Genomic DNA, 144,179 nt, shown 5'->3' on the forward strand with positions numbered 1-144,179 from the left:
CGCCTTGAAACCTATACTCATCGTAGGTTCGATTTTTTGGAGGGCTATATTTTATCTGTATACATTGGTGACGTGAAACAGCACTACAATAATTCCTACTTCTCATTGGTCACCATATAATTGATATTAAACTATGGGTGAAATGATCTCAAGATTGAAGTGATTTCGACAAGCGTCAAACAAAATAATAACTTCATTCGTAAAGGTTTAAGTGATTCTGTTTTTAATCTTCTTGGTAGATTTTTGATCAATCTTACTTGACATATGGATCTTGTGCAGGTTCCCTTGATATGGCTATTCGGTTGCAGGATTTATAGAAGAGATCAATGAAATGAAATCTGGAATGCAGATATATTCAGGGGACGAAAATTGAGCCCTGAATTCAACTACTAACAAAAATCGTTCCCTTCTACAAAACATCTGACAAAATGGTGATATCAAGAAAATCAGCAAAGGATGCTAATTAGTCAAAATAAAGGAGTAATTCAAACCATCACAAAAATAAATCAAATTCATACTTGTTGCGCAACTGAGTGGCCATCTGCACTTAGTAGCTCAATGGATAACTCGTTGGAAAGTTTGTAGCGGAAGGTCCTGGTTTCGAGTCCCGCATGGAACATCAAAAGTGGGATACAGGTACATACGTCTGATGGGTCCCAAATAGGATTCCAGTGATAACCATCATAACTCTAATTTATTTATTTATTATTAATGGCTTTATTCAGTATCATAATTTTGGTATATTATAGATTTCTCAGCACGAGGTATTTCAACAAGTTTCTTTCACAAAAACAAAAAAAGAAAAGCAACAAAAGAAGAAAAGAAAAAGGTAAAAAACAGATCTGAATATGAACAACTTTTCAAATTAGAACTGTGTTTAAAAACACAAGTTGTTGACTAGTTTAACTCTAACAACCTGTTCGTCACATAGTATATTTGCTAGTTAAGGTATTATGGTGCTTTCATATCTTTACTTTCGTGCATGGAATCTAATGTATTAACATTTCATTCTATCAGAAGATATACAATGAGAAAGATATGAATCAAGGAGATGGCTAATATTTGATAACACCTGTCAGGAGTTTACAAAACTTTAGATGTCTATTCACAACCATATTAATAATGACCTCAAAAGATTCATTACACACCTTACTAACTACCTTCAGCACTTTCCACAATACAACAAAGTCTTTTCATAAAAGCTAAGGGAAGAATAATGGGTAATATGCAAGAATTGACTAATTCTAAGAGTATATAATTAATCATACAATCTTTTGGTTTATCATTAAAACAGATACATACCTAATTAGTTTAGTTTAGATAATAATAGTCTTATCTATAGTTTCAATGGAGCTCAAATGTGACCATCATTTACTATTCAATTATCAATGAGTCATTACTTGTTTAAACTTCCCCTCTTCTTGAATGACCTTGGAGCATTTTTTTTCATCAATTTCAACATTTGAATTTGTTTTTTACTTTCTTATTTCAAATCGACTAATGATTATTGAACATAAGACTATTTACATGTTCCCAATTCATTGAACTCAAATCTGAATTGAATTAAAGTAGGAAACTAAATTTTCTTAAACAATTTTTAGCGGTAAATAAATCACTAAAATCAATAACTCTGCAAATCTTGGACACTGAATGCTGACCATATTAGTTTTAAGGGGCTCACCTAGCTGAAGGCACTCGTTCATACATTTACACCAGATCACGAGTGGGAACTCTGTTCTCAACTTCTCCTACAACCGCTAGCCAATTTAGATCAGTCATTTCACAATATATTGATAGCTTAACAAATATATCTTCGTAACTCTTCGCTTCTGACTTTTGATTTGATTGGATGGGCATGTTTCAATTATCGGTGTTACTAGTTAAGGTGTTGTCACACTCCAAATACTTATGACATCTTCACATTTTAATAGAGTGTTTTGCAAATTAATGAAATTTTGTACTTTTGTTTCATTATATCAAATCATAAGTCAACTTAATCATGCTACTTATGATTATATAAAGTAAGTAGGTGTTTTGTTTTTATTATCAAAATAGTCATTTGTAATATTATTGTCATAGTTTATGTGAGGAAGGCCCACGAGTAAACTCAAGGGAGCTCTAAGAAGCTTAAAAAAAGCCGAAGACATTCTATCCAATCGTCTTTTGGAAGACCATTCCAGAATCTCGATGTTTAGCTTTCAGATTGGACAAATGTTAAAAAACCCCTGTATGCGGATTGGATGACTAATGATGATTTCGCTTTTACTAAAAACTATAAATATTTGAGAGTTTTGTACCATATTTGACACTATTTGGAAGAGCATTCCTTTCACTTGTCTTCTATCTTCTCATTTGCGACTTGAAGGGTTTTAACGTTCGATTGCTCAAGTTGTACACGGTATATCAAAGAATCTAAGTCCTAGATATAACACTTTACTAGATGGAATGACGTATTAGAAAGTGTGAGTTTTGTTTGTTGATCTGATATGTTCATGAAAGAGAAATGTAAATTACTCCAGATAATAACTTTGCTTACTTACACCTGTTACCTTTCGTGGAACATAATCTACACACTAGGATTCTCCAACCAACTCTGTCCTCGCCTCTCCTTTCCAGTTGTTATTTATTCTTTTGATGTCCTCCATCAATTCACGACTTAATGTTTTCCTTGGTCCTAGATTCCACTGCTAACCACCATCCATTTTGCATATAAATTTAAATCGATCGATAACATTCATGGTGAAATTTGACAGATATTTATCTCACTTTATTTTTGCTTTTAAGCATTACTTACTTACACCTGTTACTCCAAATGGGGCATAGGCCAAAGACCAGCATTTTCTAATTCACTCTGTCCTGGGCCTTCCTTTCCAGTTCTATCCTATTTCTTGTTCATTCTTCTCATGTCTGCTTCCATTTCTCGGCCTAATCTGTTCCTTGGTTTTCCTCTTCTCCTTTAGCCTTGAGGATTCCATGTGAGGGCTTGACTTGTGACGCAGCTGGGTGTTTTCCTCAATGTGTGTCCTGACCACTTCCAGCACTTCTTCCTGATTTCTTCCACCGTTGGCATCTGTTTTGTTCTCTCCCACAGTAGGTTGTTGCTGATAGTGTCTGGCCGACGGCTCCGAAGTATTTTGCGTAGGCAGCTGTTAATAAACATTTGTATGGCTTCCGTATTTTTCCAGGTTTCTGCCCCATACAGTGGAACTGTCTTGACTCGCTAATAAAAACACTAACCAGTTTTTAAGCATTATGCTGTTTATATTGCGACATATTAACTCCGCCTGTAGCTCTTCTAGAGTTACTGCCGGTCCCAAGCCCGGGTAAAGGAGGAGGGTTGGGCATGGGGTTAGCGTCCCCATCCCGTAGAAAACTAACTCGCTAAAAAAACGCTTACCAGAAAAAATAATTCAAACCATTTTAACTCTGCCCTGAGAGTTAGAAGGTCTTCACTTAGAAGAATTATGACGCTTCATGGTGAAAGCCGAGTTCGTTCGGAAGCCACGAGGCCGATGCCCCTTCTAACAACCAGAGCAAAAATTTTTATAGGTACATGGAACGTTAGAACAATGTGGGAAATCGGGAAGACCAGTCAACTTGCAACGGAAATGAGGAGATACAACTTAGCAGTACTGGGAATCAGCGAAACCCACTGGACCCAAGCTGGACAGAAAAGGCTAGCTACGGGAGAGATGCTGCTATACTCCGGTCACGAAGAGGAAAATGCTCCACACACACAGGGAGTTGCTCTAATGCTGTCCAAAGTAGCACGAAATGCACTTGTAGGATGGGAATCCCACGGATCCAGAATCATCAAAGCATCATTCAAAACAAAGAAGGAGGGGATCTTAATGAATATTATCCAATGTTATGCACCCACCAATGGTAGCAACGACGACATTAAAGATCAATTCTACGAGCGGCTGCAGTCAATCATAGAGAAATGCTCAAGAAAGGACCTCACCATTCTGATGGGAGATCTAAATGCCAAGGTCGGAATAGACAACACTGGATATGAAGATATTATGGGACGACATGGACTGGGAGAGAGGAACGAAAATGGAGAAAGATTTGCAAATTTGTGTGCATTCAACAAATTAGTCATAGGAGGCACAATATTTCCACACAAACGTATACACAAGGCTACATGGATCTCACCGGACCACACTACAGAGAACCAGATAGACCATATTTGCATCAAAAAAATTCCGAAGGACAATGGAAGATGTGAGAACCAGGAGAGGAGCTGACGTAGCTTCAGATCACCACCTAGTTGTAGCCAATTTAAAACTGAAGCTAAAAAAGAACTGGACAAGTGGACAAACAGCACTACAAAGGTTCAATACAGCCTTCCTTCGAGATACTGACAAACTCAATGAATTCAAGATAGCTCTCAACAACAGATTCCAAGCCTTTCAAGATCTACTGAAGGAAGAAGAAACTACCATGGAGGACAACTGGAAAGGCATCAAAGAAACATTGACTTCAACAAGTCAAGAGGTTCTGGGCCTAAAGAAACACCATCATAAGGAATGGATCTCTATAGAAACACTGGACAAGATCAAAGAAAGGAAGAACAAGAAGACAGTAATTAACAACAGCCAAACACGAGCAGAGAAAGTCCAAGCACAAGCTGAATACATAGAAGCAAACAAGCAAGTGAAGAGGAGCATTAGAGCCGACAGGAAGAAATACGTGGAAGAATTAGCAACGACGGCAGAAAAAGCTGCTAGAGAAGGAAATATGAAACAGCTCTACGATACAACGAAGAAACTATCAGGGAAATACAGTAAACCAGAGAGGCCGGTCAAAGACAAAGAAGGCAAGCCAATCACTGAAATTCAACAACAGCGAAACAGATGGGTAGAATACTTCGAGGAACTCCTGAATAGGCCGGCTCCAATGAATCCACCGAACATCGAAGTAGCACACACAGATCTTCCTATAGATGTCAACCCACCAACGACGGAAGAAATTAGAATGGCCGTCAGACAAATCAAGAACGGGAAAGCAGCAGGACCCGACAACATACCAGCTGAAGCACTGAAATCAGACGTCGAAGTAACCACAAGCATGCTTTACCCTCTATTCAAAAAGATTTGGGAGGAGGAACAAGTGCCAATGGACTGGAAAGAAGGACACCTCATCAAGATTCCAAAGAAAGGAGATCTGAGCAAATGTGAAAACTACAGAGGCATTACACTACTGTCAATACCAGGGAAAGTCTTCAACAGGGTGTTGCTGAACCGGATGAAGGATGCAGTAGATGCCCAACTTCGAGATCAACAAGCTGGATTCCGAAAGGATCGGTCGTGCACAGACCAAATTGCAACACTACGGATCATCGTCGAACAATCAGTTGAGTGGAACTCGTCACTATACATCAACTTCATTGATTATGAAAAGGCATTCGACAGTGTAGATAGGAGGACATTATGGAAACTTCTTCGACACTACGGAGTTCCTGAGAAGATTGTCAATATTATCCGGAACTCATACGACGGACTACAGTGCAAAGTAGTGCATGGAGGACAGCTGACAGATGCATTCCAAGTAAGGACCGGAGTCAGACAAGGCTGTCTACTCTCTCCCTTCCTCTTTCTTCTGGTGGTCGACTGGATTATGAAGACCTCGACATCTGAAGGAAAACACGGAATACAATGGACAGCTCAGAACCAATTAGACGATCTGGACTTCGCAGATGACCTAGCCCTCCTATCACGTACACGTGAACAGATTCAGATAAAGACAGCCAATGTAGCAGCAGTCTCTGCATCAGTAGGCCTCAGTATACACAAAGGGAAAACCAAGGTCCTCAAATTCAATGCGGAGAACAGCAATCCAATCACCCTTGATGGCGAAACTCTGGAAGATGTAGAATCCTTCACATATCTGGGAAGCATCGTCGATAGACATGGAGGTTCAGATGCAGACGTAAAGGCGAGGATTGGCAAAGCAAGGGCCGCATTTCTGCAATTGAAGAACATATGGAACTCAAAACAACTTTCAACCAATATCAAAGTGAGAATCTTCAATACGAACGTCAAGGCAGTTCTACTGTATGGAGCTGAAACTTGGAGAACTACAACAACCACAATCAAGAAAGTACAAGTATTTATAAATAGCTGTCTACGCAAGATACTCAACATCCATTGGCCGGATACCATCAGCAATAGCCTTCTGTGGGAGAGAACAAACCAACTTCCAGCTGAAGAGGAAATTAGGAAAAGACGATGGAAATGGATAGGACATACATTACGCAAATCGTCAAACTGCATCACGAGGCAAGCTCTAACTTGGAATCCTGAAGGGAAGCGGAAAAGAGGAAGGCCAAAGAACACGTTACGTCGGATAATAGAAGCAGATATGAAAAGGATGAATTACAACTGGAAGGAGCTGGAAAGGATTGCCCAGGACAGGGTTGGATGGAGAATGCTGGTGAGCGACCTATGCTCCTTCACGAGGAGTAACAGGTGTAAGTAAAGTAAAATTGCGACATATTACTGAAGTTTCACATTAGATTGACTTTGGTTAGAAAACTGTTGAAAACTAGGAGGCACTAGAGAGCTATTTAGTTATAGTATAGAACCTATCAGGAGTATAAACACAACCATAACCAGGGACCAAACTCCGGAGTTTTTAACTCTCCACCTACTGAGTTAAAATACGATGGTGTACATTTCTAAATTCAGTCAATTTGCGACGATGCACGACCATTATTCATTACTATTGGAGTTTTAGTATGAATCCAAGACCATTGGGTTTAAACTATTTATAATATAATATAAATATACGTTGAAAATGTTTAGATGGATGGACGGGTAGATATGAGGAAGTTCCTGTTCAAACACGTCCTAATTAGTTTATTGTATATCGTTGTTTTAAAAAAAGTGATCTACACTATTCATCATGAAAGACAGAATGAACTGGACTATGATATTGGAGATATTGATGTGATATGTTATATACAAAATAATACAATCGAAGATCTATGAGACAAGTGATTATCTACTATTGTAAGATATCTTATTCAAGCAGATGATAGATTGATATTTGGAGTTGAATGGTTCAAAATATTTTAATGGAAGATGTGTTGAAACTTTTATTTGATCAAATTCCACTGTCTCTTTGGGTTGATTTTTTGTCTGAGGATATAAATTCAAGATGAATCTCATTAATTATGTAACTCAACATTGATTATTAGTTATGTTCCTATTTCGGTTTAGGCACCCGGACAGTATACCAGCCCCCCACACGAATCGATTGATTTGTGTGGCGCATGTATATTTGGTTGCTACTTGTACCAATATTTATATGTTTTTAATAAATATAGATAAACAAATAGTTAAGTTGTTCATTTCTGAATGGCGATCAGATCAAGTTTGTCAATCATGATACTGGCCACTACTCAGCTATCAGTCAATTGTGACTCGAATAACTAAGTGAAAACTTCTAAAACTTTAAAGATGTATGATATGGGTTCAAATTCATGATGGAGCACCAATTCCTTTAAGACCACAGATATATCTTATTGATCAGTAAGTACTAGCATAAAACCTAGGTCATCCAAGGTGTCACGCCGAATATTTACAACCACTTAACATCAGAAGTTGGTTTTTACATGATGCCATAAACCCTCTCTTGTTGAGAAATATCAGATTAGGTCAAAGACAGAAAAATAAACAACTACCGATAATTGTCCCGTTTTCAATAGTTCTTCAACTCTTGAAGATATCAGTCATGAAGTCAAACTAATAGCCCCAAACCACTCATATGAACGTGAATTTCTGTGCTTACTATTCATTTATATCAATATAATACATTTTCCGAAATTTTAATGAGTTTAGTCCTGTCTCAAATGTGATAGGTATAAATAGTGATCTTAAATTTATTTATTTATTTCAACACATAAATATTGGTACAAGAGGGCACCAAATATATACGCGCCACACCATATTTGTGCGTGTGGACTGTGATACTGCCCGGGTGCCCAGACCTCAGCAGGTGGTTTTCTCAGGGGACCACACCCCGAGCCTGTGACCTAAAGGTCTGACCAACAAGGCAGTGGAACATCGTGAGGAGATGCAGTCCCATAGTAGCCGGTGACCGAAAATTTGTTCATACGCCATTTGTTCCCTCAGGATACTGGAGCCCATGTGCACCATTGGTTTGAGATCCGGTTAAAGCGCCGGACATTCGCTTTTCGTCCTCTCATTTTCGTAAACAACAACCCTGCCACGAGAAGGCAGTGAGTAGGAATCCCTGGCAGAGGCTGTATATGCGTGGCTGTGTGAGAGAATTTCGAGAGGGAGAGCGGGCCCACCCCACTCTCGGCCATACCAGGGCATTTGGGGGCAGTGATTTTAAATAATGGCAATACAATGTCATTAATCAATTCAAGTCAGATATGTAGACTGTTGTAAATGAAAAAAACAAATGGAAATAGGAAAATTTTGTTAGCTATTCATTTGCAATTGAATTGGCTCATAGATTATTTAATGTCGATTTATCAAGTAATTGATTCCTGGTTTCCGGTATGTATGGAACCACGTGAGTTTTAAGTCTAAGAATAATACAATATCATCGGTTAGTTTTATAGTATTCTAATTGGCAGATTAAAAAACGGATGAGAAATTCTTTATCAACAATCGATTGTGTTGGTAAGTACATTTAATTAAGTTAGCCGATTTGTAATTAGTAGGGAAGAAAAACAAAAATTGATAAATGTAAATCACTGGTCTAAAAATTGCCTATTTACTATGAGTGTCCAGATCTGATTAGGTATGAGATCGTAAGGGTAGGAATTTCAAGATGGGAAGATAAACAGCTTAACAGTTTGTGATGAAAATTAATCATAAAAGCGGCTTATTATTAATTCAATGTTCAATAGAGCAATGTTATTACGTGAAACTAAGCCAAACAGAATCAAGACAGAGACTTAAAGGATTTTTTATGGGTTCCAATGAAATTCTCTTTAAAATAAGTATTTTCAGAGGATATCACTAATTGGCATCATACAGCAAAAAATGATCTTTACTCCTTCCGAGGTAGATAGATTCTATCCGAGATAATTTTATAAAGAATTATATCTTTTTTCCTCTATTCTAAATAATAATAATAATATTTATTTATTATTTAGTTAAACACATAAACATAGGTACAAGGAGGCACCCAATACATATGCACCACATAAATTATTGGATTTATCTAAGGGCTGGGAGATTGCTCGGATGCCTAAACCGAAACAGGTGGTTTTCTTAGGGGATCACACCCCGAGCCTTTGACCTAAAGGTCTAATCCACAAGACAGTGGAGCAACGTAAGGAGATGCAGTTCCATGGTATTCGGTGACCAATAGTTGGTTCATACTCCATTTGTTCCCTTCGGATCCTGAAACTCATGTGCACCATTGGTTTGGAATGAGGGTTTTCCAACTTCCTATGTAGACTCTCCGTATCCACCAACCCGATTAAAGCACCGGATATTCGCTTTTCATCTTCTCAATTACGTAAACAACAGTAATGCCACGAGAAGGGAGTGAGTAGGACTTCCCTGTCAGTGGTTGTATGCACGTGTCCATGTGAGAGCGTTCGGAGAGGGAGAGCTGACTCTCCACACTTTCGGCCATACCATGGCATTCCAAATAAATCATGTCATTAATGATTGAATAAACAATAAGCAGTCTGGTGTTATGCAAATTTCTTAGATAGACCGACAGTCTTAGCTTAAAAATCATTTACTCATAATATTGTTTCGTCAACATTTCGGAAATTCTGTGCACAACTCTCGTGAAAACTTATAAAATCGTTCATTTAAGTATTTATTTCCCTAAACAAGAATTAAATATATTTTTTTATTGAGATAATGAATCGATCTAAGCTACACCACCATTGAAGATCTAGAAGCATTGGACGGCCGTTTCGTCCTATAATATATGGGACTGTAGTGTCGGTTATTGTGTTAAGCCCATATACTTTATCCTAGCTTCCGGACACCCATTCTATTCATTCTACTTGCGTCACATTCTGACCTTGTTATTTATTCGCTTGTCAATCTGACTGTTTTTATATGAGCGTATGTGTGTATATTTCTTATCCCATTACTCATCACATGTCTGTAACTTACTTTTGTGTAACTGTAACTATTGTTTAACGCTTGGTTAAATGGGAGTTGGCTTACCAGTCAACTCCACTCTGCGTCGTTTCTCCTCTCTCTATTCCATTCGCTTTATATACAAAATATATGTATTCAAAAGTCCTTTCTCGTTATTCGACTTATTTAATTCCGTTACTGACTAACGCGATTTAAGTCGATGATTATATACGAGAATAGGCGATATATATATTTCAATAACAATCATTCATACGATCATCTTGGAGTCAGATCTCGGGCCACTAAGGTGGAGAGCCCTTTCGACAACGTCGTTCGATGACTAATTAACGGGCCGCACAGGACTCTTCAACAGTGCGTATCCATGATCAAGCATGCGAGATTCGAACCCAGGGCATTCGGTTTCGCGTGCGAATGCCTAACTTCTAGACCATTCGGCGGGTATCCTGTGGTGTTAATGTGTAACCTCAATTCATCCACGGAATTGCGCGACCGTCCACCATTGTCTGTCTCTATCTGGCACAGATTAGCTCATAAATGAATGTTTGTAGTGAAAGTAACTTGTTATAAGATTGTAGTGACCTTTTACCAAGAGAAAGCGATTGATTTACTGTGCTCGTTTGTTTAACTGTGCTAAAGACAGCTATATTACTGCTCCTTTATCCTTCCATTGATTGTGACCTTGCACGGGTTCGGTTACGCTCGGTAACTACGCTTGTACTCCTTCGGTATGATCTCGGTATCCTTTCGATACCACGAGATCGCCAACAAATACATCTCGACTACAGCCATCGACTGCCTTCTGATATTTGACTTACGGGGGATTTTATCGGTTAACTGGCACGTAGTCTTCTTGTAGTGGTGTTCACAGTCAAACGCTACTCGACACCACGCTACAAGATAATAAAAGTCAATTATTAATCATGAAAACCTCATAAGCTATATAGTAATCAACGTCTACAATTGATGTGCATTACTTGTTTTTAGAGACGGTTGGTTTAAAACGGTCAAGGTCAGCTCAAGAACTGCTCACTTTAGTATAAAATCAATCAATCTCCACTATAATTCAACCTTAACGAAAGTTTATATAAATTAGTTAATGATGATTAATGGTGAGTATAAAATTCTTCTTTTTAAATCCATTAGAACTGACCTACTCTTTAGTTATATCCAGTTTAATTACAAACAATAAATAAGAGTAAATTAATATGCATTTCTCACAGAAGAAGTTGAATTAAATTCTCATATAACACTAAATCTTTAAACAAATTCTTAATATGACTGAAGGGATTTTATACGATAATCTGAACGAATTTATACTGATAATATGGTGTGTGCTACAGATGTCGACAGATATAAGTAGTATATATCATAAATTGAAAGTGAAATGCCTGGTGTCGTAAGGTTAATAAGATAGGAGAAAAGAAAACGAGAATGATTACTGTTGAAACAAATGAACAATGAAGTCTGAGACAATTGATTAACATTTTGAAAATGAATTATTTACTGTATGGTTCTCAACTTTGACTAAGATATTCTGTAATTTTGTATTCAAGTATATTTAGTTGTAATTTTAATGGTTGAGATCATGAGTCCTTTGAGGCTAGACCAGCACGAAGAACCTGGAAGCACTGGACGGCCGATATTGGCATACTTATACATACGAGGTTGATTACAGATGAATATGTGTATCATGATGTAGCGAAGATTTCAGTAGAGTTAATAAGGTCATAAAAGTTGTTTGTTTCGGATAAATAAAGTTTGGGAGGGAAAGTTCCAGGACAGTGAACTAGTGATTAGAACTTCGAGTTAATAAACATTAGATGATTGTGTAATGAAGCAATTGAAAACAGATGGATAATAATAAAGACATGAACTGAAATCATTCAGTCATGAATTAAAGACAAATGACAATGATGTAATTAGATTTCAGAAAGAGTTGAAATAATGAATGACTTGATGAGTAATGTTACCAGGGTAAAGAAAAACCTATGACTGCCTCTTTTTGAATACATAGATCTGGTTTCAGACGATTGATCACTAGGGCAAATTTAAAAAGATTGGAGTTTGTTAATCAATTTGAAAGACTTTAGTGTATTGACTTCATGTCCTGTGTCAAGATTTCTTGCGATGGCACTGCTGAATGCTTCTAATCCATTTGTCCTTAAGCTTTGTTCTTTGAATTGGACATAAGCTCTCCTTTCTGTTCTACCAATGTAACCACTTTGGCAGATACAAGTAAATTTGCATACAAAGTTGGTGGTAGCATGAAAGAGATACCTATCGACCTTTGTGTTAAAGAACATGTTATTTTGGATAGGACAATCAGTTTAGCTACAGGGTAAGTTCTTATCAATGCAGTTTTTTAGTCTCATATTTGATTGACCCTGCGATATAATCACCTTTGAATTTAAGTTGAATAAAATTAGGTTTTTTATTTGCTGTATTTTCTTTTGGTTTTGTATCATCACTTTTTCCATATTTCTCAATAAACATGTACTGCCGATACACTGAGAGAGGAAGTAATGAATGTTAAAATATAACGGATACCCAATGATTATCTTGTTAATCATGTCTCATATGTAGAATACTATCTTGTGGCAAACGACAAATCAGTTAACATTCCTTTTATATCAGGACGCATTATTCTTCATCGCCTAAAGTACGTGTTGTAAACACAGTGTCACTACCACCAACTATTTTTACGAAAATTTAGACATTGAAAAACCAATAAGTGAGATTAGCTCAAAAAGCTATTGATTGTTAGTTAAGGTCACGTAAATAATTACTCCCATTGTAATTTCTGCCATTATTTTTCCTTATCTCATTAACTACCTTATCTATTTTATGTTTATCCTCCAGATAACCATGATCTGCAACGATTCTGTATTCCTGTGACGGAAGAAGTCAAGGAAGGTCGGCACATCTCACTTTGGTGCATGGAGTTCCATCGCTGGAGGATAAGTACAGAGCTAATGCATCGGAAACCAAGCATAAAAAGAGAGAATGTGACTGGCCCTGAAGAGTTTTCCATTGAGTGATGTGTCCATCCTACCAAAATGATAGGACCACTAGCAATCCAACTACCTTTTAAGATGCCTCAAGCAAACGGAAAGTGACAATTATTCTCTCATCACACACGAGATCATCCCATTACAACTGACTGGTATCCTACTTAGTAACCTTACATTCACTTAACATAGAGTATTCAATCGTTACCTAACAATCCAAACGAGTGTTCTATTACTCTAGGCGAAGAAACACGTTTCATTGAGGAACAAACACCTACTAACATAACTGATTAGCACCAAACATAAATAATAATTTGAATTAGGGATTTATCTACATAATGGACTGATACAAGGTGGTGTTATAATCTATGGACAAGCTAATCAAGTTTAAGTTAGTAGGTCATTGGATCTGGCGTGAAATCAATTCATCCATATGGTTAAATAGCATAATTGTTGCCGATTCGTGATAAAGCCTTTAGTTTAATTATTAACCCTCGTTTAAACCAAGTAAGTAGGGGGATATTCTCAAGGCCACCCGTCCACCAATCATAGTCTCACCACTGTTCAATAAAAAAGCCACCAGACCATGTAGCAGCATAAATGGAGGGCTAGAGTACTGGAAATTTTTTATTTCATCGATCAAAACAATCTAAGAAGTGTAAATTTGTAATTTGGCCACTATCAAATAGTTTTCTTTCTAAATAGTAAATCCCATAGAATAAAGCTTTGTAGAGAACTAGGAATTTCATGGTTTATATCGGGGATTCGCCTTAATAAGGAAACCCAGAAGTATTGCATCACTTTCGTCCCGGTATGAGACAACTTGACAACATGTACCCACGATCCTATCGAGGATCAAAAGTAGGGGCCTGAAGGATCTGAACACTACTGAGGAGTTAGAATACTGGGACGTAACAATTATCTAATCGGTGATGTAAACGGCATAATATGTATTGAATATACAAATTCAGTTGTGAAGAGGTATTTTATTATTTCGAAGATATAATAATAATAAACGAAAAAAAATGAATCGAACACAATATCCAAGTGAAATGATATTTTCTCTACAATAAAACAGGATGGTTAGATTTTATCTGCCGTAAAAGCATAATAATAATGATAAAGCTGTAAAATAAACAATTGTATATGTACTTGTGTGTGTGTGTGACAAACATACTGTTTCCATGATCCGATAGTTAGATAAATGTAAGCGAACGTGTAAGCGTAAAACGATTAAAAGTTAAATTATTGCAATAATGACTCGGAAAACAAAATAGAGTCAATGATCGATATAGGTTTAGCCAATTATGAATGTAACAGTTACCACTAACTAAAATGGTATGAACATATTACAATGAACAGACAATTATGCACACATACATATGTAGTTGAAATAACCAAAGAATTTTTTAATAAAACTTAAGTTGATTTACAGAGAAGGAGAGAGAGCAGAAAAAAACGACACTAAGAAAAGATGTTTGTGTTGATGACAACCAGCACGATGGTAACAATAATAATAATAATAATAATAATAATAATAATAATGCTGACAGAGGTAGATACGTAGAAAAGATGAGTTGGATCGTTTGTGTTACGTTCGACATCATTTTCTTTTCAAGAAAACAAAAAAGCAGACACCACTGATAAGCTCGATCATCAACATACAAGTTTGACTGGTTGGTGCACATAGAAACGCTTTAATTCAACGATTTATCCTGTAATATACACAAAGTTTTAAGACATCTATAAACACATAGGACAAAACCAGTCAGTCGAGATAAAAAGAAAAACAGTTAAAAATAAAGAGAACAGATATAAACAAGAGCAACACGAGCTTATCATTATCATGCCGATTAGTAGTAGTAAATTCTAGATGATAGGCTATGAAATCTCTTTTTATTCAACCGATTAGAAACATGTGTATGCAGAAGTTCACCCTCACAAGATCTAAATGAAAAGCTATACAATAAAACTGATGAAGAAATTAATCAATGAAACAGAACATACATATGAATTCAGAAACTCCTCTTGTATCATATTCATATGGAAAAGTGTATGAATTAATAGGTAGTAAGCCAATATAGTCGTTATTGTTGTCATCATCATTATGAAATTTGGAGTAACAGTGAAAGGTTAATAATTTTATATATTACACTATACACTAAAACTTTTGTTCACTTTACACCACAAATTTCATTGTTATTCCAAATTTCATGATGATGATAACAACAATAACGACTATATTGGCTTACTACCTATTAATTCATACACTTTTCCATATGAATATGATACAAGAGGAGTTTCTGAATTCATATGTATGTTCTGTTTCATTGATTAATTTCTTCATCAGTTTTATTGTATAGCTTTTCATTTAGATCTTGTGAGGGTGAACTTCTGCATACACATGTTTCTAATCGGTTGAATAAAAAGAGATTTCATAGCCTATTATCTAATCAAAATAATATGAACAGGGAATCGTCACTGAATAAAAAACAAACAGAAACGTGGAAAAAAATTAAGACTCACATGAAACGAAATCTACACACCAGCACTGGCATTATCAATAGGAAAATATATAAAAACGTTAATCGATAAAGAGAAACAACACGAGGTGAAGAAAGTGGATGTATGTGTATATGTGTGAATCCACTTATAATTGTATAGAAGAGTGTGCGAAGAAAATACACACACAGACAAAGAGCATCAATGGTACCGTTACTGTGTTGAATAGTTTATAGATCATTAAAGCAACGGATATAATTGTCATTGTTGAACGTCACTAAAGGAAGAGGAAGCAAACAGACATATATACAAAGAACTTGATGTTAAATTGATAAACATTATGACGGTATTGAATAATAATAATAATAATAATAATGATAATAATAATAATAATAATAATAATCTGTAAGTTACTATTTCATTAACTATTAGATCGAATCATGTCGACGTCTATAAGAGACTATAATAATATCTATGATTAACAGAACAGTCTCGTTATTCATTCTACTTGTATTTCTAAACGTTTATAGAATATTTGTAACTGAGGATGCTGAAAGTGTCATGATCTTTGAGCTTTTATTGTTCGTCAGGACAACAACATCATCGACACATTTCAAATAGACACATCCAACACTTTCAATATTACTCTGAATTTTTATTTTTCAGTACGAGGTTGTGGAGACTGTTTTTGATTGAGATCTTGAATCGATCTAAGCTATACCACCTTTGAAAACCTGAAAACACTGGACGGCCGTTTCGTTTTAGGATGTGACTCCTCAGCAGTGCACGATCCCGTACACGAGATTCGTACTCAGCACCTTGGGTCTCGCGCGCGAACACCTAACCTCTAGGTCAATGAGCTGGCGTCCATTGATGTTAATGTGTAAATTCAACCAGTCCACAAAACCCAACTACCATTTTCCTTTGTCTTCGGTGGGTAACTGTTTCACACCAGACAAGAATTAGCTCCACTAGTCACGGGTTAAACTCAGTAGAATTCATCATCTTTGCTGTTATGCTAACTGATGTAAAGTGTAACGATTTTTAGTAATTATTAAAGATATTGACTAGTGAGAATAAGTTTGCTGAGTACTTTACTTCTATGGTGACATAGACTACTTTATCTAGTTGATGAATACATAAACCAGACCATATCATAATCTACAGTCATTGGAAATTGTAAATTAATATATGGCTCAAAGTAGATTACCACATCACAGAAGTAGTCAGTCATTAATTCATCGATTTTAATTGGTTCCAATTGAATGATAAATTATTTTCTCATTTTAAGCTTTTCACTGAAGACTACACTGTAATTTATGGACATGAACATATTTTTTTTGAAGTTACATTTTTTTGTGAATAATGAATTGGATGGGGGGATACGAGAACTACGGTCAAAAAATATCTTAGTGCCAGGAGATTATAACATTTTATCAACCACTTGACTGACTGAATTTAGGCTTATGACAAGCAAGATTTAATCATGATGATAATTACTATACATTGATATTCGTTTTCTTCCTTCATTTATCGAAACTCGTGTAGTGACTGAGTAGAATATTATCTAAGAAAACTATATCAGTTGAATGATAATTCTCAAACGGTAGCGTGAACCAAGGTTTCAATTTATTAGGAAAAACGTTTGTAACACGACTGCTCATGTCCGTATAACACTAACATCTTAGCGATAAAATAGAATTTTTCATAGATTTACATAATCATACTATGTAAATGTGAGTTTTACAATGGCAAAAGTTCCTTCTACGTAGATTTGATTTCTTTTTTTTGCTGATAGAAACGATAAAACATGGTACAAAGAGTTGTGATGAAATTGGAGCTTCTTCATAGAAAAAAAATAGTTGTATATAGTAATGTTTTTCTTTGTAAGTCAGTAAACTTGAATAGAGATTTATGTGTTCACTTATAAGCAACACTTATTGACAGTACTTAAATGATGAAATGGAACTAGACAAAGAAAGGTACGAAATTTAAACATTATAGTTGAAAGTCGACTGTTTTTAAATATTGAAAGCCCTTGATAATTTATCAAAGAAGTTTTCAAAAGCCGGAAACATGTTGAAAATACTTTGATTAATCAGTTTTCTTGAGCAGCTTTCAAGAGACTTCTCCAATCAATCGATAATCGCCATTTTACAATGTTTCCCAGAAACATTGAGATACACTATAAATACTCTTGATTATTTATACATGTAACAAACGCAGAAGTAAAGCTCATACTGTATTTCCTTTCTGTTTTTTTTATTACTAAAAATCTACGAGTTAACGATTACTGAAAATCAAGAAGTTGAGTGTCCAAGTGATTAGTTACAAGAGTTATCATAAATCATGAAACAATCGCTTCTTTCTGCAAACATTCAATATGAATTACAAGTCACTATGATGATATACATTACTCAGTTTGGGTGATCACAACTTATCGATTGATTGATAAAATCTGTTTATTCTTAATAATCAGACCAAAGACCAAATATTTACCTATAGAAATGTACACAATAAGCGCATAAGTGTTTTTGCATACAGTTAACCCTTGAGTTTCTCTGTCTCGTGAATGGTCAGCATAGATTATAATTTAAACATCATATGCATAGATATTAATTTTATGTAATAATAATAGTAATAAACTGATACATATACACTATAATTTTATTTACCCGACAATTTTATATTGACGATAGTTGAATACATGAAAGATGTATTGAAGGTGGGAGAAGAACAAACTGAAGATTCTTTTCTTTATATGGAAAGAAAAATTCAACTGAACAGTTTCTTTTTGTATGTATAAGAGAAAATATGCAAGTATGAATACATAAAAATGTCACCGGAATGAAGATGTAAGCAGATATAACTAGTGTACACTATGTTCATATGTAATTCTGAAGTGTAATAGGTAGGTAATGAATGCAAACATGGAGAATTAAATAATGATGAATAACTGTTGATAATTACTAACCCATGATTAATGCTGTTGCTGACGTCATCATCATCATAATTATCTTTTTCTTCTTCATATCACTTATACACGTCTACTGAAAAAACGATAAGCAGCGACTAGGCCGACAGCTCCAACAGCTATTGTTGCTACACTAGTCAAAGCATTTCGAAGTGAACGTAACGTATCATCATCTGTGAAACTACCAGTGACTAAACTAATTAAACTATTATTTCCAACTGTTGTCGAGGTTATTGTTGATTGGTCAGTTTCATCGCGTTGTGATTCAAAATTTATAAGTCCCTCCTGTGAATTGTAAAAGAAAAAAAAAGAAGTGGTAGACAGAATGTGATACAAATTCTATCCATTAGTCGAAAGGATTTTATGCTCCTTAGTTTAATTTATGAGTTGTATGTGTTATATACTGATATTAGTTGGGGTACATTTACAATACAAACTATGCATACAGACAAGTTGTATAATAATATTGACTTTTGTAGGGACAGTAAAGAATGGTCTTATAGAAAGATCAGTCTTCTTGTGGATCGAGAAAGAACATGAATACCATTCTGTATAATATAAGGCCTCATTAATAATTTTATAAATATCAGAGTTAGCATTCGATCTTTACTCTATAAAATAGAGAGCATATCATGAACATATTTAAAGAACATCATAATACACCTAATGCTTTATTATTACCGAGAATCAATGTTGTTCAGATATACTTTACTATGAAACCAGAAGGCAAAATTACAAATAGGTAGGTCATCTGTACTATTAACCAGTATTAATAAGGGTTTCTAGTATCCGATCTGTTGACATATGTATGCATCCTGGGTTTTACACTTAGCCACATATTAGATAAACAATAACGTTATATCAAGGCAATCTGCACAGAATGTACTAAGATTGATCATAATTCAGTCATGAATATCAGTAGCAACATAATTCAAACCTTTTATAATATATAATATAGCACTTAGTGGTTAACCGAACTCAGTGGATAATGTCATCGAGCGTTTGATGTGAAAGGTACCGGCTTCGAGTTCCAGTGTGAATAACGACACTAGGATGTGACAGGTACATCTAGCTAAAGTCAAATTCTAAATGGAGCGAAATGCGAGTCATGGATTCCATTGCTATACAAGTACATATTATTACCCAGTGTTGAATAAAGTGAAGAGGACAGTAACTAGGTTAGAGTCTTCAACAGTAGCATGATGTTTCGTATTCTCCTATTTTCAGTTCATTGACTTTATAATGATTAAAGAGAAAGCAAGCCAACAAATAACGGTTACTTTGTTTTTATTTATCACAGTATATCTAAACACGTGACAACTTTTTGTTACTTATAAACGTATAACACCTTTGTCACACTCTCTGTTATTCAGTTTTTGTTTTGTTTACTCGTTGACTGTTTTCGTTTAACTACCCAAACAACTTACATTATACCATCTTTCGGTAATGGTATAAGGCACAAATAATGAAATTGGAAAGCCTCATGAATTATACTTCTACATGTACATACATACAAATATATATTTCAACTATTTAGTCATATTACCTAATTTTATGGACAACACATGAAACACAATGATCTCTCACACCATATATGACGTAATGAATTTAGTATTTTTGAGGAAATAGATACACCAGCACACACACACATCACATCTATACATATACAAAGAACATACTGGGATCATATATCAATTCGATAAAAATGGGTAAACAAAACAAAATGAAGGACAACTCGATTTAACAACGATAACAATGCTGACAAAGAATTATGAACAATTTTCAAGTAACAACAACAAAATATCATATTTTGTGTAACCTCCCCCCTTTCAGATTTATTTTTTCTCTCGTTCCAATTAATTGCTCGTGAATTTTTGTAGAAATGTGGAAGGGGATTTTGGAGGTGAATAAATAAACTGGAGAGAGAGAGAGTGGGTGAAAGTAACGAAATTTCAAAGAAATATGTAATTGAATTTTGGCAAACATATTAGAGATAGTGAGAAAATTGACTGTGTAGACCAAGGAGAGACGTTTATATTGTCATCTCATCTAATTAGTTGATACTTGAGTGCTTTCCCCACTAAGAGGCTATAAAGTTCACTAAGAATGAGACAGTAAATTATGAATAGCTTAAGATGACTGTATCACTTTACATCATAAACTAACTGAAGTTACAAATATACTGAACTAATAGATCCTGACTCAACAGAGAATAGAGAGACAACAACATTAAAAGAAAAGAGAACCATTTGCTCACCCAATTTCCATGAGATGATATCCAATTCCAAAGTCCTCGGGGACCATGTATAAACTCAGTTGTCCACAAAGTATAATCAGCTGCGCAAGGTCTTGTGAATGACACCAAACGCAAGTCACTAGCATTTGACCGATGAGGATCCATTGTAGTTTCTGAATTTTTATCTTTCAATTTTTTATCTGTAGTTTTATCACTGCATGAAGAAGATGGATCAGTAGAAGATAACTACAGAAGAACAAGAGCAACAAAAAATGATTTTAGAACAGACTGTGATAATGTATTGATTATAAAGTGCTTAAACAGATGAATATTCATGTAAACACATTTACAATGGTAAAAAGGAGTATCAAAAAATATATGCCTCACACAGATTTTGTGTGAGGGAAGGGGTACTCTGCTTGAGTGCCCAGATTAGAGACAGGTGGTTTTCCTAGGGGATCGTTTCCCGAGCCCCTAACTCAGAAGCATGTCACAAGGCAGTGGAGCAACATTAAGAGATGTTGTCCCATAACAGTGACTAAGATTGGGTTAATACGCTATTTGTTCCCTCAGGATCCTGAAGCCCATGTGAACCATTGGTTCGGGATCAGGGTTTTTCAACCCCCCTTGATCTGTATCCACCACCCCGGTTCAAGCGGCGGTCATTCGCTTTTTCTCCTCTCAATTACGTAAGCAACACTCCCGCCACGAGAAGGTATTGAGTAGGACCTTCCTGGGAATAGCTATATATATGAACGGCCATTTGAGAGCAATTCGAGAGAAATTGGTCTCTATCCATCTTCGGTCGTACCAGGGAATTTGAGGACTTAAAAGCCGACTCCCAAACCAGGAAATTGATGAATATATAAGTGCTAGTATTTTTTATACGTTTAAGATTTAATTTGATACAGAAGTGAATTAATGAAATTAAACATATATGGATAAGCTTGACTATTTTCATAGCCTAAAGAATGAAAATTAATGTGAATATAAGACGGTAATTTATTGTTTATGAGGCGGATAAAAATGCATTACTACTACTGCTGTTCCGTGAAATGAAAAGACTTAGAAAAATTTAGGATACATCAATTTTTCCTCATCATCTGCCCCATACACCTTAAAAATGCTTTCAATACATTTCAATACAACGTCATCGTTCCCAGTGTTCAATACATATATTTTTTAAAACGTGAATATATCGCCAAAGGAATTCGTTGGCACAAGGGATTTTCCTAATTTCAGTTGAACTTTAGTCATTCGGACTATGAATCAGTTATTGGGGGCAAAATTAACTACACATGTTCAATATTTTCATCAGTAAAGAAAGTTAAATAGTCGTCCTAATTCACTTAAAACTTTAGCGATTTGGTTAGCGTATTAGTTGAACAGATTTTATTTTGAACAAGAAGAGTTTGAAGGTTAATTAATGGAGGAGAGCTACAGATCGCGTACAACATACGAGTGAAAAAATATGTACTTAATTAGAAGACTAATCGTTAGGATTGTAGAAGTAGTTCTGGTAGAGTAAACGAATCTATTCCTCATTACTACCAACATAATGCTGTAGTCGAAGTAAGATGACCATTCAATGAATAAAAGTGACGATAAAATTTTGTGAAATAAAAATCAAAACTTACTTGCTTATTACAATCAGATGTAACAGCATCATTATGCTCAACTTGTTCACAAGAAATAATGGGCAAATCAGTTGACTTAGAAATACCATGATACTGTTGCACTGACTGATGTGAAACTGAATAATCCATACGTTTATTGTTATCTTCAACAACTTCACATAATGTTCGCAAAAATGCCAACATTGCAATTATACGACCCCAGTTAATACGTTCAAGAAATAATTCTTCTAGAACACTATGAAATTGACATCGTGCCATTTCTAATCGAGTTTGAAGTGAATCATCGCTCACATGACTAGAAGCACCACTGGCGTCACCATCACCAATCCTACTATCACTCTTCACACTTATGTTAGTATCATGCACATTAGTAACATTATGATTAACGCTAATCATTGTTGTTTTGTTTGTCTCTTCTGTACAACCTTGATCATCTATGTTATAATTAATATTATCACTATTGGAATTACTATTTAAACGCGCTACATCTTCTAATAAACTGCCCAATTTATCACGATATCTAGACTCAAAATGATCAGCGAGATTTCTGGCGCATAGAATTAATCGTGCAGATATAAATATTGACGGAATTGACTGATGAGATTGATGATGATATACAAGAGAAGTGAATGGTAGTATAGTGGTATTGGTAGTAGCAGACGGTTCATTACTTGTAGGTTGAATTTCATTTTGAGGCTGAAACAAACAGAATTTGACAGGAGGGTATAAAATTCTCATTTAGGAAGATAGTAAAAATCATGTGCTTTTATAAATTAGAAACGGTTTAATGGTGACTATTGACGCCTGAGATTTCTGACGGAGAAAATCCTGAATCCTAAAAACGAGACTATCTTTTGGTTTCAAAAAAATAATGACACACTTCCTAGAGTTAGTGATAGTTGAAAGATATATAAGATTCTTGGATATACCACAGCAACCTGAGATTTGACTTGACCATCATATATTACACAATTACACCAACACATCCAATTTTCTTCAACAAAACTATGCAGATCACGTGGTCTATTAGATCGCTAAAGTTTGGAAAGGTAATGGTGGCCTTCAATATAAAATATAGGCAAACAAACTGAGCATTTCAGTGGTAGCTAATGACGAGACCGATGACGTACACTGAAAATTTTCTTAAAAAGGGGAGAACATAATCAACTCGATGAGGGTACAAATTACACATTAATTGACGTGATTTCCTAAAAGAACTATTGTATGATGCTTAGAGAACTCTACAAACAAAATATGCTATTGGGAGCGTTTAATTTCATGAAAAACCTGTGAAAATGAGTTGCGTATACGACACCAATTAGTACGGTCCAAATAATTTAGTGTTAACATTCCTGACTATGGTGATGGATGATATGGATTAGACTTTCTAGAGGTGGAAGCAAACGTCCTCTTAAAATTAAAGACATAACTTGATGAACAAAGTCAAACTAGCACGAAACTTAAACACTAAGAATTGCTTTTAGTCATATAAAATTAGTGTTTCCAAAAAAGCAGATTCAGTTGGAATTGCAAGAAAATGTGCAGTGGGATTAACGAATACAGATAGGAAGAAAAATGTATTCAAATATTCTGTTAACATACAGACAAAAATTTACCTGAGATGAACTATTCGGTTTGAAACGTTTCACTGCGCATACTTCCTGATCAGATGATGATGACCGAGTAAAATCTGTATTATCTGTACAACTAATTGTTGGTGTAAGAGTAGTAGTAGCAGTATTAGGGATATTGGGGATTGTAGAAGAATATGACTGGGAAGTACCAGAAGATAAATCCAACTTAACAGTATTTCTTTGCCAATATTCTAAAAGTGTACGCCAGTCTGGGGATAGACGTGAATCAAGTAAATGTGAAAGGAAATTTATTGTTCTCAAAGTAATTGGATTTTGAAATAACACATTATAATTGTAGATACTATCATGATTATTATTATTATTATCATTAAATTGTCGTAAAGAGGAAGAGAGAGAAGGAGAAGAGGTTGAGGAGGTATTTTGTTGATTATGATCAGTCGATTGATTGAAAATATTTGAATGATTTGGTTTAGGTGAATTTTCAGCAGGCTGGCTTATTGGAACATCGACATCATCATTATTAGTATTATCGGTAGGCATATTCATAGTCGCAGGAGTACTAGTAGTAGTGGTCGAATGTTGAACAGGAAAATCAACACCACCAACGTCAGAATAGCCAATGATTGACGCTAATGGATTTGACTGGAAACAATTTGAATCCGGTGGTAGGGGACTTTCAGGCGTAATAGCTGTAGCCGCAGAAGAGAATGGGGAGAAGGAAATATCTGATGTTGTACTGCCGCCTTCCCCACTGGCTGATCGTATAGACGGTAGACAATCACCGATAATAGCACTATTAATATGTGATGTAATACAACACTCTGGTGGAGTTGAAGTCGGTTCACTAATTGATACAGACCGGGTGAATGATTTGCCTTGGACAATATTATATGGATTCAAGTCTAAACCAAGATTATCCCTGAAGAAAAAGGAAAAACACACAAAATAACTAGGTCTTTTTCTAGCATATTGAGTGGATTGGCGAATTTGCAAGAATACGGGGGGAAGGGGTGTTTTTGAGATGTAGAAACGCAGAATTTTTTTTACATTCAAGCTACATCTTTGTGAGTGACATTCAATGAAATAACTTAGATATATTTTTTGATAAGATAATACGACGACAAATGGAAATGACATACCTATGTATTGTGTGATTATGTTAAGTGTTGCTAGTTATACATACATCTATTAAGTTGTACAATGAAAATTACGATTCAAACAGTAAAATTGTTACACTACAGAGTAACAAATAAATTCTTCTTCTTTTTCAAATGATAACTTGCAATGTTTATTGTTAGAATGAAAGATCAAATTTTAAAACTTAAAATCAAGTGAACAATTCACTATCTATTATTATACAAAGACAATTATACACTAACTCAAGAAATTTCACTGTTCTATAATAAAACAAGTTTGTTAAATTATTTACTAAGTCGAAAATTAATTTTTCAACTTTGAGTTATAATGTTTATTTTTAAAGGACAATCATACAACCTGGTAACTAAAAGTGAAGTAAATGTTACTGAGTTTGAAACTGAGATATTTTCCTGTATTAAGCTATAATTTTCACAAAATTATAGGGAGAGTGTAGACAGGGAATGTGACAATTTAACCGCAATTTATATATATCTACTTGTCAATATGAACGGAAGAAAACGAAGATCCTTTTTTTTTAGAAAAACTTGATTACAAACTTGGATACGTTTAAGTAATTGCATTCATCAAACACTTACAATGATTATATAAGAAATTGCAATTAATACAACTAGTAGAACTGCTCAACTCAATACTGCTTTTATATATATATATATATAATTGAAAAACCATGAAACAGACAATAAGTACACATAGACCATAGGATAAATAAAGTAATCAGAGGTCATTATCTTTGTTCACTAATTGTTCATTTCATTTTTTTTTCTCTTTTTTTTTTGTAAAATGAATTTATTCGACAAACAATTTTGAAGGAGGGTCAATATATAAGTGGACTTTTATAAGAACAGGTGTTTTGTTTATCCAGTAACAATAGACTATTTTATACAATGACGTCAGACAATATATATATATATGCACACTTATATCCATGAGTTTGATAACGAGGTCATTAGAGCTGACAACCAGACAGATAAGGTCAGACAGAAATACATCAATGTAATGTAATGTGGATAAGAACAGAAGCAAAATTTAATGAGTATAGACAAATAAAAGAGAGACAGAAAGGTTAGAAGATGAAATCTTATAGTTTAGCATAAAATTATAGTTACATCAAGGTTGTTACATTGAAGGGTTTTTTTTCGTTGTAAAAATGAATTTGAAGCATCAAGACAAATTTTCATTATATATTGTATTATGTAATTGGTAGATCGTTAAACTATAGAGAGAGATGCAAAGAATACAACTCAAAATTATCATTTACTTGTAACATAATTAATGGATGCCGACTACTGAGGAGTCTCATACTAGGACGAAACGGCCGTTCAGTACTTCCAAGTTTTCCATGGTGGTCTAGCTTCAATTGACTCATGATTTCAACTATTGAAATTATTAAAATCTTCACAAAACCCCTTCTGATTAAAATTAATCTCTTTACAATTATTAAAATCTTAACAAACTAACAAGAGGAGAAAATAAAATGATATCGTATATCGACTGAAGTTGTGAATACGAGCCACTGGATGTCAAAATTATTGGTTGGAAAGTAACACATAAGGTGCGAAGCATATAATATACACAAATGTTAATCAACTAATGAAACCGGAATTAAATTGATAGTTGAATATGCAGAAAATCAATTAACATTCATGTTTATATTCAATAATAATTCAAGTAATTCATTGTGTCAGTGAATAACAATAAAGAGAACTCAGTGAGGCAAATTTTCTTTTCGATCAAATCATTTATCTATCATATTTCTCATCCGTAATCTCTCACCCTCCCCCATTCTCCTCTAACCGCTTAATTATTGATCACATAACCTTCTTTTGATCTTTGAGATCACTTCATGATGTACTCCTTTCTATAGATTTATATATTTTAATAATTAAATTCATGGGTCCATCTGAGCTAGACCACCAATGAAAATTCGGAAGCACTCGACGGTCGTTTCGTCCCAGTATGGAACTCCTCAGCAGTGCGCATTCACGGTCCCGCACGTGGGACTCGAACCCAGAGCATTCCGTCTCGCGCGCGAACGCTTAACCTCTACACCTCCGAGCCGGCATTTAACAGTGTTAATGTTTAGCTCCAACCAATCCACGATATTGCGCCACTGTCCATCATCGTCTCCAGACACCGTTGAACTCCATTGGTCACGGCTTCTCACTAGAACTCCAGGAGATACCTCTTAATCCAGTCACTAATGAGCACATGGTTATTATTATCAGAATGCAGGTTTGCATATATTTACTGAACAACTATTAATACGAATGTACAGCTTAAGTAAATGATTTCGTCGGAAATTTTCTTCGCTGAATTCTATTTATTTTTATTGAATTATAGTTATCTATCAGTTTTTTTTCCGAAACACCAGTCAATAATGGAATTATTTAGTAGTAGGAATAATAACATAGACAAAAAACAGAATATTCTTAAACAAGAGTAGATAGCATACTGGTGAGCATCCCACTTTTCAATCCCCTCCCACTTCGATACTGTTCTACCTTGAAATTGGACAGCCAAAATCAGTAACAAATTACAATTATACATGTTTATTTTTTACAGACAAATTAACGCCAAATACATGAATTTGTATTTAGTTATGAAATTATATTGTTTTAATACAAACCAATAAAGTGGATGAAAGAATAGTATTACTACTTCATACCTAACATTAAGTAAAAATTAGCCACAAATCATTTAAAAGAATATACATTTAAGGCAATATAAGTAGTAATATATTTATTTTCCCTAGCTTGAATACTTGATATATATATAACTAATTTATGATCATATGAGTTGGTCAGTTAGTCAGACAATGTCAATAACTCACGTGCAAATGACGGAAGATGAACACTATAATTCCATTATCAACGCAAAATACTGCTAAGGAAATGTATATGGACTCAAGTTGTCCACATTTGAAACTATTATGGAGAGACAAAATTCACAGGATTAGTATCGGGAAATGAAAAGTATGGGGCAATATTCAAACCGATTTTCAACCATCCCATCCAAAATTTCCAGTCACAGACTATGATTATCTGATGCAAAGCAAACAGGCAGTCATTAACATTTCTCTAATTGACACTAATGATAGCCGCCACTGTACGTAATTATTGTAGCTTATATGCCAAACATAGGCTCATGCATTGGCCTTCAAACTACACTACAGTACTACCAAAACAAACAGAGCAAGGTAGGGAGTCATAGTCTAGTGGTCGATAAAAATGTGCCTCAGCCACTAAGTTATTGTTGTACATCCAGGTGTGTGATGGCTTGGGACAAGTAGCGCATGTCCCAGACATCTCAGACGATGGAAATTTGTGATCTCGCTGACTGATTTATCACCTTTTAGCAGTATCATGTCTAACCTCTGTGTTACCTACTTGATAGTCGCCGTTAAGTGTGCAATGCTTCTAAGGCATCTATGACTGAGTACCAGAAACACATACGTATTCATTAACAATTATAGACCATGTTTCGCAGTTACCTAAAACTGTAAAACCTACTCATAATAGGGACGTAATTCCATTGACTGTATCTTTGAAGCACTGCTCGTGTACTATGGGATTAAGCAATTCATGAGTTAGAAAAGGGTACTAAGTAAGGATGACGAATCGATTGATGAGGTAATAAATCTCCATCGAGTGAGATGATTGGGACAACTGTTACGTATGTTCATCCACCGTATACCTCAACGCACGATTTTGCCTGGTGTAGGAGTAAGTTGGAAGAAAGATCAGGTTAGTCAAACAAAAACATGGCATCAGATCATGAAGTCATTAACAATTGGACTGAGACATGTTGATAGGTGTGGACTACCTAGTTAGGGTATGCGTGATTATCGTAACAAGTGGTTAGAATTTGAATGAAATGGTTTAATGTCGTTTGGAATGGTGTACGTGCATTCATTTTCGTCTTTCCCCAAATTCGAAGCTTCTGAATTCTATACAATTTTCTTTATTTGCCCCCAGATGCCCCAATACAGCTGAGGGTGGGGAGGGTTAGCTCTCTCTCCAAATGCCCTCACGTGGCCACGCGTATATAGCCACTGTCAGGGAAGTCCTACTCACCGCCTCGCACCACGGGTGCTGTTTACGAAATTGAGAGGACGGAAAGAGAATGTCCAGTGCTTTAACCGGATCGGTGGACACGGAGAGTTGGAAAACCCTCATTCCAAACCAATGGTGCATATGGACTTCAGGATCCAGAAGAAACAAATAGCGTATGAACCTATTGTTGGTCACCGGTTACCACGGGACTGCATCTCCTGACGTTGCTCTACTACCTTGTGGATCAGGCTTCGGGCATGGTCCCCTAAGAAAACCACCTGCTTTGGTTTGGGCACCCGGATAGTATCACACACAAACCAAGTGACTTCTACGGCACATATGTATTCGGTGCCCCGTTGTACCAATATTTATGTGTTCAAACAAATATTTTTTCATTTACATAAATAGTATTTTTGATGCCTAATATTTTGTATTACCACTCATATTACTAGTGTTTCTACTATTCTGGTATTTGCCCTAAAGATTTCATCTCTGTGCTAACGAGCCCTGGTAACTTGAACGAATGTATAAATGTACCAGGTTCAACTATGCAATAGACTCACTATGTTCCTTAAGTTGTATGAAAGAGACGATATTGTATACAGATCTTTGATCTACACCACTTTTTAATACAGTTATAGTTGGTTTGTTACGTGGTGTTTTGCATTTAAAAAGTAAGTCTAGACTTAAATACTGTAACTAGCTACTGATGACGCAAGTCCGTACAAAGCTATCGCTCTTTTTTGGGTGTACCTGTCTGAACCTTTACCATATTAGGTAAGGTAGGAATAAACTGCTTGTATCAAATACTGTTGCATAGTATCGATTTCAACTAGGTTCAAAGCTAAATGTCAACTCATTGGAAAGTGTATCCAAGATTACTTGGAAATAGCAACAACACATAGTTGTTTCTCTAAAGCATTTTCCTAATGAATACCGAGCTTTTGTAGATTGCCCGGATATCCTTGCTATCAACTGGATTGTCCCAGTGGATGGCGTGCATATTATTGCTTGAATGTAACTCATTCAACAAGTACGGTAAAAACTTACAATATTGAGAAGTAACTTAGCAAGGTTAAAAAAGGGATGTACTTTATCGCATTACTGGAGATGAACCACTAGAAGAAATGGGGAGGTTAATATATCTAGACAGCTTATCAATGAGAATGTAGATGAGATCAACTTTTGTACAACAAAAACATGAACTACGTATATCTAGATCGTCTTTAGAATATTAGCAATGTCACATTTAATACAAAAGACGGTGTGTACAGTTCATTTGAATGGGTAGTTTTGCTTTATGCAATCGACTTGATATCTTTAAGATGATGTTTAATCATCGCTGACTTCATTGGATTACTGTTCTTACATTTATTCGTTAACCCAGGTTGTCATAAGTATGAAATGACTTTACACATAGTAATCTTGAAATTTACAATAATAGGTCAATCATAGAAGACGTCGAATGTAGCATAAACGTGAGTCGACCGAAATTGCTATAATATACCAACACAAAGAGATGAATTTAGGAAAATCCTAGAGTAGTACATGTGAAAAGACCCAATATGATTAAAGGAAGAATTAATTCGCGAAATGATTTAAAAACCTGAAAACTGACGTTAAACGAGTGAACACATTAGGGTACTTTCAACCAATTCTCAGACATATAACACCCCTAACCATTAGTCTCGATAATTGTGCAGACCTCAGAAAGGCAGTCAGCACTTACCTACGAATGTTGACCCAACAGTCAATGACTTTATGCAATGATGCCACTTTTTGTTTAAGCGCCCTTTGGCATTCCTTGAATCTGCTCCTTCACCAACAAACCATGCATTAAGGAGGATGGTTGAGAACATGCACTGCATATATTGGCCACCTAAGTGGGAGGAGATTCACTATCTCACCAACCGATTTGCTATCTTTACCTAGTACCTTGAAACCAAACATCGGCCTTACTCACATGACAGTACCAACATAAGTAAGCAAGGTTTCGGAGTCATTAACAACCAAATGTTAATAACTCATAAATAACTGATCTGAATGGATTAAATTTAACTTTGACAATATAATATATTCACTCATTTTATGTCCTTACAGTATAGAAGGGATATTACTACATGAGAGTTCATATTTGAAGTTTACGGAATCCCACTGCGAAGTTACTTTATTAATTTCTGTGGAATAACTTAAACTTCCAATGTGCAGACGTTACTTCAACACTCCAAGTCCAACAATGTAAAGTTAATGAGAACGGAGAATTACTTATCAAAAATAATTTCTGATTTATAAAAAACAACTTGAACCAGTGCGTGGTAAATAAACTGTGCTACTATTTTCTAAAACAAGAGAACAAGCTGCATACTGAAGGAATAGACAAACAAATACCAGACTTTTCAGAGCAACCTGTAATACTCTCGTCTTGATTAACTAAACCAAAAATAACACTCAAAGTATCTGATATTTTTGGAAAGGCTATTTGAGCACCTAACTTCTTTGCCTCACTACATTTCATAATGAACCCGTACCAATACACCGACTCGATCTCCCTATTTTGGGGTTTTCCCCAACATCTAGAGAAATTTGGTACGTTTCTGTAAAGTGTGGGAAAAAAACCGTGTTATAAACTTCAGGGGGGAATATTGGGGATTTTACCCATACCTGAGAAAACCTTGGAGTCGTATTGCCGTTCCCTAAAAGTTTTCGATTGCGGTACCCGCAAAGTTTATCCAAAACGGACAAATTTTTTCCCAAAATAGGGAGATTGTAGATGTATCCTGTACAATGAGGGAAGTATGGCATACTACTAAATATACCATGGATTATCTCAAATACATAAGCAAGTACACTTAAAACTCTTTAAATAGAACTAAATCACTTTAAAGGAATGTAAAGACGGTAGGCACTTTACATTTAGTCTACACTCCTTGTGACTCAATTGCTAATCGTGCGCTACCTATTATCACTGCTATCAGCCGGGTGACCCCCGGGCTGTAATTGATTTAGGGTTATGAAATTGATAAGTAAACAAAATTGGACTAACACGAGACGAGTTTGTGAATCCCCGACCGGCATTCCTGGGACGCAAATACGCCAACTGGAGAGTGAGGTTGTATTTCCCCCCTCCGGCGATATAGATCTCAGTGGTGGTTTTAAACAATGCGCTTAAGTATCTCGCATGTGGCGTGCTCATATGAGGTGTCAAATGTTCATCCGTAAGTCCGGGTACAGTTCTATTCTAATATGCTTTATACATTACTTTTGAACATAGAAGTGGAAAGTCTGTTATTAATCGATTCATTGATGCAAATGTTTATGCATGAGAGATATTTCCGATGGAAGTTCTGAAAGATTTTGTAGTTGACTAAACTAAACCAGCTAAGACAATACTTAATGACCGTTTATTGTCCGTCTTTGTGAGTTATTAGGTGTAGTTAAATTTTGCAGACTTTTAAACGCCAGTTAAACCCGCTGTTAGATCAGCTGATATACCCTAGGTGGAAATTCTAGAAAACTTTTAGTAATAGGTTAGAACGTCCAGAATAAAACATTTGCGAGAAATCTACTAACCAATAATAAAATGTATTACATTGCTTCATCCCCAACTTACGGCAGATAATGGATAAACTAAACGTCTAGTACATATACATCAGTTGATTAATGCCGTTATCATCCTAACGGTTATCAGAAACGCCTTCATTAATTCACGGAATATCTCTAATAGATTCGGTGACAAAATGATCTCCCCTTTCAAGGAATGTCAGTTTGCTTTAAATAACACGAACGTTACAAAAGGATATTGGGTAATTACATTATATTGGTTCTCTGTTTTGGTGTCTTATATAAATAAAAAAACGACAGCTGCAAAAAGCAACTGAATATGTGTCACAAAGCTGTTCTATGCAATTTCCGTACACTGAGATTTAGTTCGCATTTAAGATAGACTTACTCCATTCCGATAACCCCTTTTAATATTACATGATGTTATTACAAATAGTTTTCGATGAAAACTGAAGACAGATATCAAATTGGGCTCCAGGCACTAAGATCTAACTGATCAACAACCAAAGTTAACAAACAAACACAAAGTCACCGTGTATAACCTAACAAACTTAAAATGAAAGGCAAAACTGTTGCAATGACACTAAAAGTAATGTTATTCACACAGATGAACTTAAATTTACCTACGCCTGTTATTCCTAGTGGAATAGCATGGGCCGCTTACAAGCATTCTCCATCCAACTCTGTCCTGAGCAATCCTTTCCGGTTCTTTCTGGTTGTTATTCAACATTTTTATATGTTTCTAATTTCCGACGTAGTGTGTTAGTCGGCTTGTCTGTTTTCCGTTTCCCTTCAGGATTTCAAGTTAGCCCATACCTTGTGATGCAGTTTGGTGATTTCTGTAATGTATGTCCTATCCACTTCCAACTAGGTGAGCTTAAAGCACAAAATGAAAGTGAATATACACAGACTAGTAATATCTAACCTATAACTATTATCAATCCTAAAAATATTGACTTCAGAGGAAAGGAAGTGAAGATTTCTTATTGAGGAGATGTTCCTGATCCCAAATCTACAAACATTCAGAATGACTTATAAGTGGAGCACACTATCGCCTTTGCATCTACAACAAATTGAAAGTTCCGAAAAGCTGTGAGAAACGATACTATAACCCTTACACAACCTCCTCTCTTGGCTTTAATGTCGGTATACAACCTTAAGCAAAAATAAGCTCACTCATATGTGATAAATGTATCATAATACTAGAAGATCACAGGACTAGTGCTGCTTCCCTACACAACCCAAGTAAGATCACAAACTTAAGGCTGATGATTTTACTTCATTTCAAGGAGCATGACTATTTTCTCTTGGTGAAACCAAGTAATCACATCTTGTTATAATGGCATAATGTATGTAAGCCGTTAGATCCTGTCCCAAATCACCCCATGTTTAAGCATTTGGGCCCCAACAGCTTTCCGTTCAGTGAGTCCTTGAGATCCTTGCCACTTAGATTGGACAAACGGATCAGGCAAGAAGATTTAGTACTACAAAGTACTCACCCAAAATCTATGAAAAAACTCTATGATCCGTATGGAACCAAACAAGTTATGGTCAGCTGGGCTGACATACAAGTGACTCGAAATGCTCAGCAGTAATTTATGTGGCTACAGAAACGATCAGTTTGCATATTAATTCCATCATACAACACCTCAGAATTATGCACCTTGTATTAACCATATCATTTAAACAGTAGCTATGGGATTTCGACATCATTACTCCCAGCCTGACAGGTATCCAACTACACATTTCTGCTCTACTATTCCCACAGCCATCCAAATATTATGGGTTTAGAGCAGCTCAAATTAGAGAAGATTCAGGGAAGCTTCGATCCGCACAAATGGGCTGATCAAAGTGGTATCCGACCGAGAATTCCGAACGAATATGTCTTTCACCTTTAGGGTTTTCTTCAACCCAGGGAAGAGTACTTTCTAATTGGAAAAAGATGTAATCATGCTCATAAACAAAGGGTTATGACGGGGTGGAAGGATCTGGGCATCGTGTTTTGTGCAACTAATGGTGTCCTGTTTCATTGGTACTCTGAAACATATTAGAGCCTATCCATTCTTCCGGTTTCTCTCCAGAATGTTGGATAAACTGACGTTATGGCTGTTCAAAAAATATTTTTAGTATTTAGTTGAGATCTTATCCGAAAAGACTCTTGCATTTGTTCCTTTACCTTGAAAAGAGAGAGCATCTAAAAAGGAAATCGGACTGAAAAACAACTCTTACTTATTATTCCTAAGAGCGCCGAATCTATAGCCGGTGCGCTGTAAGGGGGTTAGGGTGGGACATAGTCTTACAGCATAATTTCCATCCATCCATCACGTTGACCAGTCGGTGAGTTCACCATGGTTACATAAGAACCATATCAATGTAGCAATCCAGGGTAGCAATATCATTTTTTGCTGCCAGTAACTAGCAGACTATTCTGTAACTTATTTATTGGTAACGATTATTGTTCAGCATACGATGGTTTGACTGGCGGTCGGTGACAAAAGTTGCATCCCGCACACTCATTCTTTTCTTTGGTCTTAGTGTTTGGAAAATAAATTTAAATCAGTACTCTGAAACTCAGTATTCGCCTCTTCTGAGGAACAAATAGTTCACTAATTCCAACTGACAAAGTTTGAAGTTTCAAATTATCTGAATTAATCACAATAACTGATAACTTATACTGTAACTTATTTTTACAACCTTCGAATACGATGACTCACTTTTGAAATCGATCAGGTGTAAACGTCATTTAACAAATACACAACGTACATGATTTCTCCCTATGTATTCACAGAATACTTCTGATTCATTTGCAAGTGCATTAGGCCTTCTAAGCAATTCAGTATTCACTTATCCACATTTCAGAGTTATCAACGTAATTAAAATTAGTGAAGGTATCTTCGACATCTGAATGATAACTACCTGTCCAACTAGTCCTCACTGGATCTACATGTTTGTCATGAAGTGAATACTCATTTGAATTAAAAATACTTAAAGTTTGAATTCATATTTTTCAAACTATATAATGGTGAACTTGTAGAACTATGGTCTACTATGATATTAGTACTGCTCTAATAATAGACCTAATCCTAAATTTGTAGATTTGTCATGATATAACTGCCTAATCTATAAGATCTTACGTGGAAGTCACACCATCGGCTACACCAACTCACTGTATCGTATCAATTACCAATACATGATGTAGAACAAGGTTAGGCCAGAGAAAGAACAATATATTTAATATGAATAGAAGATATAAGGTAACATTCAGCAAAGACCACGCCTGCATGGCCGATCCATGCCACTCGATCAACTCCAGTCCATTCAATTCATTCTTCGCGCCTTCTCCATCGTTAGGTATTTTTCCGCGTTAAATATTGAATATCTATTTTCTGAGTAGTCTCGTGTTCACAGCTTTGTGGATTGTGTGGCTATTGTCCAATGCCACTACACTACTCTCCCACCTGAATCAACGTGATGTTGGTTCGATACCAAATTGGATGGGATCGTCGCGCGCCGGAGGTTACCAAGGATAATAAGAATCCTCCGGGTATTGGTAAGCCGAAAGATAAATCAAAAAGAAAGCGGCAGCATTTGGTCGGGAAATACATGTAATAATTTTAAAATATCTGCCTTCATGCTTAAAACGCTTGAAATGAGAATTTGGGTGAAGATTATTTGAACTATAAAGAATGGCATAACAATAATAATAATAATAAAACGATGCGTGCTAATAGCCGTTGGTTAATAACTTAACGTATAGGTAGTAAGTATTTTGTGTTTAGAAGTATTAAAGTAATGAATGTCGCAGAAATATTAATATTGGTATTAGTTTTGGTTTAAATTATGAAATCAAATAACGATTATGCCGGTAAGTTGTCCATATGATGTGAATTCCAAATGCATCTGTATTAGTGGGCTAACTGAAGGAACAAAAGTATACCGTGGAGAAGAATTCCGACTAGTGTTCCTGTTAGTTTGATACGTTTTATTTAGTTACGGGGAGATTTTCTCAACCTCATTTTTACTTGACCGTGATAGAATTTAGTAATATTACTAATACACATGAATGGTTATCAAGACAAAATTTAAATACGTGAGTGATAATTATATGGATTTTGGACAGATAGCTAGGAAAAAATCGTTAAACATGAGTGTGTTCGTAAAAGACATGCTCTAGACTCAATGTTCTGATCTGCAATAGACTATTTATTTATATTTATACTTGCCGGCTGATGGGCATACAAGTTAGTTGGAAGTATGCAGTTTATCATAAGGCGGAACACGATTTAACTGAGATATAGTGGTTATAAGTTATTGAAATCAGTTAAGCCTATGTGTCATATTACTAAGTGATGTGGTGTTGCAAGATGGACTTGGCTAAATAAGTTTTCAAAAGATGATTAAGTAGTGAGTGATGCTCATGTGATTATCAGGGAGAACATAAGTTGTAACCAAGGCGAGTACACTCGCAACTCATGTCTATGATAATGGCTTGAACCTTAGTCAGTGTTGGGGTAAATTCGACATTGATGTTTTCAGTTTGCAGGAGATTTGCTCGACTGCTTATACTGATTATTTGCATGCATGATTGTGTCGCTAAACCATCAATTAGACTGACAAGGTTTTGAGATATTTACTGAATGAACAACTGATAGAGAAACACACTGTAATCATCTGTAGTGAATGAAGATAAAAGAAAAACAACACTAGTCAATTTGCTGACCGATTTTGTTAATAGCTTCATTAATTATATCAGTCATATTATGTGATTGTCAAGTCATGACAATGCTTTATGACGACTGTAAGATCCATTTTGAATGTTTTGTGTGTTGGTGAAAATCCCTCCATGTATATACTTGTACTTTGTTCCTATTGATCACCTTAGTTGTACACTGTTGTTCTTTGATTACATTTGAATTGTTAAATACTTGTACTTTCTATTATAGTTTTTGTTTTTCTTACGCATTCACTAAGTTTGTGTTTCTTCCTGAACTGCATCTGTGTTGTTTTACTTGGCACTTGTTCTTGGCGGTAGCCATATTGATTTGTTCCTCCTGTTGTGTGTGATCTGTCCAGTCAGGATAGAATAACGTTCATTTGTTGTAACTGGTAATTTTTCCTCATCTTCTATCAACTTCTTTATTTATTGTAATTTAGATTTGATTGATTGAACAGTCATTGGTTGAATAGCCGGGTGGTAATATTTGTTTAGGTAACGATTTACATTTAAATTTATGATGAATTATAGAACCGCTATTTACCCGATTACTTGTTTTGATTTTGACGGGAAAGGGCGCGTGTCTAAAGTCCCCGGAAGGCTATTCTTCACCATCCAAACCGTAGTTTGGATCCTACAACGATATCCTGAAACTATTAAATTTAACTAGTTATAGTGTTGATTGTGGATTAGTCAGTGGAAAATAGGTATTGTTGCTTTAGGTGATTCGAAATTATCAGAAATTTATAACGTTAAAGAATCCGAGACGCATAATTTAATTATAAATTTCAATTCAGAAATATTCGTTTAGTGTTAATTCTAATAGGCAATGGAGTTTTGATTTGAAACGTTTGTTTAACCAACAGCTACCTGAGGATTTAGTTATTTTACTAGTGCAGTTGATAGTACCTAAATTTTCAATCTTATTATCTAAACTATTCGCATTTCAGGCTAATCCATAAACCCAAATACGATTAGCAACAACGACTACGATGGGTTTATTGATAAATGTTAAAGGCGATTCAGATGATTTCTAAATTTAGAAGACATGAAGACATAGTGTAACTTATGTTCGGGGCAGGTTAACAAGCAGGTTATTGACGTATATGACAATTTAAAAATAATGAACATGACCAGATAAATAAATTCAAAGTTAAGAATGCTTGTGAAACTTCAGGCAGGAATATGACGCGTTATAAACATTCCGTAAGAAGTTACTGCATTTAGCCTAGGGACACTTACAAATATATGGCAAAAACAACTGGAAGACATATACATGTTAAGTACAAAAAATCATTAAGTAAAATAGTTGAACTCGTCTGGGTTATTTTTGAAAATTAGATTATTCAGTGGACGACATACAACGCCACTCGTGAGTAGTAATGATCCAAAAAAACCCAGGAAAAACATGCAATATGGTAATTAATTCCAGGGTGCTTGATGCTGTTGAGGTTTTTGTCACTCGCTCGGATCAGAACAATCGAATGAATCCAGATAATTGTGTGGTTGCCATTGAACGAGTCGTCTAAAATGACTTTATGATTGCAGAAAACTTATAGCTGGAACTCACCGTATTTTTTGGAGAAGTGTCACCCTTGTTGTTTGGCAATGGAACTCGAGAATATGAAATTAGGCAGGCAGTGGTCGGAAGAAAAGATATTACAGGATAGTGCATAGCTGAAAACAGGATGTGTAAAGCGAAGGAACACTAAGAATTAGATCCAGATAACTATTCAATCCTTGATTGCATTGTTAGTCAATGTATATTTACGCTATTAAAAGGTCATATTTGCTAGAGCTTGATGTTTAAACAAGTCTATGTCGCTGAAGCAGGTAAATGCTATTAAAGCTGATTAGTTGATATAGATGATCAACTTTTATTATCGATTGAGCTAGTAAGTTATGTGAACTAATAGATATAACATTACGATAATATATGTGACCATTAATCAAAGGACTATTAGAATACTGGGTATACTAAAATAAAAACCGATTAAGAAGGTTAAGGTGGAAATAAGGATTAATAATAATAGGTTGCGTTTCTTTAGTTGGGCTCACCAATGTAGAACTATGGTCTACTATGATATTAGTACTGCTCTAATAATAGACCTAATCCTAAATTTGTAGATTTGTCATGATATAACTGCCTAATCTATAAGATCTTACGTGGAAGTCACACCATCGGCTACACCAACTCACTGTATCGTATCAATTACCAATACATGATGTAGAACAAGGTTAGGCCAGAGAAAGAACAATATATTTAATATGAATAGAAGATATAAGGTAACATTCAGCAAAGACCACGCCTGCATGGCCGATCCATGCCACTCGATCAACTCCAGTCCATTCAATTCATTCTTCGCGCCTTCTCCATCGTTAGGTATTTTTCCGCGTTAAATATTGAATATCTATTTTCTGAGTAGTCTCGTGTTCACAGCTTTGTGGATTGTGTGGCTATTGTCCAATGCCACTACAAACTTATTCTACAGAAGAGATCGAATCGTCCACAAAAATTACTGTTCTGTAAGTTGAACTGGAAATGCTCGTTAGTGCACTGTAGATGACTAACTAGTAGTCCGTCATGAATTTGTTGCGTGTTGTCAAGTTGGGATTAACTATGAACACCGCTACCAAGAAACACGTGCCAAGTAAATCAGAAGGCGAAGGTTGAACGTAACCAAAGAAATCCATAAAATCTCCGAGAAGCCAAATATCAGAAGGTAGTTAATGGACCAAGTCGAGATATATTCGCTGGCGATCTCGTGGCATCGAAAGGATACCGAGATCGTGCCAGGATACAAGCTTGGTTACAGAACGTAACCGAATTCGCGCGAAGTCACAATCAAAGTGTAAGAATAAGAATGGAAGCACAATATAGCTGTCATTAGTACAGTCAAACAAACACTGGTACAGTTGGTTATAATAATAATTGTTTTTATTAAACCAGTCGTGTTCTCGTGATAAATGTGAGTCACTACAAATTCGAAGCACTTACGGTAACTACCAGGAAGCTACACTATTTTTGGAGAGGGCATACCTGTTTTATTCTGTATGTGTCAAGAGCATTATGGCATAATGTGAAAACTCATAAGTTGTCCAGTAATCATTCCTGAGAAGACTTTTAGGTCAAGTTATCCTTTATGCTCGAATATGGTATAAGTAGTTTGCCGAGAATGTGTAATATACTCCGAATCCATGTTCAAATCTTGTGGTTAACATTTCTCTCTTCCATACAGTAGATCTATCGAAAATGTTAGTTTTTGGTTGAGATCATGAATTAATTGATGTTAGACCACCGTTGGAAACCTGAAAGCAATGGACGGCCGTTTCGTCCTAGTATGGGATTCCTCAGCAGTGCGCATCCACGATCCCGCACCCCGCGGGATTCGAACCCAGGACCTACTGGCTTCGCGCCTGAGCACTTAACCATTAGACCACTGAGCCGGCATCCAATGGTGTTAGTGTCTAACATCAACCAAATTGGTTATTATACTTTTTGGTCCACCACAATTATTTGGTGAACCTCGATTTTTTGTTTGCATTGTCGTATAGTTGAACTTTTAAACAACAATGTTTCCGGTTTTGTGGAAGTTGTTGATTCCCTTTGTGGTACGCCTGGATTCTGCTCTGGTTTGTTCTTCAGGCTTGGCCGATTGCTATACTGATAACCTACGGCTGTCGTGATATTCAGCATTCGGGCGGATTGAAAATAACCACCAACTAACTGTCAAATATTGATAACTCTTTCCTGCCAGAATACAAAGAAACTTCCAAGTTAGCCTAACTCCTACAATACTGTTGAGCACAGGGTCTCTGCCGTAATCCTATATTTGTTATAATTAACCTGAGAACAATAATCATAGAATATGAAAGTCTTGAGCCATAGCAACCAGCTACACTGAGCAATAAAACGTCTGTGATATAAATAAGCTCATTAAACCCCAATTAATGTACTGTTCATTATTCGGATGTACGAAATTAGACAAATTGTAAATCCGCCGCTTATATAACTAAAAAAGGTTCTACGTATCCGAAACAGCCTGAACCATATAATATTTTATCATCTGTCTATAAATTTCGAATAACAGTTTTATTCGATAAATGTTTTGAGCCATGGTCAACTGTGTTTACATTGTAGTCACCAACTTTTATCAAGGGAACGCGATTGGTGTAATGGAAACAATTATTATTGTAGCCAATTGTACCAGTGATTGTTTTACTATGCTCGTTTGTTTAGCTGTACCAAATCACATACATTCTTTCGTTGATTGTGACCTCGCATGAATTCGTTTACGCTCAGTAACCACACTTGTAACCTGGCACGATCTCGGTATTGTTTTAATATCATGAGATCTGTGGAGATATGACTGAGAAACTTATTTTGTAAATAGTTTTTAATATTATTTGTAGTTGTTTTGTCAATTTTTCACTGTATGTACATTTATCATTAAATGACTGTGCGTGTTGTTTTAGTCAATGACCTTGAACACTTTTTCCGTTGTGATACTACATAGCGTGACACACTTTTGGTTGTTCGCAAATACACTATTACACACACACGCTGCTTGTTCTATTCTCACGCGTTATCAAGCTTATCGCATTCTAAATCAAATATTATCCACATTTTAGACTGTTGTGCCATATCTACTACACCCTACGTCAAAGAAACTTACTGGAGTTATATTTACCTCATTGGAATTATTACTCATTTATAATTGTGGATTTTTGGGACCAAAACTCAACGGAACACGCAACAACTAGCTGATTTAAGTAACGTCCCTGAACTTTTATTTTGTGTTGCTAATTTATAAATTGTTATTGTTACATTAACTTTTGGACGTAATAACTTTATCGCTAATTTTTGGTTATTATACTTTTTGGTCCACCACAATTATTTGGTGAACCTCGATTTTTTTTATAGACATCTAATATATATATCTACATATTTTTTTTAATTATTATTATTAATTGGCACGACACCATTTTTTGTTTTTGACATTATGAACTCTCCTAATAAACTTATCGATATAGATAGCCCATCAACCAACCCCTTTCATTCATCACAGCCAGAAGATAATGTTTTAAACTCGATCAACGCTATTTCTGAACTAAGATTACCAACATACGGTGTCAACAACCCTAGAATTTGGTTTGCTCAAGTTGAGGCACTATTTTTGGCGGGGGTATACGTTCGCAGGCGACTAAATATGCCCACGTCGTCGGTGCACTACCTATAGAAGTAGCAACGGAAGTTGGTGACCTAATTGACAACGTACCGGAAACTGACCCTTATGACAAGATAAAAGCTGCAGTAATCCAACGCACATCGCTGTCAGACGAAAAACGTTTACAACAACTGCTTACCTCGTGCGAGCTAAGGGATAAGAGACCTTCACAGTTACTCCGACACATGCGACAGCCAGCCGGCCCATACAAATTAGACGAGACGCTGCTTAAGCAAATGTGGTTACAAAGGTTACCACATAATGTTAGACAAATTCTCAGTATTTCAGGAACTTCTGTCACTCTCGACGACTTAGTTGATATGGCTGATAAGATGATGGAAATATATCCCGATAGTCGGGGAATTAACGCGGTACAATCCTCTAGTAGAGACGCTATGAACCCCCCTCTTGACATCCAACAACAAATAACACAGTTAACACAGCAGCTAGCATCACTGCAGGCGACTATTTCCACCATCCATTCTCGACCCCCCAGATCTACATCCAGAAGGAGATCAGTATCCAGACATCGTCTTAGGTCACCTAAGCGGGCAGCCGGAATTTGTTGGTATCATTCGAATTATGGTGAGAAAGCACGTCGTTGCACAAAACCGTGCAACTTCACGACAAACAAGCCAGACCATCAGGGAAACGAAGTGGCCAGACAGTAATGGCGGCAGCTGTTACTGGCCAACATGTTAGCCGCCTCTTCCACATCAGGGATCGTATTTCTGGCTCAGACTTTTTAGCCGATACTGGAGCAGAAATCAGCATCATCCCACTCCATCTCTCACGCAGACAACTTACGACAAGCACTAAATTGTCCTTAGTAGCGGCTAATGAATCAATTATCAAAACGTACGGTGAGCAATCACTTATATTAGACCTCGGACTCCGCAGAAGATTTACATGGGTTTTCATAGTTGCTCATGTCAAACGACCCATCCTCGGAGCCGACTTCCTTAGTGCGTACAACTTGTTAGTAGATATGACTAAGAAGAGATTGATCGATGCAAATACACGTTTACAGGTAGATGGTACACCTTCCAACGACTGTTAAATCCATGGTGTGCGAATAATGAAGCCTGTGAACAACGTTTTCAATGACATTCTGTCAGAATACGAATGCATCACGAAATCAGATTATCAAAAGGAATGTAATTCACATCAGGTGCAACACCACATCATTACCACCGGCCCACCTATTAGCGCCAGGGCGAGGAGACTACCGCCAAGCAAGTTGCAAGTAGCTAAAATAGAATTCGAACATATGATGCAACTTGGTATTATCAGACCATCCAACAGCCCTTGGGCCTCGCCGTTACACATGGTACTAAAGAAGGACCCAGATTGGCGTCCGTGTGGTGACTATCGACGATTAAACAATCAAACCATTCCCGACAAGTACCCAATTCCGCATATACATGATTTTTCATTAAACCTACACGGTAAATGCATTTTTTCGAAGCTCGACCTAGTGCGAGCATATCACCAAATTCCAATGGCACCGGAAGACATTGAGAAAACAGCCATAATAACACCTTTTGGTTTGTTTGAGTTTCTAAGGATGCCATTCGGACTAAAAAACCCTGCGCAGACATTCCAACGCTTCATCAATAACGTAACAAGAGTCCTTGATTTCGTGTTTGCCTACATCGATGACGTTCTGATTGCAAGCTCATCTTTAGGAGAGCATATCCAACATATCCAGATCCTTTTTGATCGTTTTAAAAAACATGGCGTCGTCATCAATCCTTCGAGATGCAACGACGTGCTTTCTCACCATAATTCGAATGATACCAACAAATTCCGGCTGCCCGCTTAGGTGACCTAAGACGATGTCTGGATACTGATCTCCTTCTGGATGTAGATCTGGGGGGTCGAGAATGGATGGTGGAAATAGTCGCCTGCAGTGATGCTAGCTGCTGTGTTAACTGTGTTATTTGTTGTTGGATGTCAAGAGGGGGTTCATAGCGTCTCTACTAGAGGATTGTACCGCGTTAATTCCCCGACTATCGGGATATATTTCCATCATCTTATCAGCCATATCAACTAAGTCGTCGAGAGTGACAGAAGTTCCTGAAATACTGAGAATTTGTCTAACATTATGTGGTAACCTTTGTAACCACATTTGCTTAAGCAGCGTCTCGTCTAATTTGTATGGGCCGGCTGGCTGTCGCATGTGTCGGAGTAACTGTGAAGGTCTCTTATCCCTTAGCTCGCACGAGGTAAGCAGTTGTTGTAAACGTTTTTCGTCTGACAGCGATGTGCGTTGGATTACTGCAGCTTTTATCTTGTCATAAGGGTCAGTTTCCGGTACGTTGTCAATTAGGTCACCAACTTCCGTTGCTACTTCTATAGGTAGTGCACCGACGACGTGGGCATATTTAGTCGCCTGCGAACGTATACCCCCGCCAAAAATAGTGCCTCAACTTGAGCAAACCAAATTCTAGGGTTGTTGACACCGTATGTTGGTAATCTTAGTTCAGAAATAGCGTTGATCGAGTTTAAAACATTATCTTCTGGCTGTGATGAATGAAAGGGGTTGGTTGATGGGCTATCTATATCGATAAGTTTATTAGGAGAGTTCATAATGTCAAAAACAAAAAATGGTGTCGTGCCAATTAATAATAATAATTAAAAAAAATATGTAGATATATATATTAGATGTCTATAAAAAAATCGAGGTTCACCAAATAATTGTGGTGGACCAAAAAGTATAATAACCAAAAATTAGCGATAAAGTTATTACGTCCAAAAGTTAATGTAACAATAACAATTTATAAATTAGCAACACAAAATAAAAGTTCAGGGACGTTACTTAAATCAGCTAGTTGTTGCGTGTTCCGTTGAGTTTTGGTCCCAAAAATCCACAATTATAAATGAGTAATAATTCCAATGAGGTAAATATAACTCCAGTAAGTTTCTTTGACGTAGGGTGTAGTAGATATGGCACAACAGTCTAAAATGTGGATAATATTTGATTTAGAATGCGATAAGCTTGATAACGCGTGAGAATAGAACAAGCAGCGTGTGTGTGTAATAGTGTATTTGCGAACAACCAAAAGTGTGTCACGCTATGTAGTATCACAACGGAAAAAGTGTTCAAGGTCATTGACTAAAACAACACGCACAGTCATTTAATGATAAATGTACATACAGTGAAAAATTGACAAAACAACTACAAATAATATTAAAAACTATTTACAAAATAAGTTTCTCAGTCGTATCTCCACAGGTCGCCCACAAATACATCTCGACTACAACTATCAACTGCCTTCTAATATTTGGCTTACGAGGAATCTCATTGGTTAACTGTCACGTAGCCTTCCTGTAGTGGTGACCATAGTCAACCGCGACTCGACGCCACACTACAACCTGGTGTTATCTGTTGCTCAGTGAAATTACAAATTATGGACAACCCTGAGCGATATCAAGTTGCATATGGCGAGTAATAGTTTAATCAATAGGAATGTGAATGAAATAGGAAGTTGATTTTTTCCCAACCGTGTGTGACACGTATCCATATCTTAAGATGGATTATGTATGTCCATTCAGAAACTCATTTAATTCTTGTTGTTAAATACAACTCAGTTTAGTTTATACAAATCTGATTGTTAATCCAACGAAATAAATTACATAAAATATGATGTGTTCTCAAATCATTTCGATTAATTTTGGAAATCGAGCAAATCCTTATAACAGTCTTTTGTTTTACATTTCGCGGCTTTTCCTCTGTGTTCAAGTTGCCGTGTAGATTCAGCCTAGGGTTATTGGCAGTGGCTAGCAAATTGAGTCGAACTTTATCCAAGTCGACAATGAGAAACTTCAATCGCTTAATAGTTTATAATAGATTTGTGAATTAGTGTGGGAAATTAGAATCAGGAGTTAAGGTTATGAATCAAAGTTAGGGTTATCACTACAAACTGCTATTAAATATGATGCTTGAATACTAATTAGTCACATGTATGAGTGAAAGTCTAAAGGATGCTGTCTTAAATCTAAAGATGCCAGAAGTATTTGGAGATCGAAAATGCCTTAACCAGTAGCACCTCTTATAATCGAAATATGCCAACCCAATTAAACCAAAAGTCAGAAGTGAAGAGGTTCGAAGATATTTTTGATAGGCCATCGATATATAAAGAAATAATCAATCTAAGCTGGTAAGCTGTTGTAGGAAATGTGACGCATGGCGTAACCACCCGTGATCTGGTGCGGAAGCGTGACCGAGTGCTTTCACATAGGTGGGTCCATTAAGACTGATGCGGCCGGCATCAAATGTCGAAGACTTACAACGCTATTGGTTTTTGGGATTCGTTTACCGCTACAAATCTAACTTGTTCATTCATTAATTACAGAGAGACTTATTAAATTCGAAACATGTTTACTTATAAGAATCCGGTCTTGGAGACCAACCACTATCTTTTCACATAATCCATGGCAGTTCACGAGACAGACTACTCAATCCATGGTGTTTGTAGAAGAGGTATATCTCGTGGTACTTCAGATTGTAGGATGGTAAATAATCTCACTGAGGTTAGATCGTATAATTTTGTAGTAATAAAAAGACATTGCCTCGTCTAATAATGAAAAATATGAAATCTCTTAAAGATGATTGCTAGGGTTGAAGCTATCACGAGTTCACTTGATCTGCGAACGAGAAACAAGATTCGGTGATCAAAGACCAGTAAGCTAGCTATTGATGCGTCCCAGCCCCGCTAACTAGAGGGAGAAGTCCAAGCTTGTAATGGGGAAGTATATTCTGCAAACAGCCAGAAACGAGCTATAACAACAAACACAATTCAAAACGTATATATACAGTACAAAACCGTCCTTGGGGAGAGTTACCAAATAGCATACTAAAAGACACGACGGACCAATAGCATTTAAGATATTTCCCAGTGTGTAATACGACATGAAAGTGAGAAGAGCGCCTTTGGCACGAAAACAAAGAAATTCAAATTTTCTGAATAAAATTACAAAATTATGTCCTTTCCCAAGTGAGTTCTAGGGATCTAACGTTCCCAACAATGGTGTAATTACACTCTTCAAAATATGACCGATATCACATATTAATCATGACAATTAATTTTTGTGTATTGCTATGCACACGAACAAAATATTTTGAGGACGGGTACATTTATTTGTAAAATGTCAAATAATATAAAAGCATACAGTACTTTTTTAGACAAATATTAAAAATTATTCAGTTTTTTTATGTTGCCAAAAGTATGGCAACTAAGGTTCAGTGTACGTTTGACCTTGAAACGGTGAAACGACGTTTGGCCGACGTTGAAAAGACTTTGAGAATGTTCACCTATTTATTAGGGCTAAATGAGGGTTATAAACCAGTGTGAGGTTTCATCACGAATTGACACCAGCTAAAATGATAAAACACCATTTAGCCAAATAGATGAATGTATCTCATGCCAAAGTCCAGAACTCGTTATCTTCTATGTAATTGGTTCATCCATAAATTTTAGTCTCTGTCCTTCGAAACTATCTAAGCAACTGAAAGAGAAAATAATGATAAACAGTCATCAGGAATTCTAGATTTAAATATCTTCAGTGAAAAAAATTTCTCATCTTTGCATTAGTACAATATAGATTAGTTGAATTCAGGTGAGCTCCGCAAGTATCTAAATGAATGTTGTAAATAATCGTAAGTTTTTTGTAAATGAATTATATTACTGATAATAAGATGAAGTAGCAACCATAAGTTTAGGGGAAAAGATAAACTAGATTTAGAGAAAGTAAGTAGTGAAAATATGCAAAACGACAGAAATATTCAGTATCACGTCTATTTGACGCTTATGAAATAATATTTCCTTTTTATTTGTGTACATCATAAGAACTTCCAATTTCTCTACAGTTTTGTCCTACAGTTAATATTCAACTGTTTGGAATGGCTATTGAATGAGGGATGGTATTTTGTGAAAATGGTCGGAAGTTTCAAGACAAGTGTTATGATGGAAATCGGTAATATGGAAAACTTCTATAACGAACAATGTGTAAAAATTGATTATTTGTTCATAGAACCAATCCTCAAACAGATCCCATAATATACCATTATTGACTAACTAACGAAATATATTATAAAATCAGTTATTATGAAAAACTATTCAACTAGGACTGGGTTAAGATATCAGCCTATGAAATCATTAACTATTTGTTTGGACTATGTAGGTAGGTGCAGATTGAATGGTTGGGATCTGCATGATAACCACCATTCGTGGATGGAGAAGTAAGGTGACATTGGCTTGAAATCATTCACAATGATGCAGATGTATCTACTCTTTATCTTCCTCTCGATGTTGACTCCTGGTTTTGTTTCATACAAACCCTTTCACTGTCTTTTTAAATCATGTTCCCAAAATTAGTTTTTTTCTCATTACTGCTACATAATTTATATCTCTTCTGTTATTTTCATCTTTCTGTGCTAATCGGATAAGGAAGCTTGACCCAGGCTGTATGTTGCTGATGGGTATCTGAATTGTTTTGTAGGTAATAAATAAACACAAAACATCTAATCAAGCTTCATTTCTGTCTATTTTATGGAAAACTTCTCAAGTTCAGTGAGTTCATTTTTACTGAAGCTGCTGAATAGCTTTTTAACGACTTTTAATGTTTATCTTAATGATTTAATTCAGTGGATCAAAAGAACAGTCAATAATTTTCAAGTAAACTTGTATTCGATTGAAAACTATCCCTTCTGTTAATTATAAACACCTTACCATTTTGAATGATAGCTTGTTCATCATTGTCAAATAATACCATTAACAAGTTCTATATATTTACTAAATTTTTGAGTCATTGAGGTATTTCAAAAGGTTGATAGTTTACGTAATGACTTGAAACAAAACTGATTTGTTAAAGTAATGACCTAAACTAAGTACTGATAATCGATACTAGTACCCTGTTGACTACAACTGGGGAATAACTGCTATCTGTTATTTACAGAAAATTAAAGAAACTGTTTTGTTGATGCAGTGAAGAAAATGAGACTGTAATTGAAAACTGATTTATTCACCAAGCTCTAATTAGATTATATTTACAACAATCATAATAAATTATACATCATCTTAAATGATTGGTCAATCAACAAGTTTGAATGAATTGAGCTAGCAGTTATTCAGTAACTTCATGTATCTGTATATAGTTTGTCAAATCAGTAAACTGAATGGGAAATTCAATTCATCACTAAATGATATATTCGTTTTCTTAATCACATAATGTACAAACTATTAATTTCCAGAGCTAACCCGTACGTATTCCAAATGTCACGATTGAACCAGAACTGAAGATAAAGAGCAAAGTGAATTCACTCGAATGTTTTGTATATTGAAGTTGAAATTACGTGCTTGACTATGAAGAAAACAATTATTATTCTATACAGATACCATAGTTACACACTCTTTCCCCTTCAGTAATTTAGATTTTAAGTACATGCACTTCATTTATATCCCATGAAACATAACCTTAGATACTAAATCTTTTCTCTAAAAGCTTAACCATAACCAAGAATAATGTGTTGACTGCTAAAAGTCTAATTTCAACCTTATAAAGTTTTGAGGAAACAGATAATTTATATCCGTCCGGGCGAATCTACATGTCGTTGTTTTCTCGATTTACAAACGGGATCAATTGTAGGAAACTTCAATAGTTCTATTAAGTAGATAAGATCTGTTAACACTTTTTAATATTATTGTTTTCTTTCCCATATGCCATTCACTGGCAAAGGTTCCTTTCTGATCGACTAAGAACTAGCTAAATATTTATCATGCTGTTTTTAACCTCATCCCTATGGTAGTCAAATTAAGCTTTAGGAACGAACCAGTCAGAATCAAGAATCAAGTATACGACTTCTAGAATTCTAAGCGAAATTCAAATATTACTTACTACGAGTAATAGAAGAAATACTTTTGTTTGATGTTCAAAACATTTAAAGTGATAGAAGAATATCACTTCTTATCACCATAGAACTAAAAGGATAATACTATGGTAACAAATGTTCAATTTTGTTTCTGGCATGTTGACAACATCTTTAAATCCTAACCGTAAACCTGTCACTCTGAAACAAACATTCATCTGCTTTGATTATATTTCATGTAAGAATCGGCTAGCGCCTCTTGCATTTTTGCATGCAATTCATTCATACACTTTTGTATTGTAGCTAGTGTCAATTCGTAATGAAAACTTTAATCTTAATCAAGAATATCATGGAGACTCTTCAAAATCAATTTTTTCATCCTTATAAGATTTCAAGAAAGCGGATGATCTCTATCTATAGAGGATGCATTTCTGTGTGTAGATGTCTTCTATTTACAGACAATACAGTAGAAAATTTACAACAAACCCATTAAATATGTAAAATCTATTTATTTTGTAATATTATTGTTTTGTTGGCGCGAAATTCATTTAACCATTTGGTTTAATAGCGTCTTGGCATTTTAGTTGATATCAGTTCGTGATGAAAACCTCAAATCTAGTTCTTAACCCTAACCATCAACTATAAATTATAATCCTTATTCTTTAATCTGTTTTATAATATAGAAATTGATTTGATTGGTTATAGATATTCCTTTCTACTTTGATTGGTTAATTTTTGTTCTTTGTAAATGCATTGATAATATTATGATAAGCAAGTTATAGATGTAACATGTTATGTTAGATTATTATTTTACTAATTGAAATCATCAGTCAATTAAAGCTAGACTACCATGGAATACCTGGAAGGATTGAATGGCCATTTCATCTTATTCTTAGATTACTTACAAAACATGAAATAGGAAAAAGTTCGGCGAGACTCTGATTTATGGACGACCTTTGAACGAATCTTAAATAACCTTGAGAAATATTAGCCAATCAGTAAACAGTCAGTATAGAGTAAAAATATATGATACAAAACCAAAGAAATAAAGTGGATACACTTCTTATACGTGGTTCAAAAACTTGTCAAGATTAGAAAGAGGTTCAGAGGTTCTAAAATCATAATGCATGCAGTATAGGAAATCATCCATACGGCTACAGAATAGTCGACCTCTGGAGCCATGACAAAGTGTCAAAAACTCTTTCAGCCTCGACCACATAGCTTCAATATTGTTTATGTGCACTCCGGTTGTTGAGTGCACAAAATGGTACTTGTGGATAACGACATGATACATATAACCAAGCCTATGTAGGAGTCTGTACGCTCTCCAATAATCCGTATATATTGTAGTACTTGGCTGCAGCCAGTGTTACTGGTGCTTTTATTATCCAGTTCTCAATAATTGTCGTAATTTTCCATGGTTAGGAATTATGTCAAAAATTTATTTAGCCAGATGGATGAAAGGCATTCGCGTTAAAATCCGAGATATATTATCTTATATCTGATTGATTCCTCCACAAATTATAGTCCCGCCGTTTTATTTGTTATAGCCGCTCAATTATCACGTTTTGTACAAAATTCCCTGTGAAGCGATCGCACGTTAGCATTAAGCAGTGACGTTGGCACCGTAACCTTGAAATCTCTAAAACACCTCTGATTGGCTCGTTCATAAATTAGAGTCTCGCTAAAAGTTCAACTAAACAATTTCATATTTCACTTTTATTTTCCTCGTTCAATAATTAAACAGCAAAATCTGAAAATAATTAAAAATCATGATAATGAGCAAAACATCAGCAAAACTTTGTTTAAAAAGCATAAACATACATAATATTTAGACAAGTTGAAAATTATGAAATTATTTGTTCTTAATTGAAGTTTATATCGGAGGGGGTTTTGTGGAGATTGTAGTAACTTCAACAGTTGAGATCATGAGTCAATTGAAGTTAGACCACCATGGAAAATCTGGAAGCAGTGGACGGCCATTTCGTCCTATTGTGGGACTCCTCAGCAATGCGCATCCAGTGCCCCCAGGTTTTCCATGGTGGTCTAGCTTCAATGGACTCATGATATCAACTGTTGAAATTTATGTTTTTTTCTTGAGAAAAAAAGTTTTCCCCTGGATACTATCAACGAAAAAAATAAGATCTTATCTAGATGAAAAGAAAAATGAATAAATTTGCAAACGCGTAAATAATCATAAAAATGTCAGAAACAAAATGAACAAAACAGTTGAAATGCACATGATTTCATTTGTAAAAGTACATTGAAACAAAAGGAAAATGAACAATTGTATGTATGGATATGCATGAGTACGTATGTGCATGTGGGTTCGTGCAAGAGGAGGTTAATTAAACTTGTGAATAATAAAATGAAAGAATTCGATAGCATAGTTTACTAAATGTTTTGCACATAAGAAGGGTAAAGGATTAAAGGACATAGAGATTTATCATTCAATAAAGAATAGAATGTTATGTAAGTGTGAAGAAATCAGAAATGATAAACCTAAATATTTTTATGCTTCATAATAGCAAAATAAAAGAAGCATTTAATAAGAAGCATTAATAATATTATTACATCAATCAGTATTGTATAATGAAGCGTTTATTAATTCTTTAATAAAAGTCATGTCCGCCATAGAGATTTCAATATAAATAAGCATAGAAAAGAAATGATCACGTTTACACTTTTCATGTATGAAAAATATACATATATATATATAATGTATATACATCATAACCATGTTGTAATCATTGAAATAACTCAAAATCTTAATATAAATCTGGACATTTACTCCAATCTCTTTTCCAATAATCACCGGTCATTCGCCATTCTTCTTGTTTAGTAAATGGATTCACTGATGGAATAAACCATAATGGACTAATAATTTGATTGTAACTGTTATTAGAACTTATATCCGATGTAGTAGTAGTAGTAGTAGTAGTAGTAGTAGTAGTAGTAGTAGTAGTAGTAGTAGTAGTAGTAGTAGTAGTAGTAGTAGTAGTAGTAGTAGTAGTAGTAGTAGTAGTAGTAGTAGTAGTACAAGAATTACATGAATTCTTATCATTGTCATTGTCATCAGCTAATGTAGAACGATGCCCAGTTAAATTTGATGAAAATGCTTTTTTAAATGGATTATTTGTAAAAAATTGCTTAGCTGTATTATTCACTGTAGCGCTATTCATATCTGTAAGATTTAACTGTTTAACAGTCGACTTATGATTAGTTGATATTGGCCAATTGAAATTAGAGATTTTTCGTTGACCATTTAATGACTTACGCTTATAACGTTGTTTCTCTTCTAAACGTAATTTTTCACTAGCTGCTTTGTCTGAAAGAAAAAAATATATATAAAAGAATCAATGGAATTTAAAGGGAAGGACTAGAGAAAATAATGTAGTGTATTTATTTTATTTATTTATTTATATAAACACATAAACATTGATGCAATGAAACACCAAATATATATGTGTCTTACTTCGTCATCCGATTTGTGTGAAGGCTGGAATACTGTCCAGGTGCCCAAACTGAACCAGGTGGTTTTATTAGTAGGCCACTTTCCGAACCTTTAACCTAAATGTCTAATCCATAAGCCGATGGAGCAACTTTAGGAGATGCAGTCTCATGGTCGCGGGTGACCAACAATAGGTTCAAATGTCTTTTGTTCCTTCAGGACATTGGAGCCCATGTGCACTATTGGTTTGGAATCAGGGTTTTCCAACTCCCCTAGGGAAATCCTCCATATCCACCATCCCGGTTAAAGTGCCGGACATTCGCTTTTCATCCTTTCAATTTAGTAAGCAACACATGTGGTGTGGGGTAATGGGTAGGACTTCCCTGGTAATTGCTGTATACGTGTGGCCACGAGAAGGCATTTCGATAGCAAGAGCAAATTCCCCCCCCCAGCCTCGGGCGTACCAAGCCATTTGGGGCATAGTATGAGATCGAGCCAAGCAAATTCAAGAAAATAATTCTTAGGTTTTTAAATAAGCATAAAAAATGAGTAACTTTTTTTCGATAGTGCTCAGACTGTTTAGAAGTGCTAGGAAAAATTCTTTTTGACATTATAGAATTAAATATTAAATGTACCAATTGCTTGCTTTTTCACGGAGAGATTTTACATCACACATGAATCGACCAGATGTTGCTGAAAATTCACTTTATTTGCAGTAAAACTCGGAGAGAAATCATTTTACTAATGATTCATCGGATAATAAGTGAGCTAGTGAAGTAGGAATGTTAAAACAGACAACAGTTTTTACATAGGATGTACTCATATAGATAAGGTGGCAGATATGTTTCTCTCACGGTTTCACCTTAGTAAGCCTTCAGAGAATTCGATGCAGATTTCGTAGAAGGTGATGAACTTTTTACAAAGCTATTTTTGTGACTCAGACAGATAAATATATTCAAACTCGAACGAGCCTTGTTATACAGAGACATTCCTACAGAATTAAGATGGGAAGGAATGATAAAAACCCTTGTGAAACCAATGCACTTCTTAAAACCCTTAAACTCTAGCAGTTTTTAATTTCACCTATAAGGAATTACTTTAGATTTATACAGACTCACCGATTATTAATTAAAATGTGGCTTCAAAATCACATCGTCATTCTAAGAATCATTTAAGCTTAACTTCACACTACAACCACTGAGAAATAGGAAACACGAGGAGGGTGCTTCGTCCTAGTATAAGATTCCTGAAAATTGTGCGTCCATGACCACACTGGGAATCGAACTACGAACCTTTAGATTTCGTGGTGAGTTCTTAACCTGAATAAGACCAAGCCGTGATACAAACTATGAAATATAACGATCACTAAAAATCTCAGAGTCCAAGTGAGCGACAGCAACCAGTACACTTCAACCATTTGGGGAGTGAAACAAACATCATCAACGGCATTGGCTAGTGGTGGAGGGATATCGCGAATCGATTGAAGTTACACATGTAAACAATGGGATGTCGTGCTCAGTGATGTAAAGGTTAAGTGCTGATCATGAGATGTGAATGTCCTGGGTTTAATCCTCAGTGGGGCTGTGGATGTGCACTATCGAGGAGTGCCATATATAACTTTACCTGGTAAATCTTTAGCCATCTTATGGTTTGTACTGATTGTGGAATCCAAAGGGCCTAAACACAGAAAATTAAAGTGGATTAGTCTAAGATGTTTCTAGTTTCCATGACTTCTAGTTAACTATGGATGAGTCGAATAGCCAAATATCCTGTTGATTTGACTGCTAACAGAGTTCGATAAACAAACAATTTGTTCAGTCTAAGCAACATTAATAATAGGGATCACACAATTTTATATGCGTGTCATGTTCACTAGCAATTATCATTGGTGACTTGATTGGAAATGAATTCACAAATTTCTGTTCCGAATTCATAACAAGTAGTGTCAACAAAGTTAAATATGAGCTAAATGTTTACCAGTGACCTTAAATAGCTATCCGGATAAGATTTAAAAATCTTGAGTGCGATATTCACTCAGACTAATGGCCAAAATGCAAATCGAAGATCAGCTTAATACACATTAGTTACTACTCAGTGGTCAATCAACATACACCTAAATTCTAATGGAGGTCAGTTACTGTTTGAAAAGCTCAGCAGTAACAACTATGACTGCGAAACGGATTAACACGAGATCGGATCCACCAGGGAATATCAGGTCCCTCAAGATTACAGGTACGCCTTGCTGACAAGTAGTGTCAAACAGAAGGAAACCTAGGTTCAAGATTTCATGTCGACTACCTCTAAACAATGCATGAAATCAGATGGTTAATGAATGTGGTGGATTATAGGTAATCAATACGATAACCTATTTGAGACATAGGCTTGAAAAATTTCAATCAAAAACATTATATACAACAGATGGAATGCAGCCAACAGGGGAATCCAGGATGCGTGTTTTAGCCTACTTGAGACCTATTGAATGGATATATTTGAATCATAGAGTTGATGTCCACTCCAGGATTCGGACCCAGTACACTTCTATTTAAACACCCGCTACGCATAATCCCTTTAGCTACTGAGTATGGATAGCCACTCCTTAAATGCATGTAGCAGCTGCATCCAGCTAACAATTCCCAAATAGGATGAAACGTGCGTCCTAGATCCCATTACTAGCCAGGTTCCATTTAATCTATTAAAAACTTGGGATATAACGGCTATATCGAGGAAATCAGCACAGGATGCACATATGCCAGCTAAGATTGGTCAAAATTCAGTCAAAAATATCAATATATATATTCCACAATGATAATAAGTGGGAATCAATAACAATCATACTCACCAATAAGACCCATTTCAAATAAACGTATATCTGGACGATATCTGGAATCTGTCGGTGGAAGAAACTGTTCATACATTGAATTCTCTTGACATGGAATTACTTCCCTAATGTTATTTGTACAATTCGACATGATCACGCTTGAATTTTTTTGATTATCAGTTATATTATCATTACTCATTGTCGATTTACAGATTGTTAATTCATTTAAACCCATTGTGTACTGTGTGAAATCATAATAGTCCTTTGAATTAATTGGTTTCGGTGTAGCAATCCATAGACAACGTTGCCCAGTTAGTGGTATTTCGAATCCATAATCCACTGATTCAATACATTCAGAACTGCTGGTCGATTGTCCATCAGCATCATTATTATCGTTGTTATTACTGTTTTTCTTTGGCTGGTTCTGCGTGTGTGTGATTAGTTCCAAAGATAACCGGGAGCACATCAATATATGTGTGAAATGATAAGTAAGGAGAATGAAATAAGAACCGACTGATCATATATACATAATGGTGAAATAGGAAGATTATTATACTGGATAATATAATGTAAATAATAACAGCACAAGGTACTATAACATTCGTATTACGTCATCATGTCTATTAATTGTTTGTATTTCTTCAAGGAACTAGTACTTGGAATTTTACATATATATATATATATATATATATATATATATATATATATATATATATATATTCATATAATGCAGGTACATCCAGCTGACGAGTCCCAAATAGGACGAAACGGGCGTCCTGGATTCCACTGCTAGCCACTAACCATCATTGCTTACAAATAGCTTGTGAATTAATGCAATATCGAGGCATACGCACAGTATGCATATATGCCGATAACAGATTGATCAATTTCAGTCTTAAACCTCAATGGGAAGATACAAGTCAAATAACACCAAGTTAATATATATATATATATATATATATATATATATATATATATATATATATATATATATATATATAAGAGAGAGAGAGAGAGAGAGAGAGCGAGCAAAATTCGTGGTCATAATGTTTAATTGGGAATTATGTCTACAAAATAAATTACATGAGTAATTGTATATATGAAATCAAATTTGATTATAGAATGAAATGACAATTATGACAGATATTATCATAGTCGATCAATGTCTGTTTGTATCCAGTTGATTGTAAGTAAAGTTAAGTAGCTCATTTACAAAATACTGTTTTTATACAGTCAAGTTTGAACAATAGCTGATTATTGATGTGAGGCGTAGTGATATTACATCTATCTATCTATCGAAAACGAAGTCGGTGTAAAGGAGAGTGGGGTTTGAACCTGTGGTCTATTGTTTTTTTTTTTAAACTATCGAATCCTTTAATGAATAATTAAGCAACTGCTCTACATAATAACCACTATTAGTAATCCTTCTTGTACTTAAATTTAGTCGAGAGGTAGTATTGTAACCTTATGAAATGTTGGTTTAAAAGAAAAATGAGTAACACAATACATAGGTATATTTTATTTGTGCAACAATCAACGGAAAGGAAAGTATTCAAACACCTAAAGACATAGGCAATATTGATTTCATTCATTCATACTCATATCGGTTAAGCAGACAATTATCTTTTATAATTCGAACCCGTAAGTTAGGTTCATCCTTCTATTCTTCTCTAACTCTGATTATTATGCAATCTCATTTGATACTTGAAGTTTCGGATCAGCTGATGATCTATTCTTTTCTATCTTTCTATAGACTTATGTATTTATCATACAAATATAAATATGAATGTACAGTTTAAGTAAATGATTCCGTGGAAAAGAAAATTTTCTTCGTTGAATTCTCTTCAAAATCATATTTTCATTAGATTTATAAATAAGTTTAGAAGTGAAACTATACTACTATGTAGCTGAGTCAATTACAATCAGCAAATTTTAGCATTCTAAGCGAAAATTATATGACATTTACAGTTTTTACAAAGTAGATGAATTATGGCTAGGATTGTGATCCAAGAAGAGAGTTTATTCAGTTGGATTTACCGCGATCCCAGTGTTGATGTTCACACTAGAACTCGATTAAATCTAGTTCTTTCATAAAATTTATGATCAAACAGCTATATCTAGGCGATCCGCACAAGATGCTCATACACCAATTGAAACCTCTTTGAATTCAGTCAAGAATATCAGTAACAAGATAAACCTAAAACTGTAATAATAGTAGCAGTTATTATCATATCACATGAAAAAGCTTTGTCCACAACAAACTGCTATATCGAAATTCAAAACAGTTATAACTGAGGTAAGAAAAACTATTTCCTCCCATCTGTTACAATAGTGGAGAGGGATTCCCCATTTATCATCTAGATCTCAAGTGGCAATACCCCTTCGTATATGCCTAACCATTCTGCTATTTCGAAACATATTACCAATGCTTATCATGTGTAGTTATCATTTTTATGCTAATATGATATGACGGCTTATGCCAACGAGATTTTTTCCAGGCTCTACATTGATCATAACCGACTGATTGAAAGCAAATACGTGATGAGTGCATACTGTCAATGCAGATTGAAAATTAATGATTTCTGTTTCTTATTTCTTTTATTCTAAATAAATCAACTGGTTGGTGATTTATTGAATAACAGACATTCTGCTTGTATGGAGTTGAAACATGAAGAATTACTACAGGTATTTATGAACATCTACCTACGCAAGATACTCAATGTCCGTTGATCGGATACCATCAGCAACAACCTACTGTGGCAGAGAATAAACGAACTTCCAACTGTAGAGGGAATTAAGAGAAAAACGCCAAAGATGGGTAGATCACAATTTACCGGAATCACCAAACTGCATCACGAGGCAAGCTATAGTTTAGAATCTTGAAGACTAAAGGAAAAGAAGCAGTCCAAAGAGCACATTGCTCCGGGAATCGGGGACATCGAAAAAATGAATAGCAATTAGGAACATTTGGAAAGGAGGGCGCAGGATAGAGTTATTTAAAGATCCCTAGTCCGAGGCCTATGTCCAATGAGGGGTGATAGGTGTAAGTAAGCAAGTAAGACCGTATATAAATGTAAAAATAGGTCATAATTTTCATTCATTTTCTTAGCGAAATATTTCACATGTTATAAATGATTTATTCATTGGCTATTTCAGTAGTATGAAAAACAGTGAGATAATTTTTAGTGTCGCTCAAAATCAACTTTAATCAACTTGGTTACACCGATTTATAGAAACACAACTTGTTAGTTGAAAAAATATTCTAAAACACATAATGTTTTTCAGATGAAATAGATTGTCTGAAAATCAACACGTAATCTAATCTGCATATCTTAGAAGTCTGTTTTATTTACCTATGCATCAAAGACCAGTCACAATCCAATGAGTTTTTATTATAAGATGATTGGAGATGGCCTACTGAAGACCCTGGATCTAGGTATCATGTTAGTTAGTACTCATTAGTGAAGCATGCCTGCAATCTTAAGTGAACTGATTCTCTCTGTAGAATTAAAACTAGGCCTAATTAATAGATATGACACTGGTCACTATTATGACCACTCATTAATCAATCAATGTAATCTTTTATTATAGCATACAAGAAATGAAGTATATGAATATTCTTTTATTGTTATAACTGTCACTAGGTTGATTTCCCAGTTTCTTATTATGATTCTTTTTTTAATAAAGTGTATGATAAATAAACTTTATTTATGCGTAGTTCTTCATCTATCAGTTCATTTAGTGTTAAAAACCAGAGTATACTGATCATAGCCGCTTTCCTCTTTTAATTATACTAATGTTATGAGTAAGGTGATTGGAAGGACTCCAATCTTTGAATTTGATATCAAGCGTGGTCAGTGTAAAGTAATTCACACACTTATTTTCAATATGTCCAAATCGATCAATATATCTTTATATTTAACTACCGACAAAACAAGGAACTTTGACCCATTAATAAGATACGAAAACGTAACTCTGCAAAGTAAACATGTTTTTTTCGGTTTCTTTACCTTGGAATAATATTAGTGCCATGGTGGTCTCAATTTAAAATTTATATGCAACACACCATTAAGGTAACATGCACATCCTTACCTCTTGCGCAACACTGTAGACTAATAAGATTATTAGAGTTGAAATGGCTAGTCGATCTAAGCTAGAACACTATTAAAAACCTGGAAGCATTGGATGGCCGTTTCATCCTGGTAGTGCGTATCCACGATCGCGCACGCGGGATCCGGAAGCAGTAAATTAAGACATTTTTCTCAAATTCCCTTATGAAAAAACACTTAACGTGATCATTTCTGGCTGAATACTTTCGAATAATGAATGAGTTATACCAAATGAATTTGTCGATGGATTAATGTGAATAAAACGTTGAACAATCCGATTCGGTTCGAGAAACTGGATGATATTATTTAACTATACACGAAATAATTGTTCTGAAGTAGATAACATGAAATTGTCAACTACTTTAATGAATTACATAAAATGATTGAAATTTACAATGTTTTCACACTGGCTAAGCAACTTGAAAGCTCAACGCAATTCATCTTATGTTGAATACTCAGAAGTATATATGAAAAAAAATAGTTTATGGACAATAATTTTTAATAAATATTCCATTTGAAGTTTTACATCATGAACTGTCATTGATAAAACAATCATTGAGAACCAGAAATCACTGAATGAGGACCCCTACAGCTAGTGTCTATCCACAAACCCTTCATGTCGATGAAAGCCATGACATTCAAGTTTTACTGCGAGCTATAAAACTTTGAATCTCTCAGTAGGCATCAAATTGCTTACATTTTTAACTTCAACCAATTCTCATTACTGCTCAACTATCATCTATTGCGACTGATTACGTTTGTCACACATTCAATATGACTTAATTTCACTGGTCACTACTGCTCATCAGAACTCCGGAGATTACCCTTCAAAATTATTCAGAACATGATTATAAGTATTGTTATTACACAGTATTATTGTGGAGATTAATAAATTTGTAATTGTACATCTTAGACTGACTTTGGTGGGGAATTAAAATCCTGGATTTTATTCCTTGTGGTAAAACTTCGAATTCAATAATCTTAGAAAAGTCCAGAAATAACAAAACATTCTATTCTCTTTGTATCGATACAAGTCATATATCCCTAGTTAAAGACAGATTAGATCAATACTCGGTGATACTATATCGCCTATTCAAACAGAATTAGAGAAAACGTAATTTGAACATGAAATCTAAATGATTAATTACTGAATGTCAAAACTATATGCTATATGATAGAGTTAATGATATAGTGAAGCATATTCGTAGCTTAAGATGACAATTTTAGAGGTGTTATATTCATTCAATTAAATAATTTTATAATCACGTTTATGAACTATATTAGGCCACTGTAGGAAGCTCTGCTACTTGATAAAGTTTTCTTAGTTTAAAACAATGAAGTTTGTACTGATGATTTCGTTCAGAAGTACGACGAACACTACACGACCAAACCATTCAACTCACAGAACAAAGCCCCATCAAAATCATCCACTTAAGCTACAAGTCTTCTCCACAATCTCACAATGAAACGTATGTTACACTAATTTGATTTTAAAATGATGGATACTCACAATTGATTGATCACTGGGTGGTGATCAATGTCATGTGTGTCAAGTCCTTCTTAGTGCAGATCAAATGCTACCGACCAAGTTGCAATGTGGCCACTAGTCTAGGTGACTCGACACTGCGGGCACTATATATTGAGATTAGATGGCGGTTGGAGGTAGTTGACAGGAAACCCTGGACCCAGGTTTCGTGCTACTTGGCACTCGTCAGCAAGGTGTACCTGTAATCTTGAGGGAACTGGTGCTCCCTGGCGGATTCGATCTCGTGTCACCCAGCTTCACAGTCAGAGACGTTAACACTGAGCTATCCGAGCCGCGACCGACCTCCTGTAGGACTGAGATGTAATCGCAATTGATTGATCACTGGGTGGCGATCAATGTCATGTGTGTCTAGTCCTTATTAGTGCACATCGAATGCACGAAACCCGGGTCCAGGATTTCTTGTCGACTACATCCAACCACCATCTAATCTCAAAATGATGGATAATATTTATAATTCAGTTTAATGGTAAATTTCAATATTCAATAAACAAATTTTTTCAAAACTTATTTCATAATCTACACATTTAAACAAATCCAGGGATAATAATAACAATAAACCTTCTAAACAATAGGGATTAGAAAAAAAAAAAGAAACTTTCGATATTGAAAAGAACAAACACACAATGCACACACGCACAAACACGATAAAATGAGAAAATCAATGATAAAATCAACAAAAACAAACAATAGAATTTACTTACACTTATTCAATAAAATCGAAATGATTCAATGTTGCTGTTATGACAGTCTTTATTATTATTATTTAATTTTGATTGTGCTGACGTTAAACTGATCAGCCCTCTTTTAGTTCATAAATAATTGAAAAAAAAATTTATTTGAAATAAATAAACAAATAAATAAAAATCGTAATGTTTTTTGTTTTAATTGAGAGAATTGCAGAGTGGAGCGAATTTTAAAATTCTCACAGAGAGATAAAAGTATAGTTAGAGATGAGTTAATCAGAATTGTGAATGCATAGTAAGAGATAGAAATACATTTATGCGTTGATCAGAATGTTTAAAATGATAACAGGAAATTATTTCTTGGCAAATTGATCCTATTCCTTGAACCTGAAATCCTGTAACAAATTTTAACCTACTGGCGTTATGTTTTATCAACGTACTGATTTCACAGTGTTACATGGATTTTGAGGTTGAAAGTTTTTCATTTATAAGACTAAAAAGGTTAATTTTTCACTACAGCTCATGTCGGTTTGCGATGAAAATCCTAATTTTAACGCTAACCAAGAATACTGCGAGAACTCTTAAAATCCTAGTTATGTCCTTTTAAGGGTTGGGGAGACGCATAATGAAAATTCCTATGAGGGAATTTACTTGTCATCGTTTTTGTGATTTCAGTCAGTTTTGTCATATGTAATGTAGAATTCAACACGTGTGTAGACTAAAGTTTCCATGCCACATTAACACAGTGAGATACAATTATCAAGATAAATCCCAGAGTAATAGGAAAAATGACAGCATCAATAGTAGTATAAAAGATCACTTGTACTCAAAAAAGGTATAAGGAGATTTTGGGATTCAGGAACTAAGAGAACATAAAGAATGAATGCATTTACGCCTCTAAGGACTGTTCCGAACCATGTCACTCAACGTTTCCGACTACTGACCACAGATACCTCACGAACTCCAATAGCTAGCTTGAAACTACCTACGTGGATCAATCCAACAATGACTTCATGGAGTGATGCAGCGTTTTAGTGTTGTCACCCCTAAGTTCCTTTCAATCTATTCCTAAAAAGGACAACATCGCTCATCTAGGCAGGCGGTGGTTCGGCATACGTAACACACGTTCTAACCACCTTAGCTGATGAAGATTCACTACTTCATTAATCAAATTTCCATCTCTACTTAGTACCCTATATTTAACCTAAGCATTATATTTTTTTACGGTTTACAGACATAACAACCTGTAGATGGCTTTAATAGACTTATTAAATATTCAAAACTTGTTTATACTTTGTAATATTATTAGTTTTTTTGCGTCAAAAACTGTTCATTTACAAGATATGTTTTTTGATTGGTCAAGGGTTGGCTGAAAATCTACGCGGTTAATTTTAAGCTCCTACCTATATTATTATCTTCATATCAAATAAATTTAATTTAACTGATCAGTTGTAAAGTATACAGCGAAAAAGACTGAACAGTACACATTATGAATTAAATAGATCGCGAATGGATTTTAAGGGTAAGATAAACCTAGAAATTTTCACAGATTCACTTTTTTTTGTCGATTTTTTATTATTTGAAAGGGTTATGGGGATAGCTCCTTAATGGTCATTGATTTACAATGATTTTACCTGGTTGATGTCAACTCATGTTGATGATTATACAAACAGTTCATTGAAACCATTTAAAATAATATTTGTGCATTTGAAAATGAATTTCCGAAAGAAATCTAATGAAAAACTGTAACCTGTGTAGTAGTAGTAGTAGTAGTATACAGAGTTGTGAGGGAAGTAGGATGAAAATTATTCAATGTACGGCGATTTGTATGAAGTTAGAAAAAGTGATCGGTAAAGCCTTAGCTCAGAAAATCATGTCCACCAAGAAACGTAATGATCCTGTACTTCATTACCCTTGTGGAGTTGTATTGTGTGTACTATTAAGAAGTTCCAAACAAGGATGAAACAACAGTGAACATCATGAACAAACAACCTTAGAGGAAAGGGGATTACTATAATCTGTTTTACACATGACAATTCCATATAAACAATATCATATAGAACTATGAAATCCAATCATCGAATAAAGTTTAATACGCTAGTAAACTTGTCAAAAGCTTAAAAATGACATTCTATGTTGTTACAGAATTAATGGTTCCTTTATTTAGTGTAAATAAAATTGGTCCATTAGACGGAAAATGGCAAAAGGAATAATTGTGTTAAAAAAGAGACTCGGTGAACAATGAATATTCTTATCTAATACAGTTTAACGTTAGACTTTTTCACATTTTGCAAGGTTCCCCAGCCTTGAATTGATTAGAAGACTGAATAAGTATATGGAACTTGTAAGAAAATTTGATAATTGAACAATTATAGCAAACAGAAATATTAGTTTGTTTTTTGAAGAAAAAAGTAAACAATATCACTTACATCAATGATTTCCTCCTTTTCATTCCAAACATTCGGTTCGACTGTGAATAGACCACGAGACCAATTACCAAAAATTATTCTCTTTAATACATATGAATTATTATGATGATTAAATATATTTTTACTGACAGTATTAATAGTACTATTAACAGTAGTATTATGAGATGTATTTGAAGCTGAAACTGCCTGCATTTTATTTAATGTTGATGAAGCATATAATTCACCAATAACACGATTACAACCATGTCCAAACGAATTAGATGGATGAAATTCTAACTGACAATATAATCCTAACGAATGATTAGTGATACGCAATGTGCCAGTCTGTAAGTATCCGAAAGAAAAGAAAAGTCAAAAGAGTGGAACAAAATGAAACAAGATCGTAATGATAGTTATGAAAAATAATAATTTTTAATAGATTACCTAACAAATTCGTTCTTATTAGACAATCATTAAAAACCTGGAAACACTGGAAGGTTGTTTCGTTCTAATGTAAGACTCCTCTGCAGTGAGCACCCACGAATTTATCAGATGTCGAACAATTATGTGTTCACTAATGACTAATCTCGAGAGGTGATTCCCGGAATTCTTGTGAGAAGTCCTGATCAGTGACGTTCAGTTATGTTAGGTATGAGGTAGTTATTCACAAATGACATTAGACGATGTCTGGTGGGGTATCACGAATTGATTGAAGTTAGAAGTACAAACCATTGGATGCCAGTGTACTAAATGTATCAAGACGTAATATATGTCGTAATTAGTCGGAAACTTTTCTGAAAAACACTGATGAAGTACATTTAATACGCAGTTAGAATGTGAAAATAACTTTTGTCACAAATCGTCAACAGATGGAGAACTGTAGAGTATAAAATACGACTGGGTAGTTGTTTCGTCTTAGTTTAAGGCTCCTCAACGGTGTCGACCCACATTAGACGAAATAGTTCCAAGAACATTCAATTCTTATGGGTTGAAATTTAATGGTTCACAGTTTTTAACTCAGTCCAATAATCACTGGTGAGCTTCTGTTTGGTATATTACACGGGCTACTGACTTATTGTGGACATTTTTTGTAATTAATTTACAATCTATTTAATATAGGTGTTGGAGCATTGAACTGAACTGAATTACGCAAAATCACCAATCTCCTATTTTCTGAGTAGTACAGTTTTTAGCAAGATTTAGTGTATTAATGATTGGTCAATTTAATCAGAAGTAAATAATGGTTATACATATCACTGGGAATAGTTAACAGTTAAGTGAACTATTGTTTATCATAAAATAAAGCAAAATATACATATAGTGGGTTTGTGGAGATTGTTTAATCTTATATTTTAAATCACGAAACCACTAGACAACTATTTCATCATAGGGATAATACATCTCAGTTGTGTTTATCCACGACTTTACAGGGGATTAAACCAAAAACCTTCTGATCTCGCGGCGAACGCTGAGTCGGCGCATATGACGACATAGCTTTCGACTTGAATCCGTTTTTTTTTTCATTCAACGCTAGTTAACTATTCAACTAAGTGACATGTAAATTTGAATAAACAGAAATGTGATGAATAAAAAGTAACAAATTAAATCAACTGTTCAATCATCACATGAGAACTGAGAGTAAATGAAAATCAGATGTTAATCGAGTTCACTTTTTGAACAGTTACAATTCATAACTCAGTCTGTATGAAATGTTGATAAAAATCAAAGTTCATTAATATTCAATTAAATTGGTAATTACGCAACAGATATACATAGTGGAGGAGGGGGGAAGTTAGCAGCAGTCATTATCTATGGTTACCTAAACAAAATTAGGCGAGACGGGACTCGAACTTGGGACCTTTTGGTTGAATGTCGGCATATTTAACAATCAATAATTAGTTGTTTCACATTTGAAGTGATGACATATGTTTATTTTACTTTCATTCTTGACACAATGACTATCATAGTTACTGATATTATATCATAAAATTAACAGCACTGTGCTAAATAGAAATTACTTTACACATATATAAGCAACAAATTGATCACAACAACAAGTAGACTTACATGTTCTACCCAAATTTTACCAGTCAATATATTATGTATTGTTAAATTAACATTTTGCCATGTATAAGACTCATTAAAATGATATAATTGTAATGTAACTAATGCTTTCGGTTGAACGTCAATTGATTTACCCCAAAAACGTAATTTAAATTGTAGAGTAGCACGCAGACTATAATTATCTGATTCAACATGAAAAGCTGTGATTGGTGGATGATGAGATACCTTGGGATGTGAATGAAGAGAAACACGGATATAGATAATAACAAGGAAACGATGAGTGAATGTTTAGTAAAAGGGAATCTGTGGTGATAGACTGATTTTATAGCTTACAATGCTAGTTGATTTTAGTTAGAGAACCATTAAAAACCAGGAACTAATAGATAATTGTTTCTTCTTAGTATGGGACTCCTCAGTAGCGCTCATTCACGGCTTCATTAGGGATCGAATCCATGAACTTTAGGTCTCACAAAAACAAACAAACAGAATTCTAGTGAGTGGCTCTGACTAGTGAAGTTCAACCATACTGGATGTGAAGCAGTTATCCACCAATAACATTTGAAAGAGGTTGCGCAATAGTGCGAGTTAATTGAGGTTAGACATGGAAACCATTAGATACTGACTCAATGGTCTAAAGGTTAAGTCCTCACGTGCTCTAACAAAAAAGAAACTTTACAAACACAATGCTGTAATAGTTAGGAATAACTCTATTATAATGGTTGATATATTTTCTTTGTTAATAGTCCTTTGAAAAGAAAACGGTGAAGAGAAGGACACGAGAGACAATTTTCATTGGAATTATACTACGCAATGACAAATGAAATTTACTGTAATATCGCTATATTTTTTGATGAGAATTCTTCACTGTAATCAAACAAACGATGATGGGTAAGACAATTATTATAATCATTATTACTATATTCGAAATTAGAGAACTTTGCATAACCAACTTCTGATGGTTTGAGACTGGTGACTTAATAAACACAATGGTAGGTGCACTCTTTATTTTGATCAATTAACTATTCACTAAACATAAATTCTTTTCATATAAATCTATCATTAATTAATAGACTACATTTTTGATAGGCATTTTGTCTTGTCCCAAGGGAAGACGAGTTTGTGATCAATTAAGGAAAGCATAATGTAACTCTGAACCAATTAGATTTTCAAAGGTTTATAGCCTTATCAAGCAAATCATGATATACAGAACGGAGAAGATTCAAAACTCAAGTGGATGCTTTTAGTGATGTTGAGTTCTCGGAGCTAAAGATAGTTTAGTGACAGCTTTTGTTATGATTTTGCATAACATCGTCAGCGTTTATTTCATGTAAAAGTGAGCTTCTTAGTTAGTTTCTGAAATATATATCTGTTTGTTTTAAAAAAACAATCCATAACCTGTTATATAATAACTGAAATGTTCATTGATCTTCCTATTAATAACAGCACGTTTCCCGAAGTTTACCGAATATTATTGTCACACATCAACCTATAGGTATTCCTGTGTTTTGTACTTAGACCAATCTTAAAAGTAAAACCACTTTTGATACTTCTTATCTTTTGTTTACTGTTCAGGGCTAAATTGTAGGAAATTTCTGAGGCGGATGAAAAGGGAGACTGGGAGATAGTTAGAAATTTAGTGTCAAGCATTCAAATGCCAGATTTATTAAACTTTATAATAAACATCAAAAGAAAATAACACCAAAGTAACAAAAAAACTTAACCAATCAATCAGTCAATCACGGATGAAACATACTTGTTCTGCAACGAATACAAAATTCCTGTAGTGTAATTCGTAAGTTTCACCTAACAATGGATTGAATGGTTTACCAATACGACCAGCATTCGATGACATACTAGATACAGCGAATGCTGATACAAGCTGTAAGAATATTTAACAAAGAAAAAGAAATCATAATTTTTCTAAATAATTCTCAATATACTTTGGAGTCCCTAAAATCACACAACGGGAAGATTCAACATAACCATTACAAATTAATTGAAATTCATCTCAGTTACACAAGCTAATGGTTATCTGGGCTCAGAAGTTAAGCTGATTAAAACCGCCGTGTATATTAAAGTTTCATTAATTGTAAAGCCAGAGATTCTAAATTTTAGCATCCTTAATCGTTAGTGGCTGATAAGTGCCATAAATACTTCAGGATGTTTTAGAATCGCTTGAACTCGACAGTATACTATACTTTACCATATATACATAGGCGTGATTACGATTGATTGGTCATTGAGTAGTGACTGATGTCATGTGTGTCTAGCACGAAATGCTGATTGAATTCCGTCTACGGGTCACTAGCAGGAGAGATACACTTTTACGAGTTCTGTATTTTGATGTTAAGCGATTGAACGTAGTCCATAGGAAATTCTGAACCCAGGTTTTATGTTAATTTCAGCTTTTCATTAAGACATATCTGTAATCTTAAGGGGATTCATGCACCCTATACGATTCGAATCCTTTTCACTCCTTTTCACCGTCAGATGGGTTACAACTGAGTTTTCGTGTCACGAGTAGTTTCAAACTCTGAAGTTGGATTCGAGACTCACAGAAAGTATCAGTTCCCTCTGGATTACAGGTATGCCGTGGTGATAAATGCCAGTTAGAACGGAACCTAGGTCTAGAGTTTTCCGTCTACTGTCTTTAGTAACCTAACATGTAAGCTGTCTTTTTGTTGAGAATAATTTCCTTTTAACGAATATCATTTATAGAACCGTAAATTGTGAGTCGTAATTCTTATATACCATACAACAGATATGAGTAAATTCAATAATAACTGACGTAAAATTGAGACTAGTTCATACATTTTGCTACGTAAATAATTCACTCACAACTGGATATTTTAACTAATCAAAAGTATCCTCGTTTTCATGTGTTTTTTTACTTCAATAGTACTTTAACATACAATACAATAATAGAGATAAATGTTCATTGTGAAGGCTGAAGTGCTTAGTAATGATGACTATTATTAGGACGAAATAAAAATATGAGACGGCGAATTGATTTTTAATTGAGACTTCCTATTCAATTGATACTTTCCTATTAATTCAATATGATTTTAATCAGAGAGGGGTTTTGTGAATATTGTAGTAATTTAATAGTTGAATTCATGAGTCAATTGAAGGTAGACCACCATGGAAAACCTGGAAGCGCTTGATGGCCGTTTCATCCTAATATGGGACTCCTCAGCAGTGTATACCCACGATCGCGCCTCGTGAGATTCGAACCCAGGACCTATCAGAAGCCGTGACCAGTGAAGTTTAACCGGGTGTGTTGTGAAATAGTAACTCATTGAAGACAATGGTGGATTTGTCGCTCAATTTCGTGGATTAGTTGATGTTAGACATTCACACTGTTGGATGCCGCTTCAGTGGTCTAAAGGTTAAACGCTCACGTGCGAGAATGATAGGTCCTAAGTTCGAGTCCCGCGAGTCGGGATCGTGGATGCACACTGCTGAGGAGTCCCACAGAAGGACGAAGCGGCTGTCCAGTGCTTCCAGGTTTTCCATGGTGATCTAGCTTCAATTGACTCATGAATTCAACTATTAAATCAATATGATTTCTGTTCATTTAAATTTAAGCCAATTTAGTGTAGTTTTTCGTAAGCATAACAATAATTCATTAAATTATCATGAATTTTTTAAAAATTTAACATTGGTTCAGTATGATATCCATATGTAACTAATTCTTTGTGATTTTACGTTTAAATGACAACTATTCAGTTTGATAAATTCATGTAACTAATAATCACTGAATTTAATTGTTATATAACTGAATAAACTTGAGTGTAATTCAATTCTCTTGGGGTCCCCCTCCAGTTAATCTGTCGTTTCAAGATTTAATTGAATTCGGGTTTGATGGAATCCTACAGTAACTTTTAATTACCAGAGATTGAGGTTCTTTTAAAACGAATACGAACTAGCTGAGAACTCGACAGAATGATCACTGATACACACAACACTTCAACAAATATCTTTAATACGATAAAACCCTAGAAGACAGTTTAAAAGAAACCTAATGTTCTAGAAGTCAACTTAATAACTAAGACTATCTAATCTGAAACGTTCCTAGCTAAATTTCCCTTTGCGAAAGTTGTGTTTCTCAGTAGTCGTGACTACGAGAGAATGGAAAATATCGTAGTTCATTTCAAAGTACCGTCTCATTAGGGAGTGGCATCGCCGATCATAACAACGACAATAAGTTTTATAGAAAAACAAAATATTATACCAGACATTGAGTATGTGCCGTTTGCGTAGAAAGATATAGAGTACGTTCAATAGTGACAACAATAATAGAATTAATTTAGTTTTTAATGTTTTGGATTATTCCACTGTCGATATTTTACTCAAATCTGATTAGTTTCTGTTATTACATGTGGGTCCTGTGTGAATTACCTCACTATAGCCATCACGACACAAGTTGACATAGAGTAGATGAGATGTAGCTAGTATGCGAATCCAAGATGCGCGTGTTACCTTATTTGGGACTTGTTAACTGAATGTGCCTACTTCATCCCAATGTTGACATTCACTACTGTAATCAAACACAGTACCATTCGATTCGAACGCCCAAACGCGTTATACACCCAACTACAGTCCAAATAGTCACTACTTTGTGCTATAGAGGTGAATTTCAATTCATTTGTAACAGTTGCTTGAATCTCCCCGTTGTTGATGTCAAGTATTGCAGAATGCATTGTGTGATGATGGTTTTATCAAAGCAATCTGCACAGCAAGGACATGTAGTAAACCAAGACTGATCAAAATTCAGTCCATAAATTAACAACGAGATTATCCAAACCATTAGAAATTAAATTAGAATTAATACGTGTTGCATAAAGTAGTGGTTATTTGGATTCAGTAACCAAGTGGATTACGCATTGAAGTGTCTAAATTGAAAGGTTGCTGGGTTCGAGCATCAATGCATAAAACAATTCCGGGATACAATTACATCCAGTTGATGAGTCCCAAATAGAACGAAATATGAGTTTAGGATTCGCCTACTAGTCACATTCTATCTATTCTATGGTAAATAATAAAACTATTCAAATAACTTAATGTCAATCGAGAAAAAAACTGAGCAACTATCATGAATGCCAAGAAAATAACAGTTCAGAGCTACAAATTAACTTAAAGAAAAATTGTGTTTTTGACATCAGTTATCAACCTAAAAACAATCGAATTCTTATATGAATAAATTTCTAAAAGAAAAATAAAGTTTCGATTATAAAAAAAGAAGAACTGAAAAAAAGAAAAGAAAAGGAGGGAAAAGAAAAGAAAACAATTAGAAAGATTCGATAGTGAGATATTCATATGATTGACTGTATAGATTAACAACATTTGAAGAACACAACTTTAATCATTAAATTTATAGTGAAATAGGTTAAACAACAAAAAATGTGTGTGTGTGTGCATGTTAGTGTATGTATTGAAACCAAGTTTTATAAGTAGGTTTTTTTACAATCCAAAAAAATGTAGAAGGAGAGAGAGAGAACTGTTTTCAATTTATTTAAGAATGTTATTAAACTATTGGTTATACGTTAAAGAATGACCAAGTGACCAATAACAAAGTTTAAACAAAAAAGAATAATATCAACTGATGAGAATAAGTAACTTATATATATATATACCGTTTAATACTAGACAGTACTAAACGGTTCTCCTGGCTCACAAGGGTATATTATATAACTGTGAGGGGTACCTAGCCTGTCGTATGCCCTGATGGTGTCCTCGTAACTTTCGGGTTGCCTGATCTGCCAAGGATGATGGGACAGTGCATGATGCTATTGTCGTGTACTAGGTTCAAAGAGAATTGTATGCTATATGCATGCAAATCCGCCCCGTTATTGTTCTTGCCGCCAAATGCCCTGGTATGGGCGAAAGTGGGTTGGGTCCGCCCTCCCTCTCGAAATGCTCTCACACGGCCACGCGTCTACAGCCTCTTCCAGGGAAGTTCTACTCACTGCCTTCTCACACCACGGGTGTTGTTTACGAAAATCAGAGGACGAAAAGCGAATGTCCGGGGCTTTAACCGGATCCCAAACCAATAGTGCACATGGGCTTCAGTATCCTGAGGGAACAAATGGCGTATGAACCAATTTTTGGTCACCGGCTACCATGGGACTGCATCTCTTGACGCTGCTCCACTGCCTTGTGGGTCAGACCCATAGGTCAAAGGCTCGGAGTGTGGCCCCCTGAGGAAACCACCTGCTTCGGTCTGGGCACCCGGGCAGTATCAAAGCCCACACACAAATATGATGAACTGTCGATAATTATGGAAAATACTTTTCTTGCTTCAATTAACAATCAAACGATTCACATTATTATTATTATTACTATTATTATTATTATTATTTACTATGTCATTTATTCACTCTCTTTTATTCCCAGTCGATGTATCCTTATTTTTTCACTTAAACAGCAGCTCGCCTATGGTGGAAATTCGGCTCTATCTAAGCGTTCTCGGGTAGAGACGTTATCAGATATGGCTCAGAATAGAAGCCAGTGGTGATCCTGCTGTAATCTTCTTTTACATTCTTCATAAAAAGTGGTTGCTTCTTCCTTAACTGAAAGATTTCTTCTGATTGTTCGTTTTTGTTTCCCCCATTATTATTATTACACTACCTTACACTAATCTGTTCGTTATTGTTCTTTTTTTCTCTTCGAATTCTCATTGTTTTGTGTGGCGCATATATATTTGGTGCCCTCTTGGACCAATATTTATGTGTTCAAATAAATAAATAGTACTAAACCTCTGTTCCATACTCATGTACGACTTTTCGGGTTTGTGCTTTTATAACCTCGATACCGCTCAAACTCAAGATTATCAGTTCTAGCAATGAGAGCCTAACTTCTACATTACTAAATTGATTGATATACAAAGGTTCGCATTTCAATTGATTCAGGATATTATGCAAGGAGGATGCGTATACTAAAACGAGACTGTCGTATAATATATCCTGACTTCTGATAGTTGTTTATCTAGAATTAATTCTCTGACGTGAACTGTGAATTAATCAATCTTCACAAAATTCCCGTACTAACATATTATTATATGTAGATAGGTTTGTAAAAAAGAAACTAAAATCACTCAAAAAGATTTTACAAAACACATTAATCATGAAACAGCCTTGTCTTTTGTTTTAAAAAAGAACTTTTAATATTTAGCTTATACAGCACGCCAGTTGCCTATAAATCATACGCATAGATACGACTGTATTTCTGTATCTCATCTTCATTCTTTTCTCATTGTGGTAACAGAATGCTACAAGTTATTTACTTGTCTATTACACCTGTTACTTCTCGTGAAGCATAGGCCATAGACCAGGATTCTCCAACCTACTCATTGTGAGGACACTCCACACACCTATGTTAATTGTCGCTCCAATATGAAGACCCTTTAACTTCCAGAGCTGAGTTTAAATAGTCAGGATGACTTTTTCTGGTTAGCGATTTTTAGCTAAGTTGTTTTCAACAGGATGGAGTTTCTAACACCATCCTCAAACTTCCTCGTTTATCCGTGCTTGGGACTGGCAGTAAACCTAGAAGGGCTCTAGGCGGAGTTTAGTTACGATTTAATCATGCAAATATTTTCAGATAATTTGAAAATAAAAATCAAGAACCTAGAACAATGTGAGTTATTAACTACAATATTTTGAGTTTAATTAGAAAATAAACTTTATGACCACAAAGTTTATGAACTATTCAGAAAGAAGAGCATATATATTTTTTTCTGAATGATTATAACATCTTTGGATGTAATACTAGGTGATGTAAGTCCGAAGTTTTGCAGACAGTAATTTTTTGCCTTGAGATTATAGGTGATGAATACCGGTTGAGATGATCCATGAATCCAGTAATTCTTTACCGATTATCTCTAATCATTTAGTATTGAAGAGGAAATGAAAGTATTCTAACCACGGTTCATTGGCAATATTTCAAAATATGAAGATGGTTGATGCTAGTCTCAATCTAACAGAGAGCATTAACTCCTTCAAAACTGCAGCTAGGCCTTGCTGATCAGTTCCAAATAGCATGAAACTTAGGCCCAGGGTTCCTTATACACTGTCACCGATCGCCTAAAATCTCAACGTAGTTTACATGATTTTGTCACTTAAACTAGTGAACATACTGTAACTTGATCGATAGAATTCGATCAACACTTAAAAAGGTTTGACAAAAATAAGATCGGCTACTACTTTTCAGTAGTAACGCATCAGACTGTGAAGCTGTGTGATACAAAATCAAATCCCACAGAGGATGTTAATTTCTCCAAGATTATACGTTAAACTTGATGACGAATGACAACTAGCACGAAACCAGAGTTTAGAGTTCCATGTCGACTGCTTCCAACCACTTAACATAGTTTGAACATTTCAATCGAGTTGAAATTTGTTTAAAATGAAATCTTACCAAGTTAATTCATGTTAATTCCAGTCTATGAAGTTTGTAAACACAACTTGAACATGTTTACAAACTTAATGCTTGATATTTAAGGTATATTCAAGGCAATAATGATTTTCATTATTCGAATTTAGTCTGCAAATTATTGATTTATTGTTTGTTTTTTTTGTAAAATTAGAAAACTTTTAATAAAATATAATAAATTATCTGTTCTCTTGTTCTGTTCTAAAGAATATTTAAGTGAGTTTGTATTACCATTTTTTATTAATGTCAAAGACTGTAATTGACCAGCCTCTTTTTAACATATTAGCATCCTGGAAGGATTATCTCAATGCAGATTTATGGTTGTTTTCTCATTAAAGTTAGACGGTAGCATTGGAATCCAGAACTCACGTTTCGTCATACTCTAGACTCATCATACTGAAACTGGAAGCTATATCTTCATCTTACAAATAAAATTCATACCCAATTCAAAAGCTAGTGGCCATCTGGACTCAATACCCTGATAGATAATCCATCAGGAGTTTGAGGTGGAAAGTTCTGGCTCTGAGTCTCAGTAATGAGAGGTTGGTACACGCGGATGACGACTCACAAACAAGATGAAATGTGTGTTCTAGATTCTACAGCTAGCCACTATCTGACTTCACTGCAAAATTGTGTATGGCAAACAATTAGAAAAATACATAAAGATATAGATAAACAAATTCAGTGTGAAATCAAACTACTCTATTATTCTAGCAATGTTTAACCCCAGTTTCCATACAATTCATTCAAAGTTACTCATTAAATAGTTGGCAATCCACCAGTCTAATAAATACGATTTACAGTAATAATGACTATTCCAATGATACTTTAAACCCTAATACGACAAATTTCGATTATTATTATTATTATTATTATTATTATTATCGAATCACAGGATTGTTTTTATTATTAAACGGCATAGTTACTATTTTTAAATGTAAAATCTCAATGAATTAATTTTAGTATCATAGGGGGTTTTTGGAGATTTTAGTAATTTAAACAGTTGAGATCATGAGTCAATTGAAGCTAGATCACCATGGAAAACCTGGAGGCACTGGATAGCCGTTCAGTTCTATTGTGGGACTCCTCAGCAATGCGCATCCACGATCCCGCCTCGCGGGATTTGAACCCAACACCTATCGGTCTCGAACGCGAACGCTTATCCTCTAGATCACTGAACCGGCATCCAGTGGTGTTAATGTCTAACCTCAACTAATCCACGAAATTGCGTGACCATTTTTCATTGTATTGAGGTAGATACCTGTCTCTACCCGATACGGATTATCTCCAGTGGTCACGGCTTCTCACTAGAACTCCGAAAATTCCCTCACGAAGCTAGTCAATAGTGAGCACATGGTAATTATCAGTATGGGGTTGTGGAGATTATTAGGACAAAACAGCCGTCCAGTGCTTTCAGGTTTTCAATGGTGGTCCATCATCAGTCAGTTCATGATCTCAACCAAAACCTTAATAATCCCCACAACCCTATACTGATACTTTTTAAAGTATTCAATATATGTGTGCGATATCTGGCTGTTTATTTTTATTTTTTAGGTTCATTTAGTGAGTGATTGCTGCATTTAAGAGTAAAATTTTCTTTGAAGATCTTATTTCAAACTCTGAATTACACCTTATTTGTATTTTAATATGGTTAGTTGGAATGCGCAACAGTAGTATATTTTTACAGAACAGATTTAGATGATTAAAATGAAGTCCTTAGTGAAAATTACACTTTTATATGTAACAACAACATACCATCGGAGTGGGAGAAAATGCTAGAAAATGCCGGATACTGGTGTTAATTCATATTGGAAAAAGGATCGTTATACTCGAACTTTCATAATACGTTAAATTTTTGAGATTAGTATCCCTAACAGTAAACTATAATTTCATATGTTGTGCAAATGGAAAAATGAAACATTGCCTTCTCGATTAGGATTAGTTCATAGGTATATTTTATCCATCTTCATTGGGTATTTAACAATTTTATCGACTAAAACCGCATTTTTTTGAAATGGAAACGACATGCAACTTCTGATTGGAAGTTTTGTATTTGTGTCTACTATTGAACAGTGTGTATCGAAAAATTGCATCAGTCTGATGAAGGCTTTTCACTGACCAAACTATTTAAAATAGATGTATTATGAGATGTCGGTAAGGATTTCTCACTCCATCAATCTCGTTCAATTTTATTAGGATATATTTTACTGTTTCTTAGTCATACTGTTAAGAACTGTTCTATTGACAGACTTTTCCGTCAATACTGATTAAGTACATAACATTGAAAGAAATACCAGTTCCATGAATGGCTCTAGGTCACGGTGCAAAAACTTTTGGTATGGATTTGTTCAACTGAAGGTAGACATGGCAGACATGCATAGATTACTCGTATTTTTCCTTGGGTTCCTTTAGATATTTGATCGTGTATGGAGTAACCAATAATAAGTAGTACGAAAATTAGAGGTAGAATACTCGCCAAGGGTAGGTAGTTATGAACTACACTTTTATGAACAAAGTTTTGGTTGTTAAAACAAATGAAACGAGTTTCTACTGACAAAAAGTATGCTATAATACAGTGTGTCTTAGTGATGGCCGCACAAAGACTGGATTATTGACGTAAGCCATGGGATGATTTAAGATCAAAGACAAGAAAACTCGACAGAAAAATAGGTTTTCTTACGTAATAAAAGGAAATGCTTATACATTAATTCTAAACACAAAATGAACGTGATAAATTATCTTAAGCGATTGGATCAAGTTAGTTCGTAGGTCACTCATTCTCTGATCAATTAAAACCTGACTGTTGGGGCTGACTCTTACTCGTTATATTAGTAGTAACTAGGTTGATGTGACTGCAAACCCCACAACGACTAAACTGATTACGAAATTTGTTTTATTAATGTTGTGAGTTTAATCAGTTATTGTAACGTGCTGACTGTCACTTACACACATCAATCCAATGAATAAATGAGAAAATATTTTTTAGATGGAATAAAACTAACCTCCATACGTTTAATAGGATCTTTCTCTCCAACTGCTTTATCTAGTAATTCGGAATATTCCATGTATTCAGCAACACGTTGTAGAAAACTTAACGGTTCATTAAGAATGATTGGCATAGTGATTTTAGATAATTCCTTGAAATAGAAAAGAAATATATAATCGACAGGTAAGTAATTAACAAACTAGTAAATTGAAGGGAGCAATAAGAGATTTTTCATACTAAAAATTATATACATCACCGAACGGCATTCACTAACAAATTACTTAACAGAATGGTACAACACTAGAAAGTTATTTCACCCTATTCTGAGACTACTTAGCTATATGCACACCTACGACACAGGACTTACAGATTTCAGGGAGAATGGTATTTTTAGACCGCTGAGTAGTCAAAGACCAGCTTTTCATGTTCAGTCAATAGTTGCAGTAGGGTTACTCATAAACCTCTCAATAACGAGAACCATATACACAACAGTGACTAGATTCCTAGAGCTCAACTGGAAAACCGTAACCAATGGTGCTCGATCATTTCGAAATAGCAATCTAATAATTCTACTGGATGACAATAACGCAACTAATTGAAATTTTGTTGGAAACCCTCGATAATCCCTCGTAAACGTTTTAACATGCTAAAAAAAGTTGAAAACACTTTTTCCGATCACTGTTCAACAGAAACTTCCAAGAATTTCCTATAGAAACGATCTATTATTTTTCCTTCTTTGATCGGACCATTACTTGCTATTAGTTTTAAAGGCTGCTAGAGAATTAGAGTCATAACGCAAACCTAAAACTACCCTTTTTCTGCGCTTAAACTGATTTCGAAAGTTTCACTTCATAATTTTCGTCTCCTATCTTTTGTTTAAGGCTGAAATGCAGGAGAATTCTAAGCGGACGGTTCTAGGAAACGGTCAGAAAATCAGTGTCAACGGTCCAGGCAACAGATATATCAAATTGTAAATGTGAGTTATTGGACGGAAAATCATTAATCTAAAGGTTAAGCATACGCCTCCCTTATTGGGAAGTTTATAAGAGCATGGTTTTGAAGAGTCCCAACCTCATACATAGCAACTGTCATGTACTCCTTGTTTGTTAAAACTAATAGGCGCAAACTAACTTGAGATTATTAATTATCCAACAATTACTCAATCAAAGCAAGTTGAATTTCTTCCCAAAAGGAGACTTCCCTAGTTATTGTATGTGTAATCACCCATATAAATTGATGATATCATAGTAGTGAACAGTAATTGACACTATTACATAATCTTAATTTATTTCTAATTGTTGTTCTGATCAATACTTGTGAAAATCAGTATTTTCATAATTTACGAAGTTAACCGATCACATATATTTTTTTTCGGAAAACAGAGAGTAATAACTTTTAATTACTTAGAGAAAGAAAAAATAACTAGTCAATTTGGATTGTTCGCTTTTTTGAGTAGTGAATATGAGATGATTAACAGAAACAAAATTTCTATGGTTGAGATCATGAGTCAATTGAAGCTAGACCACCATGGAAAACCTAAAAGCACTGGACGGCCGTTTCGTCCTATTGACTCATGATCTCAACCATTGGAATTACTATAATATCTTAAAAACTCTTCTAATGAGAAACAAAATTGTTTACTAAACAGACGAGATTTTAGTTGTTTGAGAGCAGAAAATCAATGGTCAACATTAAATCTTTAGAATGAATGGAATGTGGTGAATGATTTTTCTCCTATTTTGAAGTCATCAGCTGAATGTACACCTGCATCCTAATATCGATGTTCACACCGAAACTAGAAATCAATAATCTTCACTTCAAACACCCTAACACATTACCCACTGACCTAATGAGTCACAATAGCCAGTAGCTAGGGTTTGAATCTTTCGGTTGTTAATCTTAAAAACGGTAATTGGTCAATCACTTTTCGCAATTTGTGTATTATCCTGAGCGGATTGTCTCGATCGAAATTCATCCCTTAATATTAACGACAGGAGGATTCAAACACTTACATTTTTTGTCATTTCTTCCCTATTGACTAAATTATCAAACTTTAAAACAATTGTAAACAGTCCGTAATTACGTTGATTTATTTGCTATGTCAACTTTTTATCAACATTTATCAATATAACAAAAAAATTAATGGAAAACTACTCCTCTAGAGATAATACTTTAAGAATGATCAGTCATTCGTGTAATTATTAATCAAAGGTGGTATATAGAGAACAACCAATCAAACACAAGGTCAATCAGAAAAGCCTCCTGGCTGTTTATAGAAAAAATAAAAACTTTGTCTTTTACTATAGCAACTAACATTTGTACCGTAAAACCATACAGATTAGGAAATAGAATATCATCTCGTAATTTTTGGATAGTTAAAACAAATAAGTTTTTCTGTTAGGCTAATTCGACTAATTTGTTTTATTGGCTCATATTTAGTGAACGAAGCATGATACAATGTATTCATCCCATCAATAACTACACAAACCTAACAGGTTAGTAGCTGAATAAAGATAGCCCACCAAAGTCAAACAGTCAAAATCAATGAAGAACCTGGCACATATGTGCGTTGAGCGAAGATGTCATACAAATTTAGGACGACAAAATAAATATAAAAAGATGAACAGTAAAGGAATTTAAATAATGTAACAGTAATCCCCATAAGAAAGACCAAACATGGTTCAAAAAGGTAGAAAAAAATAAGATATGTATGAAGGAATATTACATTTTATGCTCTAGGATGATGCTGAAGAGTGAATGAATTTACACGATTGTAAATGATTCTGAATCATTCAACAGCCCCAACCAGTAACTACAGATACTGAGAAAACCCTAACCGGGTAAAACTTTGGTTTGGTCAAAGTCAAATTGATACTCAAAATAATCAATGTTTAGTTACAAATATTTTTTTAATCTAAAGTCAATAAATGAAGAGACATTTCGAATTAACAGGAAACAATCACGCCTAATTTCAACGAAACTCATTCATTAAGACAATAACGAAATGAAATTTAATCTTCTTTTTGAACAGAATTAAAACTAGAATTAACAATGATAATAATAATGATAATAATTGTTACCTTTCCAATAGATTGTTTCACGAATGACCATACACTAAAATCCGTTTTAACCATTTTACATGGAAGAGATTTTCTATAGAAGGAAAAATGTAACAATCATCATAATAATCATGAGAAACATCAGAAAAAGAAGGAAAACAAACATGAATTTGCCACAAAAACAAACAAACAAACATGAACTTTGTTTTTTTCTATCAGATTCAGCTGTGAGTTAATCAATTTGATCATTATTATTATTATTATTATTATTATTATTATTATTATTATTATGAATGTACATGAATGTAACTGTAAATAAAAGAAATAACCTAATTATTCAAGATAAGATCAAAAGAGTTGAATAATCTTGCTTTTTTAATCAATTTACTAAGTTCTTCATTGATGTATAATGAGAAAAAAACAAATACTAATCAACATATACTCACTGGAGTTCTAGTGAGAAGCGATGACCAGTGGAGTTCAACTAGGTCTGTTGTGAGATAGTAATTCACTAAAGACAATGGTGGGTGTGTCACTCAATTTCGTGGATTAGTTGAAGTTAGACATTAACATTGTTGGATGCCGGTTTAGTGGTATAGAGGTTAAGTGCTCGCATGCGAGACTGATAGGTCCTGGGTCCGAATCTCGCGAGGCGGGGTCGTGGATGGGCACTGCTGAGAAGTCCCACGATAGGACGAAACGGCCTTCCAGTGCTTCCAGGTTTTCTATCTTGATCTAGCTTCAATTGACTCATGATCTCAACTACTGAAATAACTACAATCTCCACAAAACCTCTTCTGATAGTAATTACTAATATTACTAGTGGTATAGGGATATGTGGAGATTGTTAAAATTTCCTTATTTGTATTATTGATCAATTTAGATTACCAGTGAAAACCAGGAAGTACTAATTGGTTGTTTTCTCTTAGTATGAAACTCTGTCTCAGCAGTGACCATTAATGAGAGATGACCCCGAAATATAATGAATGGATTCGAGTTGGACATGTGTACCAGTAGGTTTCAGCTTAGTTGTATAAAGGCTAAGAGTTCACAAGCGAGACCAAACGTCCCGAGTTCAGATGGAATCATAGATGTGCACTGATAAAGAGTCTTAATATTAGGGAAAAACAGTTGTTTAATACTTGTTGGTTTTCAATGTTTATCTAATTATGAATGGTCCGTGATGTAAACTTTTATTAAGAAAATGAGAGCTAGAAATTTAAAAAAGAAATAAAATGAATCAGTATTTATTATTCTTAGATTGATCGTTTGATATTACGCTTATCATCTTCAATTTCAATTACAGAGAGTCTTATCTCATTGAAAATGAGTATATAGTTTGTTACAGTTTAAAGTGTGCTTGTATACTCTAAGATTGATTGATACACATGAATTTAAGTGATTTATCAATGATTCCTATAAATTAATCAAACAAACAGATCAGCTATTCATATACAAGATAAAATCAAAAACGTAACAATCTTCATAACCCACACACTGATAACAAGATAGAACTAGGCACATGTGTGCATTAGTTTGATTTAAATTCCAGAGTAGGAGAAAAAAGCGTTCATAAACAATGTGATTGATTAAAGAAGAATAAATGAGATTGCGGAATAAAAATTTTAAAATAATTTTGAAACTGAAGGTATATGAGGGGAGGCAAGAATGAATGTATCTACGCCATTGTAAGTCATTTTACAAACCCCAAATCATTGATGACGATAATCTCGAAGACTTCAACCAAGCAGTTTGCATCTACCAACACGGTTGAACTCAATATTCAATAACTTCAAAGTTACAGATATTAACACTAATCTTGCCCTGTAAGTGTGATTTGGATAATGGGAGATGAAATTTAAATGTGACAATTCGATCCCATTAATATTATTACTTTAAAACATATGCTAGATCATTTCTCTAGTAAATTTATACCTGAGGGTCTTATCTTGTTCTGATTAAAACTTCAACGATGAACTGCGTTGAAGGTTCTTGCACCAGATCTACATACAGACACATTTATATTCACACGTGTATTACATAACATTGTCAACAGAAAGTTGATTAAATGTTCTCCGAAAGTACTTTCATCATTCATCATAATTTCTTCAGTTTTAATCATTAAGAATTTGAATAAAGTTTAGTCAATTTCAAGTTTACTCAAAAACACAACAGAACTCAAGGAAATGTATTTCAGTTTTCTTAAAATTAATAGTCTTGAAATGGTGTTGCACAGACGTAAAAAAGAAGGAAAATAAGGGATAAAATCGTTGAGGACCTTTCAAACAAATGCAAACGGCCGGCTCTGTGGTCTAGAGGTTAGGCGTTCGCGCGCGAGACCGAAGGTCCTGGGTCGAAGTCCCGCTTGCGTGATCGTGGACGCGCACTGCTGAGGGATCTCATACTAGGACGAAACGACCGTCCAGTATTTCCTAGTTCTCAAAGGTGGTCTAACATCGATCCATTCATGATATCAAACTAAACTCAACAACCACCGCAACCCTAAACTGATAAATGCAGTGATAATAAATACTTTAGAACCCAAACAAATATTAGCTGGAAATAATTACTTCTTGATGTGACCATGTGATTTTGTTAATAAACAAAGGAAAAATTGTTTTTTTTATCAATATAATTGCTTAATAACGATTATATCGATAATTAAACTAACTGGAACAAATACAACGATTTTATATTTTAGAAAGTCACACATGAATGTGTAAGACTCGATGACAGACAGAAGAGAAAATGGACAGATATTTATCTTTAATACGACAAAAACGGATTTTTGATAGTACAGCGAGGGCGGGCTTGGAGATTGTTTAACTTAGTGGTTTACATTACAGATCAAATTCAGATAAACAACCATTGGGAATCAGGAAACACTGGAAAGATATTTCATCGTAATATGAGACCCTTCAGTATTGCTTATTCACGAATAAATTGGAGGTCGGACCAAGGACCGTCAGGTTCCACGATGAGCGTGTGACAAGTAAACCATCGAATTTTTATCCAAATTGTTCAAAAACCTAACTTCAATTAATTTGTGAGTATTATACAATCATCTCCCAATACTGATTGTGTGAAAATACCTCACATTTGACAAGGTTGAACTCCACTGGTTACGGTTTAACACTAGAACTCAGGGAATCACCTCTTGAAATTAGTCACTAGTTAATACATGTTTTTTATTAGGGGAGGGGGTTTGTGAAGATTTGGTAGAGCCACGACTGAATCACTTATTTTTATATCGATCTACCACAAATTGATTACCAACTTTACATTTACTTACACCTGTTACCCCACGTGGAAGAGCATAGGTCACTCATATTGATTAATAAATTATATTTCAGACAAACTAGAACTTAGTCGATTTACAATTGATTGATTAATAATCTTAATATCGTGAAAATAAAAATTTCAGAACTGGTTAATCAGTAACACAATAGGAAGCCCGTTTTTTTCAATGATAATAATGTTGTAAAAATGAAAACATGTTCACGATTAAACAAAAGTTGCTGACTTATTTACATTTATCCATGCTCATTATCCAATCCCCAGTAGTAATTTTAACACAATTAATGACAAATCAGACCGCATAATCAGGGAGGGAGAGAGGGAGAGATAACGCTGGTGTACACTGAACTATTTAACTGCAATGATGCTGATTACAATAATCTTTGGAGATGAATCATTGAGATACACAGGTGGTAGAGTTCTACATCTTGGTTAATTATGTGTTGAACTGATGATCAGAAAAGTCTAAAATTTATTTCGTCCAAATCATATAGGAATATGAAAAGAATTGATAATTGAAAAAGAGACTTCATTGAACCAGTATACCGATTTTCTTCAACTTTATAACGCAATAATATAAACTGGATCTAAATATTTAATTCAGAAGGCTAGGGAAAAATTGAAAATAATCTAGGAACCATTGAGTAGGAGTGAAGATCTGTAAAAATCTGGAACCCCTAGTGTACGTGTGAAATTAACTATTCTTTTTTTCAATTCTTAATAAAAGTACAATACATAGCATTTTCACATCCAGTTAATGGGTGTGTTACATATAAGAGTATAACCGTCACTGTGTTTTTTATTTCAATCACCTAACGCTGTCTAGTAAAAGCACGCTACTGTATCTCACCTAATCTGAAATCTAAAGAGGCCATCTTCTTTGTAACACTTTGTTATTCGCTTATCGTCTTAAACTGATTTTTATTGGTTTCCATGACCATTTTTTGACTTTAGATCTTGGTTAACATTCGTCATTTTATAGTGTTTTATTTACACGTACAACTAACTTTTTCAAGACTAATAATCTTTTTACTTACTGTCAGCACCACACTTCATTGCTTTCCGAATTTCCAGATAAAAAAATGTTTGTTCTTACAGCTTTTCTGCTTTGCACCTTTCCTTCGTTAGAGTAATTGGTTCAGTTTTGGAATCTTATACGCTGGGATTTTAAAAATAGGTGGTGTATGTTTATGATTGTAAAGGTAGGAGTCACTGACCAATCCTTCCTCTCGTTTCGTTATCCCAATTGGCTTTTTTATTTGTAAACGTTTCAGTTTTACATTCTTGACCTTAAAGAGTGGATTTGATCAGTTTGTCGTTAGGCATTTGAAACGAAATGTAATGAGTTCAAGTTTCATTGTGAACATCAACATTGGGATCCAAGTGGATCCAACCAATTAATCTCAAATAGACCGAAATGCACATCTAGGGTTTGACGGCTACCGAATTTACAAAGAGTTTTACCTTTCGTTCATATTAAAATAATCCGAAAAAATATTTGAAAAAAACACTTTCCGAAAAATTTAAATGTCTTCATCGTTAGTTATCCACCTTTTTTAATAGGTTTAACAACGGAAATTTAGGAATAGATTAATATACACGAAATAACGTTGTATAGTAAAGAGGAAGAATGTATTTGTAAAATTTCAGCAAAACAATTTGAAGTAAATCCAACGTCTTGCCTGGCAATCTGGTTCAAACTTATCTGTGTAGTATAAAATTCAGTATTCATTCTCTCAACAATATATTTTTATATATTACACATTATTTTATTAAAAGCTAATCACACCATAAACTGTTCTCTTTCAGTAAACAAGCAAACAAAGCATCAGACATATGACATGATTATTGAAACAAGTTCAACCTCGCTGAATTTCATATTCATTTAAATTTAATTAGTATTTTTCGTTTTTGTATTCGATAAATCACTCCATATTCATATTGTCTGGGGGCACTTTTGTCTTACGATATTTTAATCTAGTAATAATTTTGAGAATTTAATTCATTCAGCAGAATCTAGTGTACATCCATGCTCACAACGGGGACTGAACCCAGAACCTTCAGGTTTTGTGGTGAGTCCTTAACTTTTAAACTACTGAGTCGGCATCCACTGGTTTACATTTCCCATTTCAACTCATTCAGGATATTTCACAATCCTCTTACGCTATCATTGGTGGAGCACTGTCTTACACCCAATATGTTTGAACATGATTGGTATAATGGTTTCTGTTTTTCAATAGTAAAATAAAAATAATTAGTGATGTTTTAAGTATAATATTCCACAATTTCCACAAACCTTCACTAACAATAAAGCTGACTAAGTTGATTGAATTAGTTACACTTATTACTTGACTTAACTGACAGGTATTTATTAATTTTTTTAGTTTTCCTATTATAATAAGCTCATTGTTTCGCAAAAACAGTATCTATTTTTCTCTTTTAAAAGGATGTAGTCTTTACCTCATGATTTAAATTAGGGGTATTTCCAACATTATTTTTAAGTGAGATAAACTTATTTTCTAAACCTATCATCAAATATGTGACTTTGATTTCAGTCTCAAAGAAATTTTTGTTTTGAGATTTAAGTGTTCAAATGCCAACGTATCGATCGTGAAGAAAGTGTAATCCAATAATGACACTATTGAGCATATAGCACATGGATTAAAAATGTAGTCCTTTTAAGACTTAGTATTGGGACGTTTCGTCAATACAGTAGAGTATCTTATGTCTTTTCTGATTATCATATACTGAACGTTACTACTATTGTTTGTTTGGTCTACATTAATAAGAATGTGAGCAAAAGAGGAAATGGAAAAAGGTTCTGTTAAAAAGGGCGAACATTAATAACGGCGACTGTGAAAATGACGTATAATAATAAAGATGAGCATTGAAAGGGGAAATAACATTTTTAATTATGTGAATTACGTTCAATCGCCCTTTGTTGTGGAATTTCATCCTAAAACAAAGAATGAGGTTCTAGGATGGCATTGATGCTTTAACCAACTTATTGGTGTCACCTATCTAAGTATACGGAAATTTATTGATCCCCTAAAAAAATTAACAACGTCTAAATTGATTGAAAACTAAACAGTCTATTGCAGAAATCAAGCAACAGTACTTAAAAAGAAAGCACAAGAAGGTAGCTGTATGTATTAAACTGCTCGTAGAAAATAACGAAAAGAGGTCGGCACTAGACTATCTACGTGGAATAGCACATTACATTTTAATTTTAAAAGAAAGGAATGTCTTTAGCACTGAAAACTTATTCAAAGTGAAAATCATCGGACATTGCTCAAACATTTTCGAAACATCCCTCAGAATAGACTGTACCCTAACTGTTCAAATGGGAAGTACGAGATAACATAAATAAGGTAGTAAAAACAATAATTTGTTACCGAATTCGAAGAATTACAGTATTTTTTGAAATTAGGTTATTCATTAAACGTTTAGAAAACCACTTTTTTATTTGTCAAGGGGCACAAAAACAGTAAGCGAATCGAACATATTTCACACCATTAAAACGTTTATTCCGCCTTACAGTTCTTACCTTTAATAATAAGCATTTTTTATGGTCGCCCTCATTTTAATCCATTAGTATCTCCATTAGTACAAAAGTTGTTATATATATTGACTAGCTTATCCAATCATGTTAGAGACGATGTTGAAAACCAGGTCGGTTTTATCAAATCATTTTTCCCCAATTGGGTGGTTGAAAGAAGTCACCAAGGAACTCTGGTCCTATGTAACATAGTGGTTCCCATTTGCCAGTAACGCACACCTAATTTTTTTACGAAAATGATTTTTTTGTGGTATCTGAACCCGCGTTAGCTAGTTTCACGAACTGAAACCAGCTGAGGCTCAAATAACTAAGTATTACAGTCTAAGACTATGAACCTGTGACGCGAGTTTGAATGTCACGAGGAGCATCATTACCCTTAATATTGTAGGTATGCCTTGATAAAAAGTGCCATGTAGTAAGAAACGTTAGTCTGGCTGTCTTAGAAACTACATCAAACTTCCTAACACGCAAACATAATTTCAGTGAACGCTATTTATGGTGGGAATTCTGCTTCAAAACCTGAAATAGCGATCTAGGCATAATTAGCAAAGTCGCGAATTTGGAATAAGTATTTAATGAGCAAATGAATAGAGAGAAATATATATTTAGACAAGTTTTTTATTATCACTACATTCACTTGTATACGACTTACAATAATAATAAGATAATGCTGAGTAATAGTTTTACGTAATAATGCTGTAGTTTTACATATCAAAACAAAAATGATGACAAATTATTAACCAAGTAAATAATATAACGCACTAATTATAACAAGCAAAGCAATTCTGTGTAAAGAGTGAAAACATGTAATTCGTTGGCTCGTAGATGATATGGTATTTAATGAAAAAATAGTCAAGATTAACAGTCAATTTCATAATTATCAAGTAGGAGTAAACGGACAGATGTCAAATTTGTGCAAGAACACGAAAGTGAGAAAGATTCTTAAAGTTTTAGAAAGTGGGGTGAATCAAAGTTTCATCATGACCCACATTTTTATCCTTTATATTGATAGCAAAAGTACGGAAAAATTATGTACAGATTTTTTTTCGAATATCACATTCATGTGATGGTTAATTTTGAAAGCTTTAGCAGTGCGCAAAGTGCGAACTCATAAACCTTGCAGGAAGTTTGGTGGAATACGATAAAAAACTTTATCCAGGTTGACTTGGTGTTCTTTGTCACATAAGTGATGGCGTTAGAGGATATAATAAGGGACTTGCTCAATTGTGCACTACATAACCGGCTCCATATGAGCAGTTAAATTGATTAACACAAATGGATGTGGTAAATTCAACTGGTCTGTTTTTGTTGGTGATTTTTATTATAGAGCAATTGCAAGAAACGGTACTCCATTTAGATGCAGTGAGTGTGATGTTAAGAGCTTTTCTTAAGTTATGTAATGGTGTTTCACAGACAGTCATTTTTGGACTGTAACTTCACAAAACGCAGGTGCATAACAACTACTATCAAAGGCCTTATTTTCCTCTCGTTGACGTGTTTGTTAATGAATTTGGAAAGACAGATATTCTTATAAAGTAAGTTACTGGTGCTACTTAGTTCACATTGGATTGTGTCAGAGGAAACTGCTTTAAAACACTAATTAGGGATTCTTACTAAACTCTATGTAAGTGATGAAGCTACTAACTCTGATAACCATAATGTTAACACATTGGGTAATAATTGACAAACTATGGTTAAAGACTTAATACGGTGTATAATTTAAATTTAAAAACAACTGTATTTTGTTCGCCATATTAGCTGAACAAACCAGAGGTACTTTAATACGTAATTTGTATATTTACCTGCTGACCCATACGAACTTTTCACCAGAAGCTAAGCAGTTAGGATATTGAGGGTTGAAAAGCGAATCTTACCGATTATATCACTGGCTTGAATGTGACAGCTCATACTAGTGGGAGAAAGTTCTTTTCGAAACATTTTAATGGTCAGTTTGCAATATTCTTCGGATTACGAGCGAATTAAGAACACCATTGTGCAACTGACAGCATAAGTGAACAGACGTAACCAATCAACTATCAGTAACGTCTACAATTAAATATACACCGTAATCTGGATTATTGTTTCAAACCTCAAACCTTGGGAGATAGTACACTTAAACCATTTAATTTTTGAGACCTGCTTTTAATTAGTTGGATAATCCTACCGTTTACTGAGCAATATGATTCATAACTTTTGACAACGTCTTAAAAATGGAAATCATAAACGGTTAAACTTAACTGGTGATTGGAGAAAAATGACACGGATAAACGCTGTCTTAACAACGTGCGAATTTCCCAAAGGTACAATCGTCCGCCCCTTTTCTTATTTACATTGTGTAAATGACTAACCTACTGCAGCAAAGTCATTTATTCTGTTCGTTACAGCTGACATTAAAACTTGGAGGTCCATACACAGTATGTCAGATTGAAAATATTACAGGATGGATGAAACTCAATGAGTGAATGGATTTACAGGCAATCATTTGAACTCAGTTCCATCGATAGCGAAGCGATGAAAAAATAACTACGATGACTCATGTCATAAGTGAAATTGTATTGTCTTAAGTAATGGACTATGTAGGTCTAGGAGTCATAACAACCAGAAACCTCAGAACTTCGAGTAACTGCTCCAGGATCTCATGGGGTATTTATCAATGTTTCCGTTACTTGGAAGAAGAAACTTCTGGAGTATTATACCCGACTTCCATGAGACCGCATTTCGAGTGTTAGATCCAAGCAGTGATTAAGAGGTGGATATAATGGAACGACTGAAATTCTGAACGATCTCGCTGGCCCATCTTGATAATACCGACTGAGACGACTCAACCTATTTCCGTTATTTCGAGTTACGGGGTGATTTGAAACTGACTTACCGTATACTGAACTACAATCTTTGTGGCAATGTTTGATCTCTTCATTCCGTCTAGGAATAATAATGTGAGAAGACGTTCAAAGCAAGTTCAAAAACGTTATCAAACTGCTTACGTGTGGAAATCCGTTTCTCGAGACGGACAGTGAAGTTTTGGAATTCCCTAACCCGTAATATAAGCAGTATCAGTTGATACATCCAAAGTGATTTTGGATCTTCACGATACTACATATTGTGAGGATCAACATAGGTCTGTTGACTTCGTATCCTTACTAATAAAGACTGGCTATACCAAAATCGAAGTCAAGTCGGACTGTGTTACGTCGGAACTGATAAATGCGTAATATCTTGTGTAATCACCTAGGCACCACGGAACTTTAGCAAATGTTGGGCCTGCATTCGATAGGTTGACAAAAGAGTGCCGTTACTATCTCTAATGATAAGGATATCAGTAACTCACTGATTCACTCGCGAAAATTTTTGCAAGAACTTCTTGCGATGCATTTAATCTCTGGTCCTTTACGGAAGACTTCTTAAGACTAGTTTTTAAATCAGACATGTTAGCGACCTGTTAAGGCTGCGGAGATCGTTGCTGATTGATGTTTCACTTTCGTTATTTCTATTATGCTCAGGTTTTAAATTTGAGACAACCAGTTTTGGAGTGAGGCTCACTTATTAGTTTGAGTACCTCTACGGCAGGTTTCCTTTAAATACAGTCTTAAAGTGTGTTTGATCTACTTAATCTATCAGACCTTACATAAAAGTCGCATCATTATCTATTTTGGCCGGTACTGTCGTGTCTGTGAGCGCTTGCCGCCAAGGAGTTCTGAGTCACACATTTGGGCAAGGTATGGAATATTATGTTCAGTATGAAAAGCAAGATGTTACATAGAATGACGATGCCTATGGCGAGTCATGTCATACTGATTAAGTGTTCTGCTTTCATCATTTTTGACCTCCTCTTAGTGTCAACTGTGAGATGCGAATCTTCTTAGTTATCGTATGATCCGCACGAAGAATCGTATGGTTGCGAACCAGTACTACTGAAGACGTTCATTGCTCTGATATTATTTCGGTAGGAATGCTTTGGTAGCGCTGAAGTGTGCCGAAAATGCGTATTTGGCTTGGATAGTCAACAATTAGATCCTAAATAAATGAAAAACACGGTTCTTTCTGACTACCTTGTCAATAGCTTTGACAAGTACCTTTCAAAGTTGTTGTTCAATGTCCAGTCTTCACAACCATGCTACTCACTGCGATTTGTGGTACTGTGAAGATGTATCAACGAGTGTTACAAAAATTAGGCCCATCTGATGCTCAATTTGTTTGGAATCGTCAAGTCAAGCCTAATTCGTGATACCATCAAACTCACAGCTTTAAAGATGTTTTCACTGACAAAATGACTTTCGACGAAGAATTGAGAGGAAAAGAATTGAAAAAGATTATTCACTGTATGCACCAACCAGGTGGGCGTACTAAAGATTCCAAGAACAAGTTGCCATATGTTTTTCCGTTCCCTCGAATAGCGACTCTCAGAATATCCTTCAGGTTGTAAACTTCACCGATGTGGCTTCTGATTCTTTGAATATCTCACTTCTGCAAATCATCAGGGGTCCTATTCACTTGTGTTTTCTTTGCGCTCATACAAAAACAGCTAAGATTGATAAGCTGATAAGTAACAAAGTAAAAATGTGACTCAAGTAGAATGAACAGATTGGGCTGTCCAAAATCTAGAATAAGGTATATGGGCTTAACAAAATAAGTGACACTACGTTAGTCAATTTGTGTCTAGATAACAGATAGCCCAACGATACCTGCTGTTCACGTTTATACCCTGGTGACTAATGTTCGCTATAATAGTTTTTAGAGGCGTTTGTTGTCAACTGCCGAATTCTAAATATCTCAGGTAATTTCTTCAGGTCATTTTAAAGCTTTTAAAAATCACCATCTTTTTATTTCTCATTACATCTTGATATCGTCAGAATATAACGAAATGAACGATAACGGGGAACGTGGATGGTTATTTGCACACAGAAAGAACGACATTAGCCCTCCCAAACCGTACCCCGAGGTATTCCGTTAAACACAGTTTTCCAGGTAGATAACTTTGAATTCAATCTTACCATTTGTTGGCCATCAGCTAGGAAGTCGTTTATCAACATAAATAAGTTGCCATCAGTCCCGATATCATATGACTTAGATAATAATCAGTTGTCACAAGCCTTAATGAAGTCGTTGTAGGCTACATATATAAGTAACTTCTGATGTCTATAGGCTCATGAACCTTTATGGGCCACTAATAAGTTTGTGAGACATGAGAAACGTGTTTTAAGCTGTGCTGATTTTAAGAAAGGATTCAGTTTTTATAAAGATACCTAAAAAACTTCGAATAATCTTTTCAAAAAATTCTAACAACCGAGCAGGTTAAGCTCAGATAGTTCTCGGATTCGTGTTTCATACATGCTTTGAAGATGAGACTTACTTTGGTGTTCTTTCTGTCATTTGGTGATATACCTTAAGACATGTCAAAACATAGGCTTGAAGGGTTTGCGATGGAATTGTTTAGTTCCTTCAGTGATCTAGGATTCGTTTGGTGAATTTACCTGTATCAAGCTTATTTAGCGTTCAAAGATACTGAGTTCTTTAACGGTTACAGTGTTCAGTGTATGGGAGGAAGTTTGTATGAACCGAAAGGGAGGGCATGTACATTGTTAAAGTAATTCGAAAATACCGCAATCGTCTCCTCACTGATGGTGTAGTGTTTGTGTCTCCCCAAAATGCCAGGATGGTGCCTCTTCTCTTAGTCGTTTTGTTTGTGTATGAATATAATTAACGAGCTTTTCTTTATACAATCTTCTAGACTTGCGGAGCCTGCCGAAATTAAGATTTTGTTTCATCAGTACCCAGTAAAATAAATCTCCCTCCACAATCTGTTTTTATTACAGAGGAGAGCATAAACCTCATTGCCGAGCCACGCTGGTGAATTTCTTTTACCCCTCGGTGTAGTCCAAAGAGTACAAACCTATGAATACCTCCCAGGCAGTTTCAACCGGAAATTCTGGTTCTATTGTATAACCTACCGAGGATCCCGAGTTCATAATTTCCTGTATATGTTCTTTATAAGCACTCAATCTGGCTTGAGGGGACATATCGTTTTCAACAACAATATGGAAACCGAAGACTAGAATTGAGTGGTCACTCTTACCTAAAAGCGGTATATTGTCGATTTTTATGACTCCATCCTCAGGTTGGGTTAGTAAGAGATCTAGTAGCGATGATCTGGAGTCCGGGTCTTATTTTTAACACACTGCACTAGGATAAATGGAATAGCCGCGTCAACTAGCTATTGTTTGATATAATTTTCTGGCAACTCAGTCCCCAGACTTTTCTAGCCTGTCGAAGGTATATTGGAATTTTTCATGACTAAACATCGACCACTTCAAGGCCAAGTGTTGAAACTATCTAGCAAGACCATATTTATCACATAGTTTGGACTGCAGCAGATCAAACCAATAAGCAACTCTTGTTCTATGTATTTCAAGCTTCAACGGATGGATCTACTTCTCCTCCTTTACGGGCTTTGGTTCCACCATCTCCTACCAACTTGAAACCTATGAAGTGAAATTCTCTACTATGTACAGTCTACGTTAGTCAAGTTTTTGTCGTGGCGACTGAACCCAGTTTGGACGAGTTTATCTGTACACCTAGCCCCGAATGCTAGTTGGACAAGCTACGGAAATTTTTTAAACAGATCTGAAGATCATTCATCTAGTGTTGTACCGCATCAAAATAGGCTTTTGTATAATTTCCTTTAGAAGTAATGCACTCAAACTATCGTCTTCTTTGATCATGGGTCACATGAATAACAATTTGAATGTATCCTCTCACACTCACGCAGAAAAGTAACAAATATGGTTGAAATAGACCCTCATTTTTCTGATTTTTCCTTGTTTTTTTCATTGAACATTGGAACTCATACTTGTTTAAGCAACCGCGGTTCGCGTGCACATTTGGTTGCTTGTAACGCGAACACCATGCCGGTTAGTTGTGTTCCTTGGTCTTCTGTTTTGTTATCGTTTTTTCGATATTCTCTACGTTGTGCTGTTTTTACTTAACACGAATTTTGTTTAACAGCTCGCTCGTGACTTGTTACATCCGTCTTTTCGAGAAGAGAAGCGAAAGTGCAAATTAAAACGTTTGGTCCCCTCACCAAATTCCTTTTTCATGGATGTTAAGTGTTCAGGTAAGCTCATACAGATCCATTCTTGACTTGTAGGCTGTTTGAAAATCCAGATCGTTTTCAGTCACGCACAGACAGCTGTAGTTTGTCCTGGATGTGACCGAATTCTATGTCAGCCCACTGGTGGAAGAGCACGGCTAGCTGATGGTAAATTAATTTTCCTTATCGCCATAACTTTTTTATGTTTACAGGATGCAGTTATCGCAAGAAGGCGAAATGAGTTTCTTGTAAATTACGATTGTTATAATAAACACATGGAAACAATTTATTTTAACACTTTTGGTTGTTACTATTACTAGTGCAGCTCTAACCTGAGCTAGTTACGATAAGACGAACTGTACATTAGTGTTAGTTGCGCCTTAACATCATTCATGATCACTTGGCGAGTTCTTAAAGCTGGTTATGTTTTGGAACTACCAATTGACATCGTTTTATCGCGTCTCATATGGCATGTAAGCAGGTGTCCTAAATCGGTCAGTCAGCAACAACGTAGAACTACGTACGTATTAAGTCAAGAGCCAAGACGCTTCTCTGTATTTAATGAGTAGCTAATGTCTTATTAATCGTCCACCTCTCTAGACTCTAGCCTCGTTTACAGTTTGATTTTGATATCTGTAGTTATGTAATTCTCTGGCACGCCATTTTTCCGTCTTTTATTCGGTTGTTACTCCGCTTTCTGCTACACACTTTAATGTAGCTGTTGCTCAGACAATTTTTTTCAAAATGTTAGATATACATCGTGGTAAATATGATAATCTGTTTTGAATGGGTTTGTAAATTCCGTCAGGTGGTAAAAAAGAATTCAACTCAGTGAGACTAGCCTATGGACAACATTTGAACGACGCTAAAATGACCTTGAGAGTGTCCACTTAAGTATGACTAAATGAGGGTTATAAACCAGTGTGAGGAGTTAGAATTATGAGTTACAGTTGATGGTTAGGGGTAACATTTAGAGTTTTCATCACGAACTGACAGTCATGATGCCCAAACTGTTTAGGCAAACGGATAAGTTAATTTCGCGCCGAAATCCGAGACCTGTTGTCTCACCTCTATTGGATCGTCCATAAATTATAGTCTCGCATTTCAATTTTAGTACCTGCGATTGTAATTGAGGTCTATAAAAAGGGTTCGAAGCTGACTGTATTTATATCATATTTAGTAAATTAGTAGCACTCATTCTGGCTGGGATTGGTTTATACATGAGTATCGTTACTTATTTCTTCTCTATTGTGCTCTTCTAGCCTTGAGGGTTGTGCTTGAGAGGAATCCTTTTTTAAGGAGTGCACATCACTAGTTTTGGTTCACATTACGTGATTCAAACCAGAGTCGTTTCACTAGAACGTGGATCGTCTCGACTTTGATAATCATAAAATACTCTTGTCTATTATTTAGAAAATTCGTTCGCCCTAATTTTCATTTAGACGATTAACTCAGTCGGACAACATGTATCAATTTCTAGATCCTCACGTGGTGAACATAAGTCCTTGCAAAGTTGAGATGTGCAATTTGATAATGTAAGCACGTTCTTTATAAATAACTGGACTCGCGATTCCAAAATACAAAGCAAAAGTATTTTAACTTCTAGTAAACTCTGCAAAGTATGGGGAAACTACGTTGAATTTGCCCAGTGGGAATATTGTGAATGGTGTATAATATCTAGGCGGTGGGGAGCATCGTAGTTATTATTATTATTTAAACACAAACATAGGTACAAGAAGGCAGCAAATAGATATGCGCCACATAAATCATACAATTTGTGTTTCCTTAGAGTCTTGTAGCCCATATGCACCGTTTTTTTGCAACCGGGGTTCCCAACTCCTCTAGGTGGGTCCTCCATATCAACGAACCTGGTTAAGACGCCGGGCATTCGCTTTTCGTCCTCTAAATTTCGTAAACAAAACCTGTGGTGCGAGAAGGTAGTGAACAGGACTTCCCTGTCAGTGGTTGTGTGCACGTGGCCATGTGAGAGCATTTGGAGAGGGAGAGTTGACTCGGCCGTACCAGGGCATTTGGGTGCAAAACATGTGTGTGCTCAGTTATTTCAAATGTTTTTAGCTATAGTTATAAATGAGGCAATGAAGTTTCAGTTTTCTCACTAAGACTGCATGGGTATTATAGCATAAACTGTTCTGTTACAGTCAGCAGAAACATTACTATGATTTAATCAGTAAATTTTTGATGTTTTATAGTCGTTATTATATCCGTCTTACCTACTTTAAATATGGTTTGAAAATACCTTGATCTGCAGTTCATCTTAGTTGCTAGTTTTATTAATATTTCCATCTGTGAATGTACTTTATCCGAAATACGCGATGTTTATCTTACGCCTGCTATCCATTTTGGCCATAAGGTGACGGTTGTTGTCTGCATACCAAAATATAGGCTCCAGCGAACTTGAAAGTACTACTGGTTAGCATGTTTTAGTTTAATTTTGACCAAAATAGAAGTTTCGGCAACCTAAATAATACAGTTTATTACAAAACATGTTACCTTCATGTGTACGGTTGTTAACACTTTCCTGCAAACAACAGAAGCATATTAAGTACAGTGAAAACTATCTTAGTTTTTATAAATAACAGCCATACTTCCATTCTGTACCCACTGTTAGTTGGCTGGTTTCTGTAAAAGTTACAATGAAATACGAATAAACAATATTAGCAATTAGGTCTCATTCATGTTTTAACTGTTCTTACGTTGATAGTGAGCGTACAATTTAACACCATAAATTTTATTTGTTGTCCTATACAAACTAAGCTGATTACTGCCGGGGAAATTGTTAAAGCTTAGAGTACCGACCAATATGGAATTTCTGTTCACTACTCAAAGCAATGCGCTCTCGCTCGGTTATATGTATCAAGATTTCATGCAACAAAGTACTATTTCTAACAGATGTATTAAGTGATTTTACAGACAATTCATAAGTCTGAGTTACTACCTGATTACTGATATCCACCAACTATGTAATGAATAGTTGTTTTTATCATTTAACTTCCTGTCACGTACTGTGTGTAGCCATGTGTTTACGTTCGAATTTTTGATAATGAAGTGTTTGTTCGTTACTATTCTAAGTCCAAGCAAGTTCCGCCACATGAAAATGCAATAACAATTTTCCTCAGGAAAGAATTTAATCTTCGTATTCCGAACTGTAGACTACCTTGGTTTTTTCATAACTTCTTGAGTTTCAGTTTTCACAACCAGAGCTTTCAACCACTTTCGGATTATCAGCATTTATAAATTGTAGAGTTTCACTAGACCTCTACTCAATATGGCTCTAGGAACACTAGTGTGCATCTGGTTTGTGAATTAAAGAGAAGGTTATGGCTCCATACACTTGAAAACGTGTATTGCAGTTAACTATCTCAATATCTGAAAATGTTTTTTTGGAGATACGCACCGGGATTTCGCCATAATAATTAATTGTATATTATATACAGTTTAGTCGGTCTGTAAATGTATGTGCTAAAACACAATGTATTTTATTCGACAGGAATAGTCGTTTTGTCTCAAGTCAGTAAATATTTAGTAATCTAACCTCAATCTAATCACTTTTCCAACTTATATGACTGATTCAGAGAGTGGTTTTGCCTCCCAATTAATATCAAATCACTCTACTCATCAATTTAGAAGGCTTTCATTCTAGTTTCGGATTGTAAGTGTCACTACCAAGGCTTAATTTGATAATCCCAAATAAATTGAACATTGGATGTACAGTTTATTATAATTAAATATGTTTGCATTGTCTCTATTTTCATTTACAAATATTGTAGGATTATAATTTTGCATTGTTTACTTGTCACTATAAGTAGTCATGTGTAAAAAATCAGAACCTTTCACTCCTTAATTGAACTTTATTTGAGGATAGCGTTACTAAATAAATAAATAAATCGCACGACTCAGTTTGGTTAGATCGATGTTGTTATCAGTTTGGTTCGCAAAATTTGGGAAATAATTATCCGGCTAACCTTGCCAGCATTATTGTTTAGTTAATGGATATGATGGTTCGCGCTGCTATTCTACGTCATATGAAGGGAATGATCTTATAGCCCGAGGACAACATAGTTTTCAAGCCAGTCACTCATATATTGGTTGTAGTTCAAGATATATGTATTACAATCGATATGATCTTTATAGATCTCGGTATTATATTTCACCTGGGTCTTAAATTATAATTGGAAAACTCAATATATCGTAAATTTAAGGATTGAATTCTGGACTTTCTGAGTGGTAGGAGACTTGTGAATGTGAACAGTACCCTCTTCTTATTTCATGTATGTAATTTACCTGGAGAGCCAAAGCTATCTGTCTTATTGAAGTACGGAAACCCATACTCAACCATAGTGATAAAATAGAATTTATGTGCTTGGAAAACTGAACAGATGTTCAACTGGAGAAATGTCGAGGTTATGAGTATAGTGAACGCAAAGAACAGACAAAAGAAGCCTGATACTCAGGCTAATCACTGGTAAATAAACATGGAGAACGACGAAATTTGCTAATTAGAAAAATTATAGATAAATTTAAGATTAAGTATCAGGTCAAGGGTGGAGACAATCGAGATAAACATGTACACAATGGTAGGAAAAAGGTTAACGACAAGCAATCGATAGGATAAATACAGTCATATATGGACAAATCCGGATAACTAACTGCCACTTTAATTTCTTGTTAATTATATTGTCTAGAATGACAGTGGAAATTTTACGGTTAATCCTTCCATCTCAGTGTAACAAAATCACCGAATCCATCCATATGGGTTGAAAATCATCTGCACTACCTAAGAATAATCATTTCGTGGGTAAACATACTTTGAATTCTTGATTACTATTTCCATTATGGGAACACTGAGTGACAGTGCAATGGAAACATATTTTAGGCTTCAGTATTGTCTGCCGCATTTTGTTATAAATGATTGGGTTTGTCCATTTTCTATCATGCTTTTCCGGTGAAAACAACTTCGTGGCTCTGTAACAGGGCTTTTACACTAACCCGTAATTAAGTAGTTACGTACATGAATATTTACATTTTATGGTATTCATCAGGAAATGTTCCAACCAATCACTCCCTAAATATAATACCAGCTAGCACGTATTTCTTATGTGATTGTGCATAATTCTGTGCGTAAGTAACCGTACGTTTCCACTTACTGTCAGCATGTAAAAATTCCCAGCAAATAGGTGAATTTGAGTACATATGTTTTTTCCAGTAAATATGTTTACCTACTTATGATTTATGAGTAGTTCGTAAGTGTTGGACTAGAAATGAGACTTCACACTCCATTATGTTACTTGCTTTCGGTAGCTGTCTTTTTACTCCCTATTGTTTTGTGAGCTATCTTTATGCGTCATGTGGTTATTTATCTTCCATATTTTCACCTTAGGCATATTAGTCTTTACTAAGATGTCAGAGTTCGCTTTTGTAAAGGTTTCTCCTCTGAACATGATACTTTATGTCCGTTTTCAACTTATGTAGTCACAAATCTTATTGTGGTCAGCTTTTATAAGCTTTTTTTATGTAATAACTACCATCGTGTTCTATGGTGGCGTTTAAGAATCTGATTTAATTATTCCAAGCTGAGTCACTTCGGATAATTGTCAAAAACAGCTGGCACTTTTCAAAAGCAATGCGATAAGTGTAACTACTAGTTAGAATAACGCATTCTTAAATCATATATCTACGATTTATTAGGGGTGTAGCGAAACGTGATGCATATCATTCTGTCAGTGGCACTGCTCAGAAGTAGACAAACTGAATCTAAGTCGTTCGTTTGAGTTCCCAAGCTACACAAATGAAGACTTTATCATAGGTTTTTGAGCGTGAAAACTTTCTGAAAACCGTCTGTTATGTTGAAGAAATAGGCACACTATTGCTTTAAATGAGTCTTTGGCAAATCACATAGAATAAGTGATATAGGACTTGGTGAAACATTCTAAGCTGACATACCACATCAGCTCAACGAGATGAGTTCTAAACATTAAAGACGAAACAGATTTAGCCTTCGCAAAATATAAACTCTTGCATATTGAGATCCCAAGAGAATGTCAGTTTATGATTGCTGTTCTTCAAAGTTTTTAGGATTTTATTATGTCAAGTATTGATATACTTTGAGCTAAAGTACAACAACGGGTAACACACGTATAAATTTTATCATTTAGGTAGGATTAATCGATAGTTATGTCCTAGTGTGATACCGACTATTTGTTATCATCTGATAGTCTTATTTAATCAAAACGACAATCTTAATTCTAGATTCACACAAAGTGAGATCAACAATGTGTAGGAAACTCTTATGCCTAATTATATATAACATCGGGAAGATCGAGACAGACTTGTAGGCGATTAACTTGGCTAGGTTTGCTCAAGATAGTGTACCTGAATTCACATTTTTCACGATTAAGACGGCATGAAATCTCTCTGGAGTCGCTCAGCCTTTAACTATTCAGCAATGTAACATCTTTGATTCATTAAACAATCCAAATGTTGTAAGGAAAAATTGATCTGAATTCAGTACTCCGTACTTCATAAACTTCAATTATTTTTGTAACATGTATTGAGTAAAAGTAAAAAAACCTTTGCCAACCTCTTGTCTAATTAAAATGATTCGAAATGAAATTCTCTCAAATTAATAATAGAATGTAATAATAGGATTCTTTACTAATTTGTACCAGGACTAAAATAAAAAATAAACAGATAAACACAAAAATGACTTTATGAGCAAAAATGGATGTTGGCTAGCAGTGGAATTCAAGACACTCGTTTCATCCAATTTGAGATTCGTTAGCTGGATATATCTGCATCTCGGATTTGATGTTCACTCAGGGACTTAAGGCAATACTGAGGTTATCCACATAGGATGCACATATAACAATAAGAGACTGATCAATCGCAGTCCTAAATATAAATAGGAAGATTTAAGCAAACAATACAAAAATGAATGGAAAGGACTATCTCAGATTTATATTTCATGGTGTAATATTTTCTTAAATAAGTCTAAGGAATATTGTTTCAGATGTACATATATGAGAACAATAGTTTATTTCCACTGAGAGAAGTATATGGCACATTTTGCCTTTCGTCTTGAGTTACTGAGGTCTTATTATATGAATATAGTAATTAAATTAAAAAAAATTAAGTGATATAATAAATAGAAACGTTATTATAGAGGATTACTTTTGACTTGGTAGACTACTGATTCGAAAGCGTAACAAACCAACCTAACAGTTAATCTCAGATAATGTGGATGTATTTTACAAGGAGACAAATATATACTTGGTAAAATGTATTCAAAATTACTCACGTACGGTTATATTGTTTGGTGACTAGCTCGGGTGTTAAGTGAAAAGTTTTGGGTAGAGATGGCTAACTGATTAATGAAACTGTAAACTTCCAAGTTAGTTAGGGTCAATATTAGGTTTGTCAACTTAAGGTTTGTTTATCCCGTTGTTGATGTTAAAGACTAAGTTTTGATCAGTCTTTGTTGTTCATAAGTGAATCCTGTATGAAATGTCTTGAGATAGGTATCTTTTTCACAAATTCTTTGCAATTACTTTTTCATGATTCAGTGATTCCCCTTATAAAATATTTTGTGAATAATGTGTTTTGGTGGTCAATCCTTTTCTCTGTTTTATTTGTAAATTTATTTAATTATTTATTTGAACACATAAATATTGGTCCAAGAGGGCACCAAGTATCTATGCGCCACACAAAACAATGAGAATTCGGAGAAAAAAAAGAACAGTAACGAACAGATTAGTGTAAGGTAGTGTAATAATAATAGTAATAATGGGGGAAACGGAAAGGTACAATCAGAAGGAACAACCATTTTTTTAATGAAGAAAATAGAAGAAAGTTATAGCAGGATCACCACTGACTTCTATTCTGAGCCATATCTGATAACATCTCTAGCCACTGTGTAGCACCATCTCTCAGACCCCAACCGCGGAGTCGTGAAGGACCAACAGAAACCAGTCCTTTGCAGCTTTCTTTCTTACCACGACACCATGTCATGCACTGACCACCTCTCCGCTTCTTCCAACCAGTCCCAGAGTCGGCAAATAATGCACGACGTGGAATTCTCTGGGACGACATTCGTAGAACACGTCCAAGCCATTGAAGTCGGTGTTTCAAGATGGTGACACCAATTGAATTATCATCTCTGTGCCCGAACACACGATGCCGAACCTCTGCATTACTGACATGGTGTTGCCACTGGATGTCAGCAATCCTTCGGAGACAACGATGATCGAACACAGAGATTCATCTAACATCCTCAACTCGGGGAGGCCAGGTTTCACAAGCATAGAGCAGAACTGCTCTCACCGACACATTGTAGATCCGACCTTTTACAGCCAGACTAACATCACGAAGGCGATAAAGATGGCCCAAATGAGCATAAGCCGCTCTGGCTTTCACTATACGTGCATTGATCTCATCACTCACCCCACCACCAGCACTTATGCAGCTACCCAGATACACGAACTTCTCGACTGTTTCTATCTGCTCACCATCCAGGGAGAGTGCAGGATTAGAATCCTGCCAGTCTTGTAGAAGTACTTTGCACTTCGAAGGTGCAAAGCACATACCATACTTACGGACACTGATTGCTAACTGATTACGTGCGGATTGCATGCCCTGGGCATTATCGCACAGTAAGACAATATCATCCGCATACTCAAGGTCGAGAAGTCTTTCTCCAGGCAACAGATCCACACCACCATTACTTACATCCATCAGAGCTGTTTAGAGAATGTCGTCGACGACAAAGTCGAAGAGGAATGGTGAGATTGGGCAACCCTGCCTAACCCCACTGCTCGAATGGAACGATGGAGAGAGGTGGTTGTATGCCCTCATTCTGCCTGAGGTGTTTGTATATAGGGCTTTTAGGATGTTAATAAACTTCTCAGGCACACCCTTCTTCAATAGACAATCCCAGAGCACAGTCCTGTCCAACGAATCGAAAGCAGCCCTGATGTCAAGAAACACTACGATTGTTGACCTTTGATAAGTATGACGGTGTTCTAACATTTGGCGGAGGGTGAAGATATGATCAGTACATCCTCGACCAGAACGAAACCCAGCCTGCTTCTCGCGAGTCAATCTTTCTCGGGTTTTGAACAACCTACGAAGTATGACGGAAGCCAATAGTTTGGACGCAATCGGAAGTAAACTTATCCCCCGATAGTTGTTGCAGGAACGACGTGAACCCTTTTTAAAGATAGGGACAGCTATTGACTCATTCCATGACGTTGGTACACTCCGTAGCTCCCACACCTTTGTAAACAACGTCGTCAGTTCCTTAGTCAGAAAGTCACCGCCATCTTTAAAAAGAGCCGGAGGTAAGTCATCTGGGCCAGGTGATTTGTAACGCTTCAAGAGTTGGAGTTCCTTGCGGAATTCCGCCTCATTTGGTGGATCAGTCGTCACCGGCCATGGAGGGCAGGACAGTCTGACCGATGTTGCCGGAGCAGCAGGCCAGTTGAACTGCCCTTCGAAGAATTCTGCCCATCGTCCAAGACGTCGATGGATGTTAGTGATTGGCGTTCCGTCATCCTCGCAGATTGTTTCGCTCACACCAGACTTCTTGCTGCCAGTGGCTCGAATGAGTTGGAAGAGCTTCCGGTAATTACCAGATGCAGCTGCAACTTCCAGCTCATTAGCACGATCCGACCACCAGGCTTCTCGGTCCTTACGCAAACGTTGCCCAATTTCATTTCGTAACAACCTTCGTTTGTGGTCAAACTCACGGTCACCCGGAGTAGACCGACGGGCTTCAATGAGTTGTAAAGAACCAGAAGAAACACAGTGCTTATAAGCGGGACGTTTTGCAAACCCACAACTGACTGTACCCGCCATTTCCATGGCGTCATGCAATTGCAACCAATACTCATCTATACTTTTCGGTGGAATGGTAGGTAGTCTAGAAGCTAGCTCGATTCGATACTTACTTGCAACAGAAGTTGCAACCAGCTTGCTGACATCAATCCTTTGGTGGCGGTCACTTCGTTGGCCACTGAAAAGTAGGGTAAAATTGGCGCAGACCAGAGCATGATTAGAGTCCAGATAGGTACTCCAAAAGGAGCGGCAGTCTTGTACACAATCATAACAGTGGTAGCTGATCGCAATGTGACCAATCTGAGTCCAGGCTTGAGATGCAGAATGAGGACGCCAGGTGGCACATCGGCGATGACTGTGCCGGAAGTTAGTGCTAGCCAGAAATAGGTTGTGGCTTGTGCACAGTTGCAGTAGACGGTCCCCGTTATCTGACCTGCGACCAACGAGTCCCCATCGGCCACCTAAACGACTCTCTTCTGTGCCTAGACGCCCGACCTGAGCATTCAAGTCTCCGGCTAATACTACAATATCTGTCGAACGCACTTTCTGGAGAAGAACAGATAACTGGTGGTAAAACTCATCCTTGATTGCATCCGGGCTGCAATCTGTCGGGGCATAGGCGGAGATGACGAAAAGACATCGTTTCTCACGCCGGTTTATTCTCACTTTGATGGAACTTTCTAATCTAACAGCACATAACCGACTGTTAATGGGGATCCAATCGATTAGTGCTGCCTCAGCTCTAGCGCTTAGTGTGACAACAACGCCAGCAAGACCAGACGAAGATGCCACAGGGTTCCCGGATAAGCGCACGTAAAACAAGCTTTTTGAAGCGACAGATGGAGAGCGAATTTGTAGTACTTCACCTGAGTCTTGAATACGGGTCTCGGATAGACAACAAACGTCGATATTAAGACTTTCCAAAGATAAAGCCAGCTCTGTCTGTTAGATCTGCATAAGTGTGCGAACGTTGAAGGTAGCCAGTTTGAATGGTGCACGTGGTTTCAGAAAAACTGCTTCAGTACTCGTATTCGGTGGTAGCATACAATTTCCATTCAGGCAGTGACTCGAGAACGTTAGATAGAGCCGAATTTCCACTATAGGCGAGCTGCTGTTTAGGTGAAAAAATAAGGATACATCGACTGGGAATAAAAGAGAGTGAATAAATGACATAGTAAATAATAATAATAATAATAATAATAATAATAATAATAATAATAATATATTAATAATAATGTGAACTGTTTGACTGTGAATCGAAGCGAGAATAGAGTTTTCAGTAAATATAATCATTTTCATTATATTTGTGTGTGGGCTGTGATACTGCCCGGGTGCCCAGACCGAAGCAGGTGGTTTTCTTAAGAGGCCACATTTCAAGCCTTTGACCTATGGGTCTGACCCACAAGGCAGTGGAGCAGCGTCAAGAGATGCAGTCCCATGGTAGCCGGTGACCAAAAATTGGTTCATACGCCATTTGTTCCCTCAGGATACTGGAGCCCATGTTCACCATTGATTTGAGATCCGGTTAAAGCGCCGGACATTCGCTTTTCATCCTCTCATTTTCGTAAACAACACCCGTGGTGTGAGAAGGTAGTGAGTAGGACTTCCCTGGCATAGGCTGTATACGCGTGGCCGTGTGAGAGTATTTCGAGAGGGAGGGCGGGTCCATAAATCATGTTTGAGTTATTTTTATTGCTACTACTACTGGAGAGACGCTGCGTTTTTTTGTCTGCTAAAAAGTTTAAGGGATTACGAAATGTTAACGGCACATACGAAGTCAATTAAATGCCGAGCTATTGTACTGTTTAGAGCCGTTGAACCTCTGTCTCAAATTCTTTGTGACGTGTCCGAAAATGAGAACATATACTCTTCTCTCTGTTCTTCCATTGCGCGAGCTTTGGCACATATGTGTAAGCTGATAAATCCAGATATACTGATGACACATTTCTTGTCTACAACAATCATATGCATTCATGTAGGATAAGACTACCCGTTCGTTGATTTTTGATGGTTAATTCTGTATTTGATAGTCAGTTCGATAAACATATCCTGATGAAATTTCGTGAGTTGCCATTTTATCAAATTACATCCATTGAGTTTTTTTTATTCCCACGTGTAACGATGGTGTTGCAACGTGTCTTTACCGTTCCGAATCTTGTTTTTATACAACTTATTCTCCAAGTCGCTGGGTTATTACTGTTGTAACTAAGCATCTGATCGATATGGTCTGGTTTTCTATGTGATGTAGTCTCAATTTTTTCCCTATTGCTTCTAATGATCAGTATGTATAAAAATGGGAGCCTGTTGTCTGATTCTGCTTGTAATGTGTGTTTTATGTTGTCAAAGACACCATTGAGCAAACTGTCAGTACTTCTCAGCAAATTGTTTTTGTTAATAACAAAAGTATCATCATTATATCGTATCCATGTTTTTGGCTAGATCATTGGTAAGACTGCAGTTTTCAGCCACTACATAGCTGCTTCGGTAATTATTCGGGATATCATTGAACTCTTTGTAGTGGAATACACAAATACGGGGTGTAACTATGTACAAAGTGTTCATTATTTTATATAAACAACACAATAACTTTTGAATAACTAGCTCATAAACTTCTAATTTGAAATTGTTTATCCGATATTCTTCTATGCGATAAAATCAATATCATGTTAATAGTTATTTCATTTCATGACCACATTTACAATCTTACAGCTGCTATTCAGATACTCTCTATGTGTGCACGAGAACTTCAACTGTTGAAAATACCGAAGCAATAGTTACTAATATAATGAGATATTACTCTTCTTTTGTGTTCTTGAATATATGGATTGGGTTTATCCATCCAATGGTCGTCTAAACTTATGAGATGGTGTCGTCAATGAAGTGATTTCATAAGCAATATTATTCTAAGGGAGTTTTCTGAAACTAAAACTTCGTCAATGACAATACAATAGTAATTCCTTGATAGAACATAGAAATAAACTCTAGCGATTTGATCAACATCATAAAGAGTTCCACTGAAAATCAAAATACGAATGCCCTTTTTGATATCATTTGCGTTTATTTACGGGATTTAGCCAAATACATTCATACATATCATATGTCAAATACACTTAAGCACAACCGATTATCTAGAAATTAATTCTTCATTCATTCTAATTTTAAACAGTTTATGGTATTGAACAACTATTATGCGGATATTTTCTAATTTCTGACGTGGTTGAACCCACAGGTATCTTTATCTTATTACAATTTCAGAACACATAACTGAAAGTTATTATTCAATAAACATTTATAATTTGATCAGTTCTAGTTGAGTAATTTCCTTCTGTCACAAAACAAATCATTAAGTGTGAGATAACTAACATTGCATTATTTAAAACTAAATTAGCGTGCTTGGTACCTGTGTGGTTGCACCACAGGATTGAGCTGTACTGCTCGAGTTATAAAGTTTAAACCTGGATGGTGTCTGGTTCTCCTGGAAACGGGATTGAGCCGTACTTTGTGGGCTACAAATCTTAATACTGAGCGGTGTCTGGCTCTCATGTTAAACGGGATTGATGTGTACTGTTTGGGTTGCCACGTGAAAGTCTGGATGGTGTCTGGTTCTCCTGATAACCAATGTAAAGAAATCATATATTAAATTTGTACATGGTTTTAGCGAGAAAAAAAGCGAACAAAAATTAGTAGTTCGTATTTTAGAGTAATTTTAGTTTTGTTAGTGATCTATTTTTGATAAGGTGGATTTCAAAAGAGTTCTACTTTGAGAAAATAACGAAGTTCTTGAGTTATATAGAGTCAGTAAAATTTTTTCATCAGCTTAAAAACCACTACATAATAATATTACTAAATGTAACACCGATGTGAATTAAGTAGAGACAATTTTTGATCCAGGCTAAGTGGTCTAGAAGTTAAGCATTCGTGTGTGAGAATGAAGTTCCTAGGTTCGATTCTCGCGTGCGAGGCCGTAGATGCCCACTGCCACTAAGGAGTCCCGTTGTGGGACGAAACGGCAACTTAGTGCTTCCTAGTTTTCAATGATGGTTTAACTTAGCTATGTTCATGATTTCAATACAATTCAACAATCTCCACAACCTCGTACTGATAATTCAAGACAGTTTCTTGATTGATAAATTAGAAGTATGCTACTGTGGCGGACATTACTCACGAGATTGTTCATAAGTAGTATGTAATGGAACCTGACTTCCAAGCTGTCACAGTCGTTAGGCAGAGTGAAGAGTTTCAGTACATCAAAAGCACAACGTGGGCAGAACATTTGAAGACTAAACATAAAGACAGTTCAGATTGTCGAACATACCGCAAGATTCAAATGAATGATCAAAAGCTATGTATTTGCATTTTATAAGTCACTCAGTCAGTTACAATCTAGGACCAGGCACATATATGCATCGATCCAAGTTGCCATACCTCATTAGCACAACAAGATGAACATCAAATTCATAGAAGTAGTCACTTCAATGGTAGTAATGTATAAAAGAAAGATTGTGTATAAGGATATAGTACAGGAAGAAAGGATTAGTTGGTAGAAAGGAAGATGTGAAGCGATTTTAATCTCATAGTTTAAGGGAAGACAGAGAGTTTATACACTTACACCATTGTGATCGATTCTGAGCCATGTCACCCAGAGTCTCCAATGATTGGTTACAATAGTTGTACAGACCTCAACTAAGTAGTCTGCATCTACCTTCATGAATCAGACTAGAAGTTAGTGATATCAAGGATTGATGCCACGTTTTGGTTTGGTCACCCCTAACTTTCTTCCAAACGTTCCCAACACTAAACAGTATTACTGCATTATAGAAACACTGGAATATATTGAATCCTACAACCCATTGTCTTATTCTACTCTACTATAGTAATAATAATAATAATAATAATAATAATAATAATAAATTCGTTAAGATCATGACACAATGTATTCTGAATGAAATGTATCAATCAATATTACCTTTAAACGATCAAATAATCGATAATATCTCTTAACATCAAAATAATCAATATTATTAAATTGAAATGTTATAATTTATGAAATCAATAAATAAAAATTCTCATGAGAATTTATCATTTATATGAATCAGAATTGATTTTTATGAAATGACTAATATTTAATTGATTTTATTGATAATTATTGATTCATCAATTTCATTATAATGAGTTAAATATGTATCATTGTATCAATTAAGAGAATTTATATATAATATGGAATTTAGTTACTGAACGGTTTCAAGAAAGATTATATTGTGGTGTTTACTACTGATGTTGACAGATATAAGTAGTATATATATCATGAATAGAAAATGAAATGTTTCGCGACAAAAGATTAAAAAGATCAAAGAAAAGAGAATGAGAACATTAAATGACAGCTGTGAAAATAACGGAACAGTGAAGTTTGAGATGATTGACTGATGTTTAAAGAAGGAACAATGAAGTTTGAGACAATTGATTGATATTTTGCAAATTATGTATTTACTGTATGATTCTCAGATTTCACTAACCATTTAATTAATTTTATGTTCAAATGCGTTTGATTGTCCCCATCCATGTTCTCGTCCGCTACAGTGTGATGAACAATTTTTGACGATGAAACTATTAGAAGCTAAACAAATCTACATAGCTGTCTTGTTTCTGTATAGAACTTTTAAGAAGTATACATCTCCACGTATTATAGAACCCACTGAACAGTAATAAACTTAGGGAAAAGTGTTTATAAGTAGTATGTAGATCACAAAATATGTGGAGCGTGTGAATTAATTTCTATGTGAATTTGTTGATGTGAACTGTTGACAAGTTTCAACGTAAGACGAAACAACTATTAAGTTGATGTTAATTCAATATAAAAGCATTTCAAATATATTAAAATAGAGGAAGAATGTATCTGTAAAATCTTAGCGAAAGAATTTGAAGTAAATCCAACGTTTTGCCTAACAATCTGGTCCAAGCTTTTTCAAGGAAAATAAAATTAAAATAGTTTGGAGTTTCTGGTAATAAAATTTTGCAAGACCAAATAACTCTTATTTAACAATAAAAGTTGATTGATACAGCTTTAAATAGTTAAGTAAAAAATAATGAAGTTTATCAATAACTGGTAAAACCGTCAGAACTATTTCAATTGAATAATTCACTTTTAAATTATGGAGCGCTTGAGGTAATGAGTATTAATTTCAAGTTTCATACAAAACACCAAACAGAATGTACCGGATAAATCTGTACAACTAGTTCGAGATACTATAGAAATAAAGATCTATGATCTACTTCTAGGGACTATCAACCATAACTATAATATAGCATAGTAAAATGAATTTGTCAATCATCATATCCAACGTAGATGGTAATTGAGAGTAATGGAAATAGTGAGAACATTATCAATGGTAAATCATAGTAACAGTAGAAAAAAGAAACGAAGAAGTATAAGATTTCAGGATTTAATGGAAAAAAAAGTGAATACACCTACGCTACTGCATACGATTCTGAGTCATGTTAATCAAAGTCTCTAACCACTGATAAAAATAATCATACGGGCCTCACTCTAGAAGTCTAAGCCCATTTACATAACTCAGTCTAATTGTCAGAGACTTCATGGACTAGTGTAACGTCTCTTTTTGACCTTTCCTAGGTTTTTTCCGACCTACTTCTACACTAGACAGCATTTGTTGAGGTAGGCGGTGGTTGAACATCAGTAACACACGTCCCAACCACTTCGGTTGATGAAAATTTACTACCTCATCAGTTGATTCGCCACCGGAACCTAGTACCCCATTTTTTAACTCAAGAATTGCTTACCCGACGGTCCCAGAATACACGAGCAACGGTTAGAAAACACTTGTGATTAAATACTAGTAATTTGTGAATATCCTCTATTCTTAATGGTTATGTTTCACACTCCTAAAGTAGGATAGAGGGAATTGCTCAGTAATAAAATCGTCTTTTGGCTAGCAGATGGATATCTAGTCTACACCACAGGTGAAACAAGTTGTCAAAAGCCAACCGAGTATTCTGAGTCTTTGTTGGGATTTAATCGAACTCCAACTCGCCAGATCTGATATGACCTCCGAGACTAGTAAAGAGGTCAATATGCCCAACTGTTTCACTCCTTGTATTTTGTCAGAGTTTTCGTCAAACAATTATATCACATGAGTATTTTCAGTCAGCAATGGCATCTCATGCCAGAAGATCAACCTTTTAGAATTTAACGACGAGAGAATTATCTTTGATAAAGTATCTATGAGGAAGTTAAACATGACGAAAGTGGGAATCTCCGACAAAAAACACTTGGTGTTTGCAAGCAGGGTGTGCAAAGATTGTTGGATTTCAGAGTTAACATCACGGAACGATCTTAACTATTTATGTATTGGTCTTGAACTCAATATTAATTTGTCTCTTTCAACCAAAAGAAAAACAAAATAAAATGAATATATTATTTAATCAGGATCTTAAGTTCAGAATACTTTTTAAAAACACTGAATTTCAAGGTTAGTTTCCATTTTATGTCTAAACTTTTAACACATTGAGAAAATAATATTCATTTCTTAATGATACTACCATATATCGTAATACATTTAATGAATACTGGAATAAGTATTCAAATAGCGTCTTGTTCCTGAGTTAACCTATCAGGTAACAGGGTGATAAAGTGTTAACTTATTGTATGTAGTCCACCGGAAACACTAAACTTGTTTATTGATAGTTGGTTCTCGTTAACAAGGTGTATCCACATTCTTGAAGGAACTGATATGCACTGGTGGATTAGAACCGAGTTAACTCAGTTTTATGATCTGAGACGCTACAACTGATCTTCTGTAGGACTTGAATTTTTGCACTGAGTAATGACCAATGTCATGTTTGTCTAGTCTTTAGTGTTGACTGAACTCTATCTATTGCTGACATATATCAGTTAGCAGTAAGCTTAGATCAAGGTGAGTTTCTAGTTGACTAGCTTCAACTTCGCATTATTTCAATATCGTTCAAGCGATGTCGAGTTACTTAGACTAGCGGTCACAGAATCCAATTAACACTAATCAATAATCAGTAATCCCTCAATGTATGTCTACAGAGTGATAGAAATCAGTTCTGTCTGTATTAATATACATTGATTTTGTAGAGGAACAATACATTCAATTTAAAAGGATAACCAGTTGACTCAGCTAACTTTTCCCTCCAAATAATAATCTAATGTATGAAGTTGACTGCATTAAATGAATGGTCATGTTGAGATCTTAGCGTGTTTTTGAAAGAGTAATTAGGTTGATAAAATATACCTCAATGCTTACTGAATTATTTCAACTGAATATTTTCTGTGGGTAGTATTAAGCTATATATGCTTGAATATAGTGTTAGGAATTGATTACTAAAAGTTCCATGAATTCAGTAACCAAGGAAAAGGTGTGTATATTCAACTTCTAAAACATATATAGTTCTAAATTTTATTAAAATCATGAATCGATTTAAATTCAGCAATCTTCACAACCCAAACTGAAAATCATCATGAGCTCACAAGTTACTAGCTCCTAGAGAAGATTCCCGAAGTTCTAGTGAGAAGCCATGATCAATGTAGCTGAACCGTATCGGGTGCGAGGCCGTAACCAACTGTAGACAGTGGAAAATGGTCATGCAATATTAGGAATCGATTAAGGTTAACCGTTAACACCGTTGGATCCCGACTCAGTAGTCTAGAAAACTAAATAAGAACAATGCAAATCAGAAAACTAAATGGATTTCTAATATATCAAGAATTGAGTAAATAAAAACTATAAACTGAGTCTCTGATTTAATACTTGATTATAGTGAGAAAGGGGTTTTCTGGATATTATAGTAATTTAATAGATGAATTCATGAGTCAACTGAAGCTAGACCACCATGAAAACCTGAAAGCATTGTACGGCCGTTTCGTCCTCTTGTGCAACTCCTTAGCAATGCACATCCACGACCCTGCCTGCAGAATTCGAACTCAAGACCTATCGGTCCCGTGCGCGAACGCTTAACCTCTAGATCACTGAGTCGGCATCTAACGGTGTTCATGTCTAACTTCAACTAACCCACGAAATCGCGCCACCATCCACCATTGTCTTTAGTGAATTACTATCTCACAGCAGACTCAGTGGAACTTCACTGGTCACCGCTTCTCACTAGAACTCCAGGAAATCCCTCTTGAAGACAGTCACTAGTAATAAGAAATGATTATTCTAAGCTTATTTTTTAGACTAATCCCCAAAATACTGAGGTCAACACATTATTTATCATAATAATTAATTATTCATTGAGTATTATAAACTGACTAGCTAACTCACTTAGAAAAAAAAAACGATCCAGATTATGTATGAGTCATTATGCGTCCCAGTTTTTTTTGTTTTAAACAAAAAGGGGGCTCGTTAGAAAAGAAGATCTGAAATGAAATCAAGTTATGCTTTTATAACAAGAAACCATTAGTACATCACTAAAATTTGAATCGATCACAAATTTAAATAATAATCATAAACACCTGTATTAATTTATAAGATGATGACATTTGAAAAGAAAACAGAAAACAGATGTATAGGGGAGGAATTGATAGAGCGAGGGGGGAGGGTGATGGAGAGAGGGACGGATGAGAAATATACTTTTTCGTCAAATGGAACTTGAAAATTAGTCAATTAGTTGTATAAACTAAAGTGAATGTAACGCATTGACGATATTAATTTGATTTGTAAATTTTTATCATTATTAAAATTATTAGTAATAGTGAGCAAAAAAACTCATACTTACTTACTTGCGCTTGTACCCATCATGGAGTATAGTGAACGAGAACATAAGTGGGGAGGAGCAAATGTTTTTGAACACAAAATTAACGAAAAAATTACAATGGTTGAGATCATGATTCATTTGAAGCTAGACCACCATGGAAAATTTGGAATCACTGGATGGTTGTTTCGTCATGTTGTTGGACTCCTCAGCAAAATAATTAGTAAAATCTGAGAATTATATAGTGAATACTTAATTTACAAAATGTCAATCAATTGTCTCAAACGTGATTGTTTCTTTTTTAAATATCAGTCATTTATCTTAGACTTCAATGTTCCTGCATTCCCATACCAATTGCTTTTTCTTCCTGTTCTTTCTTCCTCGATCTTCTTGAGATTCTGCTGCCAGACATTCTATTCCTGATTGACGTTATATACTACTGATGTCGATATAAGTAGCACACACCACAGGAGGAGCATAGGCCACTCATCCGCATTCTCTGTCCTGGACAAACCTTTCCAGTTCTTTCCAGTTGCTATTCATCCTTCTCATATCTGCTTACGATTCCCAACGTAGTGTGTTCTTTGGCCTTCTTCCTTTTCGTTTCCCTTCAAAATACCAAGTTAGCATTTATTTGTAGCTCTTCTAGGGCTGCTGTCTTTCGCAAGCCCGGGTAAAAGAGGAGGGTTGGGCATGGGGTCGGCGTCCTTATCCTCTAGAAATCAATCTTGCTAAAATGGCGTTAATCAGAATAAACAAATTAAACAAGAAAACTCATAACAATGATGGATGTGAGTACATCCAGCTGATGAGCCCCAAATAGGATGAAATGCAAGTCCTGGATTCTACTGCTAGCCACTAATCATCTCTGCTTAATCAGTTATATTCTAGAAGTCGTTTTGATAGTAAGCGGGGAAAAGCCTGAATACATTTTTCCATTCAGTCAAAATCAAATGACTATCCAAAAACGCCTAGAGAAGCGACGAATTATGTCACATTGACTGAATAATCACCTAAATTTAGTGTGTTCATGGAAGCTTTCAGAATGTTAGGGATATCCATAAATACCCGAGTTTCCTGTACATAAACGAACCATGGAAGTCAAGATTGTTTTCATATTTTTCACCTTCAACTAGAACCCCTTAGTTATTTTAACTTCTTAATAAATCAAAAGATGTTCTTATAACAAAAGTACATCATTATCATCAACAATAACACAGGACTGAGGAGAAATGTCCAAATCTTTTACCTTATTTCTTATCTAGTCCAATATGCAGTTTATATTTTGATAGCTTAAATTACGTAATAAAACATAAGTATATATTCATTACAGTAAGTAGCTGACGAAAAAATACCTTTCCAATGCAGTATAAAATGAAATGTATGTTAGATTTCATGAAGTTATTTATCAAATCTACTTTGGGAGATAGTAATCAAAGAATAATGACACTATTCAAACTTTATTCAGATTATCCTTTTACAATTAGATAAAACAGTTAAATTTGATAAAATTACAATTTTTAGGTAATCAAGTAGTGAAATTTAACAGATCAGAACTTTCTAAATACATTTCGTGTTAGAAGTGCTTTAGAATTGACATTTACCAAGAGGCTTTCTCTAAATTTGAATATTAGGAAAACTGACTTGGTATCACATTTTCAACGTAGCTTCAAAGAAGATAATGTAATCATTATTTCTATTATGCTGAACGCATTGATCTACATAGTTTTCGTTTGAACCACTAGACATAATTCCCACGCTAATCAATCTAAACTGCCTTATAATTTATAGTTCGCTTAATAACTTTGTATCACTGATTTAGACTTTGTTTTCGGAAGTACAATGCCAGTTTTGGATATTACGGAAATATACGTCGGAAATTAGTTCAGAATTAGTTTTAGAGTTATTTAACGATCAAAATAATTCACTGTACAATGATGATCGGTATTTTCTGATCTACTACCACATTTAATAAAACGAGATTTATTTCTATGTTGTGTGTATCGAATGAGGTACAATCAAAAATTGACTGAAATAGTAACTGTTAACTACTATTTGCAAGTAAGGTATCCTAAATGTTTTGAAGAGGAATTAGTGTTACCCATAATATTCGAACCTATTTCATTTACAATCGATTGGTCATTGGATAAAAATGATCAATGTCATAAGTGTCAGAACCTTCTTAGTGAAGATAGAATTCTAACGATTAGGTAGCTAGATGGCCATCAGTCAAAGTGACTCGATATCGCATGTACTATGTTGACAGGTGAGATGGTCGTCGGAAGTAGTCGACAAGAAACCTTGTTTGACCTAGATTTCATGTTATTCGACACTCGTCAGAAAAGTGAACCTATAATCCTGAGGAAACTGGTGCTCCCTTGAAGTTCCGGTCCTGTGTTGCCCAGCTTCAAAGTCACATACATTACCATTGAGCTATCCGGGCCGTGACTGACCGCCACTAGGACCGAGATGTATTTACAATAGATTGACCTCAATATAGTAACCAATCATGCATGTTGGGTCAGCGCATTGGTAAAGCTGGGTGACAAGGGATCGGATCATCCAGGGAGCATCAGTTCTATCAATACTACACATGCACCTTGCTAACGAATGCCAAATAGCACGAAACCTAGGTCGCCCAAGGAATCCTGTCGACTACACCCAACCACCAACTTACATCCTGTTTCACATATGTCACAGGCAGTCAAAGATTTCACTATCAAACAAACATGACAGTAATTTAGTGACTAGGATACAGGAGAATTCCTTACTCCTACATTTTTTGACCTGATCACATGATAGTTTCGTCCGCATTCTATGGATTACAGTATATTTGGAGTATCTAAATCTTTAACTTATGGATAAAAAAATACAATTTATTTAGGGCTTGGTCGATTACTTTCTGTATATGTTTGAGTAGTTATTACTTGTTGAACTGTTGAAGTCTACACGGGTGTAAAATATTGAGTTCTAGTTAAAAGACAATGAGTCAGTCAATGTGTACACGTTTTTTTATACAAGTACTGCTATTTTATTATGACATAAATATCATCATCATTGTTATTAGTTCGTCAACTGAACTTGTACTATGACGATGAAATCACTAACACATAACAGAACCGACATTTGTTTCACTACTTATTATCTAACATCTGAGTACTTATTCGTCATCAGACTACTTAGGCATTACAAACCTAAAGAGAAAAAAAACAGAGTCCATAAAATTGAAAATATTAATTTTTACTTAGTGTGTATGTGTGATTCATAATTGGGTCTGACTGGGTTTTTTTTAGTTAAAAGCGAATAAGCTGATGTTAGGGTTTAGTGTTTTAGATAACATTGATTTCAACAGATCTGTTTTAAAATACACGATGGATTCAAATCGATAAAAATAGAAGTATGGATCTGTGGGATAGAAAAATTCAGTTGATTTTTAACATTAGACAAGTCTGCACACATTGGTTAGAAATATTCCTTAAGGGAAATATAAATAACGTTATAAGCTATAGCTAGACATTCAGATAGTTAGATTTATGTGAAGCTATAAATAGTGAAGTTGGGTATAGATGTAATTTAGTTATACATATTTATCGTTGAAAAGAAAAGCAAGAAGCCGTGAGCATTAGAGTTCAATCCATGTCACATATAAGACAGTTACCCACCACGAACAATAGATGAAAGGTTGTGAGAGATCATGGACTGATTGGAGTTAAATATTAGAAACACTGAATGCCGGTTTAGTGGCCAACAGGTCAGGTGTTTGCATGCGAGACTTCAAGTTCTGGGTCCGACACCCCTACGCGGAGTCACGGATGCGCACTGCCGAGGAGTCCCATACTAAGACAAGACGTTCATCCAGTACTTACAGGTTTTCAATGGTGGTCTGGCTAAGAGGAAGTCGTTATTTAAAGTACGAAAAGTCTACAATCCCCAAAAATCCTTCATAGTAGAGAAAAAGTCCTAAACTTCTGTCGATCAAATGTGTCATAGTAAGTTTATGACCTTGTTTAAATTTAGACAATCCAGTTTAATTTTGTTAGTTAATCAACCCCTAAATTTTTCGACATCATACAGTGGTTTCCCATTATCATTTGGTATTTTGTCAAGCCAATAAAACACAATTAGAATTCAAAGTGACTTGAATCTTGGACTGTCTATCTCTCTCTTATTTGTTTACAACATACAGTTTAATCTATTGACACAAATAACTAATATTAACAAAACAAAAAACACCTCCAGAAACTACTGCTAATATGACACCAAAAAGAGAGAAAGTCGAAATTACTCAAAAATTGAATAAATTTATTTCATAAGAAAAGCAGCAACAAAATTAACCAAATGTGTATTTTATATGCAGAAATAGAGTCAGGAGTGGAATAAAATATAGATATATAAATAGTAAAACAAACATTATATATACGTACATACTTTGATTATATATGTACTAAAATAAACTTTAATTCCATTGACAAAAATACTGCAAAAAATTATTGACAACATAAAAACAAAAACGTTCATCCTAATCTTTTTACACCTTGACTGAATACATCTATTCTGTAGGCCAAAAAATACCGAATGTGCTACTACAATCTGGAGGTCAAAACGTCAGGAACAAGAACTAATATTCAATAAAAAATCTTATGCTATACAGCAATGCCTATGGGGAATAGAAAAGTTGGAATGTGGTGCAGAAAACTGGAAACATTAATAGTACTACTAATAATAAAAGAACATAAGACAGATAAAAGGACTAAGGCAATAAGATGAATGATTAATCGACATGTAGAAAAAGCGTTTTCATCTTTTTTTAATCATGAAAAAAGTTCGAAAGCACCGTACAAAAAATGAACCATAGTTCTTAATAGAGAAAAATAATAAGGTGAGTGGTTGGTAGGTTGGCTTGTAGTAAGAAAATTAAATGAAAAAAATATAAAAACTAAGATGAAAAACTGACAGTGAGTAATCTCGGGGGAAAAATACTGATTCAATAAAGCTCAAAGGTAGTAATACATTTCAAAATGTGCTGTTTCAAGTACTTCGTTTCTTTTTCTTCTTTTAGAAAAAAAAATGAATTGAAGTAAGAGAATATTTGAAAAAAAAACTAAATAAACAGATGGAAGACAAGAGGAAGAAGACCGGTAAGAAAAATGTACTAAATATTTTCTAGAAATTAAGGAATGAGTTTGATGAAAAGAAAAAAACAAAAAGGATTAGTTTGTTAATTTTTCTTTTCTGAATCAAAAGGAAAAGATTAGGATGATGTACTTGTAGAAGTTAGTAAATATGGTAATGCTACTTGTACTGTTGATGCTGAGGCTGAGGCTACCATTGCTGCTGCTGATGATGTTAGTGGGGATTGTGATATGATTGCTGTATTAGTTATACCTTGGATAGTGCCAATTGTACAACACGACTGTAATTGACGAATAGATGATAACATATTTTGATGTTGTTCATTTGATAAACTAATATCAATTGATGGTAATGTACCATTTTTAATTTGCTAATTGCAGGCAAAAAAATATGGAAAATTATATGCATGAACAATGAACAAAACTGTGTATTTAAAATAGATGTATTATGACTGACATTTATGTTTCATCCTACTAGGAGCTCATCAGTTCAATGGACCCGTCATATCCTACTGTTGACGTTTACAACAGGACTTGAACCTAATGTATTTCATCTTAAACTTGTAATAACCAGCATTGTTACACGTCTACTTTTGAACAAACGAATTATTTCTAACCTTCCGAGTACTTTTGTCATTTATATTTGCAACTTTGAACATGTGCATGTAATCGTAAATAAGCGTCTATATGCTCACTTATATCTTTGATGTCTCTAAGTGTTAAATGACGTTCTAATTAAATAGTTAATAAGCTTACCATCTTTGATTCAGCTTCTCCGCTTTGCATTTCTCATCGTCTGTCTGCACAAAAGAATATCTGAAATAAATTCGTCCAAATAATGCTTATTTGACTTTTTACTACCGCCATTGCTAAAAAAGGGGGTCAGCTTAAGTAGAATAAATGATGTCAAACTGAGAATTTGTATACATGGTTCATTTTCCATTTGTTTATGATGGAATCGGATAAAACAGGTTTAGAAACACTCAACATGTTATTCTCTGAACTACCTAGTTCGGATAATGATCAACTCGTTCAACAGTTAAGATGCTTAAATAGTTATTAGCAAGGATTAGAACTATACCGTTTAATTTCAGGATGAAAATTTCGAGTCCAAATGTGGATATCAATACTGGGATACAAGTATACCCAACTGATGAGTCCAAAATAGGACGAAACATGTGTCTTGAATAACACTGCTTGCCAAGATCCACTTATTGTAAATAACCTGTGACAAAATGGTGATAATGAAGTAATCCACATAAGACTCATATTTACGAAGATACATTCATTGGAATTTAGTCTTTACTATCAACAGTGTGATAATTCAAACCTATAACAATATACTATGTGGAATAAATGATAAAACAGGTGATGGGGAATGTGACGTAACAACATGTGAATTCATCTAACCTACTGTATTAACACTAGCTTACTGCTCTGTGATTATCTAAACAATTCTATAGACATCTACATAAGTTAGTCCAACAGTCAGAATTTTTTATGATGTAAGTTAAGGAAAACATTAGTTTAATCTATGGGGATTTTGAAAACTTATCACATAATTTATTGACACACAAAACCACCTAGAATATTATTGCATAAATCTGTAGAGTGTAACATTTGATAAGTCTCATGATAGGGCAGAAAAATATCAACTCTGGGATAAAGGTACATTCAGCTGACAAATAACAATTGTCTTATCATATACTTCAGCGAAATCATTTACGGTATTGTGGAAATGTGAAAAGAATAGGTTCTACTATACTACTTATTAATTAGTATCTATTTATAGTTTCGATAGAATGTAATGAACATTTTACTTCGATACAAAATCAATCAAGAGTTAGGATTTTATCGTAAGACAAAAGAACTTATTGTTTATTACGTGAATCTGAATAATTGCCACATTAACTAATCTTTTTGTTAAAATGATCTGACTATATCTTTATTGACTGAGGTGAATAGGTCATGGTTAATATAATTTACTCCGAAGAAGTGGCTTGTATTAATTCACGAAACGTCAGAAATACTATTTTTATACTCAATAAGATATAACAAAAAATGTATTTATAATTAACTTCAGAAGTTACGATTTATAAAATTAAGTAATACATAGCAAACTGCTGCTAAATATAATTGCCATTAGACAGGGAGACGGCCGCCGACACCGAACTTCTAGGGCTGATGAGACTTTCAAGATAACCGAAGAGGTCAAGGACCTCATCTACTTCATTCCTTATGATTAGAATAGGCACTAAAAAGCAGTGTTTTGCATTTTAGCAAGAGGAATACATCCAAAATATCCTTGAGGTGTTACTAAGCTACTTCCATCATTCTTTTTAATCAGGACTACATTACTCTGCACGCTCTAATTCATTGAGACATCCTCCAGGTAGAATACCTTTTACAATTCCTTCTTAAAATTTTGACAAATCTTAGCACCATATTTTTGTTAGTCTTACCATATCCAAGCAGTGCACTGAAGAGATTTATAATCAGATACCAGCAACCTACAGATACCTTCTATTTTTATTCGCCATTCATGGCTGTGAAGCAATATAGAGCAAAATCCTGAGTAATGTAGTTCCTCCCATTATTAGTTAAACAATAAGTATCTTCCTTGTAATGTTATAGGAATGAAAATATCCAAAATATTTTTAAAGTATTCATCATTGTACCGTCATCATCATCATACGCGGCGTAGAACCTAACACATCTATGCAACGGTTGAAGTTGTCATATCATGTTACCACAGCGAGTCGGATTTATTTTAAGACGACTACTTAAGTCATAGGAGTAGTAATAGTATCAGTAGAAGTAAAAAGGTTAGGTATGGAAAAAGAAGAAAAAGGAATCAGGTGACTTTGGGACTCAAATTCTGGAGGAAGACAAGGAGTGGATCCGTTTTAGTCACTGAGAACGATTCTGAGCCGTATCACCTGAAGTCTCTAACAATTCGTTACGATAATTACGCGGACCCCGGTCAGGTAGTCTACACTTTTCCACATATATCAGTCCAATTGTCAATGGCTTCGTATACTGGTATCGCGTCTAGGGTTTTGCAGCCCCTAGCTTTAACTTACACTAGTTAACATCTCACGTCGACGTAGGTGGTGGTTGAGAATACGTTATATACTGATATAAGTAAATTCATAATGCAGATTTAACATACTGACATATATATTTTGCAAACTGATAAATAAATTACAAAACTTACTGATTGACTTCCGTAGATAGCAGTTGATAATTGACGCGTACAATTACTGCCAGTAAATACTGTATTATGATGTGATGGATTAAGTATTGACACGAATGTATTTGTTTGATGATTTTGATGTAAATTATGTTGTAAATGTGTTGGTGACATTTGATGCATAGAATTCGATTGTCCTATACAATTAGAATGTGAATGAAATTCTAAAATTGGTGTTAACGTAGCATATGGTGATAAACATGAACCATTCATTTGTGTATTATTATTGTTGTAAATATTAGTTAATTGTTTTCCAACTTGTTGAGTTTGACGACTGATTGGTGTACCATCATAATTTATAGACTAAAATAAACATAAGATATTTTAAAAGGAAATATTATGGTAACGTAATAAATACTCCTAGTTTGTAATAATAAAATCGGAGAGCTGGATTGCTTTTTATAAGTAAAAACACTATATTCATTAGAAGCAAAATATTCAAACAACCATAAACATTGGAACATGATATTAGAAACGAAATCTCTTGACAATTATAAAACACACACGAAACTGCTTATTTATAAATTAGTAGATACAGTAGTATAGACACAAAATAACTAATTTTAAACAAATAATTACAGTTATAGTTTGTATTTTCTTTGTACAATTTCAATACATGAAAAGTCTTATAATAAAAAATTAGTGAACAAACAAAAACTTTAGTACACAGATTACAACAACTATTGACAATGTTTTCTTCTTTTACCAACTATTAACAACATTTGAAGCGGTAACAATTGAATAAAACAATTGAATTTTTTTGTTAGTAAAACGTCACATAAATATTAACTTTTTTCACAGATGTAATTCAACTCCAAGTTATTATTATTATTATCATTACGATTATATTAATCAAACGCTGAAAACTAACAGCCTACCTCAGCTGACTCCAATATACCGGATGAATGTGTACTATGATCAGTACTGTAATCACTAGTTGAATTGCCAGTAAATGGCGAACTGGTTTGATGAAATAACATCACTTCATGACTAGACCCAGTGAATGGGCCATACAAATAAGTTGCATTTGTTGCACACTGTTACAATTAGATAATTTTTTTGGTTGTTTTCATAAATCAAACATATAAAATAAAATGATAAAGATATTAATTAATAATTAAGAAGAGACAAAGTTTAATTATACTATAAATATATTACATATCCTTATATACACGTATAAACTGTAAAAGTCTTCAAAAATGTCATGTAAACAATTTAACAGAAGCTTGTTTTCTCATTGAACAGATTGAAGTAAAAATACAAAACAAAGAAGTAACTACTTATCATATATCTTAGAATGAAATGTATTTTGTTAATAAGCAATTTTGAATAATTGTTACACAGGATATACTTTCAAAAAAAAATTAATAACAGTTTATTTTCGGGACTATATTAAATGATTACAGATTATTCATCTTTTTTAATTTTCTGCACAGTTTCTACATCATATCGTGGTTTTTTTATTGGTTGAGTAAAAGGTAACCCTACCATATCATCATTTAAATGAACAGATTTTGAAAATTCACTTGTGGTAATATCCTCCTTTTCTTTTGTCTTCATCTCTTTGATTGAATTCATATTTGTATTAACTAATGATGGTGAATTAATTGATGCTGTAGCTAAGGCAGCTAATGTTGCTACTGTAGTCATATCAAGATTCATATTAATCTCATTATCAAATATATTTGTATTTGGTTGCTGCATAACAGTAGCAGCAAGTAATGCTGCAGTGGATGCTGTTAAAGTTGAGCTTTGTAATAATTGTAACGTTGATGATAAATCGCCAAATGATGATGGGTATAATGATAAAGTTGAATTACTCACCTGTTGAGGAAATTGAAGATTTGGATTTGATATTGTTGATGTTGATTTAGTAGCACCTATACTTGAAGATGTATCAATAGTGAACATGTTAGATTGAGGATTTGTTTCCTGAATGGTATTTTGAGATTGTTGTACACCTGTTGACCAATGCCAATTAGTTGGATGTTGAGCAGCAACAGCAGATTGATTCTGTGTGATTGTTGATGTCTGATTAATGGAATGCTCATTGTTTACATGTGAAACACTATGAGTTACTGTTACAGTAGATGATTGTTGTTGATTTTGTTGGTTATTCTGAGCTGGATTTTGTGGCCACTGAACAGCAGCAGCCATAGCAGCAGCTGCCGCCATTACTGAGGGGGTTGAATGAGATTGCGGATTAGTGTTATTAACACTGACATTGACTGGTGTTATCTGACCAACAACCGCAGGAGTTAAACAAGAAACAGCTCCTGTTTGATGAAACTGTTGATGAAGTGCTGCCGTTACAGCTTGCTGTGGAATATGTGTATATGGCGATATGGCGGCAGCTGGAGTTGAATGTAAGGGAGGCAAGTAGAGAGGTGTTCCTCCATCCGGCTGTGGAAGTATCATTGTGGCATAAGGAGCTGTGGTCTAAAAATGATTGAAATTAATTCCTATTACTATTATTACAAAAGACATTTTATTTAAAAAAACTAAACAACTAGGAAAAGAATTCTCATGAATATATAAAATAACAAAGGTTACTAGTATCTTATCCTATCTACTTCAAACTGCTTATTAGAAAAGAATTACAGTATAGCTATCAGTCAGTTTCTAGCAATCAAACTAATTAGTCTTGTAATTGTTGAAATAAATATTATCTATAGTGTTAGTAAGATGTTTTAAGAGTCCTTAATTAAAATAGAAATTGCACCTTATAAATAATTCGTTGTTATGGAGTTTCAGAATTGTCTATGATGAACACTGTTCAGAGTAGTAACTGTATTTTAGTAATTCGAAACTTAAATATCAGTACTACTACACGTGTTTTGACGTTCAACAAAAACGTTTATTTCAAAAGGTTTACAGTACGTTAGATTAAAGTATACTGCCTAATGACTGAGCATGCTCATACAAACTGTACATAATTAATTAAGCATTCAACAATTTTCAGTGTATTCACTCACTTGAGTCAATATAGGATACTCTTGGCCAGGTAAAGGGAATACAGCCACACCATTTTGAAAGCTATAAGGAACTGCACTTCCGGTGAATAGCAAAGTTGTTGTTAGGTCTATATTAGAAAAAAGAAACAAAATGTTACGAATGTGCAAACTTGGTAACAAAATAGTCAAATAAATTAAGAACAGTGTACATACCTGGACGAGGAAATATTTGTTGCTTACGAATTGCATGACCTATGTTGAGTTTACGGTCTTTGAAAACGAGTGTTTCCGACTATAATAAGAATGCTAGCAAAATATTATACTAACCTCGTTCTTGATAATTTTTTCAGCCATTTCCTGACTTTCGAAAGTAACAAATCCATAGCTCCTATTGAACACACATGATTGTCAGTAATAAAACATACCCTTTAGATGCCCCAAGGCGATCATTGATAATTTTGACATCTTTTACTTGGCCAAAACTTGAAAAGAAAGACTTAAGTTCTTGTTCGTTTGTCTAAAAGCTAAATGAAAAGTATGATTCAAACCTACATTTGATGGTATTCCGCCAACAAATATGCGGTTTGGAATAAGGGTACCAAACTTGGGTAGACTGGAAGATCCAGGAGTTAATGGATGACAGAAAGGAATTAAAGCGTTCTCGGAGATGAGTCTGTTAGTATGATCACCCGTTTGAATATTGATTCCAGACTAAGTCAATGGTAAATGGAGGCACAGAGTTGAATACCTTACAAATGCTAGTTTATATTAATTTGAAGACTTTATGGTATTCAGTCAAAACTAAATAAATGTGCACAAAGAGATTAAAATCCACCTCGTTAAACAAGTCAGTGGCTATCCGAACCCAGTATCCACGTAGATAATGCTTTGTGCATTTGAAAGGAAAAGTATTGGATTTGAGCCTCAGTGTAAAGACAGACACTAAGGCGAGAATAGATTCAGCCGATGAGTTCAGAAATAGAACGAAACATTTTCTAGTTTTCACTGTTACCCACTTTTCAACTCTAGCTACAGATACTTGTCACCTAATGCTATATCAATTCAATCTGCACAGGATGCATATATGCTAAAAAGAGACCGATTAATTGCAGTCTTCAACATCAACGAGACGATCCAAACAACCCTTACAAAGAAATACGTAAATAAGGTTTTTAAGTCTGATATTGTAATAATTCTTTTGAGCCAACTAAATTGGATAAACAATCAATTCAATGTTATAAAACCAAATGTCCAAAACACAAATTCCGCACTTAAACCAATTAGTCATTTTTTTACTTTAAGCTTTAAACCGAATCCTCACTACCTAACAAAAAATAAATTTTTACAGGAAAAACTAGATCTTGAGTCCAATTAATACTTAAAAAACCACCCATGGACTGGGTGACAGATTTTCGTGTTGATAATGATAGTCAAGCTATCAATTCATTCAAAATATTCAAGCCCATATATTACATAAACGACAGGAAGCTCATAACCTACCATTTTTTTCTTGCAAATAAAAGACAAAATCTATGGCCTCAAAACGAGTGGTTCCAAGATCAGAATCAAATAAAATGGGCAAAGACTTTTGTCAGATTAATCTAATTTCAATTTCGCGTGGGCAGAGGGCAGTTGTCATTTCATCTATTTCATATTCAAATTATTATTATTCAGATTAAAGTTTATTTCATTGGTTCCTTTATAAAGGGCCCCTCCAATTATTTGAAGCTGTGCGTTGTATGTCTATAAAACGCTCATTTAACAAACTAAAATATAGTGGGAGAAAATCGATTTGAGAATATCACTTGTGTGAAATCAATCCACCATTAATCTCATTCATAAGGATTCGAATTAACGTATTTTATTGGTTGGAAAAGAATTATAGAGACGAGTTCAACAAGTGCTCCTGAATATCATGAAGCCGTCTATTGAGGTAGTAGTGTTATACATTTCAGTTTTATGATGTAACAAATTGTTTTTTTTAATGACAGTGCAGATCCTTACACCTATAGCCTAGAAAGAAATATATATTGACTAAACATTTTTGAATAGACGAAGCATTCGGCAAAAATGCAAAATGCAAACACTCATTGTACATCACATCTCATTGAAATGTAATGTTATAGCTTGAGTGAGAATAGGTTAGCAAGTATTTCAAAATGTCTTTATCAAAACATGAGATCAGTTTCACGACCACTTCCCTGTGAAAACTTTGATTATTTAGTGAATAAACTGTGAAAATCAAGCACTTTGAAGTTACTTACTTTTACTTACGCCTGTTATCCCTCGTCGAGGAGCATAGGCCACTCATCAGCACTCTCCATCCAATGCTGTCCTGGGCAATCTTTTTCAGTTGCTATTCATTCTTTTCATGCCTGCTTCCATATCCCGAGGTAGTATGCCTTAGGTCTTCCTCTTTTTCGTTTTCTTTCAGTATTGCAAGTTAGGGCTTACCTTGAGATGCAGTTTGGTGATTTCCTTAATATATGACCTATCCACTTCCAACGTCTTTTCTAATTTCCTCTTCAACTGGAAGCTGGTTTGTCCCTTCCAATAGTAGGCTGTTGCTGACGGTATCCGGCCAACGGATATTGAGTATCTTGCGTAGACAACTGTTTATAGATACTTGTACCTTTTTTATGGTGATTGTGGTAGTTCTCCCAATTTCAGCTCCGTACAGTAGAACTAACTGTCTCGATGTCGGTATTGAAGATTGTGACTTTGACATTGGTTAATAGTTGTTTTGAGTTGGATATGTTCATCAACTGTAGAAATGTTGTCCTTGCTTTTACAATCCTCGCCTTTATGTCTGCATCAGATCCTCCTTGTTTATCCATGATGCTTCTCAGATACTTGGAAGATTGTACATTTTCCAGGGATTCTCGATCAAATGTGATTGGATTGGTATTTTCCGTGTTGTATTTGAGGATCTTGCTTTTTCATTTGTGTGTACTGAGGTCTACTGACACAGACTACTGCTACATTAGTTGTCTTCATCTGCATTTGTTCGTGTGTATGAGATAGAAGGGATAGATCATCTGCGGAGTCTAAATCTTCTAATTGATTCCTAGCTGTCCATTGTATTCTGCGCTCCCACTCAGATGTCGAGGTCTTCATAATCCATTCGACCACCGGACGAGTGAGAAAGAGGGAGAGTAGACAGCCTTGTCTGTAGTCCAGTGTCGAAGAAGTTTCTATGATATTCCCCTATCCACACTGTGAAACTCCTTCGGATAGTCAAGGAAGTTGATTTATAGTGACGAGTTTCATTCGATTGATTGCTCAACAATGATCTGTAGTGTCGCGATTTGGCCTGTGCATGTCTGCTTCTTACGGAATCCAGCCTGTTGATCTCGAAGTTAGGCGTCTACTGAGTCTTTCACCGGTTCAGCAACACTCTGTTGAAAACGTTTCCTGGTACTGACAATAATGTGATTCCTCTGTAGTTCTCACATTTACTCAGATCTCCTTACTTTGATAACCTGATGAAGTATACCTCTTTCCAGTCTGTCGGTGGCACTTGTTTCTTCCCTCAAATCTTCCTGAAAGGAAAGTGTAGCATACTTGTAGTTACTTTCGTGTCTGACTTTAGTGCTTCAGTTGGTATATTGTCAGGTCCTGCTGCTTTCCCGCTCTTGATTTGTCTGATGACCATGCTGATTTCTTCCGTCGTTTGTGAAGTGACATCTATGGGAAGGTCTGTGCGTGCTGCCTCGAGTTCCGATGGGTTTGATGGGGCTGGTCTATTCAACAGTTCCTCGAAGTATTCTATCCATCTGTTTCTCTGTTCTTGAATCTCGGTGATGAACTTGCCTTCCTTGTCTTTGACCGGCTCTCTGGTTTACTATATATTCCCGTCAGTTTCTTCGTAGTATCATATAGCTATCTTATATTTTCTTTTCTTGAAACGTTTTCCGCTTTTGTTACTGTCTCTTCTACGTATTTCTGCTCATCGGCTCTAATACTTTTCTTTACTTTCTTGTTTGCTTCAGTGTATTCAGCTTGTGTCATGACTTTCTCGGCTCTTGTTCGGCTGTTGGTAATTGCTGTCTTTTTGTTCTTCCTTTCTTGGATCTTGTCCAGGGTTTCTATGGAGAGTCATTCCTTATGATGAACCTTCTTGCGACCCAGCATTTCCTAACACGTTGAAACGAATACTTCTATGATCTCTTTCCAGATGTCTTCCATAGTAGATTCTTCTTCCTTCAGTAGATCTTGTAAGGCTTGGAACCTGTTGATGAGAGCCATCTTGAATTCGTTGAATTTGTTAGTATCTCAAAGGAAGACTGTATTGAATCTTTGTGATGTTGTTCCCCCAGTTGTCCGGTGTTTCTTTAGCTTCAGTTTCATTTTTGGCCACAACCAGGTGGTGATCTGAAGCTATGCCAGCTACTCTTCTGGTTCTTACTTCTTCCATTGTCCTTTGGACTTTTCTATTGATACAGATATGATCTGTGGTTCTCCGTGGTGTGATCCGATGAGATCCATGTAGCTTTGTGTATGCGTTTGTATTTGCTGATTTCCAGTACTGCCAAGTTGTATCTCCTCATTTCCGTTTCTATTTGACTGGTCCTCCGGGTCTACTACATTGTCAGAACATTCCATGTACCTATAAAAGTTGTTGCTCAGGTTGTTAGAAGGGGCGTCGACCTCGTGACTTCTGAAGAATCTCGTTTTTCATCCTGAGGCATCGTAGTTCTTCCTTCAACTCGAATAGCAGAGTTTAAATGGTTTAATTTATTTGATTTGGTTGGCATTTATTTAGCAAGGTTTTTTTCTACGGGATGGGGTTGTCGAACTCAGGCCCAACTCTCCTCCTTTACCTGGGCTTGGGATCAGCAGTAACTCAAGAAGATCTACAGGCGGAGTTACTTCGAAGTTACTCTTTCATAAGTTATGGAATATTTATATTATTTTTCTCTAGATTTATGTACTGATTCCTCAAGTTCCTCTAGGTTGTTTTATTATTTACACTTTTTAAAATAAACAATCTGTGGAAATTATCTAATTCTAAGCTAGTCTCACCACAGATTAGCATTAGCTGAAGAAACAATTGAAACTAAGGTTCCAACTTTCTGATCACCGAATGCTAACTAGTGTCATGTTTGTCTATTCTTTTAGTGATAATCGAATGCGATCGATCAAGCTGCAATTTTACCACTAGTTAAAGTGATTCGCCATAGTGTTCGCTATATTTTGGATGTTAGGTGGTTGGAGATAACTGTCAGGATACTCCTATTCAGTATTGCTAACAAAAGGTAGGGTTCATTGGTTAGATGCTCATTAATAGTTTAACACTTCAGGCAAGTGAATCCATGACTACACTTGGTACCGAACCTTTCTCCTCCAAATTTCTCAGCTAACATAGTGCTTTTAGACCGCTAAACTGGAATTAAACACGTTTTAAATTCCTACCGACTCTCAATATATAGAGAGAATTATATGATGCTATTCATGATCTGTCTCATTCCCAACATGTTTAAACATTATAGTTCATTAAATTATTTAGCATTTATATTTATCCTCATCGTTAATGAACACATGATGATTATGATTACGTTAGCTGCTTTTTTGAAAAGATTTTTACAGGCTTAAAGAGAGGTTTCGTTGTTGTATAAGGTTTTACATTGCCTTTGATGCAGAGTTCTAAACTATATATACATAGCTGAATCTTTGTCTCTGATTCTGAACAACTTGTAGCTGATATCAATTCGCAATAAATTCAACTGCAAATTGGACTAACTTCCACAAACCACCGAGTCAAACAATATTCATATGTTCTTGAGTAGCTAACTTTGAAATGGATTCTGAAAGTCATGATCAGAAGCTGCAAGTAGTGGATTTCAACCATATATAGATTAGGAAAAGTAGAGTCGAGCACTTGTCAGGTAATATCGTCTGGAAGTTTTCTTGGCAATAAATAAAAGCTACTTATTTATCTATGGAAGTGTGAATCACTAGCCTTCAATTCAGATGTCTAAGGGCATCGTATTCACCACGAGAGCTGGAGGTATAAGATGTTGTATGCAGTCATGTGTGACTACTGTGATAGAGTTTGAAACTAGGAAAAACTATGTCTAGTTCTTCTTTCGTTTTCAGCTGACTTTGATTCCTGAGAAACACTATTCTCAATAATGAGTATGTGTGGCTTTTTCACGGCTTCTCAGTAAAATCGGATTAGTTTTCATAAAATTTTAAGTTATTTTCAGATTGTAAACAAAACCATTGGATAATTTCCTAACGATAATAGATATCCATTCTTTAAAATACCACATTTTCCATCGGATCATTGAAATAATGAGTGAGTAACTAATTGTACTATGTTTCTTTCGAATTCACATTCTTCTTCTATGCAATGCTTCATAAATGTAATCCCTATTTTTCAATACACTGTTTATCCTAACATCAATGAGTTTTCATTATTTTTTAGTCAGAAAAAGTAACCAATAATTTATGAGGTAAAAACATGCATAGAAATGTACTATAGTGATGAACCAATTTGATTTTTGGTAGAGGCATTTGGTTTCTTCCGTGAAATTCAAATGGCAATGACGGACAGCTTATAGCTTAATAAAGAGCTAAACAAAAATTACCTAAACTCAGTTCTTAGGATGCTTGAAATGATACAACTACAGTGAATATGACATGATGTTCAGTCCAAATTACAAGAAACACATGTTACTGATATAGACCATATAATAAAGTGACAGTTACTCGTTGAGAGAATTGATGTGATTCAAAGTATAAATAAAGGTGTTTGTGATAGCCCTCAAGATCCTTGTGTGTTATATACTTATACTTGAAAGAACGTGGAACCACTACAACGAAAACATTGAGACTGGTACAAGTAAGGATTTATTCATACTGAAACACGACAATCCTAGTCGAAGATACACTTTAATGCGCATTGACTGAACCCTCATTTTGATCATTAATTAAAATATTCAGAGTTATAATAAAATCATATGTTGCATGTTATACTGAGCCTAATTCATGTTAATTTAATACAAGAATATTGAGTCTTGAAAAAACAACCCCATCATATTCAAATAAATTAATATTTTACCGGATAAAATATCATACCGGAAAACAAAAACAAATATTACTCTTAATAATCATCATATAGAATTGCAAACAGAAGTAACATTGAAAAAGAATCACAATGAGTTAGAAATGTGATTTCACCTTTTCATCCCGTTATATCATCGTGTTTTATAATCTAACCGATAAAGAAAACGTTTTCATTCATGTACGGAATGTACAATCATGAATTTCGAATTATAGGGATGATTAAGAAGTATGTAGGATATAATCAAAGGATCATTGTTTGGAGACACGTTATAGCTGATGTCTGTAGCGATAATGCTGAAGTAATATGCTTGTTTTATAGCTCTCAGTAGTAAACTAGTTTAAAGTCATCAAAAGAAATTTTTGTACAATACATACCTTGATCTTAATATTGATGAATCTATTATGAACCTTAATAAGTTTATTAGTCATATAGAACAATCAGTCAGCTACAACATAGGACCAGGCGCGTATATGCATCAGTTCAAGTTGCCATACCTCATTAGAACAACAAAATGAACATCAAATTCATAGAAGTAGTCACTTCAATGGTAGTAATGTATAAAAGAAAGATTGTGTATAAGGATATAGTACAGGAAGAAAGGATTAGTTGGTAGAAAGGATGATATGAATCGATTTTAATCTCATAGTTTAAGGGAAGACAGAGAGTTTATACACTTACACCATTGTGATCGATTCTGAGCCATGTCACCCAGAGTCTCCAATGATTGGTTACAATAGTTGTACAGACCCCAAACAAGTAGTTTGGATCTACCAGAATGGCTAAGACTAGAAGTTAGTGATTTCAAGCACTGATCTATGAACCGAAAAGTTTTCGAATTTTACAGAGATGAAGTTGCATTCAGAAACTATTATAGTCAGATAAAATAATGTGACTAAATCTTTAGAAAAAAAAGTAAACGTCGACTTTGAAAACAAGAGTTATAGATTCACTGAAAACAATAACAGTTCTATTTTTGACCAATTTACAAAATGTTAAAGATATTCAATAGAAAGCTTTCTAAGAAATAAATACATTGATAATCCTTTACAATATCCTATTGATCATAGAATTTCCACATCAACATATAATCTAGATTAGTAAGAGTGATACAATTATTATTTTTTTGCCTAAAAACAGAATATTTGGTGAAGTTTTGTTCTTTGAGTTGAATGGTTTGGTTGTAGAGTTTTCAACAACATTATCAGTACTTCAGACTACTACTACCTGAAGTTTGTGCTCATGATGTCGTTCAGAATAACGATGAAATCTCCATGACCAAATCATTCCACTGAGAGAACAAAACTCCATCAAATTCATTCACTTGAGCTAAAGCAAATCTCCACCACCACCTCGAAACGGACTATTTCTCTCTCTCTCTCTCTTTGAATTGAATTATCTTAAAAAAAATGATTAAAATTTAAGATGGAAAATTTGTCTAAATAGATTGCATATTATACTCCTTTAAAGTAAATCTCAAAGATCATAAGTTATCGTGGGGCAGGTTCATCGCTTGAATCAATTTTTTTTAAAAATAAAAACAAACAAACAATCGAACACCTGCGAAATACAGGTGTAAAATAACTCATAATAAATAGAGAGGGTGGTGAGGAAGGAATTGTTTGTGAAATGATCAAAGGGGGGGTGCATAACAGAATTTAAAGACTGTTTAAAATGAAAAGACTAGAATACTTTATAATGGGTTAATCAATTCACAAATGTCTTGTATATAATCTTCAATAAATTGATTGGATGAGACTAGAATTTATAGACGAACCAATCAGATTTACGATAATAGGTCTTGGATTTTTAGCGCGAAATTCTTTATCCATTTGATGAAACAACGTCTTGGCATTTTAGTTGATGTCAATTCATGATGAAAACTTTAAATATATTTTTTCTAATCATAAACATCAAATGTAAATCACAATCCTTATCCTTCACACAGGTTTCAAATTCTCATTTAGCCCTAGTCAGTTAGTGGACATTCTCAAGTCCGCTTTAGCGTTGCTCAAAAGTCGTTCATAAATTATAATCTCATCATAGATTAAATATATATTTTCAATGATATGGTTAAGATCAATGGAATAATGATATTAAATTATTAATGATGATAAAGTAGAAATGTTTGTCAAAGAAAACACTCGAAAATATTGAACGAAAAAGGAAAAGTGGTTAATCAGTCATTTTGATTGTTTTCCGAATCCTTATGTCATCAATTCTGTAAATACTTGTTCAAGTTATTTCCAGTTAATAATGGAGATGCTGAAATTTGAAACAGAAATAACTTAATTGGTCGATAACTGATGAGCAACTATTGAGCTCTAAGTGATAAGGAGAGCAGAAAACATTTTTATGGTCTTTTTGTCAAAAAGGGTATTTTTTTGCACTAAATGTATCCGTTACAACCGAGGATTAATAATTTACCAAGGCTATTATTAACCAACGTTAAAGTCGAAACAATTGAAAAACACTTTGCTTACTTACTGGTCTCAGCACACGCAATCAATACTTTTAAGATTCCTGTAATCATATACTGGCACTCAACGAATAACCTCCATTTTTAAAGACAGATAGATATGTGGTCTGCTCCACAGTTGATGCAAGTCGGGAAAGACTACCGAGCCTTCTCAATCCGTACTAAGACTTCGTCAAATATCAACCCAAAAGTTCTGATAAGGCTTCAAAGATGAGTGAATTAATCTATACTCTAACATTAGTTTAAGCGTTAATGAAAACCAGTCCTAATCCAGCATCTTGTATTTAGACAGAGAGTAACGTACTCCAAAAATATCTGTATTGTTTTTGAAGGTGATCATAAGACTACATTTTGTCATCTGCATATTCATACTAGATAAATGTGTCTGCTTACAGGAGATTAATCCATAATAAGTTAGTCGAAGATGTTATTTCTTGAAGGACACCGATGACGAAGTTGGATAGAAATGGTGAAATTGAGTAACCTTCGAGATTGGCAATTCCGATGGCATCTGCCGATAAGCTCTAATTAGATTAGTAGCATCTGAGTATGGAGTATGTAATATGTTCTAGAATATGACAAAAGATGAATATTTGGTCAACACAATCATGTTCAGGTCTTAAATCAGCCTAGTTTTCCTGAATTCTCTCCCCATGAGTCCTAATTAAGCATTAGATAATTACTGAGTCTAATATTTTAAAAACTGTATGATCATCACAAGAGAATTTGATTACCCATTAATATCTACTTTGATTCAATAATATTATTTTAAGAAAACTAATTAGTTAGTATAAAGGTAATGAACATGAGTTATTACATTTATATTCTAGATTTCATTTTTGTCATCTCAGATATATATGTTTACTGTCAAGATATTATTATCAAGTTGCATTGGAAAGTTATAATTTTCAGTATACATTTGGAAAATCAAATCAGTAGATAAAACACGTCTATTTATAATAAAGAATTTTCAACTTATTTATTTATTTGAACACAAAAATATTGGTACAAAGGAGCACCGAATACATAAGCGCCACAGAAGTCACTTGATTTGTGTATGAGCTGTTATACTGCACGGGTGCTCAGACCGAACCACGTGGTTTTCTTAGGAGGCCACACCCGCAGCCTTAGATCTAAATGTCTGATACACAAGGCAGTAGAGCAACGTAAGGAGATGCATTCTCATGGTATCCGGTGACCAATAATTGGTTCACACCCTATTTTTCCTTCAGGATCCTGGAGCCCATGTGCACCATTGGTTTGGAATGAGGGATTTCCAACTCCCCTAGGTAGATCCTCCATATCCACCAACTCGGTTAAAGCGCCGGACATTTGGTTTCCGTCCTCTCAATTCCGTAAACAACAGTAATACTACGAGAAGACAGTGAGTAGGACTTCCCTGGCAGTGGCTGCATGCACGTGGCCATATGAGAGCGTTTCGAGAGGGAGAGCTGACTCTACCCACCATCGGCCATACCAGGGCATATGGGGGCACAATTTTCAAAGAATTTTACAATTTTTCTAAGAGTATGATTTATGAAGTTGATTGATTCATTTGATAGAATTAAAAAAGGTTGACTTCTTTTCGTATATACCTAGTAAATACTTATTATTTGATTTCAGTATTCTGGAATGTCAAGATAAAGAATTGACTAATATTTAATTTTTGATTCATGAATTTGTGATTCTCAACATACGGAATTAAGATAAGATAGATCATGACAATATTGAATTGAACTGTAATCTTATCTATCCTGTTGTTTCTTATTATTGATCATGGATGAGTTTTTTTGTAAAATCACTAACTTCAAAGTATGAATACTTTGTTTTCTTCAACAACTACAATCAACATTCAAAATAGGGGAATTTCTAAAAAATTCTACACTAAGGTTTCATTATTTGGTAAAACCAGTTTCACGTTGTCCGATTGTTTATGCTGGTCAAATGTTTCATTATAAAATTTCGTCTCTAATCACTACAGTTATTGCACACATACTAGTTTCATTACTATTATTTTCTAGAAAATTGTTACATTTACCAAAAGTTTGAACAGTATATACATGATGAATTATAAGTTAAAGAAGTTGCGTTTATGTCAGTAGGCGTATGTTCATGTCAGTGTGATAATGAAGATCAAGGTAAAATAATACATGAAATAGGCAATAGTATACGTATTATATTAATCAATTGGGTTTAGTCAGTTGAATCAAAGTTATCTCGACATTCGTAAATGATCTCATCTGTTCAAGGATGAGCTTATAACTGTATTGCCAAAGGTATTCAATTGAAAGAAATGGAAGATTTAAAATGAAAGATGATATAGCTGTTTGTAATGCTTGAAATAGTGATGAATAAGTAAGTTACCATACAGCTCAAATCTTACTGTAGTAGTTCGGGATGGACTAGGATATGGGAACTGGAAAATGCAGTAAACACTTATGAATGTAGTTTTATACAACTAGTAAAAAATAACCTAGTTTAATTTAAATCTAGCCTGATGACCTCAGTGAATCGATAAAATACCTAAACTTTCAAAAACATCATTGACAGACTTCAGCTAAACAACAATTGAAAATTAGAGAGCACTGGACAACTGTTTCGTTCTAGTATGAGATTCTTTAACAGCACTCGCCTAGGACGCCAACAAGGATCAGACCTAAGATCTTCAGGCCTCTCAGTAAGGATTTTGTGTATAGACTACTGAGAAGGCGTTTAACTTTAATCAGCTATCGGTCCTTGGTGGAGTCCTGTGTGCTGAGTGTTGATGTTGTGTTCTGTGTCCTGTTAATTATATTTCGATTAATTTGCCAATTAGACATAGATATATTTGACCAGACCAATGACTCATAAACCATAACGAGCAGCCTAAAGTCAATCTCTGAATCCTGATTGGTCCTTTCGCCTAGCCCTGTCTGTTTGAATCCAGAACACGGTTTCAGATTCCACTGTATGAATCATATATTTCATACATGGTTTATATACAAACGAAGCTCGGCTTGCATTTCCGCGTTGTGCTCTATGGGTAGTTCGCGATCTTTCTCCCCATGAATCAACTCAAGCGACGCAGTGTAGATAGGATTAATCAGCCACTCTGTTGTCCGATGGATATCCAGCTAATCACCCACTCTTTTCAAATCTTGATTACTGGAGAAAAGAGGCTAACTTGAATTGGCTTTGTGGCTGTGACACTGAAGAAAACTCCTCTTGGTGCTTGGAAGGGTCCATGGCTGGGGCAGGCCAGAGCGTAGGACATAAGCTGCGCCATACCCAGTGCACAGTGATCGATACTAAACAGGCTTGTGGCAAGAGCCTGAAGTGAGCAAACATCATATATGACGACTTACTTAAAACGCTGCTGAGCTTGGGGGCCAAGGGCATCGTATTTATGCCTATGTGTATATAATAGAGTGTATGGCCTAGCCCATACATTTTGTACGTGCATGTGTCGTATACTTGTGAGCAGAAACCTCTATGCCTATATGTATTTATGGGAGTTATGGACTTGTCTATGCCTACATGTACCAGCATACTAACAACCACACTCATCTATACCACTGTGTATGTCACTAAAATGTATGTATCCTTGATTCCTGCGTCTGAGTATATGCACATGAAGCAGACTTGGGATCAGATAGATTCCGCGTTTCTCCAATAGTAAACTTATTAACAGCTCATTAGCGCTTTTGGTTGCATAAAAGCTTCTGAATGTGGTAGGTAAGATATTTTCCTATCTACACAATTCTTCAGTCTCCAATTTCACCGTCAATTTGAACTCTTCTCTCTGGTCGAAGAGCTTTGAGGCTTTGCCCATTTCGTTTGATGGGTAGACTCAACCAGGTATACAATAGGAATACATATGACAGTTCATCGATAAATCTTAGCAGTTATCACTCATTATTCTTCCTTAGCATATAACATATATTTAATACTTCCTGGTTTTCACTAGTTGCATAATTATAGTCTGTTCATCATGTATATTTACGGAGTGAAGGATCTAAATAAACTTTCCATACTAATGATTCAGAAGTGTTTTGATTCATTTATCAATAAATTTAATCTAACAAAAATCATCAGACAAAAATTATTTTTAAATGTAATTATTTCGTAGTAAGAAACTTACACAATGCGGATTATCATTCAAGTAAAGTTGGATAGCGGCCAGTAATGGAGTCAAGAAGGTGCATTTTATTTTCAATTCGTCATCTGGATGCACCTGTACAGTATTGTGAGTGTTCACAGCGTGATATGAAACTGCTATGTTTTACTTTCAATGTCCAACTCATGATCCACTGATCTACTAAATGGAGATAGCTACTGGCTTGTCCAACATTTGAGTTATCCCATTGTTGTCATTACCAACTAAAATCGATCAGTGGCTTTTCGGTACATGTGTATCCTGAGTGGATTGCCTTGATATTGCCAGTGGTCTTTGAACCCAATAGGTAAATGGATAACGCGTTAGACTTTTGTAGCGTAGCCAATCAACAATCTGCTCACGGAGCTTCTATGTCGAGAGTTGTTTGTCTGCTGCAGTTCTTAGAGTCAACGGAAAGATACAGAACATTAAACATTGATAAACATTGGTATTTAAATTCATACGAATCACATAAATAGTTTTAATGAAGTAAGCTTTATAAGACAAATAATATCCCTGATAAGTCTTGCGAATTAAAAGCTATATTCGTTTCCTCAGCTATTTTGGAAACCCGCAAGCTAGAACTACACAGCGACCTGAACACTAGGGAGAAGACGCAAAGTATGAGAGAAATACTTTACTCCAAAGTTTGTTTTTGTACAGAAAACATGGGTATTTATAGATGTTGGCGTTTGTTAACTCAACATCATATTTCGGCCAATCCGGTAACGACATATTATGCTACTGACCATTAGTAGCACGCCACGTTGGAATTCTAGAATGTTCCATCGTGCTCTGATTGGCTAGGACTTTTCGGCTCCTTTTGGGCCTCTGGAGACTCCGTTGAAGTTCTCTGAAAGCCGACTCAACACCTCCCCCGAATGAGATTTTTTCTAGGATCTACTTGTAGTTTGACAACTGGGTTGCGGCGGCGTCCCATTATTCTTGTCGTCTTCCTTGTCCGAGGCTTTCTTTCCATGTTCTTGGACTTGGGTGGCATTGGTGTATCTAAGATTAACTCTAACTGAAAATTCGGCCGGTTTTTTTTAGTGTGCATCGTTCTTTTGTCCTTATGGATTTGATTTGTGTGTCGTATACACGTTCCAAACGTTCCTCGGACTCTGTACAGAACATTTCCTAATCTTTGTACAACTTCTCCTGGCTCCCATCGGTTCTTCCCGATGTAGGATTTAGTGAAAACTTTGTCGCCAACATTAAAATTCCGGATGCATGGATTGTGACTGAGCTTATACACTAATTTGGATGGCAACATGACGTTGAAGACGGTTCGAATATGCCTTCCGAACATGGCTTCCGCAAGAGACTTGCCATCTGAAACTTTCGGGTTCGGGGCCTATCGTCCCTTCGCCTCCCCCTTTCAGTAATGCTTGTTTAAAGGTGTCCACAAGGCGTTCTGCTTGTCCATTTGATTGTGGATGATAGGGTGAAGAACGAAGATGAGTTATTCCGTTTGCTCTACAGAAATGCTTAAACGATTCTGCGGAGAATTGCGAGCCGTTATACGTTACTAAGATCTCTGGAACTCCGAAGCAGCTAAACAGGGTAGACAACTTGTGGATTGTTTCTGATGTTGTGCAATTTGGCATGGTATATACTTCCGGCCATTTAGTAAATGCATCTGCGATAATTGGAAACGTTTGTCCTTGGATTGGACCAGCAAAATCTGTGTGAAGTCTTACCCAGGGTCCGGCAGGCGTAGGCCAATACTGAGGTTCGCATTTCAAAGGATTTTTAGCGGCTTGAATGCATGATGGACAGTTACGGCATTTATTCTCGATATCTTTGTCCACTGACGGCCAATAAGCGTAACTACGAGCCAACGACTTCATCCTATTGATTCCACGATGGCCCCTGTGAAACTGCTTGAGAAACTTGTGACGTAATAACTTCAGAATAACAATTCGATCACCGAATATAATACACGAGTCAACAACCATTAGTGAGTCCCGTCTGTACGATCCATTTTGAATGCTTTGTGTGTTTGTGAAAATCCCTCCATGTATATACTTGCACTTTGTTCCTATTGATCCTCTTAGTTGTACATTGTTAACTTTTCGGCTACATTTGAATTGTTGATATTTGTATTTTATTATAGTTTTCGTTTTTACTAGACCTTCACTAATTCCCCATGTTTCTTCCGGAACTGCACTTATGTTGTTTTACTTTATACTAAGTCTGGGCGGCAGCCATTTCGGTTTGTTCCTGCTTTTGATTGCTTGACCTGTGTTGACTGGAATTGTGCATTTTGGTTGTGAATTGAAGCACTCTTCCAGAATTGAAAACACTCTGTGTTATAGAGCGACCAATTATTACCTTTTGAACGAATCTGTACGTGATCTATCCAGACAGGATAGAATAACATTTATTTGTGGTGATTGTTTAGATTTGGTCAACTGAACAATTATTGGTTGGATAGCTGAGTGGTTATATTTGTTTAGAACTGCCATCTTACCCAATTACTTTGTTTTGGTTTCAAACGGGCGAGGGCGCGTATCTAACTCATCTAGACAGCTGTCCGGCAGTCCAAACCATAGTTTGGATCTTATACCGTCGACGAAAATATTGTAAAAGTTCTCCGTCAAGGGGATTGTTTGGCCATTTTGTCGAGAGATAGCATTTAACTGTGCTCAATGTATTATCACTTTCAGTGATCGTCCTGACAGTTTCAAAGGTTACTGGGAGTTCATTGATTGCATCATCCAATACGCGATGAAGTTCTTTCTCAGCTTTTATATTTGGTACAAGAGTCTCCTTTGGGGTTTTTGATTGGGAGCCTAATAATCTTGACAATGCGTCAGCTTGCCCAAAGGCGGTAGTCAACTGATACTTGATCTTGAAGTCGTCACACAGAAGTGGGGTTGCCCATCGTTGGAGTCGGTTAGCTGTATGAATAGGGATTACTTTCTTCGACCCAAAAATGGCTAGTAATGGTTTATGGTCAGTTAATAGTGTGGACTGACATCCAAATATCATCTTGTGAAATTTTTTTACAGCGAAGATAACCGACAATGCTTCCTTCTCGACCTGACTGTAGTTACGTCCTGCTGACGTTAACGATCTAGCTGTATGTGATCCATCTGGCATGATGTGAGAAATAATTGCTCCAATGCCGTAGTTTGAAGCGTCTGATGCTACTACAATAGGTAAAAATGGATCGTAATGGGTGAGCAGCAGATCCGAGACTAGTACTTTCTCGATTTCATCGTAAGCAGCTTGGCAAATTGCAGACCAATTCCATTTTACATTCTTCGACGGAAGGTTATTCAAGGGGGCACGTAATTGATGAAGGTTCGGGATAAAAGCTCCATAATGACTAACTAGTCCCAAAAAGATCTTAGTGTGGGGACGTCCGTCGGTTTAGATATAGTTTTCACTGCCTGGGTATTCTCCGCATCTGGTCTTCTGCCA

At 35.2% G+C, this 144,179-nt stretch overlaps 5 protein-coding genes across 8 annotated transcripts; 2 read left to right on the plus strand and 3 right to left on the minus strand.

The window, feature by feature from the left end:
* Positions 1 to 14,086: 14,086 nt before the first annotated feature.
* On the minus strand, positions 14,087 to 32,422 carry MS3_00009611 (uncharacterized protein). 3 transcript variants are annotated; one of them, XM_051218004.1, is made up of 8 exons: positions 32,318 to 32,422; positions 28,053 to 28,146; positions 24,086 to 24,983; positions 22,470 to 23,165; positions 20,854 to 21,078; positions 18,298 to 18,881; positions 15,647 to 15,899; positions 14,087 to 14,835 (listed from the first exon to the last, which is right to left on the minus strand). In XM_051218004.1, the coding sequence occupies exons 3-6, from the start codon at positions 24,608 to 24,610 to the stop codon at positions 18,660 to 18,662; spliced, it is 1,668 nt and encodes a 555-aa protein (XP_051064435.1). In that variant the 5' UTR covers positions 24,611 to 24,983; positions 28,053 to 28,146; positions 32,318 to 32,422; the 3' UTR covers positions 14,087 to 14,835; positions 15,647 to 15,899; positions 18,298 to 18,659. The 3 variants fall into 3 exon arrangements, with proteins under 3 accessions (XP_051064435.1, XP_051064436.1, XP_051064437.1); XM_051218005.1 differs by lacking the exon at positions 28,053 to 28,146; XM_051218003.1 differs by lacking the exon at positions 14,087 to 14,835 and having other exon boundaries at positions 24,086 to 32,422.
* A 9,413-nt stretch (positions 32,423 to 41,835) lies between these two features.
* TY3BG_4 (Transposon Ty3-G Gag-Pol polyprotein) lies at positions 41,836 to 48,312 on the plus strand. The gene has a single exon (XM_051208416.1). The coding sequence runs from the start codon at positions 43,856 to 43,858 to the stop codon at positions 44,600 to 44,602; it is 747 nt and encodes a 248-aa protein (XP_051064438.1). The 5' UTR covers positions 41,836 to 43,855; the 3' UTR covers positions 44,603 to 48,312.
* Positions 48,313 to 52,351: 4,039 nt separating this feature from the next.
* Positions 52,352 to 91,298, minus strand: OSBPL1A (Oxysterol-binding protein- protein 1). Its single transcript, XM_051218006.1, has 11 exons — positions 91,225 to 91,298; positions 91,150 to 91,196; positions 90,935 to 91,106; positions 90,863 to 90,893; positions 82,226 to 82,298; positions 79,162 to 79,296; positions 69,480 to 69,605; positions 67,730 to 67,951; positions 65,684 to 66,007; positions 56,938 to 57,340; positions 52,352 to 53,975 (listed from the first exon to the last, which is right to left on the minus strand). The coding sequence occupies exons 3-11, from the start codon at positions 90,996 to 90,998 to the stop codon at positions 53,416 to 53,418; spliced, it is 1,938 nt and encodes a 645-aa protein (XP_051064439.1). The 5' UTR covers positions 90,999 to 91,106; positions 91,150 to 91,196; positions 91,225 to 91,298; the 3' UTR covers positions 52,352 to 53,415.
* A 4,541-nt stretch (positions 91,299 to 95,839) lies between these two features.
* RPS27L (40S ribosomal protein S27-like) lies at positions 95,840 to 96,436 on the plus strand (the record flags this gene model as incomplete). The annotated part of the gene is made up of 4 exons (XM_012938414.3): positions 95,840 to 95,968; positions 96,063 to 96,171; positions 96,205 to 96,315; positions 96,360 to 96,436. The coding sequence occupies 4 exons, from the start codon at positions 95,840 to 95,842 to the stop codon at positions 96,386 to 96,388; spliced, it is 378 nt and encodes a 125-aa protein (XP_012793868.2). The 3' UTR covers positions 96,389 to 96,436.
* Positions 96,437 to 119,926: 23,490 nt separating this feature from the next.
* On the minus strand, positions 119,927 to 128,643 carry MS3_00009614 (uncharacterized protein; the record flags this gene model as incomplete). 2 transcript variants are annotated; one of them, XM_051218007.1, is made up of 10 exons in its annotated part: positions 128,568 to 128,643; positions 127,620 to 127,778; positions 127,493 to 127,584; positions 127,395 to 127,455; positions 127,281 to 127,359; positions 127,089 to 127,195; positions 125,938 to 126,552; positions 124,992 to 125,150; positions 124,078 to 124,416; positions 119,927 to 121,231 (listed from the first exon to the last, which is right to left on the minus strand). In XM_051218007.1, the coding sequence occupies exons 1-10, from the start codon at positions 128,568 to 128,570 to the stop codon at positions 120,980 to 120,982; spliced, it is 1,866 nt and encodes a 621-aa protein (XP_051064440.1). In that variant the 5' UTR covers positions 128,571 to 128,643. The 2 variants fall into 2 exon arrangements, with proteins under 2 accessions (XP_051064440.1, XP_012793874.2); XM_012938420.3 differs by having other exon boundaries at positions 120,980 to 121,231; positions 125,602 to 126,552.
* Positions 128,644 to 144,179: the final 15,536 nt, after the last annotated feature.

This window comes from Schistosoma haematobium, chromosome 7 (assembly GCF_000699445.3).
Source record: "Schistosoma haematobium chromosome 7, whole genome shotgun sequence".
Lineage (NCBI taxonomy): Eukaryota > Metazoa > Platyhelminthes > Trematoda > Strigeidida > Schistosomatidae > Schistosoma > Schistosoma haematobium.

Excerpts from the sequence above, each read along its gene's own strand:
- MS3_00009611 (XM_051218003.1), bottom strand. The coding sequence starts at position 25,201 with ATGTCATTTCCATTTGTCGTCGTATTATCTTATCAAAAAATATATCTA. Across the intron at positions 23,166-24,085 it reads AACCGAATAGTTCATCTCAG|CCTCAAAATGAAATTCAACC; the intron begins GTAAATTTTTGT and ends TGTTTGTTTCAG. Across the intron at positions 18,882-20,853 it reads TATCATCTCATGGAAATTGG|GAGGGACTTATAAATTTTGA; the intron begins GTGAGCAAATGG and ends TACAATTCACAG.
- TY3BG_4 (XM_051208416.1), top strand. The coding sequence starts at position 43,856 with ATGAAGCCTGTGAACAACGTTTTCAATGACATTCTGTCAGAATACGAA.
- OSBPL1A (XM_051218006.1), bottom strand. The coding sequence starts at position 90,998 with ATGTTTCGAAAAGAACTTTCTCCCACTAGTATGAGCTGTCACATTCAA. Across the intron at positions 67,952-69,479 it reads TTGTATTCGTTGCAGAACAA|GTATCTCATCATCCACCAAT; the intron begins GTATGTTTCATC and ends TCACATCCCAAG. Across the intron at positions 57,341-65,683 it reads AAAAGGAGGAAATCATTGAT|AACCAGCCAAAGAAAAACAG; the intron begins GTAAGTGATATT and ends ACACACACGCAG.